Genomic DNA, 132,123 nt, shown 5'->3' with positions numbered 1-132,123 from the left:
CCTTGTCCTCAAAGTCCCGGAGCAGGAGGCGGTTCCCCAGCAGCCCGCAGCGCTGCTTCAGCCTCTGGCCGTGCGCGCGCGCCCTGTCGCGCGCCTGCTTCAGCCGGGTCAGCTCGTCTCGCCGCCTGGACACCAGCGCCTCCAGCTGGCTCAGACGGGCTCGCTTGGCCCGGTTGTCCGTCTGGCTGTAGTGGATCTTCTCCTTCATGTGGGCCAGGACCTGGACCGGGACGGGACGGGACAGGACAGGAATGGAGAAAGCATTTTGATTCAAGTTCTAATTTGTATTGGTCCCAGTGTGCTGATGATGCCAAAATGTCCTTCCACACTCGACGGACGTGTAAATCATTCCTTTGAGAACTGTGTAAATACTGACGCTCTATTTAGATTTAGAGATATTGGAAGCAAATATATATAAATATATTATTTTTGGTTCTGAATATGTTTCGACAGTTTTGACCTGTTTAACTCATCCACTGCCACTGACGTAAAAAACTTATTTTTTTCCAATTACCAAATCTGCCACTGACGTAAAAAACGTAATTTTGCAAAATAATTTTTCAAAACAAGATCTCAAGGTCCTTCATCTCTCGACACCACACATTGTAGCACACCCGGATACGGAAATACTTAATATTAAAGATACTCGCTCCCGCCCACTTCCTGTTTGGGTTCCGCTTTCAAACGCCATTTTCTCGGCTTTGCATTTCTCTGCCATGGAACACTGTTTCGCATCACTGTTTTGAAACTGCTACTGCTGCAAAATGGAATGTCGCCGATTGAAAATTTCTTCTCTGGGCCACTCACACAACTACCCTGTGTGTCTACAAACAGTTGAACACGCGATCATAAGGGATTTAGCGAGGTCTGTGGCGAGGTGGAAAAAGAAAGTGAGTTTTCCGTTCACATGGCCATGGCATGCTGTTTAACGCTGGGCTGGAGGAGAAGGGCTCTGCCCCGACCGGAATGTTTGTTGTCTGAGCGGCGTGCACGACTCGCCTGTGTGTTTAGAAACAACTGGACTTGCGATCATAATGAAAAAAAAAAATTGAGAATTTTTAAACAATTTTATAAAAAACACTAAATCGCTGGCAGTGGGCAAACACAGCCAGAAATAAGTCTGTTAATGAGTTAATATACCTCAGCCTTACAACCACTTGAACCCCAGCATGTTCTGGGGAAAACATAGCAGATCTACAAGCTCGCAACGCGACACGTTGAGAGCTTGTAGATCTGCTTGTAGATCTGGTGTAGACAGGAAAAAGCAGTCCAAGTAGCTATAGTTGCAACTCAGGTCAGTTTTACTAAGAAAAGAGGACTTAAGTGGTGACCTATGTTGTAACTACGATGGTGTCCCTATAGTCCAGAGTTTTCAAAGGGTGGCATGCCCCATTCCCTGTTCCGATTCATTTTCCCATAGCTTCGTTTGATTGATTCCGGTTCAAATCTGCTGCAGCAGAGCCAATCAAACAAAGCCGTATGAAAATGAACCAGAACAGGAAACGGGCCTTCTAGAAACCCAGGGCTATACGGCTACGCACAGCCTTGATGTGGTACTAAATTATTAGCAGTTGCCTTCAATTACCGATTACACGCAGGTGTTATGTTACGTATGCAGGTGTTGTACAGTATATAGCCATGAACCAGTGTTGATTTCGTCGACTAAAACTATGACGAAAAATGTTTGTCAACTACCTTTTTTCACTGACGAAAATTAAATAAAAAACTAAGCTACGATTACTACAACTAAGACAAATATATTGACAATTTCGTCAACAAATAAAAACTAGACTAAAATGTTAGGGAGGGAGTAGTGGAAAAAAGAGATCCAGTAGAACTAAGACAAGTCATTTTATGTTTTTGGGCATCAGTGGTGTAAAGTAACTAATTACATTTACTCAAGTACTGTACTTAAGTACAATGTTGAGGTACTTTTACTTTACTGGAGTATTTCCAATTGTCTATCCTTTTACTTTTACTCCACTACATCTCAGAGGCAAATATTGTACTCCACTACAATAATTTGAAAACTTTAGTTAGGCCTACTCGTTACTTTGCAGTTATAAATTATTACATTATAAAACATACATTAACCAATTTAGCCCTATTTTATACCTAGGCTATTTGAAAATAGCCGATCTACAAGCTTACAACGCGTCGCATCGTGACGCGTTGTGTGCTTGTAGATCTGCTATTTTCAAACATTTTAGTACTTTTACTTTTGGTACTTTAAGTACATTTTGATACTAATACTTTTGTACTTTTTCTCAAGTAAATTTTGAATTCCGAACTTTTAATTGCAGTATTGATACTTTTACTTATCAATCCGCCCATGATGTCACCTCACCCCCACGTAGTTTGCGATCTTCCTCTGCAGCTTCAGCAGCTCCTCGTTGCGCTGCTCGATCTTCTCCAGCAGCTTCTGGTTCTCGAACTTCAGCTGCTGGAAGTAGAGCGGCTCGACGCCGTCCGGCAGCTCGCCCCGGGCGCCGCAGGCCGCCTCTAGGTGGCGCGTCCCGTTCCGCAGCTTGACGTTCCTCAGCCGCGCCCGCGTCAGCTGGGTCTCCCGGTGGCGCTCGGAGGCCAGCATGCGCTCCGCCTCGGCCCGGGCCGCCTGCCTGCCCAGCCGCCGTCTCAGCGCGTCCGCCGCCACGTCTCGCCTCAGCGCCGCCGAGGCCTGCCACTCCGTCTCCACCTGGTGGCAGAATGCGGTGTTGATTTCGTCGACTAAAACTAGGACGAAAATTGGTCGTCGACTACCTTTTTTCACTGATAAAAGATTATAGTCTGGCGAATATATATTGGCGAAAGGGCCTACTCTGTGTGGAGTTTGCATGTTCTCCCCGTGTCTCCTAGGGTAGTTAATACCCTCACAAAAACATGTAGTAATCCTGGTCACTATACTGCCTCCCCCTGGTCAGCCGGGGCGCCTGATGGAGGGGAAGGGAACTGGTTGGAATAACGTATTCCTTCCACGCGCTACATCCAACCAGGGAAACTCCCCCCTGTCAGGTGACAAGAAGGTCAGTTGGCTCTCATGCATTGAAGGAGGCATGAGCTCGGCCCTGGCCTCCCTAGGCTGGTGGGGGGAGTGTAGTGCCCAGGATCACTTAGCAAATTGGCACCGGGTGAAAAAAAGGGTTACAAAATTGAGGGATAAAAATTTAGGAAAAAGAAAAAAAAGTTTAAAAAAAAAAAAGATTATAGTCGACTAAATCTACAGTTGATTTAGTCGACTAAAATGTATTTTGGCGGTGCATTGATGGCGTCGCGATGGCTGATTTTACACTTGGTTGCACGTTGAAAATAGCCGATCTACAAGCTCACAACAAAAAATTGAATTCTGGACTAAAAGTGCAAAAGTATTGGTATCCAAATGTACTTAAAGTACCAAAAGTAAAAGAACTAAAATGTTTGAAAATAGCAGATCTACAAGCTCACAACGCGTCGCGATGCGACGCGTTGTGAGCTTGTAGATCTACTATTTTCAAATAGCCTATTTATAAGATAGGGCTAAAGTGGTTAATGTATGTTTTATAATGTAATAATGAATATCTGCACAGTAACTAGTAACTAAAGTTTTCAAATAATTGTAGTGGAGTAAAAGCACACTATTTGCCTCTGGGATGTAGTGGAGTAGAAGTAAAAGTATAGACAATCGGAAATACTCCAGTAAAGTAAAAGCACCTCAAAACTGTACTTAAAGTAAATGTACTTAGTTACTTTTTACACCACCGGGTAGACCACACCACTGAACGTGACCTACTGTATAACCACACCCACCTTGTCTAACTTCTCTTGGGCCTGTTGCCTCAGTTCCTCTGCCTGTTGGTGAGCCATCTCTGAATCGTGTCCATACTGCCTCTTCAGCTCCTCCAAGACGCCCGTCTCCGCTTGGTAGCGCCACTCCTGGTCTGACGGCGGCCTCTGTTTCTCGGGATGGACACCGACGACGTCTCCCGTCTGCCTGTGGACAGTAGGCCAGGCAGTTGTATTCGTATACAGTGGTGTAAAGTAACTAAGTACAGTACATTCACTCAAGTACTTTTTACTTTAATGGAACATTTCCAGCTTTCGGTACTTTTACTTCTACTCCACTACATCTCAGAGGCAATTATTATACTTTTACTCCGCTACAATTATTTGAAAACTTTAGTGACTAGTTACTTTGTAGATTTTGATTGTTATTACAAAACATACATTAAAGGGATAGTTCACCCATCTATTAGACTATCTATTAGTCACCCCATGGAGACTTGTTTTTGTCGCATTCCTAAGCCAATAATTTGACCGGTCGGCAGCGGTTCCGGTAGGACACACAAAGGAGACTCTTTGAGTCTCCTACCGGAACCGCTGCCTGTCATCAAATTATTGGCTTAGGAATGCAACAAAAACAACAAAATATCCATGAATTCAAGTCTCCATGGGGTGACTAATATATATAGAAAATAAGTAATTTTGGGGGTGAACTATCCCTTTAACCACTTCAGCCCTACAGTATATACATTTCGGCCATTTGAAAATAGCTGATCTACAAGCTCACAATGCAATGGTTCTCAAACCACTGCCGCTGCTGTTTCATGCAAATCACGTGCACATACTGTACTTAAGATTACAGACTGTAGGTCCTGTATGACAAAAATGACTACAAGAAAGCATCTTGACCCAAACAGGCCTTAAAACCCGAGCGCGCTGGCCCTGGTATAGGGGTTAATCTGTCCCTGCGGGTACAGGATACTCAAAATGCCTTTATACAACCCTTTAAGACCGGGAAAGCATCATATGTGTAATTTTAAGATTTCTGTGGCTATAAAAAAAAAAAAAAGCAGATATACAAGCTCATAGCGCGGCATTTGTGCAAATCTCGGAATATGTATTTTTTAAAGCGAACATTTGTAAAATATTTAGTTCCAGGGCCCCCCCCCCAGAAGCAAAGATTTGAGTTACAAATGTCCGATTAATAAAATAAATTTCAAATATTTGCAAAGAAATTCATGATTAAATAAAACAAGCTCATAGCGCTGCACTCGGTGCCGCACGATGAGCTTGTATATCTGCTATTTTTGTATATCTGCACTTTGTCGTTACCGTCCACCAACTGACCTGTGGAAGTACTCCAGCAGCTTGGTCTGCAGCTGGCTGTTGTGCTGCATCAGCGACTCTCTCTCTGCCTGGAGCCGGTGGTAGAGCTCCAGGTAATCCCCGTAGTCCACGTGGTCCACCTCAGCCGGAGTGGTCGCAGTGGCTTTACTCATCTCCTCCGTCTCACCATCCGGATCGGGGCTGCTGCCGTCGCCGGCGGTCTCTCTCTTTGGCGTGTCGAGGTCAAGTTCGGGGCATCCGTCGTCGTCGTCGTCGTCGTCATCGTCGGTGCTGTCTTCAAGTACCAAACTCCCTTCAGGGGACGGTGGCTTTGCAGCAAGATGTGTGAACTGTTGTGAGAAAAGAAGGTTTTAGCCAATGGAACACAACCACCCAACTATTATCATTGTGTTTCCTGCACTATCTGGAGTAGACCTCTGACATAGACCTACTGCACATATAAACACTGTACAGAGTAGACCTCTGACACAGACCTACTGCACATATAAACACTATCTGTACCGAGTTAATCTGAGTTCCCAGAAGTTTTTGCCAGCTCTCGGCGAGGAACTTCTGGGCCAGAGCCCTGGTATGTGTGGGCGGGATGTAACTTACGCTCAGAATCTGAGCGGCTCAGAATCTGAGCGGACACGCCTCTTACCGGTCTGAGAGCTGTGCAACTCGTCTAAAAAGTCCGACGAGAGGCAAACAGTAGTACACAACAATGGCGGCCGCAATTTCTCAAGGGGAAATTGCTTCCCGTCGATCCTATTTAGATGCCGCCCCCTTTTCTTCATTGGCTGTTGATTTGAATCACAACGCAGTGGCCGCGCCCCCGCTGTCCAAGCTCCGACGCAATGCCTCCCAGACTAGTACCGAGTAGACCTCTGACACAGACCTACTGCACATATAAACCTTTTCATGTCAAGGACCCCCAAATTAATATGAATTTGTCCAAGGACCCCCATCTCAAAAAGATGTTGTGCCAGGGACCCCCGTAAAAGATGTGTGTATTTAAAAGTCCCCCCCCCCAAAAAAAAATTGTCTAGATTTTTTTTTTTAAATAGCAGATCTACAAGCTCACAACGCCTCGTGGTGCGACGCGTTGTGAGCTTGTAGATCGGCTATTTTCAAATAGCTGCGTGTGTGTGTGTGTGTGTGCTCATAATGGCCCATAATGGTAGCCTGATTATCAGACTGAAGCTGCGTGGAGCTTCAGTCTGACATTGGCTCCAGTGCGGGCGATTACAAGGGGGAGGGGATTAGAATTTCCCGGGCCTAAACCAATCCTACGGGATCCCCACCCCCACCTCCGACTCTCATTGGACAATACATTTTGTACCGAATAAATCCTATAGGTTCACATTTACAACACCAGCCCAAAGAGGGGCAGTCCACTCGGAGAGTGGGCGGGGTCTATGGTCTGGAACCAGCGGCTACCATAATGGGCTTGTTAATTTCATAGACCTGGTTGCTTGTTTCTCTTGCGAAATCTGGCAGAAGCACTGCTTCTCCCTCGTCGCCGGCGTCCTCCTCGCCAGTGGGGACATCCTCATCTTCGTCGGGGGGGGCCTCGTCCTCTCCTCCACCACACTGGGACGGGGTGAGGGTGGGGGTGGGGTTGGTGGTGGCGTCTCCTCCCGCCGGTGGAGTTTCTTCACTAGATGGTGGACCTTCCGTTTTGTTTGGCTCGTGTTGTGCCAACACCTGTTGAACCAGGACATTGGTGTCTTCTTCCTCATGTCTGTCATCATCATCATCATCTGCAGGGTGGCTGTCTGTGGATGAATCTCCGGCCTGACAGTGGATGACATGAGGAGAGGGCACGTGGTGGAAAAAAGTACTCACATTTCTTACTTAAGTATTCATTGTAGAAATATATTCTGTTACAAGTAAAAGTCCGGAATTAAAAATGTACTAAAATGTTTGAAAATAGCAGCTCTACAAGCATCGCGACGCGTTGTGAGCTTGTAGATCGACTATTTTCAAACAGCCTATGTATAAAATAGTGGTTAATGTATGTTTTAAAATATAATAATTTTTATATCTGCAAAGTAACTAGTAACTTAAGTTTTCAAATAATTGTAGTGGATTAAAAGTACAACATTTGCCTCTGAGATGTAGTGGAGTAGCAGTAAAAGTACTGAAAATTGGAAATACTCCAGTAAAGTAAAAGTACCTCAAAAATTGCACCCCCGACTGCATATTGTATACAATTGTGTTGCATATTAAACTTTCTCATAGATTTCAGAGATAGCTTCATAGACTTGATTGACAGCACTATCATCCTTGTTGTTGAAATGTATGTCTTTTTGGTTTGTTGACTTGGTTTGTTGGATTCATGTTAATGTGTATTTTCAGACCTTTAACCACTTAAACTGTCAATTCTTAGCAAACCTGACCTTTCACTCTGTACTTGGTCTGCTCTTTCTTCTCTCTACACCAGACCTCTTTGCCAAAAATAGACGATCTACAAGCTCTTGTATGTAGATCGGTTATTTTTGGCCAAAGCTCTCCTCAGAATAGGGATGCTAGGTTTCAAGTGGTTCATGTAAAAAAGGAAAAAAAAATCCTATCACACAAAGATTTGGCGGCCCACTGTAGTAACTTTGAGGGGGTCTTTTTTGTCTTATACCACGTGCTGTTTACATTTCTGACTAATAAAGTATTCAATGTTGTTGATGCCATATCAACTAATTTTGCTTGGGAACTCCCTCGCGGACCCCTGGGGGTCCCCGGACTCCCCACTTTGGGAACCTCTGCATTACAACACGCCCACATTATAGATCAGTGGTTCTCAACCTTTTCAGGCCGTGACCCCCCAAAATAATCATATTTGAACCCACCCTGATTCCACAGATACATATTGTGAAAATAAATGATCTACAAGCTCATAACGCCTCACAATGCGAGGCGTTGTCACAATTTTTGCCTCTTTCTTATATTAATTGACTTAATTTGATTTGATTATTTGGCCAATGTTTGACCAGTTTTTATAATCTAGTTTGTTGAATACTTTTGATGCAGTAATGCTATTTATTTTATTTCATTTTATCTTTTTCTTGGGTATTAAAAAGGTCTTAAAAGTCCTTAAATTGTCACTTCACTGTCATCTGGGGACCCCCCCACACAAAAAAATAAATAAATCATGTGGGGACCCAGACCCACAGGTTGAGAACCACTGTTATAGATAGTTACCTGCTGTCGGTTTGTATCGTCATTTCTAGTCAGCTCTACAGTGTCACTGTCGGGGCTGAGGTCTTCTTTCTGGTCAGCCTTTCCATCCATTTGAGATCGTTTCTCCTATTATTTAGGCTATCAAGTCGTTTCTTTTTTGCAAACTGTTAATAAAGTATTCAATCAATCAAAAGTATAGTAGCCTATGTTTGTCAAACATTAAAAAAGTTAAAACAGTTGCTTGTCAAACGTTTTGTTGGCTTCATCCGGCAGCTGTTGTCAGTCAGCAGTGTTTTAAGCTGCTGAAACCGTTGTTGTGTTCCGTTGCCTAGGAGACAGCTTGATGGGCTCCCTGTGTACGGACTCTCTCTTTCCCAGGTGTTTCGCCCAGGTGGGCGTAGTTTTGAGGTTTAGTTTAAGGCAGTGGTTCCCAAACAGTGGGTCGGGACCCGTTTTTATGTAAATATCCCTTTTTTTAACTTCTATTTTTCCCTTTTTTTATGTTTCAAAAGATGTTCAATTTCTTTTTTTTCTCACAATTATTCATGAATAAAAATCTATTAAAAAATCTATTTAAAAAAACTTTAGAAGTAGTAAAATGAGCAGATCTACAAGCTCACAACGGGCCACATCGCGACACGTTGTGAGCTTGTAGATCGGCTATTTTCATTAGTTTGGGTCCCAGCCAGGAAGACAACAAATTTCTCTTTTGGGTCACGACCGCTATCGGTCACCAGTAGCGGCCTTTCCTATGTTTCACCTGTTTCAATTGAAACGGGCCTCGAACCTCACGGGGCCTCCGAGTTGGCTGTGTTTAAAAAAAAAATATATATATATATATATATATATATATATATATATATACATATATATATATATTCTTTTACTCGCATCCCAGTCCGGAGCCCCGCCTCCGGCTGGCTGACGTCCAAGAATTTCATGCAAATTATTCAGCCTCTACAGTAGAGTCTAAACTACTAGTTGGCAATAGGATTGTTAGGTTTGGTCAAGGTAATTAGAAAAGAAGGTAGGGTTAGCCTAGGGGCCGGGCAGACGCCATTGCACGCATGGGAGCCAAAACTGATCCTAAAATATAAAATAAAAAATATATATGAAAAATATTTAAACATTTTAAGATTGTAACATTGTGAAGCAAGCCCAAATAATCAACTACACTTAATAGAAAAAAGCTCAACAAAAACGCATCCCGCAACTACCAATATTTACAAGCAACTTCACAAAAAAATAATACCAAAGTCTCTTATAATAAGTGGACATGGCAACACTGGTTTCTGGCTCTGCAGTATTGCATAAGTTGTGCTCTTTAGATAGCTCAATAAACTTATGCAGTGGACACAATCGAAATAGCCTGGTAAACCCCTCCCTCCGGATATCTCATTTCCATTGAGATTTCCAGAAGGGGGGGGGGGGGGGGGGGGGGGGGGTTTAACAGGCTAAGCCCGGTCCGGACATGGCTACTGTAACTTCACAGCTAAATTTCCATGGTAGCTTAATGTGGCATTGCTTTCATGAAACCGAGTCATGGATAAACATATCCAGGGTTAACTGGCTAAATTAATCTGGCAAGATAATTGAGTTTTCATGAAACCGATTCATGGCTGATCCTGGATAAATGAAGCCAGGATAGCTGTTAAATCCAGGCTTAATCCCCAATCTAGGTTTCGTGAAACACGCCCCTGGCTGTCTTGAGCCATAGATCCAACCTGCCCATATGTGTTCACATGCATACATGGGACTGACCGATTTCAAACTCGGCACACATCAACGAGTTGTATTGTATATAGGATATCGGATCATATGAATATCCAGTTGTCCAGAGCCTCCGATCCAACCAATTGCCAATATGCCCATATATGGGCATGCCAATATACAGGGTATGTCAATAATTATGCTAATGACGTCAGGGATCTATTTTATATGGGCTTAAAAGGGACATGGACTGACAGATCCAGATATCTCCATATATCCTCCTATAATTCTAGTAACCTCACGGTGGTGGCGGCGGTGTCTTGGTTCGTGGTTCGGGGGACTCTTGATCAAACTGCGCATGCGTCGTTGCCAGGTTTCGCGAGAGAAACAAGCAGCAAGGTCTATGAAAACGAGGCCAAACCAAACGAACCCTACAAGCAACGAGGTCTATGAAAAGAAGGCCAAACGAAGCGCCTTGGAAAACAGCCGATCTACAAGCTCACAACGCGTCCCCACACCCACCTGCAATTTCACAACCAACGCCAAAACACAATACCACCAATATTACCACTAAAGCGCTTACAATACGCGGACATGGCAACACCAGGCTGCAGCATAGACCCCGCCCACTCTTTCAGTGCACTCTACGGCCGCTCGGATCTACACAGTACGCACCAGACTTTTCAAAGCGAGCGTATGCGTTGTGCGTACCGTTTGTTTAGATTCAATTGATTATCAATGACACCGGCTACACCAGGCGCGCGGATACGCGCATCCCCCATACGCAGACTTTTAAAATAGGCCTGGATCTAAAAGTGAGCGTGTGTGTGTCAAAAACTCTGCTGTGTTTTGTGTGTGTGTGTGTGTGTGTGTGTGTGTGTGTGTGTGTTTGCGACGACGGGGGGGACGGGGGGGGAGTAGCATCGTGCCTCCGTGGTGTGTGTGTGTGGCTGGGGGGGGAGATGATCGCCAGTGTGTTTCCGCGACGGGCCACGGGCCGCATGGATGTACCGTGGTGTGTGTGTGTGTGTGTGTGTGTGTGTGTGTGTGTGTGTGTGTCTCTGTGTTTGTGCGCGCTCGCGACGGCCGACGGCTCCGCCTGTTATATGCGCGGGTGTGTTCTGTGCCTCCACGACGGGATGTGCACCCGTGTGTGTGTACACACGACTGACTACACCAGTGGTTCTCACACTTTTTCATGTCAAGGACCCCCAAATTGACACTTATTAGCCCGCGGACCCCCATTTGAAAAGATAAGCCAGGGACCCCAATAAGAGAAGGTTTATACGGCTTTCTAGCAGTGATTCTCAACCATTTTAATGTCAAGTACCCCCAGTTTGACATACATGTATTAGGCTATTTGTACACTCTTAAGGTCCTTACACACCGGGCGACACCGGCGAAAATAGCGAATATACGCAAAATTCGTACTCGTTCCGAATAATTAAAAGACGCTTTTTCGCTTCGCTTTTTCGCTTTTTCGCTCCATGTACGGAGCCATTGACTTTATAAGGTTTTTAAAAAAAAACGCATTATTCGCACGAAAAAATCGCCCCGGTGTGTAACAACCTTCAGAGTTACAGAACCATAAGGGTGCATTTGGTTCCTATCCATCATTTAGCTGGGGACCCCCTGGAACTGCCTCAAGTACCCCTGGGGGTCCCCGTACCCCACTTTGAGAACCAATGGACTACACAGTACAAACTCACTTTCGATCCCTGATAAACTCTCTGTTCTCAGCGCATAAGCCAAACTGCACACTTTGGGTGCTCATATTCCCCAACGGGTATGGTCTAGTGGGCATAAAAGGGACACAGTTAGAAAGACAGGTACAGAGGGCAGGTCTGTGGGTGGGCCTGCGGACCACGTCTTCACGATCATGTCAGTATAAGTCAACCATAACCATAATAAGGAGTCCCCAATGCAGCTTCCATGGAAATATGGAGTGTATTGTCCACTGTATTAATATGCCACTCCCCTTCACACTTTCTGTCAGGGTGTTTCCAGTGGTGTAAAGTGACTAAGTATATTTGCTCAAGTACTGTACTTAAGTACAATTTTTAGGTACTTTTTCTTTACTGGAGTATTTCCAATTGTCAATACTTTTACTTCTACTCCACTACATCTCAGAGTCAAAAATGTTACTTTTACTACACTACAATTATTTGAAAAAATGTGTTACTAGTTACTTTGCAGATATAAATGATTACATTATAAAACATACATTAACAACTTAAGCCCTATTTTATACCTTGGCTATTTGAAAATAGCTGATCTACAAGCTCACTCATTGTGAGCTTGTAGATCTGCTATATTCAAACATTTTAGTACTTTTACTTTTGCTACTTTAAGTACATTTTGATACCAATACTTCTGTACTTTTACTCAGGCACATTTTTGAATTCCGGACTTTTACTTGTAACGGAGTAATTCTACATTGCAGTATTGATACTTTTACTTAAATAAAACATTTGAGTACTTCTTCCACCACCACTGGGTGTTTCTACACTTGACACAAATGCAGGAAAACTCAAACGGACTCCAACAGACGGTCTTTAATCTCCAGTCCTATCACAACACAGGCCGGCAAAACTGACAGCAAACACACAGGTGACAGAACTGAGGGTCCAACCCATAGACATATAAAGGTAGACGGCTCTGAGGCAGCTGTATTTCGGGCGCCATTTTAGAGAAGGCAAGCATGTGGGGGCGGATCTTTTCGTAACCCAGCCCTTAACCCGTTAAGAGGCAGCCGCACAGCATCTACAGTAGTCAGTTAGACGCGCTGTGATTGGCCAGTAGTCAACGCACCGTGATTGGCCAGTAGTCACTTTGAGTGGCAGCTTGCCTCCTATGGCGGCCGCCAGAGCCTTGTATTGTGATACACGTCGCTCCAATGAACTGCAGAGGCCAATGAGGTATCTAGGTTTCTATATCTACAGTTTGGTCCAACCAACACTCACTGCATCAAACTGGCATAATATACCCAGGGGACTAACCAGACACAGGTGAAACACAGGTTTGTGTATGATTATGTCCGAGTCATAATGATGGGCCAGTGGCTTGAAACGTATTAACTTTATAAAACGTACTAAGAGCTTGTGACTAAATAATAACTACATTGTATCCACTGGAAAACAGGCTAATTTTTCCATATCCTGAAAAGTTACGGCTTTGGACAAGTTTTCCACCCGACATCAACGACACATCATTTCAACCATGTCTTTTTTAGCCAGACCCAAGGGGTCGGGCTTACATGAGGCTTTGTATCTGTTTTCTCCATACATGGGCATGCATGGTCACTTTGTCCTCCGGCCCCAGCCAAAAAAGTCTGTCCCCCTTTCGTCCATATATGGGCATAGAAGGGACACACGTCATGCGAAGCCGGCCATTCAGATTTCAACCACTAGGGGTCTGGCATTACCAGGTCTCCTGGTTCCCTTGTTTTGTTTTACATGTAATCCAACATTTCTGTCTCCATCTCATTTTCACTTTCTTCTGATGGCTGGAATTCATCATCTTCATCTTCCTCCTCATCAGGCTGCTCGCTGTCAAACTCTCGGTGCGTTAAGCCTCCGCGTCTGCGCCTCAGTGGGACAGCTGACGATGGTCCCTGGGTTCGGACGAGCTTCTCGATCGTGGCTGATATGATATCTCTCAGTTTGTCTGTGGTGTGAGGCAGGCACCAGCCATCTTTCTCATCACAGTCCTTCTCCTTTCCGTCGTTCTGCTTAATAACGTCCCTTATGATTTCCACATCCAGGTCGCAAAGCTGGTAAAACATCTGTCGGTGAGGAGGAAACATACCCTCTCTGAAAATGTAGATGGAATCCTTTTGTTGGTAGCCCGGCACCGGCTGGCGGCTGGTACTGGGACCATCCTGACACGGAATGTCCATCACGCTAGCTGGTTGAGGAAGGGTTTTGTTGAAGGAGTTGGGCGGAGTGTAGACAAGTGTGCTCCTCTTGGTTTTCACTGGTATGTCACTCGAATATCCATGTTTGGGACTGTAGCGGATCCTGAAGTCAAGTAGTTGGTATCTTTTGGATTCAGGGCTCTTTCGGGGGTCATATCCCAGCCTCACCCACAGAGTCCTCCAGGGTCCTGTCACCATATAGTAGGCGCATACGGGCAGAAGCATTTTCATCTTCTCAGGGTGAACGTCTAAGTTGGCCTTGATCGCATTCCTGGACCAGATGGGACGGCTCTCAAACATCTTCTTCAGCCGTTCTTCAGCCTGTTGGTCACTGTCTTTCTGACACAACCTTTCCCAGTTGACCTGTGCGGCCTCCATGCACACGGAGGGCACAGTCTGGTCAGTGAAAGAGACAAAAATGGCATTGTGGGGCCGGCGGGCTCGATTCAAACCGATGAGGTTCTCCCTGGTGACGGGGACTTGGTTGTGGTTGCTGTCAGGACGGTAGAAGTAATCGACGGGGTTGTCCACACGCGAGAAGATGGGCGGGGGAAGGAAGACAGGTGTCGGCTGTTCAAAGAATTCTTGATTCTCTGATTTGCGCAGGACGATTTTGTCATACAGAGATGTGTTCTCTCCATCTTCTGAATGCACAGCAAGGCACTGAAAGTCAGCCATTCCATGGAATTTGTATGTAGTTCCAATGACCCCCAGTATGTCCATCTGGATACGACTGTCCACAGGGTCCTTCTTGCGTGTCCGTCTCCGCACTCTGAGTAACAGGTTACTGGATGGGAAACGGTTTCCACACAGAGAATGACAGAACGGGTCCTGAGGTCGGTAGCGCATTTCAAGTCGTCTGTTGGGGTCAGCATATGTCTTTGACAAGCCTCGTTCCCCTCCAATAGTTTCGAGCATTCTGTCCACATTGGAGACAACAGCTGGATACTGGACACAGACCAGGTTACTGTTCGCAATATTCACAGTGGATGAACTACCGGCTCCACAGATCGGTTTCCTGTCTACAATGTCCACAGTGGATGAACCAGGGACAGGAAAGTGACTGTCTGTCAGTGTCAGTTCTTTCAACGTGAACCTCGACTTGGAATCCCTGCAATGTGCCATTATGATCCTACTCATACAGATGTATTAACACTTTAACGAAACCGCAAATTAATCATGCAGATGAATGGACATTGAAAGCAACAGCATGCCGTTAAGGCCAAAGAGCACATGCAACAAAGACCCAAGTCTACCGCCAAATGTGAGTTCTGACACTTAGTTTTGACATAAATCATCAACTATGTATGTCCTCTGTATGCACGTATATCCCCACCTCCATATTTGGGCAAGAGTGATGACATATTGATGATGCCTTGACGTCATAACAACCTTCACAAACTGCACACCTAGTAACTTGCGATCCATAGCTAAAGATCAGTTGCCCCCTGTGTATGACTATATATAGAGAAAAGACGTACCCATATATAGACAATAGACGTGATTATCTATATAAAATCTACAAATCTCTGAAGAATCATTACACCAACTTAGCTTCAATATTAGCTTTGGTTTAGCAAGTATATGGTCTACCCGATACTATGGAGAGCTCCCAAGACCATACATTAGATTCTTCCTCTAAGGACAGTTTTATTGGGAGTTACTATGACAGGATAACATTGAACCAACAAAGACCCAGTCTACGGCTGTCCCAAGCTTTGTCTGATCCTGACAGCAAAGCCGTCATTGAGGCAGTGATGAAACTTCAGGAGAAGATTACACGGAACCAAGCTCCCCCGTCCATGACGGACAACTCTAACATGAAAGCGCTGGGCTCTCAGCTGCAATCTGCGTTGGAGCGCTGTCAGGTCCTCGAGAAGAAATTGTACTACATGGAGAAGGCTGAGAAAGACAAGAAGACGAACATTGCCACTCTGGAGAAGAAACTTGTGGCATCAGAGCATGAACGTAAGCTCATGCAGGGGAACTTAGAGGATCTCCAGAAAGAGTTGAACCTCAACCTTAACCTAAGACTGTGTCCGCCGGCCGCTCTCATACCCAAGAAGAGGAAACCGGCAACCTCCAGGACATCCAGTATTGCTAGACGTAAAGAACCACAATCATCGCCCGGTTACACCAAGAAGAACCAAGTTCCCTTTGTTATTGGAACGTCAACGGGTCCAAGCCATTCGCTCTATGCTAACGTGCAGAGCGTCCACCATCTGATGAAGCAATACCAGCCCTGCGGGACCAAGAAAAGCCTGCACAGGACCCCGTATGCCTCCCCAGCCACACCTCACAATTCTGCCCCTGAGACCGAACGAGCGGGTCGGTCCCTGGGCTTTCTGTCTGACCTGCTCTTGTTGATTGCCTCCCGAGACACAACTGGCCTCTAAAAAAAACAAAACAAAAACATTTGTTTCCCCCAAGAATATAAATATTTTATCATAAAAATAAAATGGAGAACACACAGAGATGTGTTTTCATCCATCTTCTGAATGCACAGCAAGACACTGAAAGTCAGCCATTCCTTGGAATTAGTATGTAGTTCCAATGACCCCCAGTATGCCCATCTTGATGCGACTGTTCACAGGGTAGGGTACTTCTTGCGTGTCCGTCTCCTTACTCTGAGTAACAGGTTACTGGATGGGAGACGGTTTCCACACAGAGGATGACAGAAAGGGTCCCGAGGTCGCTAGCGCATTTCAAGTTGTCCGTTGGGGTCAGCATTATGTCTTTGACAATTTTGTTTCCTCAATTTTGTTTCCCTCCAATATTTTACAGCATTCTGTCCACATTGGAAACGACAGCTGGATACTGGACACAGACCAGGTTACTGTCCGCAATGTCCACAGTGGATGAACTACCGCCTCCACAGATTGGTTTCCTGTCCACAACATCCACAGTGGATAAACCAGGGACAGACACGTGACTGTCAGTGTCTGTTCTTTCAACGTGAACCTCAACTTGGAATCCCTGCAATGTGCTATTATGATCTTACAAATGTATTAACACTTTAACAAAACCGCAAATCAATCATGCTGATGAATGGACATCTTAATGCAACAATATGCTGTCACGGCCAAACAGCCAAATGCAACAAGGTACCAATAACAACCAATTCTACCGCCAAATGTATTTTGACACTTAGTTTGGACATGACTCATCAAACATGTATTTCCCCTGTATGCACGTATCTCCATTTTTGGGCAAGAGTGATGTCATATTGATGATGCCATGAAGTCATAACAATCTTCTCAAACTGCACACCTAGTAACTTGATATCCATAGTTACAGATTGCACAGGGAAGCCACCCCATTATTCAACATCTCCACAAGGAGGATAAGTTGTGTTGTTGCCCCCTGTGTGTGACTTAACTATATATAGTGAAAATACATACCCATATATAGACATTAGACATGATTATCTATATAAAATCTACAAATCTCTGAAACGTCATTATATCAACGTAGTTTCAATATTAGGTTTGGTTTAGCAGGTGTATGGTCTACCCGATACTATGGAGACCTACCACAACCATATTTTAGATTCTGCCTCTAAGGACAGTTTCATTGGGAGTTACTATGATCTACCCGACAGGATAACATTGAACCAACAAAGACCCAGTCTGCGGCTGTCCCGAGCTTTGTCTGATCTTGACAGCAAAGCCATCATTAAGGCAGTGATGAAACTTCAGGAGAAGATTACACGGAACCAAGCTCCCACGTCCGTGACGGACAACTCTAACATGAAAGCGCTGGGCTCTCAGCTGCAATCTGCGTTGGAGCGCTGTCAGGTCCTCGAGAAGAAATTGTACTACATGGAGAAGGCTGAGAAAGACAAGAAGACGAACATTGCCACTCTGGAGAAGAAACTTGTGGCATCAGAGCATGAGCGTAAGCTCCTGCAGGGGAACGTAGATGAGCTCCAGAAGGAGTTGAACCTCATCCTTAACCTGCGACTGTGTCCGCCGGCCGCTGAGGAGATCATACCCAAGAAGAAGAAACCGACAACCTCCAGGATATCCAGTACTGCTAGACGTAAAGAACCACAATCAACACCAAGTTACGCAAAGGAGAACCAAATTCCCTTTGTTATCGGAACATCAACGGGTCCAAGCCATTCGGTGTACGCCAACGTGCAGAGCATCGGCCATCTGATGAAGCAACACCAGCCCTGCGGGGCCAAGAAAAGCCTGCACAGGACCCCGTATGCATCCACTGCCACACCTCACAAATCAGCCCCCGAGACTGAACGAGCGGGTCGGTCCCTGGGCCTTCTGTCCGATCTGCTCTTGTCCCTGCAAGACGAGCTACAGCAGATGCACTTCAAGCACCAGGGGCTGGTGAGTCAGATAGACATGACCCAAGAATGCAAGCACAGAGAGGACCTGAAGAGAGATCTGGAAGCTCTGGTCCAGAAGATGGAGGTGAAGTCGGGTCAGATTGATAACCTCCGTAAACACCAGGAGGCAGCACAAAATCATCTGACACAAAAGACCCAAAACGGACAGATTGATAACCTACGCAAACACCAGGAGACAGTACAGAAACGGACACAGAAAACCCAAACCGCACAAGCGGAAGTATGCTGTGACTGCAGAGTGTGGGGCACTCCTTCTCAGGGTGCCAAGAAGAGGAGTGCCAGTAGAGCACCTCTCAACACGCAGCTTCTCAGAGACACTCAAAAGGTCCATGGCAGGCTGAAAAAAGATGACCTTTCCTGGGGGTTTTAAGGGCTTTTGAAGGACCCCTATTACATGCAGGCTTTTATCCCAGCACTAGTTGAAGCTCCAATGTCTTCCTACGTTTCCTTTCCTCTCTCAGGAACGACACACAGTGTTGCCAGATTCTGTGAGAGAAACAAGCAACCAGGTCTAGGAAAACCAGCCCAAAAGAAGCGACTATGGGCCACATGAGCACTTTAGCATATACATCAGCTATTTGAAAATAGCAGATCTACAAGCTCACAACGCGTTGAAATGCGACGCGTTGTGAGCTTGTAGATCTGCTATTTTCAAATAAAATCTTGCGGGGAAATTATAATAAGCAGATCTGGCAACCCTGACGACAAAGGGTTTCTTAGAACAGGCACCTCTGTCGTTTATGAATAAGGAACAGGGTTTAGGGGATGCAACCCGGGGTTGCATATTTGCATATAATTACGTTTAGGGATTGCCTGCATGTGCACACATTGGCATCCTTCACTCACTGGTAGGTATGGTGGTCTGAAAAATATGACCTGTCTTGGCTAAACAAATTGAAAATTGTTATACATCTCATAAAGCACATGAGAAGCACCATCTCATCGCACTCATAATAATTAAATATGCTTTAATGCATGTGTTATTCTTTATTTTTTTATGAAAAATAAAATATTTATATTTTGGGGAGAAACAAAAGTTTTTTTGTTTAGTTTTTTTTAGAGGCACCTCAGATGGTGCACTAGGCAACCACATAGGTTGCATACAGTATGCCTAGAAACGCCCGACCCATTCCAAATGTAAACACTGTAGCTGTTTTCCTTGTATTATGGACTCTATTTTATATATATATCCTATAATAAATTTGCCTTATGCAGCTTTCACATTCCAATGTTAATGGGTGCAAATTGCCGTGTACTTGTAGTGACCTGAACATCAAGTTTTCTAGATATACTAATTGGATCTTTAACGCCCTACATGGTTGACCAGAGTCCCTCAGGGCTCTATACTAGTGTATTTGCCGTTTCTTTCCTCCCAATACGGATGCCGGGGTTTAACCCTTTAAATCCGGGAACGCATCTGTCATTTTAGATTTCTTTGGCTATTCAAAAATAGCAGATCTACAAGCTCGTAGCGATGAGCTTGTATATCTGCTATTTTTGAATAGCCCAAAGGAATCTAAAATGACACAGATGCGTCCCCGGATTGAATGGGTTAAGTGGTTAAGGCTCTTGCACACAGTCTGTATTTTTTGTCTGAAATTGTTGCCTCCGACACTTCGGTCCGTCACTCAAGATTTCAAATTAGGTTTGATTTTCTGCGTTTTCCATAGCCATCATCTGTATGTTACATGGCTCAACTTGCCGATGAGAAACATAAATATCTCGGCAAAGCTTTTTTTAAATCTTTTTACTTGATTTACAGTAGGTTTATTCACTATTTTCTACAGTGCTTTATTGCTGTTGTTTCCTTTAACCACACTCCAAAGTCGAAGACTCAGATGTCCAGAGACAACTGATAGCAAATGATAATTATTTCTCTCAGCGTTTCACTTACAGTACACAGTATGACTAATAGTCACATACTGTAAGTAAAATGGCTAAATAAATGGCTAAGCTATATATATTTACCTCGTTGTTTGTTGACTAGAATGTGTTTATTGCAGACTCATGGTCCATAGAAAAACATACAATAAACATAAATAAAAACAGTCCAAATGAACATGTTAGACAGGATATCTGTGAGTTATAAATACAGGCTTTTAAGCCAATGTCTCCTAAACCTAAGGTTAGAGGAGTATCTAGTGCAGCTCTTCTTCCCAGGGTTACTCATACTAACAATGATGCTATTCACAGACTCATCCAAGCGACACATGAATCTATGCATTAAGTTCCGAAAAAAAAACATTTGAAAAGTATTGACTCTTGCAGCCACAAGCATTTCACTCGCACTGCACCATCTAGGCCAGGGGTCTTCAACAGGGGGTCCGGGACCCCTGGGGGGTCCTCAGAGTTACTACAGGGGGTCCGCCAAATCTTTGTGTGATAGGACTTTTTCCTTTTACATTAACCACTTCAACCATAGCATCCCTTTTCTGAGGAGAATTTTAGCCAAAAATAGCAGATCTACAAGCTCACAGGCGTTGTGAGCTTGTAGATCGGCTATTTTTGGCAGAGTTATAGGTGTAAAGGAAAAAAGGGCAGCAAAAGTTTATCTTTAACACAATTTTATACAATATAGAGGGGGTCCCTGCTTCATCTCTCTCTCGGGGTCCTTGGCCTGAAAACGTTGAAGACCCCTGATCTAGGCCTTTTCCCGATGTCACTCTTGCCACTCTGGATAAAAGCATCTCCTAAATGCCCAAATTGTAAATCTCCTTTGATTAGAAATTGATATTCCAAAATAGTCTCTCCATTGTCTTGCATTGCATCAAAGTACATTTTTGCACATAAACGAGCACAAACAAAGGGGATTCTGACAATGTAAAAAACAAAAGACGACATATCACACATCGTTTTCTGCTCTGTTGCTTTTCGATGTGTACACTGCATAATCTTACATGTCTTCTTTCATATTCCTGGACCGATTATATGACAACGGTCGCAATCGTTCAGAAATAGTGTTGCTGGTCCAGCTGGCTCTCATCCACTGCACTGTATTTCCTCGAACTTCCGGTGCGAGTTGGCGTTTGCCACCCATGAGCGTCATGGCGCATGCCCGGCCTCCAGCGCTTCCCTTCCTTCTTATCTAAGTTCCTTGCCCTTGACAAATCAGCAAGAGCAATTAAGCAACCAGGTCTATGAAAACAAGCGCAAAAAAGCAACTACATGCTGCATGAGCACTTCAAACCTAAAGCAATCTAAAACAAATCTAAAAGATTTTAACGACACAAATCTTGCATGGGGGTCCCTGGCACAACGTATTTTCAGACGTTGGGCTTGTTTCTAACACCTTAGAAACAAGCCCAAAAAAACGCAACCACCAATATTTACAAGCGACTTTACAGGAAAACAAGCACAAAGTCGCTTATAATAAGATCCGTATAAGGGTTATCAGTTATAGATTACGGCGCAAGTATCGCGGGGCGGGCGAAGCGGGTCAACCCACGGAAGAAAAAAACACACCTTCTCCCTCCCTCTGTCCCCCCCACTCTCTCTCTCTCTATCTGGCTTTGACAGCTTGTAGATCTGGTTTATTTGGCAAGCGAGTGAGTCTCTCGCGTGCTGGATCAGCTGGAGCTGAAGAACGTCTCCTCGGAAACCCATCGGTCTCCCTATCCACAAGTTTCCTAGGGAGCTTACTACTCATGCAATTAATTTGAGGGATCAAATCAGTCAACGCTAATAAAAAGAGTCCTATTGGTCTGCCTACTTACCCTACAAGATCTCCCTCAACACAGCGGATTCAAATGAATGATCAATGCTTACTATCAAGCGCTGAAAGTTGCTGAACACGCAGCATTTATTCTCCATGCAGAGATCCAGGTATCACAGCAGCAACAGCAGCCAGTCAGAATGAAACACAGGACAGGGGTTAGGCTACTGCTAAGAGCAAGTGTCGAGAGCCATTGATCATTCATTTGAACAAGTGGTGGAAAAAGTACTCAGATATTTTACTGAAGTAAAAGTACCAATACTGCAATGTAGAAGTAATAGTCCGGAATTCAAAATTTACTTGAGTGAAAGTAAAAAATCACACCCAGTGTGAAGTGGGCGGTGTGTGGTCATCACAACATGACTCACTTAAAAAAACATAAAAATGTTTTTTAAGTCCATACTGATATTCATAGGGCTGCACATGTGTCATGTGTTTCGCTAGCCAATCACAGTCCTGAATTTGCAAAGTCAGCCAATCACATTACAGCTAGTGGTGATGACAGCTGTAATGTGATTGGCTGACTTTGCAAAAGTATAGATTTGCATTGACTGTGGAAGGGTTAGCATTGTAGACTGCGTTGTAGACTATTGGCCAATCACGGTGCAGGATTGGTCAGTGTCCAAACCTCACTTATAGGGGGCGGTTACACCGCCCCAAAAAGTATTGGTATCAAACTGTACTTAAAGTACCAAAAGTAAAACTACTCATTATGCAGAAGGTCTCAATTCCCAAGTTTTCAAATGTATAAAAATCCTTTGAAAATAGCAGATCTAAAAGCTCACAACGTGTCGCTTTGCGACGCGTTGTGAGCTTGTAGATCGGCTATTTTCAAATGGCCGAAGTATGTAGGTCTGAAGTGCTTTTGTAATAATAATCAAAATCTACAAAGTAACTAGTAACTAAAGTTTTCAAATAATTGTAGTGGAGTAAAAGTACAATATTTGCCTCTGGGATGTAGTGGAGTGAAAGTACAGAAAATTGGAAATACTCTAGTAAAGTAAAAGATACCTCAAAAGTGTACTTAAGTACAGTACTTGAGTAAATGTACTTAGTTACTTTACACCACTGAATTTGAATCATTGCTCTGTAGCATTGATTACTATCAGAATATAGTACTTTAACCTTTTTAACAAAAACAAGGAAATTACCAAAAAATATCACTTACCCTACCTTTAAATTGATTTAATGAATGATTGTCAACAGGAAGAGATGTCCATAATTCACGCAAGGCCTCATTGGACACTGGAAACTCGTGGTATAGATGCTATGACGTCGGTATATGATTTGCGCTCGTTGCACGCCAGTGTGTAGACGTTGCGTTGCGGCACAAAACCATTCTCTGCAAAGCAGTGGTTCTCAACCAGTGGTCCGGGGACCACCAGTGGTCCTTGGGGGGTACCAGGTGGGTCCCCAGCGAAATGAGTTAACGTAGCGTCACAATCGCTTAGCTTTGGCTATTCAAAAATAGCAGATATACTGTACAAGCTCATAGCGCGGCACCGAGTGCCGCGCTATGAGCTTGTAGATCTGCTATTTCTGAAAAATCTTGAAAATGTGTGCAAAGCTTTGAATATATATATATATATATATATATTTAAAGCGAACATTTTTAACTCAAATCTTTGCTTCTGGGGGTCCTTGGCACAAAACATTTTCAGATGGGGATCCGCGGTGTATGTATATCAATTTAGGGGTCCAATTGGCATGAAAAGGTTTGAAAACCACTGCTGTAAAGGAAGAAAAAAAATCATTGGCGTTAGTTCTAACTTTACCTAACTTTGGGAATGTTTTTTTTTCTATTTTTCCCCTGATTATCCGCTTTGAAATAACTGACAAACGTATTTCTTCAACAAGAAAGCAAAACGCAAGCAAACAAAATACAAAACAACACACTACTCAAGGAATGGGGCGGGGATCAGACACGACTATTCAAAAGTACAAATGAGCAAGTATATTTTCTTTTTAATATCACTTGAAATTGAAAAATTGAAATATAGAACATCACCCCCCTTCCCCCCCAAAAAAAATAAATAATAATAATAGTAAAAAATAGCTGATCTACAAGCTCATGTGTCGTGATGCGTTGTGAGCTTGTAGATCAGCTAGGTTCACTATTATTTGAAAGTAGGGTAGTAATAAGTTAATTCATAATATATGTTTTCTATGTGTCCCTTCCTAGAAATGTAGTGGAGTCAAAAATGCAATATGTCTATTTGAAAGAGTGAAAGTCATGTCAAAGGCAAGTAAAAAAATGTACTTAAGTACAATACTCAAGTAAATGTACTTAGTTACTGTCCACTTAGTTACTGTAAACCAGCTATGTAACTTTCCTCTTCTACCCTGGATTTGAACCCTTTTTTCTGCGCACGTCCTGCCATGTTTACCATTGAGCTAATAGAGCACAGCTCTGCTTGCTCAGGGGATAAATTGAATCTTGACCATCAGGTCAATATTCGTGTCTAGGTGAGACATGACCTTTGACACAATCTAAATGTCTCAATAGATTGAATAGAACAGGGAGACAAAATACAACCACCCCAATTGTATAAGTTATGTTGTTTTAACATACACATACTCATAGTCGTCTGTCTCCACAAATGGCCCTGTTGGTTTCAAATGTCCGAATTGGTCCATTGCTTTCTTTCTCATTAACTTTAGCTGGTCACGCTGCAGTGACGCAGCAGACCTGCCTAGATCTTGCACGCTGGGAGGTTCCTCTGTTCTGTAGTATTTGGCCAGTTTGATGGACAATACGATGCTGGGGATGAAGAAGATCAGACACATGCCCAGACTAAACCAGAAAGTGTTCAGAGACGTCACCATGTTATCACAGATGAAGCTCTTTGCATTGTCGACCTCCCTAGCCAACGTCATACATTTCACTGTCTTTATATGGCTGGTAAACTTAGCAGTCAACTCACCAGGGAAGTCGGCCAAATAAACGTCAAAAATGTCCCCGATTGGGCTCGCACTGTTGTTGAGGAAGGATTCCGCGCTGACCGCTTTATTCAACAAACCTACGACTGCGTCATTGAATGTTACCACTTGGGATTTAAGTCGGTGGGCGGAATGGTTGAGCGCCTCCAGAATAAGATTTATGGCCGGTGTGCTGCCTGACACGCCCTTGAGGTCATTCTCAAATCTAGCGAAGTCGATCTCTTTGATATTGTTAATGAAGATGCTAATATTGTCTTTATCGCTATCGCTCAGGAAAGTGATATCGTTCAGATCTGTCAAGGCACCCATGAACATGGGCCGCTCGAGCACCTGGGGCACTTTGAACATCTCCGTCAGGTTCAAGAGCTTCTCCAGGTGCAGTGTGTCCCATAGAGACTTTCCATTGGCGCAGTCATTGTACACATCGGCGAGTTTAAGGTTACTGCTGCTGCTGCTGTCGCTGCTGATCAGTCCCAGCATCTTACCTAAATCCTTGTGGTTGTCGAAAGACCTGAACAGCTGTCCATTTCCCCAGGGCTTACACAGCAGTGTGTAGCTGTGCCCTCCCAGCAGGAACAGCGGCATCACCACCGCCATGAGCATCGAGCACAACAGGAAGCTGACAACTGGGCCCACTCCCACGGAGCCCACGAGCAGACCCAGGATGTTACGCACAAGCACTAGGACAAGCACGCAGCACAGGGCCACGCCTACTGCCCATGTGATATACCCGACTTTCTCAACCACCGGAGTGATACAGATGGTATCGTTCTTCATAATACCGAAGGTTACATTGACTGTTTTAGAGACATGGTATAGGGGATCTTTGGTTACGTTGAGGATCTGGGCTTTTATATCCGTCGGATCTACACCATCGGTGACAATCTTGATATTGCCTGAAATTTTGTCCAAATATTCCACCCTAATATTCACCAGGTTAGCTGTCAGGCTAGGCCCAATACCTTTACCATACACACTAATATTGAAGTGGGAAAGGTTTGTGTGCAGTTCATTTGAAACTGCAATTAGAGATGTTAAGTCGGTCAGACTTTCGAGCATGATCACATTTGAATTGAAATTGTTCAGTGCAATGATCATGTTGAGATTGCTCATATCTTCAGCATGACCGCAAATTTCTTCCAAACGCAGTCCGGCTACCAATAATTTCTTGATATTTTCGCCCAGCTCTGGGCCGGTATCGTTAAGCTTTTCTTCTAACATGCCGATACTAGCGGACACCCCTTGTTCAATACTGCCCAGCAGTCCGTCAGCGTAATTGTGAAGGTTGTATAAAGTCCCGTTGATTACTTTGGTACTGTCGTCCACGTACCTTTTGATGGCCGCGTTGCTTATATACAAGTAGACGTTCCCCACCAGTATTACGGCCATGACGGTGATGTAGGCACCCCAGTAGAGAGGTGCCGCGTAACCGGGCCGGGAGGTATTCTGTCGTGCCAGGCAGATGCCGATCAATGGCATCAGCACGATGTACAAGAGCCCTATGGCTAAACACACCAAGAAGCCAAGCTCATACTTAAGGGCGTCATTAATAAGGTCCGCTCTGGTGGAAGCTTCATTTGGCAGCCCCTCTCTAACGCTTTTCTCAAGCTTTACAATCAGATTTGACGGAAAATCGTTTGGCTGGATTATGTCGAGGAAGGTCTGCACCAAGACATCCATTCCAGCAACCATCTCTGTTGTTGTCCCTGTAGACAATGTGGCTCCGAGAAGTAGGAGTGTAGACTGGACAGGACTGAGTAGCAAAGCAATTCCCTGTTACTCAAATAACTGTGAAGGAGGGGAAGTTATTTACGAGTGGAAGTTTAGCTTAATTACATTCTTGTACATGTGACAGTTCACTTTAAAGGATACTGACATGATTGTGATGACACCATTGATGACGTAAGTCAAAGATACTCAAATAGATTAAAGGAGTAGTTCACATCAAATTGATCAATTATACGCCTCATGAAGCCTTGAGTCCATGGAGATTTTTTTTGTTTTTGTCGCATTCCTGTGCCAATAATTGTCAAGTCAATTGGAGACTATGGGAGACTCAATAGGTGATTCTTTTGAGTCTCCTAAGGTTATTGGCTTAGGACAAAAAATCTGAATATCTCCATCAATTCAAGGCTTCATGGGGTGTGTAATTGTGGTGTGTAACTAAATCATCTGTCCATTTGGGGTTAAAGTGACATTTTTGTTTTTGGCATCAACCAAAAGTACAAGTACTGTACTTAAAGGGATAGTTCACCCCCAAAATTACTTTTTTTCTATCGATTAGTTACCCCATGGAGACTTGATTTCATGGATATTTTTTTGTTTTTGTCAAATTGCTAGCCAATAATTTGATGACCGGCAGCGGTTCCGGTAGGAGACACAAAGAGTTTCCTATGTGTCTCCTACCGTAATCGCTGCCTACCGGTCCGCCTTCATCAAATTATTGGCTTAGGAATGCGATAAAAACAAAAGAATATCCATGAATTCAAGTCACATGGGTTGAATAATCGATAGGATTTTGAGGTATTTTTTTAACTTCTTTCCAATGCTTTTACTTCTTATCCAATACACCTCAGAGGGAAATGTTGTACTTTTACTCCACTACAAGTATATACAAACTTTAGTTACTACCATAGTTATTTTGTAGGTTTTGATTATTAGGTTTGATTATTACAAAACATGCATTAACCACTTCAGCCCTGTATATATATTTTGGCCATTTGACAATAGCCGATCTACAAGCTCACAATGTGTCGCGATGCGACGCATTGTGAGCTTATAGATCTGCTATTTTCAAAAGGTCCCCAGCAAAAGTAGTTAACATAGAATCACAATCATTTTAACCACTTTATCCATTTATACGTTGGCTATCAAAAATAGCCAACGTATAAATACAAGCGTGTACATCCGCTATTTGCTATTTCTGGCAAACAGATTCGGTGCATGAGGAAGCAACAGTGGACCGAGTACAGTTGCACCTCAGGTCCGTTTCCTATAGCAAGGGTTCACAAACTTTTCAGGTCGCAACCCCCCAAAATAATCAGATTTGAACTGGGGACCCCCTTGACAAGCACTTGGAATTGGCATTACAAGTGCTTACAGGCATTACATTTAGTTTGACTTCATTCAGATACATATTGGGAAAATAGCTGAACTACAAGCTCACAACTGAGCTTGTAGCTGTAGTAGATTTGGTGTTAACAAGATCTTAAAAGTCATTAAAGGTAGGGTAAGTGATATTTTTTGGTTAAAACAAAAAGTATTTTGTTAAAAGGTTAAAGCACTATATTGTGATAGTAATCATTGCTATAGAGTGTTTGTTCAGTAACAGGAGTCTCCCCGTCTCTCCAGCTCTTTCATAAACAGAAAATACATTTTCCGGTAGGTGTCAAAATCTCAGCCAATCAGGAGAAAGTATTTTAAGCTTCATTTTTATAGTGTTCCAGTTCCAATTGTGCCTGCTCATTTCTTGGTGTCATCACTTCCAATTTCACTTGTTTAATCTATATCCTGATTGAGTTCTCTATCCCGATTGGATAAAATTGGAAATGAAACTGAAACGAAAATGCATTTTCTGTTTTATAAAGAGCTGGAGAGACAAGGAGACTCCTTTTACTGAACAAACACTCTATACTATAGAGTGTCAATTCCGGCCCGCGACGTCGTCAAATCTGGCCCGCGAGGTGATTTGAAAAAACGGCATTTAATACTACCTCTAATGGGAAAAAAAAGGCAGAAAAAAACGCCCAGCGCCTGCCTGGGGATTGAATACTGGACAAACTTGTTATGTCAGAACAATGACCAAGCCGTGAAGCCACAGCCATAGTTAGTAGCAGTGTCTGAGTGCGTGTGAGCATGCATGTACGCCCGCAACTGGTTCCGGCCCCCATCAAGTCACCATTTGACCAATCCGGCCCTCATCCCAAAATGAGTTTGCCACCCCTGCTCTATAGCAATGAGTACTATCAGAATATAGAGCTATTTAACCCTTATTTTAACCAAAGAAAATCACTTACCCTACCTTTAAATTGTCACCTTGGAAATGTGTAGTTACCGTTTGTACACATACACTCACTGTATGTCGGTTTGTTTGCTGTTGAGTGAGAAAACAATGTTGTACATTAAGCTAATCATCTGGGGACCCTCCACAATAATTTGGGGACCCCCCTGGGGGTCCCGACCTCCAGTTTGGGAACCACTGTCCAAAAGCAGTGATTCCCAAACTTTTTATCTGGCAGTGAACACTTGTTATAGACAAAAGATCCCACGGCCACAGTACTAAACACATCTCTCTCTAATGTGTGATTTGTGAAAGTGTGAAAGGAGCCCCCCCCCCAGCGCTGTTTCCTAAACCAGTGGTTTTCAACCTTTTTCATGCCAAGGACCTCTAAATTGTTATACATTTGGCCGCGGACCACCACTTGAAAATGTTTTGTGCCAGGGATCACCAGAAGCAAAGATATCAGTTCATTTTTGCTTTAAAAAAATATAAATATTCAAAAATATAGGCACTTTTTCAAGGTTTTTCAAAAATAGCAGATCTACAAGCTCATAGCGCGGCACCGAGTGCCGCGCTATGAGCTTGTATATCTGCTATTTTTGAATAGCCAAAGCTAAGCGGTTAAAATGATTGTGACGCAATGTTAACCAATTTCGCTGGGGACCCCCTGGTACTCCCTCAAGGACCACTGGTGATCCCCGGACCACTGGTTGAAAACCACTGTCCTAAACAATGAAAGGTAATATTGTTTCTGCTGTTCTACATACAGCCAACCAGGTGAAATCACAGATTGAGGCTCTAACATGTTGCTTTTATGAAATATCCCAGACCATTAGGATTCTATGGAAGAGGATTCTGCACATATTGCTAGTTTGACCACTTCAAATGCTCTGATCTTAACACATTGGCTGCCAGAATTATTTATTTATTTTCTACAGTAGACTGCCAGACTTTTTCAATGAAAAAAAAAAGTACTCAGCCGAGATAGAGAATTTTTAAGTTTTAAGTTAACAAGGAAGTGGATGGGAGTCTAAATCTTCGAAAAATCATATCTCCTTGGTCTTTGGGTCAAATTAAAAAGGACTCAATAGAACGCAGATCTGGGGCAGCCAATGTGTTAAAATATGAACCGAAATAGCCTATCTACAACCTCATGCTTCCATTGAAGACATGCTGGCTTCAACGGAATCCAAATGACTGAAATCAGTCGTTGCGACTGATTTCTTTAACTTTAATCCACGCTCTCTATAGCTATCCATCTATCATATATACAGTATATAGCATGTTTTTCTCCACACCATTTCACCCCTCTTGTCTTACTGTTATAATGTTCTACAATATATGAGGACCAGAACAAAACAATGTTATTACTCGTATGCGTTTGAACCTTGTACACGGACAGACACACAGATGCATGAACGCCCCTCAGAAAAGGAATTCTAGGGTTCAAGTGGCTCTGGTTAATGTAAAAAAAACGAAATCCTATCACACAAAGATTTGGCGGACCCCCTATAGTAGCTCTGAGGACCCCCTTTTGAAGACCCCTGGTTTAGGGTGTTAGTCATCTTAACCTCTCAAAAGCTTGTGGATTTATTCGTCGTGTGGCGAAATATATACAGGGTTTAAGTGGGTTGACAACAAATAATTCATAGTAAACCTAAAGCCCAAGTCTTAGAGGAGTCTTCAATGAAGAGCTGATGGAGCGCTGCGTGGGTCTGTGATTATCAGGAACTGAAACAGGTGCTCTTTGGAGAGGGTTCAATTATAGGTCACAAGGTTTTTTTAAGTTCCTTCCTTTAGCGTAGCATCAGAGTGAGAAAGTCCTCCGTTCTGCACAATTGGCCAGTTTGACGGACAATACGATGCTGGGGATGAAGAAGATCAGACACATGCCCAGACTAAACCACAAAGTGTTCAGAGACGTCACCATGTTTTCACAGATGAAGCTCTTTGCATTGTCGACCTCCTTGGCCACCGTCATGCAGTTCACTTGCTTTATCTGGCTGGTAAACCGAGCACTCAACCCCGCAGTTAAGTTTCCCAAATAAGCTCCAACGATCCCTTCGATTGCGGTCTTACTGTCATCTTTGAGGAAGAGTTGCACATTTCCCACTTTGCTCAACAGATCTGCGACTGTGTCATTGAATGTTTCCACTTGGGATCGAAGGTCGTTGGTGATCCCGATGAGCTCTTTTATACATTTATCCACCGTTTTGTATCCCAGGTTGATTTTCTCGAGCTCCTCCGTAATTTCAGTGAAGTTGATCTTTGTGGCAGTGAGGTTGTTAATTTTTTCTTTCTCGTCGTTGCTCAGGAAAGTGATGGACATACTGTCAAAGGCAGCCATGAACTTGGACACGTCGAGCCCCTGGGGCACATTGAGCATCTCCTCCAGGTCCAAGAGCTCCAGCAGGTGCAGCGTGTCCCATACAGACCTTTTATCGTTGCAGTTATTGTACACGTCGGTGAGGTTAAGGCTGCCGTTCAGTCCCAGCATCGCACCAAATTCAATCCGTTTGTCGATAAACCTGAACAGCTCTCCATTTCGCCAGGGCTTACACAGCAGTGTGTAGCTGTGCCCTCCCAGCAGGAACAGCGGCATCAGCATCACCATGAGCATCGAGCACAACAGGAAGCTGACAACTGGGTCCACTCCCACAGAGCCCACGAGCAGACCCAGGATATTATGCACAAGCACCAGCGCTAGCACGCAGCACAGGGCCACGCCTACTGCCCATATGATATACCCGACTTTCTTAACCTTCGTAGTGATCGCGGTGGTTGCGTCCTGCAGCTCACCGAAGGTTCCATCCACTGCTTCCGAGACATGGCCTAAGGACCCTTTGACCCTTTGGATCTGGGTTTCTATATCCGTCTCAATTACATCCCTGGTGACATTGCTGATCTCGTCTGGAATGTCGTTCAAATATTTCTCATTGCCCTGGAGTTTACCTTCCAGAATAGGCCCAAAAGCTTGCACTTTACTCTGTAAGTGGGAGAGGCCGTTGAGCAGATCATCCAAAGCGCGAAATATCTTCTCATAAGGATTAACCTCCGGATTCGGGACAAAGGTTTTGAGCTTGGTCAGAGTTGAACTGAAATTTTTCAGTTGACGACTGATGCTGAAATTGCTCATATTTTTAGCATGACCGCGAATTTCAGTCAAATGCAATCCGGCTACCAATCTATTCTTGATCTGTCCGCCTAGCTCTGGGCCGGTAGCGTTAAGCTTATCTTTTAACAAGTCGACGCTACCGTAAACCTCTTGTTCAATACTGCCCAGCAGGCCGCCAGCGTAATTGTGAAGGTTGTTTAAAGTCCCGTTGATTACTTTGGTACTGTCGTCCACGTACCTTTTGATGGCCGCGTTGCTTATACACAAGTAGACGTTCCCCACCAGTATTACGGCCATGACGATGGTGTAGGCACCCCAGTAGAGAGGTGTCGAGTTACCGGGCCGGGAGGTCTTCTGTCGTGCCAGGCAGACGCCGACCAATGGCATCAGCACGATGTACAAGAGCCCTATGGCTAAACACACCAAGAAGCCAAGCTCATACTTAAGGGCGTTATTAATAAGGGCCGCTCTGATGGCACTTTCATTTGACAGCCCTGGTTGAACGTTACTCGCAAAGTCCCCAATCAGATCTGACGGAAAATCGTTTGGCTGGATTATGTCGAGGAAGGTCCGCACCAGGACATCCATTCCAGCAACCATCTCTGTTGTTGTCCCTGTAGAAAATGGGGCTCCGGGAAGTAGGAGTGTAGACTGGACAGGACTGAGTAGCAAAGCAATGCCGCGTTACTCAAATAACTGTGAAGGAGGGGAAGTTATTTGCGAGTTGATGTTTTGCTAAATGACATTCCTGTACATGTGACAGTTCACTTTAAAAGGACACCAACATGGTTGTGATGACAACATTGATGACGTAAGTCAAGGATCAAAAAATTGCTTTTTTGGTCGCACTCCTGTGCCAATAATTTGATGACTGGGTCACGGTCACTAGGAGACTCAGTAGAGGAGACTCTTTGAGTCTCCTACTGGATGTCCTAAGCCATCAAATGATTGGCTTAGGACAAACAACTAAAATATCTCCATGAATTCAAGGCTTCATGGGGTGTGTAATTGATAGAAAATAAGTAATTGTTTTGGGTGAACTACTCCTTTAACGTGAGGGCCACCCGTAGAACTAGCAGAAGCCCTAGAAACATACCCTGCTTTATTATTCATTTTAAAATGAATGGGATCATAAATTACTCAACGCATATCATGATAATTGCAACAACAAAAAAAGGGAAGGAAAAAAAGAAGGAGACTTTAAACTAGTGATTGAAAACATAAAGTATTAATGAAAATGTTTACTAAGGTAATAAATTAATGTATAAAGTCCGGACAAAACCTCATTCACTTGAATGGACTGCTTCTGCAGCCAGCAGGAAGGGAAATTGTGACATCTGCAGGAAAATGGAAAGGAGCGGGGGGGCCATTTGATAAAATTCTGGTCTGTGTTTTGACAAATCAAACATCGCTAAATGGTTGGCATTGGCAAAAAAAAACAAGAAAACAAGACGCTAAATCATCTGTCCATTTGGGGTTAAAGTGACAGGGTTTTTTTTGGCATCAACCTTTCGGCAGTGTCGGAAAGTAACTAAGTACATGTACTCAAGTACTGTACAATTTTTTGTTATTTTTTACTTTCTTCAGTATTTCGATTTTCAATATTTTTACTTCTACTCCAATACACCTCAGAGGAAAATATTGCACTTTTACTCCACTACTTTAGTTACTACCGTAGTTATTTTGTAGGTTTTGATTATTACAAAACATGCATTAACCACTTCAGCCCCTATATATAGATTTCGGCCATTTGATAATAGCCGATCTATAAGCTCACAATGTGTCGCGATGCGACAGAGATCTGCTATTTTCAAAAGGTCCCCAGCAAAAGTAGTTAACATGGAATCACGATCATTTTAACCACTTTATCCATGTATACGTTGGCCATCAAAAATAGATCTACGAGCTTGTATAACTGCTATTTTAGAAAATATTTGAAACATATCAAAATCATTTAGAATTCCTTTTTAACATAATTCTTCTCTTGTTAATATATATAGAGATTTTTTTCTCTACACCATTTCACCCCTCTTTTCTTACTATTATAACTTTTATAATTTGCTACAATGTATGTAGAACAAAACAATGTTACTCGTTTGAACCTTGTACATGTCTGAAATGAGCTGTACCCGGACAGACACACAGGTGCATGTTAGCATTACATTTTTATTAAAAAAAACAAAATGTTGTCACCGACAATATCAAAAGTCACATGCAACCGGTTTCTGGCTTTGTAGAGGAGAAAAAAAAGAGGAAAAAAACAGCCAAGCCATGTCAGGGGCTGTAATTCTGGCCTGTGACTCAAACTACTAGTAAAAAATAAAATAAAATAAAAAAGACACCTGAACTCAACAACAGCTGTCCCCCTGCATTCTAAATTAAATGACAGGTCAAAGATTTATATATGTATATACACAGTACAAAGAAAAAGAATACGGAAAGACTAAAAAACAAACAAAAAAGGTCGCTTGGTCTCATGAGATGTTCATGAATTCCAAAGATAAGGTAATTTCATACATACTGTATACATACAGGGTGCAGTTTTATGACATTCTAGGAGTACAAGGCCGCTCGCCGCAAAACACTCGCCCGGGTCAAATCCTTGGAATGGGCGCCACCAGGTATTCCTAAACGTAATCTCAATAAAGCTATGCCTGAACCTAACCTTATTAATAACCTTAACCTCAATAAAGCTATGCCTGAACCTAACCTTATTAATAACCTTAACCTCAGTACAACTATGCCTGAACCTAACCTTATTAATAACCTTAACCTCAGTAAAGCTATGCCTGAACCTAACCCTATTAATAACCTTAACCTCAGTAAAGTTATGGCTGAACCTAAACTTAACCTCAGTAAAGCTATGCCTGAACCTAACCCTATTAATAACCTTAACCTCAGTAAAGTTATGGCTGAACCTAACCTTAACCTCAGTAAAGCTATGCCTGAACCTAACCTTATTAATAACCTTAACCTCAGTAAAGCTATGCCTGAACCTAACCTTATTAATAACCTTAACCTCAGTAAAACTATGCCTGAACCTAAACATAACCTCAGTAAAGCTATGCCTGAACCATCAATAACCTTAACCTCAGTACAACTATGCCTGAACCTAACCATATCAATAACCTTAACCTCAGTACAACTATGCCTGAACCTAACCTTATTAATAACCTTAACCTCAGCAAAAACTATTCCAGGAAAACAAGAACGTGTGTTTTGGGGCGAGTGTTCCGGTTACCTATTCTAGTCATTTCTACAAATCAAGTATGCACCATTTAGAAAATTCATGTTAATCCCTTTGAACCCAGCGCCCCCATGTTGGGCATATTATGGCATAGATTTCCATGACTATTCCAAAATATTGGACCCCCCCCCCCCCAAACTACATATTGTATACAATTGTGTTGCAGGTTAAACGTTCATAGATAGCTTCATAGACTTGTTTGACAGCACTGTCATCAGTGTATGACCGATTCATGTTAATGTGTATTTTCAGACATTTATTTAACCACTTAAACCGTCGATACTTAGTAAACTTGACCTTTCACTCGGTACTTACTAGGCTCTTTTTTCTCCTCTCTTTGACGAAAATAGCAGATCTACAAGCTCACAATGCCTCGCGCTTGTAGATCTGCTGTTTTTGGCTAAAGTTCTCCTTAGAATACGGATGCTAGGGTTCAAGTGGGTCATGTAAAATAATTCTCCTATCACACAATGATCTAGCGGCCCCCCTGTAGTTACTCTGAGGACCCCCTAGGGGTCCCGGACCCCCCCTGTTGAAGACCCCTGCTCTAGGCCCTAGGTTAAAATGACGAACACCCTAAACCTTAGGCTAATGTTTAAGGTGTTCGTCATTTTAACATCTCAAAAGCTTGTGGATTTATTCGTCGTGTGACGACATATATACCGGGGACGCGTCTGTGTCATTCTAAGATTTATTTGGCTATTCAAAAATAGCAGATATACAAGCTCATAGCGCGGCACCGAGTGCCGCGCTATGAGCTTGTAGATCTGCTATTTCTTTTTTAAATCGTGAAAAATATATTTTTATATTTTTTTCCGAAAAACTGTTAGGATTTAGATTTTTAGAAGCGGCCTCAGGTCTTAATGGTGTAAGTGTAGCCTGGCTCCAGCCCCTGAATCACTAGCCACGACCATTCAAAAAATATATATGTTCTGGCGATTCAGGGGTGAAACGAAATGAAAATTCAGGCTAAGTGTCAGGCTAGTTTAAGTGGGTTTACAACAAATAATTCATAGTAAACCAAAAGCCCAAGTCTTACGAGTCAATTAAGAGCTGAGGGAGCGCTGGGCAAGACCTGGGATGTTGGTTGTCTAGGAAGTGAAGAACCGGAAACGGTTGAATTTGACGGAAGTACCGCCCAAGGAAATGACCGTGATGCTTTACAAATCTGTTAACATTTTCCGTGAATGAAACGAGTGTTGTGATTGGTCAAAAAAATATCGTTTCCGGGGGAAACGCGTACGACGGAAATCCTACCCCCTCAGGACTTCCTAGACACTCGCTGCTTTAGGTCGTGACCAGACTCTTCTTTTCGCAGATAAGTGAGGCTGGGACCGAGGCTTAGCGCTGCGTGGGTCCGTGATTATCAGGGACTGAAACAGGTGCTCTTTGGAGAGGGTTCAATAACAGGTCACGGTTTCTAAGATCCTTCCGTTACTGTTGCCATCAGAGTGAGAAAGTTAGCGGCCTTCAACGGGGTCCACTGACCCTGTGGACCCTGATAAAAGGCCAGTAGGGCCAAGCCATGAGAAATAAAGGCTTTTTTAACTTAACTGAACGGAGTGCCATGGATTCATGAAGTCCACCGACTGACTTTCTCACTCTGATGCTACACAAAAGGAAGGAACTTACTATCTTAGGGGGAGTCTTTTTTTTGTGGGGGGGGGGTCGTCCTAACCATTCTCTAGCCAGCGTTTTTCCTCGGTTCTGCAGATGATAAAGTATCGTCGGGTAAAACGTTTCGTAAAAAAGGATGGCTTGGCTGTCCTTATGAAGGCATGGATGGATTTATAGATGGAGGATAGGGAGGAGGAGAAAGAGAGAGGAGGAGGAGTCCACTCAGTCCAGTCCATTCTGTCAGATAGATGGGAGGATAGGGAGGAGAAAGAGAGGAGGAGGAGGAGGAGTCCACTCAGTCCAGTCCAGTCTAGTCTGTCAGATCTCCACATCACTCTCCTTGTCATTGTCATGGTCGCCATCGTAGAACTCGTTGGACGCCTCCGGCCTGGGGAAGTGACATCACCACCAGTCAGTCACACGCAGTGGTGTAAAGTAACTAAGTACATTTACTTAAGTACAGTACTTTAGTACAATTTTGAGGTATTTGTACTTTACTTGAGTATTTCCAATTGTCTATACTTTTTACTTCTACTCCACTACATCTCAGAGGCAAATATTGTACTTTTACTCCACTACGTTCATTTGAAAACTTTAGTTTAACCACTTTAGCCCTATTTTATTCCTAGACTATTTGAAAACAGCCGATCTACAAGCTCACAACGCGTCATATCGCGACGCGTTGTGAGCTTGTAGATCTGCCATTTTCAAATATTTAGTACTTTTACTTTTGGTACTTTAAGTACATTTTGATACCAATACTTTTGTAGTTTTAGTCAAGTACATTTTTAATTCTGGACTTCTACTTGTAACAGAGTATTTTTATATCGCAGTATTGGTACTTTTACTTAAGTGAAGAATTTGAGTTTTGAGCTTTAACCTTTGCTTTTATGACATATCCCAGACCATTAGGGTTTTATGGAAGATTGTTCTGAACCTGTATTCTATTCTGCTACTTTGACCGATTCAACCACTCTTTATTCTATGGCTAGTTTGACCACTTCGAACAATAGCCGATCTACAAGCTCTCAACATGTCACAGCGTGACTGCGTGCTCTGGGGCCGGAAGTACAATTTTGACCAGATCAGGTCAAAATAAAACAGAAACAGGATTGTGTCAAAGGTCGTGTCCAACCTAGACACAGGCTGTAAATGCCTCAATAGTGAAACAGTATGAAAGGAGCCCCCCCCCCACACACACTAGCGCCCACTAGACACGAGGTGAAGCGTTTTGAATTTTTTTCTCTCTGGAAGGGGGTTTCACTTAGTTGCGTTTTCAACCCCCCCAGAAAATGCCGTTTAAATGGAAGGCAAATCTGACATTTTATTTTGCCGTTTTTTTCTCTAGAGCCCGTTTCTAAACAGGGAGCCTGGGAGCTTTAAGCCATGTGTCACCTGCTGTAGCTGTCCTCTGCGCCCCTCTCGTCGGGGTCGGGCTCGTCGGTGCGTTCGTAGCTCAGCATGTCGGAGGGCACGTCGTGGATCTGGACGCTGGGGGCGTGGTTCAACATCTTCAGGTTCTCAAACACCGTCTGACGGATCTGCTCCAGGTACTGTGGACACAGCGGCTCAGGGTTTAAACACATACCAGACACGTTTTACCGCTTTAACCCCTTAAGCCCCTATGTATTTTTTAGTTATGTTTTATTTGGAATTTATTGTTCTGTGATTCATAAGTTAAGTTTATTGTTTTAAATGCCTGTAATCTTGGCAATGGAAATTTGTGAAAGCACAACTTGTCTTTTCCAGAAAGAAGTAGAAAAAGTGCTCCTCGGAGCACAGGTCTCCGCCAGGTCAGGTAGAATCGGCCACCTGGTGACGCTATAACAGGCCCATGCGAACTTTGGGGCAGAGGTTCGGAATTGGCATCCAGGGAGTGTGTGTGCAAAGTTACGCTGTGATCAGGCCAACGGTGCCGGAGATTAGCTGTTCACAGACAGAAGGACGGACGGACAGGGTGCAAAACATACTCTCTCGCCATGCTTTCGGCCTGGCGGAGACAATAAAGGTTTGAAATGATATATTGTTGCTGTCGGGCAGAAACCTTACCTCTTATCTCCATATTCTAATTCATGTAAATAAGTTAGACTTGAATATTCATTCACTATTTATGCATGCCACTATTACACAAACCCAGTGGTTAATCAGGCTAGATTAAGTGGATTATTGGTTCTAAAAGTGTGTTTCCATGTATTTTCGGTTAATTACCGTATTGTGTCCAGAGTGTGTGTGTGTGTGTGTGTGTGTGTGTGTGTGTGTGTGTGTGTGTGTGTGTTTTTACCTGTCTTGAGTTCTGGTTCTCTATCCTGGTGCTGACGTCTGGGTGTAGCGTGAAGTCTGGAGCGAAATACTCAAAATACTCTGGCAGAGGGATCAGAGAGATTAGGAGGGGAAAAGGAAACAGAAGAGGGGGGGAGGAGAGAGAGAGAGACATGGAAGGAGAACCGAGGGAGGGAGCAGAGAATAGCGGGGGGAGAAAAAACAAATGTCAATCACCTCAAACACAATCAATATTCGTTCACATGGCACTACGTTGACAAAGTCCTTTGCAACAAAGGTCCGTACAGACTTGGAGCGTGTATTTTGTGTGATTAATTCAAATTTAATTTAAACTTGTGCACCCGCACAGAGCACGAATATAATATAATGGAAACAAGGTAAATTTTCCACCGCAAAAAGAATGAGGCGATGCCAAATTAACAGTTTGACGTGAAATAACCGCATTCTGGGCGTTTTTTTTTTTTTTTTTCGTCGCTCCCCAGTGTGTATGGACCTTTAGAAATCTATGTCATTGGAATTATTCATTAACATGGACTGCGTTAATTATGAATGCACGTTGCATTCCACATCCATGACTGAGCTGAACGTGCTACGTGGTGGCAAAGTTCTCGGACTTGTAAGTGCAGCACCCCAAAGCAGGAGAAGATGTCTCTGATGCCGAGTTCACACTGTCAGCGACAAAATTACAGACTACACGTCAATCTCGACGCCAGCGACATGAAGATACAAAGTGGCGCCAGGCACATGTCGTTGCATGGCGGACACTACAAAACCCAAGTTGAGGGAATGTTTTTGTTTAATCATTTTTACCCCCCTCATCTCTCCCCATAATTTCCTGCACCATTCTTCCATAGAGAAAGAATTATAATAATTACTGCCCTTAGCCAGTTACCTGTGCTATTTACCCGCCTTTTCATTTACGCAGGGTCCGTTTTGTAGCTTTTTGTCGCTGCTAGTGTGAACATAACCGTGTTCATCCAATGGAAAGGTCCCGGTGGCTGAGTCCTGTTGTAAAATACCCTGTAACAGGGGTCTTCAACAGGAGGGTCCTCGGATTTAACAAATCTTTGTGTGATAGGATAATTATTTCACATGAACCACTTGAACCCTAGCATCCCAATTCCAAGGAGAACTTTAGCCAAAATATTGTGGATCTACAAGCTCACAACGCCTTGCGATGCAAGGCGTTGTGAGCTTATAGATCGGCTATTTTCGGCAAAGAGAGGGAAATAAAAGTCCCTTCTTCAGGTAGGGGGTCCTTGGCCTGAAGAACGTTGAAGACCCCTGCTCTATCAACACATACACACACCTGTGACAGCATGCATCAGTGTCACCGTGCCCACCAACATGGTGTTTACAGTATTCATTCACCGTACCGTTCCATGGATGCATGAACGTTCGATGCATTGCTCCACGCTCACTGTACCATGCAGAATCAAAAGCTGTATGGGAAAGGACTCGTTTTTATGCTCAGCAGCAGTCATGTGGAACGGGTCACATTGCAAGCCGTACCCACTTAGACACCTCTATACTGAATAGTGGAAAGGACCTTAGTTGCACCCCCGAAAATAGCCGATTTACAAGCTCAAAACACGTCGCAGCTCGGCACGCTGTGAGCGTGTAGAACTGCAGATCTCCTATTTTTGGCGAATTGTCGCCCCGGAATAGTGATGCTAGTCATTCAATATTTGCCGACACTGCTGTGGTAGGAGACCAATACAAAACTATATGAAAGAATAATATAAACTCCAAAACATCACTGAGAGGCCTACTGATGATCCAGGTTCAAAGATAATGTTTTAAATGTGGTCTTGCACTTGTCAAGATTGGTCTCCGATTAACTACAATTATTCAAATATTGAATTATTGGCTCAGGAATGCGAGAGAAAAAAAGAACGAAAAAAAAGAAGGCTTCATGGCGTGAAAAAATAAGTAATTTTTTGGGGTGACGTATACCTTTAAGTCCTCCAATAAATAGCTGACTAAATAGCAGCAGGTTATTTTAGTTGTCTTTTACATTGGAAATTGTATGAACTAGACCATACCCGGTCGGCGCAGCGCATCCGTGGGGGGATATGCGCACATGATCTGACAGTATTACTATTGGTGGTAGACCCTCCACTCTGCGTCGTGCCTAACAACGCCCGCTAGCGTCATTGTAAAACACAAGCTCTCGGGGCTCATTGCTTTAGTAACTCACCGCTGTAAGGCAGCTCATCACTGATAGATTCATCTACCAAAAGAGACGTCTCATAAGTCCTAGAATTGCAGAAAAACAGAAGAAACATGAAAGGAAATAAAAAAAAACACCATACATACATACTTGCATACATAAGATATTTTGTTGGGCTTTGTTCGGGCTAGGAACAGTAGACTGACAGGAAATGGTGAGAGAGATGGTGACACGCAGCAAAGGTCGTCGGGAATGGGGGTTGATTACCAGCTGGATTACCAGCCTAGGTGCCCAGATGGTTACGCCAACCGGCCGGGCCAGCCCCCATGCATACTTTTAACCAGCTAGCCTCTTGAACCCCAGCATAGCTATTCTGGGGGCAGTGGCGTGTCCAGACTTTTTTTTAACTGGGGTGGCCCTGTCGCGTGCGTACGCGGGCACCCGCATGAGCGCTGTGGCAATTAGCGGCGCATCGCCACTCCCGCCCACCGACTATGCTTTTATCAGTTCATTCACATGCTAAACGCCAATGCGTTTAGATTCGCCCATGTCATTCGTTGCCTGGCCGCACTCCTTGGGCATTCCAAGTTCATGAATGGAATGACGTGGTCACTCACTCTACCCGAGCGTCTGAGCTGAGTGAGGACTGGAGGCGGCTGTCCTTTGTTACGCGGTACGCACGTTTGTTGTATTTATTCTTTTACTTAAATTGTTTTCTATTTGCTAGAGATCCATGTTCTAATTTCAGACAAATCATTCCAAGACAGCCTGTTCAGTCTTAGTAAAACAGAACACATATCCAAGCTTAATGTAAACGATAATACACCACCAGTGACAAAATGAGTGTGTAGCACCACCATACCACAAATCGTCTCCGTCGGGTGGAAACGTCATGTCCAAAACTGTTACTTTTCAGGATTCAAATAAAAAAATAACAAACGTAGCAGATTGACAAGTTCAAAACGTGGCGCAAAGCGACAAGCTCAAAGATCTGCTACTTTTGATGCTTGTGTGTGACGTTGTAGTATGATCACGTAGGTTTGACATTAATTTAACAAAAAAACACAACGTTATTTATAGAGGTGTCTGCCCGACAGCAACGAAATGTAACATTTGGGTGCAATATAAATAGCATGTGTGAATCTTCTGATTCAGAGCGCTCTGGCATCATCATAAATGCCTAGAGCGCATCATTTATTTACAAATGGTATTTTTTCCATATTCGTCTTTTAAAATGCATTCAAATGAACGTTGATGCCATATAGATAGGCTAACTATAAACATGATTATAACCTGTTTTGTTACACGTAGATTGGCAAAGAAGTCAACCGACTGTCATTGTAATGTCTTGTCTTGTGTTGTTAATAGGACGCTTAGAAAACTTTTAAGTGGTGCCTGGCAAAACATATATGTTCCGGTGGAGGTCCATGGGCAAATACGTTATTAATTTGGGGGTCCTTGACCTGAAACAGTGCCTTATGACAGTGGTTCTCAACCCAGGGTCCCACAGGGGTCCTTGAGGACTGTAACTGTGATAGGGTACAAATAGATATATTTGTACAAATCCACTTGTACACTCTCAGAGTTAGGATTTTATATAGTAGAGATTGGGGTCCCAGAGATAGAAAATGGTAAACTGAGGGTCCTTGAAATTAAACGGTTTGAGAACCAGTAACTTATGAGACGGACTTACCAGCAGCGGGCCACATTCCTCACTGTGTAGCCTCCTCCTCCCAGCACCAACAGAGGAATCTTAAAGCTCTTCACAAACTCCACACACTCACTGTAGGACACACACACACACACACACACAAATAAATAAATAAAAATCAATAATGCAAAAACAATAGAGGACGGAGACCACTGCATAATGCACAAAAAGCTAACAGCTATTTTACAACTTTTTGTTCAGGCAAATGGCTTCAAATCTTACAGACTGCTGTAGTACTCAGCATGAGCAAGTGGGTGGGAGAGGCATATATATTATCGGTATCGGCCGAGAACGTGGGAGTCTATAACCGTTACAATGCACTAAACTAGACCAGTAGTTCTCAACCAGTGGTCCGGGGACCACCAGTGGTCCTTGAGGGTGTTTCCAGGCGGTCCCCAGCTAAATGATGGAAAGTTGGTAACCAAGAATAGAATAGAATAGAACTTTATTGTCACATCACATGAATTACAAGTAAAACAGTGGGTGAAAAACATTGTAGTGCAGCTTAAAACAACAACAGCAGTTGAGAGTGCAAAAAGTGCAAAAAACTTTAAGATCGTTTAACTTAAAAACATACCGATACACTCATATTAATAAATAGATCAGAAAAACAATAATTAAGTCCAGTGTGTCCAGAGTGTACAGCCAGTCCTACACTACTGCTTATTTAGCAGTCTCACTACCGTGGGGAAAAAGCAAAAACCAAATGGACCCTTATAGGTCTTTAACTCTTTCTTGAGAGTTAAGGTCGCATTTTTTCAAAATTGTAAAAAATGCCTAAAAAGTTTTAGGCATAAGGGTTAAGGCGGCACGCAAGATAGCACCCCTAGGCTCTAATGCAGCCTGGCAGCGAGTCGCAGGTTCGAGTCGCGAGCCTGGCAGACTTTGCCGTGTGTCACTCCCTGTCTCTCTCTCTACTGTGTATATAGGTCAGAAACAGCGCCCCCCCCGCCCCAAAAGAAAGTTGATTCTGATTGATGTCATATCTGCGCGGCTGAAGCTATGCAAGCATATTGCTTATTCTGTATATTTAAGTATTATATTTGAACAAATGCGTCTTATATCGTATACCACAGTACAAATGAAGAGAACTAGTCGTACCCGTGTCCTCGTATACTGAGGTTGAAGCAGCCCAGTCTGTCACAGCCTAGAGAATCCGCTCCACACTGGAGAGACAGGTTACAAAAAGAATAAACACATCACAGCATGTTCAGTACATTTAATATGTTATAATCACACATAACTATCAAAACTCCTCCTGAAACAGTACAATACTTGTTTTATAAGGTCAGGTATCATAATACTTCATAATTGCTGGACACACACACTATGACCCTTTCGAAAACAAAATGTCTGTATTATAATTGCCAGTTGTAAATACATAGTAATAATCTATAATGCATTAATAAATACTGTTATGATGCATTATAGTGTGATAAGCCAGGTGAGCTTGTAGATTGGCTATTTTCAAAATGCTGATGTACGCCCACATTTTCAGACTCGCATTCCCTACCTAATCATAATCCCCTTTCTCTAACCTTTTTTTGTCTAGTTTTTTTTTACTTTTTAGCACATTTACTGCCATTGTCAGTAGATCTACGCCAATTAAAAAAATATATCATTTTTTAAGAGAAGTTACGCTAGAGGGCGCTCTTCCGCAACCTATGAATGATCCCTTGACTGCGAGAGAAGGAATGGACGGATGTGACGTCATCCCAAAAAGATTCACTTCCGTCCTCTCCTATGTTATGAGATGTTATGAGACATCTAGCTCAGATTTCTTCCTTTTCTTTGGGTGAAAACGAGCCATATTCAACTGCCGATTACAGCGGATGAATGAATGAATTAATACCTGGCAGTGATTGTGTTAAGTTGTTTTTTTGCCCAATAAAATAAAGTTGATTTTATTTTGTTTCTGTAAAGTAACGTTGAGTGCTTATAAAAGAGTTCTATAACTTGTATGTATTATTATTACTTTGAGAACCACTGGCGTAGAGACTCACCTGTAGAACAATGCAGGTTGGCTGGTAGAAATCTACCACCTGTTTAATGACTGGCTGGAACAACTGCCTGTAACCTGGAATCACACACACACACACACACACACACACACACACACACACACACACACACACACACACACACACACACACACGTTAGTAAAGTATGTACACGCATTGAAACCATAGACTGTATAAAAGAGATGGACAAAGCCACACCTCTGCTTTCTACAGACCGAAAATGAAGCCTATTGTTTGGCTGTGTGCAATCCGCCATCTTTAATATATACAGTCGAGCACGTCGGAACTCAAAACGCTATTGCTTGAGACCAGACATGTGACCAGGGAACCGGAAAACAATGCTATTGGTTGGGTAGCTTGTCAATCAAGAGCGGGGGCGGGGAATGAATGCTATTGGTTGTGCTGGTTGTCAATCAAATCATCCCGCCCCTCCTGGAGCATAGCCTACTTTATCGTCAATTTTAGAATAAATGGGACCATAATTTAGCAAAACGCATATCATGATGATTGAAAGGAGACTTTAAACTAGCGACTGGAAGCATATATAAATTTATGACAATTTTTATTAAGGTAAGAAAATCTAGTCTAAAGTTTGTTTAGACTACCCATCCGCTTACAATGAGAGAGAATATTCTTTCTGACACCTGCAGCCACCTACTGGCCATTTATATGAACTGTCTCTCTTCCATATCGGCCTCATTGTGAATATGTCAGGCTGGCCCCTTGATTGAAACAAATGATTGACAAAGACCTTTACATTTATGAATACTTCACTCCAGAAATTCAGAGGTTGTCAGTCAATGACATTCTGGCACAATGTCATAATAATGTGTAATATATATAATAATGTGTGATAAAATAAACCAAAACAAGTATTTACACAACACAGTTTTGTCAATCAAGTCTATAAAGCTGCCTATGAAATCTATGAAAACCTTAATCTGCAACATCATTTTATACAATATCTAGTGGGGGGGGGGGGGGGTCCCTGCTTCATCTCTCTCTCAGTTAAGGGGTCCTTGGGCTGAAAAACCTTGAAGACCCTGGTCTAGAGCAGTGGTTCACAAAACTTTTCAGCTCGACACCCGAAAGAGAAATTAGATGTTTGCCCTGGACCCAAACTAGTGAAAATAGCAGATCTACAAGCTCACAAACAAAACAAAAAAAGGGCATATTATGGAAGAATGTTGGAATGAAAAATTGTGATTTTTTTTTTTGTATATTTTGAAAAAAATAAAATAAATTAATGTAGGAAACAAAAAATAGATTATATTTACTTTAGACCCATAAAATTTGGTCCACGACCTGAACATGGGTCCCGCGACCCACTGTTTGGGAAACAGTGGGTCTGGAGGGTTTAAGTGGTTAAGAAACAGCCGACAGGACTCACTTTGGTCATCGATGCCGTCTCGGAGTGGAACGTTGAGGCAGTAGTACCGACCGCTCTCTGCCCCCACCTCATACATGTCACCTACAGGATACACACATCACACACACACAGTATTACATGTAGAACATTGAGGCAGTAGTACTGACCGCCCTCTGCCCCCACCTCATACAATACAGGTCACCTAACAAGATGCACACATCATCACAAACAAACACACTTTTGTAACTGCCATGTTTACCTTTTTTTGTGTGCCTTCTTTCTTTTTACCGTCAAGCCTGAACCGTACTTAGTTGCGCGCTAAACTGCGTGGCAGCACCGTGGCAGACAGTGCGGCGCTTTGTGAGCTTGTAGATCGGATATCCCCTAACCCCAACTCCTAAATATCTAATCCTACAGGATCCATAACTCCATCCCTAACTCCTAAATATCTAATCCTAACCTGAATCTTTTTGCAAGTGTAAGCCTTTATAACCATTCATCTTGTAAGGACCAGGAAAACTGTCCTCACAATGGCTATTCACCCTGGATGGATCCTTGGGCTGGGGTTGTTACATACGCATGTATATCAGGGCTGCAGAATACTGACATGGAAAACAAGCCATTACATGAATACTGCACTTTTGATATGAATTACTAAACACAGCCCACCACCACGGAGGTCGTGGGTTTGAATCCACCGTGGTGCATCCGGCTTTGCCGAGCGTCTACGCGAACACAGTTGGCCCCGTGTTCGGGAGAGGGAAGCCGGGCGGGGGAGGGTGATGTTTGTCGCTGCATGTACTCCTACGGGCTGGGGACGGCACCTGTCAGCGGGGAGTGTTGGGCGGGAGGAGTAGGACGAAGGCTCTACGTCAGGGGTGATGCAACTTTGATGATGGAGAGGACCACTATATTTCCACACTCACTCCAGGGGGCCACATTGCATCTATACTGTCGGACAGACACCTCTTATCTCCATATTTTAACTTTTTTCGTAAATTAATGCCGTACTTTACCATTCTATGTCACACAAAAGTAGCAAAACTAGCAGATCTACAAGCTCAAAACGCGTCGCGCTGCGACACGTTTTGAGCTTGTAGATCTGCTAGTTTTGCTATTTTTGAATTGGAATCCTGAATTAATTTTTGCTATTTTTGAATTAGAATCCTGAAAAGTAACATTTTTGTTTAATTTCAAATGCATGCATACTAAGTCATTAAGCTACTAATATAGACTGAAGCAATTAAAGCCGGTCATGTTTGCATGTTTGGAATTGTAACAGCTGAAATCAATAATATGTCAGTATTCCGATATCAACCTGTGTGCCGCATTAAGTGCAGTTGGGGGCCGCATGTGGCCCCCCGGGCCGCCAGTTGCCCATGTATGCTCTGCGTCCTCCCGGTGGGGGCTCCTCACTGGCAGGTTAGTCAGTAGGCTACGACAGCAGTGACAACACAGAAATGTGTGTGGGGAGGAATCAAATTGGCATAACGACTACATTGGTGAGAAAAGGGGGTAAAAAGCACACCAAAAAAAAGAGAAAGAAACTTCTAAACATTGGTGCGTTGGCTTTGCTTCACAATTGTATTTTCAGCATTACCTGTGCCTGGGAAGAAGTAGTTTCCATATTTGTGAAAGGACACAGTCATGACGCGGTCAGTCAGGTAAAAAGCTTCTTGTACACCGTCACCATGGTGAATGTCTATGTCAATGTATAGCACCCTGGGGTGGTATCTGGAACACAATACAAAAGGATGTGTCACCAATCACAACTTTTTTTCTTTTTACTCGTTTCATTTTTCCTGCCAATCGTCGCTGTCGGACAGGAACCTCTCATCTCTATTTTGTTTTAAACACGAAGCGACACGTCTTGAGCTTGTAGATCTGCTACTTTTGCTATTCTTTTCATTTGAATGCTGGTGTCAAAGATGGTGCAGTTGCAACTGAATCCATACTTAATTCACTGGTATGCTTCCTTCCTTACTAACAGAGTACAGAGGGTGAAAGTGAACAAAACCCTCTCCGCAGCATTAACTACTAATGTTGGTGCTCCCCAGGGTTGCGTAAGCTCAGCTGTACTTTTCACCCTTTATACTGACAGCTGTCGTACTGAGGAATGTCTGTCTGAATGTCGCACTGACAAAACAGACCAATACATTCTAAAGTACTCTGACGATACAGTTTTGATTTCCCTTTTGGATAGTTCCAGTGATCCTGGACTGCACCAACACAGAGTAAATAAGGTGGTGGAGTGGAGCGATAACAACGCTCTTATCATTAACACAAAAAAGACAGAGGAGATTGTTTTTGGTGCCCCACTAGAGATACACAGATCCCCCATAACTATTCATAGTGAACAGATCAACCAGGTATGTTCGTATATATACCTAGGAGTAGTAATTGACCACCTTCTGTCATGGAAAGAACAGATTGAATCAGTGGGTAAGAAGACAAAGCAAAGAGTCTATTTCCTTCGCCGTTTGAGATCTTTTGGTGCTAGTAGACAGATTCTTCTTTTGTTTTTCACTTCTGTTATAATGAGTGTTCTTCAGTACTGTAGTACCACCTGGTATGGATGTCTGTCTGTAGCCTTAAAGTCACAACTGCTGCAGCAACTGAACATTTGTTCAAAGATTGTTGGACAGCCACTTCAGAGGCTCTATACAACTACGTATAATGATAGTATGATAAGGTTGGCAAGGAATATCACTTCAAACACTAGCCATGCTTTGTATGGAGAATATAGGTTGCTGCCTTCAGGAAGGAGATACGGTGTTCCTACATACAATAAGGTCAAACTGAAGAGGTCCTTTGTCCATCAGACGACACTGAGGCTCAATCAGGATTTATAGGCCAAGGGTAGGCTGAGAGGTGGACATTGCTCTTGTCTTTGTATGTATTATGTATTTTGTATTGTGTTTTGTTTTTCTTGTGTCATGTCAAATGTGTGAACTGTTTATTGTTGCATACATGGCTGCTGGGTCGCAAGACAAATTTCAGTGTGAACTGACAATAAAGTATTATCGTATCGTATCGTATCGTAATGCTGAAAAGTAACAGTTTTGGACATATGAGGTTTCCACCCGACCAGAGACGATACAATTTGATTTAATAGTGTTTTTTGGCATTGAACAGGGCATACAAATACAATTGCCTTTGTTTGGCTTTTAGGCCTTGTAAACAAAAATTGCACATAACTTAAATATGCAAATGAAATGGCTGACAATGACCAGTACCAATTATCAAAATAAATAATCTACAATGGCCAAAATATGCCATATTTAAAAAGGTGTATAACCTTTTCCAAAATATATATTTTTTTAAAACAAGCTCAGTGCGTCATGATGCCACGCGTTGTGAGCTTATGTACCTGCTATTTCTACAATTTTTTGAAGATGCCTGAAATGAATGAAAATGTTTCAATAGAATCTATACAGATGGAATGAGACGATTCTGACGACTACGCAAAACAAACTGTGAATATCTCAAATAATTGTGATCAGGCGATTATTATTATTATTGATAACAGGCTTAATGAAAATATACAATTTTGCTTGCATACAATTTGGGGGTCCTTGATATAAACATGTTTGAGAGGAACTGACGTAAAGAACACACTGTGAAATTGTGTTTGTTGCGCTCTTACTTGAGTAGCTCCAGTATGCTGATGACAATGTCGTTGACGTAGCAGAACCCGGATGCCTGGAAACACAGGGGAATAGTTCAGCCATTATATCAACCCTTTAGTCTAGAGCCCGAGCGACCATAACCTGACTCCGCCAGATGGAAGAAGCTTGCGACACACATTTTGTTTCACAGCCTACTTCCATCTGGGACCCCAGTAGCAGAATCGACGCAACACGGCGTTCCATTTTTTCAAGCTACTTGGCAGGTGATTGGATGGGACCGCCTGTCTATCACCGTCTATCAACCAATCATATTGACGTGTCTATGTGACGTATAGTAGCTGCGCCAGCAGTAGTTCTTTTGTATACAATTCAACCGTGATGAATTGTGAAAGAACTACAACGCAATAAGCGCTTCTCGATGGCGTCACATCCGGTCTAGCCAAGATCCCGCCCCTAGCAGCCGCTGATGTTAGAGCGACTAAACAGATAATAGAATTTTTTTTTTTTGCTAGGTTATTTAGCGCTGCAGCATTCTGACAAACGGGCGCGTTTCGGCCGAAGCGCGTTCCCTTTGTCAAGAAAGCTGCAGTGCTAAATATAAATAAAAGAATGCACAAAATGATTGTGTGTGTATTGTAAAATACTGCCATGGTTTTTACCTCAAATTTCTTGGCGTGATGGAGACCCCCAGCCCAATTGATGGCGATGTCACAGATCTGGAACAAAATGCTGCATTAATAAATTTACTAATATGGTTTAGACACCAATAGGAAGAGGAACAGGTTGGTTAAATACAATTAAAAGGCTTATCAACGTACTGCTCAATTCTGCATAATAAATACATGTTCTGCATGAGATGCATTTCCGTGAGAGTGAGAGAGAACTGAATGAAAATGAGACGCACAAAGCACGGCTTGGGCTAAATCTTGTGTAGTCATGCAGACTTGGAGGCGCCCTCGGGGGTCGGTCTGACTGGAACTACAGGACACATGGACTGTAGTTCACTGTTGTCCAGGAAGAACTTACATTTAAGTCTGTTACATAGTAAAACAATATGGATGAAGGAAGCGCAGCGTCCCCCATTGGTTTCCACAGAGCCGTTTTGAAGCCTCTAGTTCAGCGGACGATGGCTGCGAGTGCAACCGCAACCAGTATGCTATCGGTGTGAAGGGGAGCGAGGGGTCGGTCTTCACCCAGTAGAACCCAATCACAAGCACCGAAATCATACCCAGCTCAATCATCAATTTTACAATTAATGGGACATGATTTACAAAAACGCATTTCATGGCGTGTGAAAGAACAGGGGTTCTCAAAGTTGGGGTTGGGTTGAGAACTGCATTGCTTTCATTACTTCCGCATTGGTTTCATTTTCGAGGCCGAATCGAATTGCCGCCTGGTCTGTAGTGTCAGAGATTTGTAAATCATGTTGCGTGTGTGTGCGTTACCTTATGGTTGAGCTGCGTAGCTCCTTGTAACGACGCTCCTGTGTACCTAGAACAGAACTCAAACAGGCCTGGAAAGACAGGACTACACACACACACACACACACACACACACACACACACGTTAGTCTTTAATTTAAATGAGGGTGGGACAGAAATTAACCCTTTAACACTACCACCGCCAGGCCCGTAGCCTACGGGCCGATAAATCCAACCATAAAGGGCCGATAAATCCAACCGTAAAGCGCAGATCCCGGGCTGTGGTGCTTTTTCCTTTTTTTCGAAAAAAAAAAAAAAAAATTCAATTTTCGATACGGCACATTTCATTGTAACACCACCGGAAACAGAATTATTCGGGATCCGGTTTTGCCGATCCCGACGGCCCCCGTTCTAATGACGAAACTGAAACCCCATTTTCTCCTTGTAGTTTTTTCTCCTCGGTGATCACTGTTTAACATAAACCGTTCTAACTACAACATGGCGGCTCCGTTTGACACGTGGTCTTCACTGCTCGAACCAGGCAGATCTCCGCGATGTTTACAAACAGTGCACAGCTCAATTTTAAGGATTTTAACAAGGTCTATGGCGACGTGAAAAAAAACAAAAAACAACAATAAAACGTTGGCACTGGTGAGTACATTATGAGATTAACCTCTGGCGGTCAATGTGTTAAGACCTGTGGCCGATTCTACAAATGTCTTCTAAATCCCACCAGTATTCTGAAAAACATGTTTCTATATCAGTGGTGCTCAAACTTTTTCATGTCAAAGACCCCCAAAATGATATGTATTTGGCCGCGGACCCCCCATCTCAAAACATTTTGTTCCAGGGACCCCTAGGAGCAAAGATTTGAGTTAAAAATGTTCGCTTTAAAAATACATATATTCAAAGATTTGCACACATTTTCACGATTTCTCAAAAATAGCAGATCTACAAGCTCGTAGCGCGGCACTCGGTGCCGCGCTACGAGCTTGTATATCTGCTATTTTTGAATAGCCAAAGGGTAAAACAATGCTTTTTTTTTAGCTCAAATCAAAAAATGACACAGATGCTTCTCCAGGTCTTAATGGGTTGAGCATGCAAAACTCCACACAGAAAAGGCCTCCAGTCCACCTCCAGGCGGATTCAAACCCAGGACCAACTCCTTGCTGTAAAGAAGAAGGGTCCCGCTAACCAGCCCTAGTATAGCCACAAACATGGAGAAATGTTCACTGACCAGTCGTCCCCCACGTTGAACGTGTTGAGGCTCTTGGTGAAGCCCTGCATGTTGTTGGGGCTGACCTTCTGCAGGAAGTCTATGTAGTCCTCTGAATGGAACCGACACATGTCGTGTTGAGACGCCTTGTATGGCTTAAAAACCTACGGGAAATCCATCGATCAATCAATAGGCTTGTAACAATTATTGCATAGTCACAATTATTTGACATAGTCGCAATTATTTTGCATAATCGAAATAATACTTTCCATGTTGAGAAAGGTTCATACATTTTGAAAACATTTCGAAAATAGTGGAAATAGCAGATCTGTGAGCTTGTAGATCGACTATTTTGCAACACATTTTGAGTATAAAATATTCGATATGGCGTATATTCAGGCCATAATTAATCTCTCAAGAACAGATTCTGACCTGCGGTGGAATCTGTCGGAGCGGTTCGTCATAACGTGTGCGCATTGTCTACAAGTGGGCGTGCCTTCAGATCAGGAAGCGGGCCGCGCTTTACCCAATCAAATGTAGTGGGCGGGATTCACGTGTTCATCCACCCTCCCCCCTCGAAACTAGCCGAAACTAATTTAACAATAGCGTCCTCGGAGCGGACAAAACCACGGAAAGATATTCACATTTTAAATTACTCTTTCATCATAGAAACAAGTGGGCTTATAACAAAAACCATCCATGTTCTCTGGGAGAAGTAGTGTTCCGTGTAGAAATATTGTTAGTGGGAATGAAAATGTAGTCGCACCAACCGGAAGTGATGCGCTGAAGGCAGACATGAAACCGGTGTTTCCCTGCGCACTAGTCTTCCATTATACTCCGGCCAGACCCCACAGACAATATCAGAAACAGAGGTCGCTGTTTTTCATTTTCTGTGGGGTCTGGCTACGCGAGACTAGGCCATAATAAAGAAAGATATTTTGGTTATTGGCGTCATTGTCATTTCTTTGACGATTTCAGTTTGTCATTTCTGCTATGCGAAACTTTTGTTTACAAGGCCTAAAAGCCACACAATAAAAATCGTTGATCCCAATTATTTGTATGGCAATCAAACGTCGAGTAAAATGTCATACTAGTGACAGCCCTATCGATCGACGGATCAGTGTTAATTTTGTCGACTGAAACTGTGACGAAAACGTTCAGTACAAGTCTCATTGGTGGGTGGAGACAGAGTGAGTAGACATAAATTGTGCCATCTCGTAATAAGCATTAGTTAGGACCGGTTATATGAAGATATTATTGGTTCGAAAATTGCCCAAGTGCTCCTTTAAAATCACTGTCAGTTTCATGCTCACCATCATCTTCTTGTAGAGTCCATAGTGTAACACCAGACTGTGGGTCAGAGACAGTCGATGAGGCTTCATAGGATGACCGGTACCTGGAAGAGAGGACGCATTTATTAATGCTGTGTCATTTTCGATTGCTATTAAAAAATAGCAGATGAACAAGCTCATAGCACGGCACCAAGCTGCTATTTTTGAAACATCTTGAAGGTTTGTGCAAATCTTTGAAGAAAAAAAAAGAAAGCACATTTTTTAAACTCCTATCTGTGCTTCTGGGGGTCACATTTTGAGATGGGATCCACGGCCAAATATATATCATTTTGGGGGTCCTTGACATGGAAAAGTTGGAGCACCACTGATATAGCAACATAAGTTTTTTTTTTAAACTGTTTGTAGAATATATATTCAAAGATTTGCACACATTTTCACGACTTTAAAAAAATAGCAGATCTACAAGCTCATGAGCTGCTGATACTGCCTAAAATGCTGATATCGGTAACGACGAGTATGCCAGTCTATGTCAATCCGATAACACGTAATGTATCTACATGATATTGTAATAATTTGAATGTTTCAGTTGATGTTGCACTACTGTTTTGTACTCTTACTGTACTATTATTATTTTACTAACCTGTAGCTGCACTTTAACAATTATTAATGGGATTTGTATGCATTCCTAGATCAGTGGTTCTCAAACTATTTAATTTCAAGGACCATCATAACTGAGAGTTACATAGAACCGTAAGGGTCCATTTGGAACCCTGAGAGTCCCTGGACCCCACTTTGAGAACCCCTGTCTATTGTTTTTGGTTTGTATTACACACTGATAGGTACTCTGTATTGACCGATACGCAAGTTATGGGTAGTGGTGGAAAAAGTACTCAAATGTTTTACTTAAAAAAGGTAGGGTAAGTTATTTACTTTGGTTACAATAAGTGTTAAATAGCTCTATATTCTGATAGTACTCATTACTATAGAGTGTTTGTTCAGTAAAAGGAGTCTCCCAAAAGGAGTCTCCCATGTCTCTCCAGCTCTTTATTAAACAGAGAATGCATTTTCAGTGCTCTCTCCTGCCCTGATTGGCTTAAATGTTGTCTCCCACCTGAAAATGTTCTATATTCTGTTTACTAAAGAGCTGGAGAGACCCCTGGGGGGGGGGGGTACGAGGGGGTCCCCAGTGAAATTAGTTAAAATAGCGTCACAATCATTTTAACCACTTAGCTTTGGCTATTCAAAAATAGCAGATATATCTGCTTTTTTTTCTTCTTTTTTTTTTAGAAATCTTGAATCAAACTCTTTGCTTCTTGGGGTCCCTGGCACAAGTTGCGAGGAGTGTTGCGAGGCGTTGTGAGCTTGTAGATCAGCTATTTTAAAATAGCTTGTAGATCAGCTATTCTAAAAAAAAAAATCAAAAAATCTTGAAGAAATCTTTGGGCTAAGCTAGCTAGCTAGCTCAAATGAAAACACAACAGAACAGAACAACAGTGACTCAGAGACTCACCATAGTGGAAGTTGCCCACGTCCGGGTCGTAGAAATACGCGGTTCTGTTGCTGTTGGACATGGCTGTACAGTAACAGGATGTATGGGAGAGTTATTATTCTGTTACACTAAAACAAACTAACCGCATTTGTTCCATTTAGCATTTAGCCGCCATTGTAAACACAGCACACACACAGAGAGAGAGAGGAGGTCTGGTGGGTGGAGTCCAGCGTTGCCAGATGTTGTGAGAGAAACAAGCAACCTGAGAAAACAAAGCCAAAAGAAGCGAGCCCTTCGCCCTTATGTGACGCGTTGTGAGTTTTGAAGATCTGCTATTTCATTATTTTTCTTTTTTGAATATTATTTAACAACACAAATCTTGTATGAGACAAATTAATTTGGTAGTCCTTGATGTTTGAGAACTACCATGGGGCAACCCCTTGAGCCAAATCTGGATTGAACGTGATTCGAATTTGAATACATTTTGAATATTTGTGTAGACTTCATCCTACTCCGTTTTGGACATTGTTGTTGTTGTTGTTGTTGTTGTTGTTGTTGTTGTTGTTGTTGTTGTTGTTGTTTTTCTTCTGTTTTGTATTCTATTTGTCTTTTATGAAATAATGTTCGAAATAAAACTCATTCATTCATTTATTATTCGTGGAGCTCCCTCTAGAGTCTAGTGTTTGTTTGTGGACCCTTTAGTACCCTGACCGGGACGTCTTTTTTAAGTAGTTTGACACAGGTAGGCCTACATGGGTGTCTTTATGTGGTGTAGTGTATCTAGATTCTACATTAGGAAACAACACCTTTAGATATTACCCCCCAAAAACCACCAGTATTTAAGCGACTTCACAGGAAAACAAGTTTAACGTCGCTTATAATAAGCGGACATGGCAACGCTGGTCACGTGAGACTACACTTGCACCACGCGAAATGTAGGCGGGGCCCCCCGATCCGTAGACTTCGTCGCATGATGGTGTCGCGCACGTAGAAAATAGCAGACCTACAAGACCACACGGTGGTGGCACCTTGTGGGCTTGTAGGTCTGCCATTTTCGTAGCATAAATTATTATGGCTCAATGAGTTAAAACATTACCATCTGCTGGACAACTGAGAACATTGCAAATACAAATCTTCTGTACTCAGCTAATAAATAATGGAACGGTAACACACACACACATTATATATATATTATATATATATATATATATATATATATATATATATATATATATATATATATATATATATATATATATATATATATATAGGTAGGATTCACCATTTCAAGTGCACTACGTTTTGAGAAGAGGAAAATGTCTGTCTGTCTGTCTGTCTGTCTGCCTGCCTGCCTGCCTGCCTGCCTGCCTGCCTGCCTGCCTGATTTGAAACCTAACCAATAGTAGGCCTAGTATTAGTGCTGCATGGTGCAGCCATAGCTGGGTGGTTAGTGAGCCCACCTGGGGAGCCAGACCCCCAGGTTGTCCTAGGTTCCAGGGCCAGGCTAGCATTGTGTCGATGTGTGTCCCTGAGCAAGACTCTTAACCCCTAAATTGCTCCCCGAGCGAATGGCTGCTCACTGCTCCTAGCTGTTATCCACGAGTTTCCTAGGGCTTTGAGGGCATCACTTCCTGTGGATTTGATCCCTGATACCTGATCAAATCGACAGGAAGTGATGCCCACCACCCCCTAGGAAACTTGTGGATAGGATGGGTAAATACAGAGGACCAATTTCACGTATGTGCAAATATACATACGGTGACAAAAAACATCCCAAGGAGTGGGGACTATTCTATTCCATGATGATAAATGATAAAGGTATTAACTCAGAGAACCTTATTCAACATCTTTATTCAAAGCCCCTTCGAAATATTGTGTCAACGACCATGTTACACATAAAAACATACAATAGAAGACAATCCAATAAAAAAAAGAGCCTAGATAGAAAATAAATCAACACAATAATAGCTGATTTATATTTCATCGCACGCCGTGTCACGTGCCAAAAAAAGAGGCGATATACAAGCTCACAACGCGTTGCGGATGTGACACGTTGTGAGCTTGTTTATCTCCTATTTTCAGTGTGCGATACCGTTGTATGACAGAGCGTAAATCAGGCAAGATGCTAACAGCATCACATCGCGGGGCACAACAAGTAATAATTCCATTAAGGCTTTCTTAAGGGATAACCAGTGATTTTTAATTTTAAGTTATTTCTTTCCCTGATGAAACAGCCAATGGAAACTTTGCCTCTGTCATTGTGACTAATTAAGAAAATAACAGACCAATTTGCAAAATATCAAAGGCTTCCCTTTAAGAGTAAATATGGGTTATTCAAAAGATGCCGGCAAATGAACTGTAAAAGGCGAAAGCCCAAAACAGAAATACAAAATGTATGCATAGGGATAGACTATAGACATATTAGTCATATTCTCAACTTCCAGAGCTGGGTAAAATATACATCATCAGGTTATTTCAAATAGCAGGAAAACATCCAGGCAGTAACCTAATTCTTGCATCATAATAATAATAATAATAACAACTACTGTATGTGAGAAATGCTCTTTTTTTATGTATTCATCTTTGCCGCTACGTGAATTTATGATTTAATGTATACGTTTATAGTGTCAGTGGTGATAATTGAAAGCAAGGTTAACACAAACAACCAGCACATCTTAATTCTGTTTTGGTGCGTTTAAATAAATACATAAATATGCTAAGAAATGATACAATTATACATACATTATTAGAAACTATGTCAAATGTTATTTCATTCAGGGTTGGTAAGTTAATGAAGGAAAATGCAGGCACATTCTATTCCAATATGAGACTAATACAATGTCTTTTGACTTGGAGTGCATCAGATCTACAGTATATACGGTATATATACTATCTATAGATGTTTTACATAATACATAGTTCTTGTAGTTTCTTGACAAATCAGTCACCATGTCCTTCATTGTTTGCCCAACTCTTGGCTTTTCCTTAAAGTCACAGGTTAGCGCATAGAAAGACAGTGAATAGAGAACGCTCAAATCTAACGGTTGCTGCCTGGAATAAAGCTTTATTTATTGCTTGCCAAAAAGAACAGATCTACTCTTCTCTTTGTAGCTCGAAGATGTGTCCTTTTTGGCAAGCGATACCGTTGTACGACAGAGAATATGTAATATGGTTGGTCATACTCTGGCCATCACTTTCATTAATAATTGATAAAACACCCTTGCAACCATCTTAAGTGCACCAACCAAATAAGCATAAATGAGTGGTGATTTGCATGGTCACGTCTGTTATTTCAGAGTAACATGTTTCCGCGACAGAACTACAGAATGTTGGGTGTTGTGGTGGATATACACACACACACACACAGGACCGTTAATAGGTACAGCTATAATTCACGCCGATCTCGCCAATGTTTACAATACAGTTTGTTCTACTTACTTACCGTAGGCAGTATTTACTTGAATGCATAGGTATTGTATTGTTACCTTTAAGAGTTAATACACATTACACACCTCCCAAGGTGTTTGACGTAATTACCTCTGCGACAGGACCTTTTGCCACTGTTTTTTTCTGTCTGAAATAAACATAGTGCTACCCTGGCTCTTCAAAGACGAATACATGTCCGTCGTTTCTCTTCCCGCGCTTGCACTCCTACAGTGTCATAAATAAACAAATGTAGAAGAAAGGACAGGGCAGTAGTTTGGAAGAAAGACTTGGAATTTCCAGAAAAAGCGGAAAATGTCTTAATATACTGTATGCACGACCCAGTGACATTTCATTGCGTTCGTGTTTTGCCGTTGAAGCTCAGCTGTAGTACATGCCAGGTTGAATTAAAAAGTAAGTAAATGATGCTTAAACAGTGGTGAACATGGAATCTGAGCCTCACAGTCAGTCATACTGTAAGTAATTGATGCATCTTGTATACAGACTGTCAGAGAAGAATCTGAAGAACTGCAAAAATCCCTTCACACATAAGACAGCGTATGAGTAGAAGTCGGTGTGAAGACGTCTCCATTCTTTTCACAGGGGTCACAGTTTCTCCTGGCCTATCTGAGGCAGCATAGAGCGCAGGATGAAAAGCTACAGTATACTGAGTGGCCACAAGCCTTTAACGTGGCTGTGTCACCATTCATTCTCATCGCCACTTCCGGTGGCATAGCATAACAAGGAATGCGTTCATTACATATTATATTACATATTACAATTAACGCATTGTCACTCTCAAGCCATCAAATGGGTGACAGCATGAGAACGGATGTGACTAGGGGTGTGCCGATATATCGTCCCGCGATATATCGCGATACGTTGTCGTGACGATATGTATCGTTTTGACGTTTTTGACTTGAGTGCCATATATCGTATCGATATATTTATATCGTGTATCGTGGAATCGGCACACCCCTAGATGTGACCTTACGCCACTTTTGTTTGACGTTTCGGAGGTACCCGTGACATTGCATGCTGACGGGGGGGGGTGATGATTTTTACGCTTCTGTCCCTACCGCTGAAGCAGACTTTGAAACGTTCGTCACGGCGACTCGCTCGCCTAGCAGCTCACTCGCCTAGCAGGTGCCTCTCGTGGCACAAGTCCGTCGTTTTAACAGGTTTTTTAGCAGAGCTGTCACGCTTTGCGTCTTGGGTTTGAGAACGGTACTTAGTTATCATGAGTGGGACGTTGTAAAATGAGGCGAAGGGTTCCCCCGATGTTTGACGTTTAATCACATCCGGTCCCATGCTGTCAATATAGGACGGCTTGAGAGAGAGCATAATGTTGCATATTATCTCTATGTACACAGTTACTGGGAGAGAACGGACGTTCTACATTCAATTCCTATGGAAGGTAAGATATACTATTCCCATGTGCAGCAGTCTTTCTCCACTACACAACTATGTGATGTCAGGTGATCTACTCCAGTGGTTCTCAGCGTGGGGATCTGGGGACCCCCCCGGGGTTCCTGACGGGGCGTTCCACCTAACCAGTGGTGGATAGTAACTAAAGTACTAAGTATTTACTTAAGTACAATTTTGAGTTATTTGTACTTTACTTGAGTATTTCCAATTTCCAATACTTTTACTTCTACTCCACTACACCTCAGAGACAAATATTGTACTTTTACTCAACTACAAGTATTTGAAAACTTTAGTGACTAGTTACTTTTCAGCTATAAATGATTATATTATAAAACATACATTAACCACTTTAGCTCTATTTTTTACCCCGGCTATTTGAAAATAGCCGATCTACAAGCTCACAACGCGTCGTATCGCGACGCGTTGTGAGCTTCTAGATCTGCTATTTTCAAACATTTTAGTACTTTTACTTTTGGTACTTTAAGTACATTTTGATGCAAATGCTTTTGTTCTTTTACTCAAGTAAATTTTCAATTCTGGACTTTTACTTGTAACAGAGTATTTCTATATTGCATTATTGGTACTTTCGCTTAAGTAAAGAATTTGAGTACTTTTTCCACCACTGCACTGCATTCCAAACTAGGGGGGTCCTTGAATTTAAATCATTGGAGAATCACTGACCAACACCACCGGTGTACTGAGGTCATACTCAGACTAGATGAGAAAAAGGAGGCCTTGGCCTGCAGCAGAGAGTAGCTTTCCCCCATAAGGGTAAGACTGTACTACTGTTCCAAAAATCAATATCTGAAATGCTGTCTGATAAACTATAGATGTTGTGTTGTCAGGAAGCCTAGCCCTCATGGTCTTCCACTGCAACCTCTTGTTCTTAAGCTGTATGTCTGTGTGTTGTTAGGTGCCGCACATTAAAGGGATAATGACAATGATAGTTCTATCGTTCTATCGATTAGTCACCCCATGGAGACTTGAATTCATGGATATATTTTTTGGGGGGGGGTTTGTTCCGGTAGGAGACACAAAGGAGACTCTTTGTGTCTCCTACCGGAACCACTGCCGCTCATCAAATTATTGGCTTCGGAATGCGACAAAAAAACTGAAGATATCCATGAATTCAAGTCTCCATGGGGTGACTAATCGATATAAAAAAAAAAGTCATTTTGGGTTTGAACTATCCCTTTAAGGCCATACTGTAAATACGTAGAACGTTTACAATAATGCGCAGATCATCATTATTTCATGACACTTGTTGTCCTGTGGCTCACATTGATTTACTGTAATCTCTCCCTGTCCGTCTCACAACCATTTTCTTTGCGTCTACTTTGCCACAGAAAGCGGCCCAGGTTTTCAACTACTTCTTAACCACATGAACCCTAGCGTCCCTGTTCTGGGCCATGTCACAAACGCGGCGCTTTGTGTGTTTGTAGATCTGAAGATATCTGGTGTAGAGGGAGAAAAGGAGCGGACCAAGTAAGGGCGAGGGGACTCCGGTCAAGTATATATGGTTTAAGTACAGCAAAAAGAGTAGCGATTGATTTTAAACTAGCCCTTCTCTGACCTTGTGGTGAATACTATATGGTCAACTGACCACAACGTGGATCTCAAACCAGTTATTATAAGACATCCACATGGATCAAAAAAAAAAGTTTGCTTGTAAAAATAAGCAGCAGTGAGCTATATTGACTGCAGATTGGGATTGGCTAGCTGGGACACATATGTGGATGTCAGGAATTTAGGAATAGACGTGTGATCATAAAATATAGTTGGTCCGCATCGTGAGGGCAAAATGATGTGACATTGAACGTGGCGTCGTGGACTAATCACCTGGACCTCTGTATAACAGGTTCGTAAGGATATACCCACCAATTCTAATGTATTTGAATGTGCCTTGGTCCCAACAAGATAACTGCTAAAGCTGGAGACTCCCTGTACCTCCGTGTTCCAGACGATATATATATATATATACAAGGACATGGATAACAGGTGTCCATCCTCACACGAGCTTCATCATTTTACTATGTTCACAAAGCAGTCATTTTTCTCTTAACGTCACGCCAAAGGGTCGGAAATCCCACCATTGGCTATGATGACCGCCCTGTGAAAGCTGCCTCTATTTCCTCCCCACTCCTCCGCGTCCTAAACAGAGATTTGTCAAATTACTCCAGGTGTTACATTTGACCTATGTTGATTCTACCATTCTCTCTTTCTTCATCTCCCTCTTCCTCATCCTCCACAACAGCCATTGGCTCGTGGTCTCTTGTGTCAGTCCCCTCCCCCCTCTCCCTCTCTCCCATCAGGGATATTAGCTCTTAAAGGAGTAGTTCACCCAAAAAAATGACTTTTTTTCTAACAATTGCACATCCCATGAAGCCTTGAATTCATGGATTTCTTTTGTTTTTGCCGCATCCTTGAGCCAATAATTTGATGACCCGGTGTATTTCCGGTAGGAGACACAAATAATCTACTTTGTATCTCCTATCGGATACATTAGCCGGTAGGAGACGGGAATCAAATAATTGGCTTAGGAACACGACAAAAAACGAAATAATATCCATGAATTCAAGGCTTCATGGAAGTGTGCAATTGATAGAAATTGCGATTTTTGGGGGGGTGAACTACTCCTTTAAGTCTCTTGCGTTAGCAACACTTTCCCTATCCCCTCTCCCTCTCCTCTATCACTTCTAGGCATGGATGGCTACTCCTCTCTTCTCCTCCTCGACCCCTGCCTCCTTTTCCTCAACAGGGGCAGCCGCTCTTTGTCTCAGTCTGTTGCGTGAGTCTCACTCGGCCGTCCTCTCTCTCCACGTCCCTGTAGAGGAGGGACTTCTGGGCCTTGAGGCGGCAGGCGAGCGACATAAAGATGGAGTCGACGTTCTGCATCTCCCTCGGGTCCTTCGCCGACGTCTCGAACAGCAACATGTTATGGGCGTCGGCGAACTTGAGCGCCATGTTGGAGGGCACCTTGAGAATCAAGCAAAAAAGGATTGAACTCATTAACAACCCATTAAGATCTACAAACTCATAGCGCGGCACCGAGTGCCGCGCTATGAGCTTGTAGATCTGCTATTTTTGAAAAATCGAGAAAATGTGTGCAAATCTTTGAATATATATATTTTTAAAGCGAACATTTGTAACTCAAATCTTTGCTTCTGGGGGTCCCTGGAACAAAATATTTTGAGATGGGGGCCGCGGCCAAATACATATACTACATTGTGCGTTCATTCCAAATAAATTCCACAAGAGGGCGCTCTAACACAACTTAGGAATGATTCCTCTACACTCAGGAATAGAGGGATGTGACTAGCCTGGTAAACCCTCCCTCCAGAAATCTCATTTCCATTTGATTTCAGGAGTGAGTCTGGCCTGATCGCCCATTCTGCAATATTGGATGTGGGCTGGAGTTGGGCGGGAGTAATACCGTTGACTGACAACCCCTTCAGCCAATGATCGTTTTTCCCCTTCAGCCAATCAGCAGTTCATTTTTACCACCTCCAGACTATGTGACGCAACAGGACTTTTGAGACGGCCATGCCCAAAATAGGTTGCCTTATTGGGATACATGCGTGTCACTCCCCGCCCCTGCCGGTTCTCTAAATTTATATTTTTAAATAGGCTCTGTCATGATTAATTGACCACATATATGAAGTTAAACAACTAAATTCTATCCAAACGATATCTTAATAGTAAATTCCGTGCCTCAAAAAAAAAGTTTGAGACCGTTTTAAAAACGAAAGTAAGAAGTGAAGGCACTCGGACAACAACAATGGCTGCCGTTCGTCTTTTGTCGGCGGCACTCAGGCTGCACTCGGCTTCATTCGGGCCCACTCGAACTCGCCACCTGATTGGCCAACTGTCGCTGTCAATCACAGAACGATGAGCGACGACGCTGATAGGCTCGTCCGTTTGGCGCACACAGCCAATATTGCAGAATGGGCGATCAGGCCAGACTCAGAAATAAAATGGAAATGAGATTTCTGGAGGGAGGGTTTACCAGGCTAGGATGTGACGCCATCCCAAAAAAACCAACAGAGGAACAGGAACTACAGCTGGCGACGGCTGTTGCTATGGGTTACAGGTAAACAAGGTTGGATGCGCTCAGACGGAGTGCTGTTATCGGTTTCTGACCTGTATCTGGTCGACGAGGTCACATTTGTTTCCCACCAACACACGAGGTACCGATGCCGAAACTCGATGTCCATTACACTCCTGCAGCCCAACGGAACACAGAAAACAGTCACGTTACACATGATGATAATGATGAAATTATATACTTTTTTTTACCTTTTTTTAATTCCCTTTTTTATGCAATATGCTTAAATATAGGGTAAGTGGTATTCTTTGGTTAACCCATTCAAACCGGGAACGCATCTGTGTAACCACTTTATCGATATTTTATACTTTGGCTATTCAAAAATAGCAGATATACAAGCTCAGCTATAAGCTTGTAGATTTGCAATTTTCTTTAAAAAAACATGAAAATTAGTGCAAATCTTTGAGTGCATATTTTTTAAAGTGAACATTTTTAACTCAAATCTTTGCTTCTGGCGGATTCTGCAAATGTCTTCAAAATCCTAACAGCCTAATGATTTTCTTTCATGTCAAGGACCCCCAAAAAGATATGTATTTGGCAATGGACCCCATCTCAAAATATGTTGTTCCAGGGACCCCACAGAAGCAAAGATTTGAGTAAAAAAATCGTTTTAAAAATATATATATATTCAAAGATTTGCTAAAAATGTCATGATTTTTTGAAAATGGCAGATCTACAAGCTTGTATATCTGCTATTTTTGAATAGCCAAAGAAATCTTAAATTGACACAGATACTTTCCCGGTCTTAATAGGTTAAGACAAACAATGTTTTTTGTTAAAAAATCTCTATATTGTTGTGATAGTAATAATTGCTGTAGAGTGTTTGTTCACTAACAGGAGTCTCCCCATCTCTCCAGCTCATTAATAAACAGAAAATACATTTTCAGCTGGGCTGCCAATTCCAGCTAATCAGTTAGAGAGTACCTACTGTATTTATCAGCTTTCAACAATTTTATTGTGTGCCGGTTCCAATTGTGTCTGTTCATTTCTTTGTGTCATCACACTTTCAATTGTGCTTGTTAATCACTTACATCAGAGGTCTTCAACAGGGGGTCCGTTTTTTCAGAAAAACTTAAAAAGCTTTTGAGATTTTTCAACTGGGCCCTGATCCAGAAAAGGTTGGGAACCACTGGGTTAAAACAAAAAACAAACTATAAACAAAAAAAAGTTTAGCACACTAGCCAATGTATAATAACCTGTATCCATGTCTGTAGGTTGCGGAAGGAGGCCATTTTGGTGACGTCATAGACGAAGACCACGGCGTGGACGTTGCGGTAGTAGTGCTCCACCATGGACTTCCGGAAGCGCTCCTGGCCAGCCGTGTCCCATACCTGCACCTGGAGGTAGAGACCACAGTAGAGAAGATAATCCCTCTTTTTTTTATCTCTTTGCCCTGTAATGCCTTCTTCCAGTTCAACAGTGATGTGCACCATTTCAACACAAGACAGGCAAATCATTTACATCTCCCAAGGTTCTGTACTGGTCTGTGTCAATATTCCATCAGGTATGGAACAGCTATATTAATATCTCATTGAAGGCAGCTTTAAATCATTTTAAATATAAGCTAAAAACCCATTTGATTAATCCATTTTCTACTAATTTATTTTTTCTCTATTATTCATACTGTGTATCTATTGTTGTATTTGTATTTTTGTATATTTGTATTTACGTTGCCAAATAATTTATTTTTGTTTTGTATTAGGCTACTTTGTATTTCTTGTTGTTAAGTGAGGTGAGATTAATTTGATAAACCGACAGGGTTTTCTAAATCTCACCTGCACTTCCCAACCCAATATTATGCTGTTGTTACAAATTTGTTGTTTTTAAATGTGCTTTTTTTTCTTTTATAAATGTAACACATTTTTCAAAAAGGTTGCAGAAATGTCCCCCCCCAAAATCCCAGTAATTTACAAAACAATACAAAAATAGTGAAAAGCTCATAATATATACCTAATATTACAGTTCTACTGTATGAGGGCAATGCTTACATTGACGGGCCTATGGTGTTGCATCTGATGGCATCTTCAAAAATAAATAAACGTTGTTTGATCACTTTGCATGGACAACAGGCTATCCCATCACATTATTGTTAGCAAATAGTATGTATTACGTTGTTATACAACAGTGTCACACAAAAGTAGCAAAAATAGCCGATCTACAGGTACAGTATGAGCTAAAAAACGTGGTTTGAGCTTGTAGAGCGGCTATTTTTGCTATTTATTTTACATGAATCCTGAAAAGTAACAGTTTTGGACACAGCAACTGGTGGTGGTGAGCTGACTGCTGTGCTGTAGGCCAGGCTATATCAAGCAGAGGTCTATTTAAAGAGTAATCATGTCCCTGTTAGTGTTAGGTTAGTCGTGTGAGAATCCACATTCACACCGAGGACTCCTCAACCTTGCATGTGTCCCTATTTTGGACTAGCCATTATAGGGATTGTATATGTTTTAGGGATGCACCAAACGGGAAATTCTTGGCCGAAACTGAATACCGAATATAGGAAACAGCTGGCCGAATAACCGAATACCGAATGGCCGAATATGATTATTTTAAATATATATATTTATTTATTTTATAACATGTTTGTACCATTGTTGTCATGGCTGTGCCTCTGTTGTAGAACTACATGATTATGGCAAAACTTATAATCACTATGGGTCCATATTGAGATCAGTCATAAAAATATATATACATTCGGTATTCGGTATTCTGCGTTAAAATCTAATTCGCCCGAATAACGAATATGCTTTTTTTGGCCATATGCGGCCGAATATATTCGGTGGCCGAATATATTCGGTGCATCCCTAATATTTTGTCCGCTTAGATTTTGTCATTAATTGTCATTCATGAACCAACTTACAGTATTTCTTTGTTGTTACACAAAATGAAATTGCACACAAGCTTTGTGTCTAATTGCCTTATTGTGTGCGTGCGTGCGTGCGTGCGTGCGTGCGTGCGTGCGTGCGTGCGTGCGTGCGTGCGTGTGTAGACTTGCCACGCGCAGGCGCACTCCTTGTTTTCCTTTTTCTTTTGATTTCATTTCCTGATAGTGACAGCTCCTATAGTCGACATTGACAAATGTCACCTTCCATCTCATGACCCTCAAATCCTCGTCTGTCTGACGGTCGACTCAGTCGGCCCGTGTTACCACCATTTGAAAAGGATGAAGCGAGCTTATTATTAGCATCGGAGTTTGAATGTTGCATTGATGGGACTCGCAGTGGATCAAAGATATCTCTGTAGTCACTAGTCAGCTTTGGTTTAGCACAGAATGGCTTGACATGGCAGTCCACTCACCAGTGGTGTAAAGCAGTGGTTCTCAACCTTTTCGGGCCGCGACCCCCAAAAATAATCATATTTGAACTGGGGACCCCCAAAAATAATCATATTTGAACTGGGGACCCCCAAAAATAATCATATTTAAACTGGGGACCCCCAAAAATAAACATATTTGAACTGGGGACCCCCAAACATTATCATATTTGAACTGGGGACACCCCCACCATGACAAACACTTGGAATTGTAGGAGTTGAGGCATGCTGACATGGTTCCACAGATACATATTGTGAAAATAGTCGATCTACAATGTTTGCCTTTGGTAAACCTGGTATTTTTTTCATTTATTTTCTTTAATTTTTTTCCCGACTTTTTTTTGGATTAAAAATGTCACTGTCATCTGGGGACCCCCCCAAAAAATCGTGTGGCGACCCCCCTGGGGGTCCCGAACCACAGCTTGAGAACCACTGGTGTAAAGTAACTAAGTATATTTACTTAAGTACTGTGCTTATACATTAAAAACATTGTCTGTTTGTAACGTATCACATAAATAAAACTGATTTTAGGCAGCTACTGTGACCTAGAGTTGTGGCTCTGTCTTCAGTGTCCTCTTATTACTGTACATACAGTACAGTACTGTACAGGGAGCTGGGCAAAGAGTCAGATACTGTACAAATCATCATTACACAACCACATAGGCAGTAAATATACATATAGGCCTATATACTTCTATCTTATTACACACAGTGAAGCTGCACGCAAGGACAGGACATCAGCATCTTGCCTCGTGGTGTGTGTGTGTGTGTGTGTGTGTGTGTGTGTGTGTGTGTGCGTGTGCGTGCGTGCGTGTGCGTGTGCGTGTGTGTGTGCATTTTCAGAGCATGTTCATTTTAATGATCAATCAATCGAATGCGTTCCGGTTTTAATTTTGTCAACTAAAACTAAGACGAAAAATGTTCGTCGCCCACCTTTTTTCACTGACGAAAACTATTTTAAAAACGAAGCTAAATAACTATGACTAAATATATTGACAATTTCGTCAACAAAGACGAAAATGTATAGGGAGGGACTACTGGACTATACTAGTAGTAGAAGTAGGCCTACTACAAGCTCACAACACGTGTTGTGAGCTTGTAGAGCTGCTATTTTCGGCAGGCAGCTATGTATGTAAATTAGGCATTACTACGCCAAAGATTAATTGGCCCACCAAGAATACATTTTAGTCGACTAAATCAACTGTAGATGTAGTTGACTAATATCTTAGATATTTAGTCAACTAAAAGCTAGTATAAAACTAAAACAGTTCAGATGACCAAAATGTAACAGAATGTTAATCATGAGACTATGACTAAAACTATAATAATGAAAACTCACTTATTTTTTGTTTTTACAAAAAACAATCTATATTTATGTTATATTAAAATATGTATGTTTTGCCAATTATTTGGGGGCCCACTTGCAATATCCTCACGGCCCACAAGTGGGTCTCGGCCCATAGGTTGAGAACCACTGGCCTATACCTCATAAAGGATTGGATTTATTTTTCAATAACGAAAACAACAATGCTCATTCACTTTACAACCATGAAATCACCACCATGGGCAGGCAAATAGAAAAGTAGCCTAAATCCAAAGGCTATTTGCATCATAATGTTATTATCATTGTGAGAGAGAGGTTGAATTAATTGGTTGACAGCAGCATCAATGACTTCATACCGAAACGTAGCCCTGGTCCAGAGCGTTAGCGACTTCTCTCTAACGCTTTGCCAGACACTATGCTATTCTCATCGACCGAAAATTCTACCGTGCGAGGTCTCCAACTTTAGTAAAAAATAATAACAACTGTTTTACTACTTGAAAAACAAAGGCAGTTTTGTGTTGCTAAAAGTCTATTCTCCAGGGTGGGAAACGTCTCAGGACCCCACCTTCTCTGTATAATACACTTTTTTGTTTTTGGGCGGAAAGTAAAAAATATGTCCGACAGACGGAAATTATTTTTGATTTACTCACCTGCGCCCTCTACAGATCTGGTCAATATAAATCACCGTTGACCAGATCTGTAGAGGGCGCAGGTGAGTAAATAAAATAATTTCCGTCTGGTGGACATATTTTATTTTCTGCCCAAAAAGTGTATTATACAGAGAAGGTGGGGTCCTGAGACGTTTTCCACCGTGGAGAATAGACTTTAAACAAAACAAAAAAGGCATTATTTGTATGAGTACCGACATTGTTACCTTTATTTTGACTAAAGTTGGAGACCTCGCGCAGTAGTGGAATGTTCAGTCCATGGGAATAGCAGCGCTGCTAACAGAGCGTTAGGCTCTGGACCAGGGCTAACATCATCATCAGCATCAATGACTTCATACCGAAACGAAAACAAAGAGACTAAACGAAAGACAGCTCTAAAAAAAAGAAAATGTGTCCCGATTATTTTTTCTTTCTTTCTCTCGCTTTTACCTTGATCGTCTCCCCCTCGATCTCCACCGCCTTCTCCCTGAAGTCCACGCCGATCGTGGCCTCGGTCTTGTCGGGGAAGCTGCCGCCGGTGAAGCGGAACGTCAGGCAGGTCTTCCCCACGTTGGAGTCGCCGATCACGATGATCTTGAAGATGCGCGTCTGGATGCTGGTGTCCAGCGACGCGCTCAGGTCCATGGAGGAGGTCAGGCTGCCGGCGGCGGAGCACACAGCAGCCTGATTGTTGTTATTGCTGCTGCTCGGCCGGGTATTACTAGTGCTGCTGCTATGGATCCTCGTCAGATCCATGGAGGACGTGAGGATGGTGACATTGTCATTGGGTCGGTGTCTTTCCAAGCCTCCTCCTCCTCCTCCTCCTCCTCCTCCTGCCTCGGTGGTACTGGTGATGATGATGTCCTCCTCCGGGGAATCGTTGGTCATGATGCCGGGCAGGAGTGATGCTGCGCCGGGCAGAGTGTGGGTTGTGTGTACAACACCGGGGTGGTGGTGGTGGAGGTGGAGGAGGGAGGTGGGAGGAGATCAGATGAATGGATGGATGAACTGGAGGAGGAAACCCGACATCAGTGGTGGAAGAAGTACTCTTTTTTTTTTTTTTTACTTGAGTAAAAAGATCAATAATAATTGTAGTGGAGCAAAAGTACAATATTTGCCTCTGATGTAGTGGAGAAGTGAAAGTACTGAAAACTGGAAATACTCCAGTAAAGTAAAAAATACCTCAAAATTGTACTTAAGTACAGTACTTGAGTAAATGTACTTAGTTACTTTACACCACTGGATGAGATGGATGGATGGACTGGAGGAGGAAACCCGAGATGCAACCGTAACGGCTATGCAATGCTTTCAGGGTGAAGCAGCGTTAAACAGAGAAAAGGGAGGACAATGCATTAAGAACATAGCCTAATTTGGCATTTCACAGACACTCCATTAGCCTAATGAATAATTTGGGTGACCTAAAGCCCCAGGACACAGGGAAGGACCAGGACATGTATATGATGACATGATATGTGCACATCACATAATTTTTTGGGCCTCTCATATAGCGCACGCACACACTCTCTCACACACACACACACACACACACACACACACACACACACACACACACACACACACACACACACACACACACACACACACACACACACACACACACAGAGAGAGACACACACACACACACACACACACACACACACACACACACACACACACACACACACACACACAGAGAGAGAGAGAGAGAGAGAGAGCAGGCTATGTTGCAGTCAAACGCCTGTCTGCATGGCTACTAAAACTAAAACTTACACAGCAGCAGCCATTAGCAATGATTTTTTTCCTTTTGCCTGAGACAGAGCCTGATTGATTGAAACAGAAGAGAAGAGGTGACATTGAGTGGTATTTACTGACAGTGATAGGTGGAGAGAGAGAGAGAGAGAGAGAGAGAGAGAGAGAGAGAGAGAGAGAGAGAGAGAGAGAGAGAGAGAGAGAGAGACAGAGAGACACAGAGAGAGAGAGAGAGACTTGACCATCCCTCGCTATACTGGGGTAGAATTTGGTTGTCACTCTGTCATGTGACTTCATCAGCTGATCACATTCCATAGTAGACCAACATGGCCATTTAACTCATAGGATCAGACCTAACCAACCACATGATTGTGCTATAGCTCCCATAAGGTGGTCGGCATCATCATCCATATGAAAGCAGAGCAGTACACACAATACCAGTGTATTTTAACCAGTGTTTCTCAAACATTTTCATGTCAAGGACCCCCAAATTAATACGTAGGCTATTTGGCCGCGAACCCCCATCTGGAAATATTTTGTGCCAGGGACCCCCATACAAATTTGGAGTTGTTAAAATGTTTCAAAAAGTTCTAAATTTGCCACATAAAGATTTTTTGAAAACAGCCGATCTACAAGTCAGCTATTTTATATCGATGTATAGGGTTAAAGTGGTTAAACTGATTTTGATGCTGTATTATTAACTAATTTTGCTGGGGACCCCCTGTACCCCATCAAGGACCCCTGGGGGTCCCTGTACCCCACTTTGAGAACCACTGCATTTAACCACTGAAAACTATAGTAGGCTACTTTGTTGACTGGAGTCCCCCATTGGGGGCCCATCTACAAGCTCACAACGGCTCGTGTTGTGACACGTTGCAAGCTTGTATACATTGTCTCTATTTCTGCCAAATGTTTGCCACTGAATAGGGTTGCCATATAGGGTTCAAGTGATTAAATGTAGAGAACTTGCTTCTTGCTTTCGTGTGGGTGGGCGTGATTCCTTGCCAAAAATGGACAGTGGCCTTGTCTGACATTCGTGCCACTTGAAATGCAACGGAGGAGGGCTGCTTGTCACAGTGAGGGTGCCGGTCAGAAAGGGTCATTGGTCAGTCCTTGTCGTTGTCATCCATCCCTGACTGATGGGGAGCCGTTAAGTAAGGCCTAATCAATACCTATCTGCACTGGAAATGTAGACATGCAGAGAGATCTCATGCACGCATGCATGGACGCACGCACACACACGCACGTAAGTAGGCTACACTACAGTAGATCAGTGGAACTAACTAACATTAAAGGGATGTTTCACTTTCAAACATTTGAACTTCTACTCTGGCTTTTGTGAGCAACCCGGACAGTTTTTATGTCGCTTGATTCAGAATTCAGACATATGATATTCATTTTATCAGACACACCCCCTTCCTATATAAACCCATTGTCCAACTTCAAACTCCATTTTAACCATATTAGATTAAATGAAAGCACCTGTTCTTGGTTCTGGTGACTGCTATTGGCCTTCTAATGCGTGAGGGGGTTGTGTTTTTTAATTTCCTTTTTTCATTTAATTTGTTTTTTAAATTTTCAGCCCCTCACGTAGGCTTTTAGAGGGACAATATCAATCACCAGAACCAAGGACGTGTGTTTTCAATGAATCTAACTTGGTTAAAATGGAGTTCGAAGTTACAAAGGGTTTATATAGGAACTTAGGAAGGAGGCATGGTTGATGAAAATAATATCAACCATCTATCTAAATACTGAAACAAGCAACTTGAAACACAGGATGAAACACAAAAGCCAGAGTAGACATTAAAATGACCCCAAACATGTTTTTAAGTGAAATATGCCTTGAAGTTCCTAGTTATTGACCACAATGAAAACAATTTTTTCTCAAGTTGTGAAGAAAAAAATACCTGCAACATTTATTTTACATTATTCTTATATTAATACATTCATGTCATTAAAATCTTAGTGTTTTGCCAATTCTTTGGGTGCCACTTGCACATATTTGAGAACCACTGCTCTAAAGAACACACAGACAGACACACATTATCTTTTCTATAAGGTCTTTTTATCTGTAGCCCATATTTGCTGACTCACAAACATTTCAACTTCTACTCTCATTAGGCCAGTGTGTCTGTAGCTTCAACATCACACACAGTCTCTCTCTCACATACAATTATGCTATCTTTCTCAGGCTCTCTCTCTCTGTTCCTCAAACAAGCAGTCTGTGCCACACGCACACACACACACGCACGCACGCACGCACACACGCACGCACGCACACAAAAGCAAAAGCAGTAAATGAAAAGCAGTAGACTCTGGTCAAAAGACTTCATTTACATTCTGGGCCAACTAAATAGACTTTGTTGTCCTCTGATAAAAGGACTGACAGTAATGAAACACTTGCACCCTATATCATTCAGGTAAGTTCAGGCAAGAACGTTTGGAATGTTTTCTATGCCACTAGATGGCTGTCCAGATCATAACCCAAGTGCCTATGATTCACTTTCAACATGAATAAAGATATAATAAGAATTCTCCAAGTGGAGTTAAGATTCGGACTACTTGGACATTACAACATGCATGTGGGACTGTCAGTACCATATGTAAATTATTTACAAAATTTGCCATGCCAGATCCTATTGCTGGCAGGCCATTTCTGTCCCTATGTTGGGCACATTATTGTATTTTATACTTCTTCTTTCAAAAGTAGCAAAATGTGTCATTACAAGCTCATAAGGCATCACATTGCGACACATTGTGAGCTTGTAGGTTGGCTATTTTCACTACTCATGGTGCGATGGGTAGTGCCACCCCCATTTTAAAGTAAGTGCAGGCCAGGCCACCCGCCCTTCCTAATTTGTGAATGACTCTGAGAAGTGTTTAACGATAGGCCAACATCAGTGGTGTAAAGTAACTAAGTACATTTACTCAAGTACTGTACTTAAGTACAATTTTGAGGTACCTTTACTTTACTGGAGTATTTCCAATTATCTATACTTTTACTTCTACTCCACTACATCTCAGAGGCAAATATTGTACTTTTACTCCACTACAATTATTTGAAAACTTTAGATACTAGCCCTATTTTGTACCTAGGCTATTTGAAAATAGCCGATCTACAAGCTCACATCGCGACCCGTTGTGAGCTTGTAGATCTGCTATTTTCAAACATTTTAACATTTTTTTCAACCAAATAATAGACAAGTATAGTGATATCAATAAGGACCCAGATTGATAAGCGGTACAGATAAGGATATCGATAATCAACATTTCCCAATCCTTAGCTGTAGTATAGTTTGTCGATTTAGTTTTCCGCATTAATGGTAGTCTTTTTTTCCTTTTAAAGGCATTAAAAAAGGTCTTAAAAATCCTTCAATTTGTACTTAGGTTTTCATTTTACAAAAGATTTTTTATGTTGGCTACACTAGGCATAAATATAAAAACAAATGTGAAATCACTCACCCTGTGGTTATGTTGTTTTTGTGAGAAGAGATGCTGGGGGAATGTGTGTGTGGCTGGCCTTCCACTCTGATTAGCTCTCTGTGGAACAATCCTAACACACACACACACACACACACACACACACACACACACACACACACACACACACACACACACACACACACACACACACACACACACACACACACACACACACACACACACACACACACACACACACACAACAGTCTCCCTCTCAGACACATACACTTGCTTCCTCTATAGCTCCACCGTACGATGGTGTCACGCGTCGAAAATGGCCGATCTACAAGATCACACCTCGTCGCGCTGTGACACGTCGTGACCTCGTAGATCAGGCATTTCCGACCACGCGGCACCGTTGTCCGCCAAAGTATTAATCTGGCTCCAGTCTCACACCCACAGACTCTCTCGCTCGCTCACAACAATCCACGCGCTCTTCGACTGCGTGTTGAACAGTCCCAATGTTTGTGTCTGACAAAGCTCCCTTCTTCCTCCCGAGTCAAAAGCCTGCTCTGTCCGAAGGCCAAGGCCTCAGTGGAGCATTCACAACGCGTGTACACACAAACACACACAAAACACGAATGACCACTCAAACATGGCAAACAAATACGTACACGCAGCAAAATCCTCGGTGTTGGTTTAAATCTGAGCGCAAGAACAAACTCTTGCGGGTCCGTTTGGGTCAATCTCTAGGATTTTACAATCACAAACATGCATGCGGCGTACACTCACAAATATTGCAATGCATATAGTGGAGTCCAATGTTCTTGCGGGTGTCATCAGGAAACATATTAAACTTGTGTTTTGATATGTATTTAATAGAAAAATGACATGACAGAAGACAGCATAAATATATTTTTTTCTCAACAGAGCCGCAGCCTGCTCAAGGCCAGCCTCAGGCATATGGGGCATATAGATTTAGCAAATTGTAAGCAACCATACAAGTAATATACCATCCACCCATTATGGAGCCCAACTTGGTCCGAACCTTTTAGCATAGAGTCTGGGAAGGTAGTACTTTACCATAACTCCAGCATACAGTTATTAAACACTATACAGTATATTCCGTTGACCTCTATAATAGTAGGCTACTAGGCTCCCTCCTGTTTTCCCTCTACACCAAATCTTGTCACCAAAAATAGCCAATCTACAAGTTCTGTGAGCTTGCAGTTTTTTTGCTGAATGCTCGCTTATTTTGCCGAATGTTCACCTATGCTGACGTCATAGACGATTCTAGGGTTCATGTGGTCAAGTAGACTATCAGTACAATATTGGGTCCTGTTATTCAGCTCCATCACTCCTGCAACTGCAATAGTTTGATCCAAATTCTTCACCATCCCACAACAACAACACAAAGTTAACACAATCCAAATAGAATTCCTCCTTTTTAGACCTCATGACAAGATAGCTCCACACTAGTATAGGCGTGAGGTTGAAAAAAGTGGTGTTTATATAGCTGGATTATGAATCAAATCCTATTCCAACATTAATTTATAGAACACAATATTTAGGTTCAGTTTCTGACACCATTACTGAAAATGTCTTCTCACCAATAAGAAAGCTTAGACTAGTTGTATAGCATACTGCAGAATATTTTTTAGGGTGTTTTTTTTTTCAATTATGTTGAATTGTAGGCATACTGTATGTGCTGAGTTTCTTTTCCCAACATCGTGAATATAACACACAGTATAACAGAAATTATCGGATTCTTTAAGACACTTTTAAGTTGATTTAAAATGTCTTTGGTCACAATGTTACCGTTTTTACACTGAAAAAGAGAACATACACAAAAATACAATCATTTTAGTTCTTCCATTATTGAGTTGAGAGTTTGAAAGTGCACTGTAATGCTTAAAAAATTGTCGACAGTGTTTACGTATGTGACAAAAAAACAAAAAAAACAAAAAAAGGTTAAAAACTTCACACTGTATGTTTTGAAATCATCACTGTAATTTAATGTGAAGGGTTAGGGTTGCATTGGAAACTCTTCTAGACAGTCTCTCACGGCAACTACTGTAGGTGGCATAAAGCACTGGGGAACCTCTGGGGGACCCCCAGAGGTCCTGGAGGGGGTTCCATGGGTTCCCCCGATTGATGAGGATCGATGAGGATTTTACAGTGTAGATCGGGGTCCCAGAAATAAAGAATTTAAAAAGAAAAAAATAATCATTTCAAATGGGGGTCCGTGGCCTAATGCATATCAAACTGGGGGTCCTTAAAATTAAAAAGGTTGACTATCACCTACACTCTACAAGAGCAGACGCTTCTAAGGGCCTTGTGGCAAATGTATTCACACCCTAATAAAAATACACTGTCATTCATTGTTACAAGACTGTCTGTCTGTTTTCTTGTTTGTCTGTGTAAGTATGACAGTATGAATGTATACACAGGATTATGTCACCCTGTCTGCAAAATGTCTGTCCACCAGATGGTGCTGAATATGCTAAAACAAACGTGGGCTAAAAATGTGGTTCCCAAACATGAGGTCTTTTTTTCAAAGTGTCAAACAAAAATAGTGAAGAGCCGATCTACAAGCTCATACATGCTTATAGATCTGTTATTTTCACTATTTTTGAAATAGGACCTCAAAGGACCACTTGACTCATTTTCAACCTATCTTCATTTAATTGGTCGTCATTATGATGCTCATTATAATATTGTACCATTTTTGTCTTCTCAGAGTGTCTGAGAACCCGAGAACCCACTTACCAGGGACATTATTGATTGGGAATCGAAGCTAATAGAAACGGCATAGGCTTTCTATTCCTGGAAAGTTAGCATGCTATAATAGAAGCCATTGTTCTCGCATTTATAACATAATAAAACACAATATTTGAAATCTTGTGTGAAATGACCAAACCTGCCTACCGATGATTCACCGTTTTAATTCACAACGTATTTTGTTTGAAGTTTGGGTCCCGGGGAGACACCAGATGTCTCTTTTGGGTGTCGAGCTGAGAATATTTGAGTAACCCGTGGGCTAAAACATTGTTTCTCAAAGTGGGGTCCGGGGACCCCCAGGGGTACTTGAGGGGGTTCCAGGGGGTCCCCAGCAAAATGTGTTAATTTAGCGTCACAATAATTTCAACCTTTTATACTTCGGCTATTCAAAAATAGCAGATATACAAGCTCATAGCGCGGCACCGAGTGCCGCGCTATGAGATGGTAGATCTGCTATTTTTGAAAAATCTTGAACATTTGTGCAAACTTTTGAATATATATATTTTTTAAGCGAACATTTTTTACCCAAATATTTGCTTCTGGGGGGTCCCTGAAACAAGATATGTGAGATGGGGGTCCGCGGCCAAATACATATCATTTAGGGGGTCCTTGACATGAAAAAGTTTAAGAACCACTGGGCTAAAACACACACCGCCACACAGTCCGCATGAAAGGCCATCAGCCATGCAACTCAGCCGTGCACACCTCTTTGTTTCCTTTGTTTGACCGATAGCACCGCTCTCTAGTCAATATCAGTTCACCTGCAGGTACGTGGCTTTGAAGTCCGTTCCGAGCGCGTTCCTGGCGTTACACTTGTAAATCCCAGAGTGTGTGAGCACAGGGTTCTGTATAACCAGACTGCCTTCCTCCGTCATGTGGATGCCGCCCTGCGCCGAGAAGCGGTTGTGGGGCACCAGAGTGGTGCGTCCGGGCAGAGTCCACGAGATGTCCGGCTTGGGCATGCCGCTGGCGACGCACCGGATCCTCACCGGCGACCCTCGGCTCACTTTGGTGATGGAGGTCAGCGCGCCGGTGATGCGCGGCGGGAAAACCATGACCACGACCGGGTAGGCCAGGGTGGACGAGCCCAGCGCGTTGGAGGCTTTGCACGTGTACGTTCCCCGGTCGAACGTGGCCACCTCTCTGAGCTGGAGCGTCCCGTTGGCGAGGAAGGAGACCCGACCGACGGTCTGGGTTTTGTCCACGACGAGGCCGTTGGGCAGGGTCCAGGTGACGGTGGCCTGCGGCCAGCCGTCCACGGAGCAGGGCAAGTTCAGGCTCTGGCCGTACGCGATCCTAATGCCACCTGGACAATGGATGTGAAATGAGAACGACAATAACAATTGTGTTATAATAATCCATCATCCTTTATCCACACAGCTAATTGTATGAAAAAAGCTAAACAAACTAACAAACAAAAAACGATAAAACTGCAATCTGGAACTTATTTTGTAATGATAAAACTATACTAATATTATTTTAACCAATCTGTGTTGTAGAGTACAGGGTTGGATTTAGTTGCCTGTCGGGCAGAAACCTCACATCTCCATATTTAAATTACGTTATTTTCTCTTTTTTTTGGGTAAATGCGGGTAATGCGGCCCACAGGTTAATATCGTAATACTGATATGTTATTGATTTCAGCTGTTACAATTGCAAACATGACCCGCTTTAATTACTTCAGTCTATATTAGTAGCTTAATGACTAGTATTAAAATTCTATTGACTTTTTTATATCCAATGTATTTGTATTTAAGTTCATACAGTTAACATAAGTATAACTAAATGCATTTGAAATAAAATAAAAATGTTACTTTTCAGGATTCCTCACAACGTGTCACGATGTTGACGCATTGATGAGACACTATCAATGGGGCGGCTTTTAGTCTGGATTGTCAGATAAACTGTTGGACTTACAAGATTTCTTGGCAGGATGTGAGTTGAACAAATACTTTACCTGGAGTTCCTCTGATCAACGGCTTCCTTCCTGCTTCAAGGGCATACTGTTTCTCTGCTTGTCCCGCGACATTTTTTGCCACGCACCTGTACACCCCCTTGTCACTCGCAACCGGCTGAGAAATCCGCAGAGTTCCGTTTCCTGGGTGGTGGGTGAAACGTTGGAGCCTGGTGCCAGGGGTCAAGGCTTTCCCGTTGGGCAGGATCCACAGAAAGTCTGGGCGTGGCTTGCCGCGGGCGGGGCACTCTAGCGTCAGCTCCCCGCCGTCTTGCTTGATTGGTAGGATTTCAATGTTGGGCGTGGCGAAGCTCGGTTTCTCTGCCAGCGATGCTACCTCTAGGTCGACCAACAGAGACGCTTCGCCCAGACGGTTCTTGGCAAGACACACGTACCTTCCGGCATCTGTTTTCCTCACTCCTCTCAGCTCCATGCTCCCGTTCCGGTGGACTTGGAAGCGACCGCCTAGGTAGGGGGTCGGGAGTGAGAGACCATAAGGTGTGGCCCACGAGACCCTTGGCTCCGGCTTCCCTTCCGCCCTGCAGTCCAGCATCGTCGTTTGGTAGGAGACAGCCAGAACCTTCGTGGCGCGATCCCCTCGAACTCCGTCGATGTGCGGCTCCTGGGACTCGACCTCCAGATGCATATGTTTCACGTCATCACCGGCGGGATTTCGTGCCACGCATGCATACTTCCCTTGATCGGCGAGCGTCACCCTCTTGACCACCAACATGCCGTCGTGCAAAACCTGATATCGATCCGACGAGGCTGATATGACTTCATTTCCCGGGGAGATCCACATGATGCGAGGTCTGGGATCTCCCGATGCCTGGCAACTCAACTTAGCAGCTTCTCCCAACCTCGCGGTCACCAGCGACTGTGATTTTAAACTGATCTGCGGGACGTCCGGTGCCACTTTGACGCTAACTTTTCTCTCGTCCTTGCCTAGTTTGTTCTTAGCATAGCAGGTGTAGTCGCCCTCGTCTTTTTTACCCATCTGCTGGAGGAGCAACGTTCCATTGCCGAAGATGACATAGCGGCGGTTCCGAAGGCCACTGTCGTCCGATTGGAGTGCGTTGTTGATAAAGGTTCCATCCGGGAGGCTCCAGGAAACCTCTGGGTCAGGGAGTCCTGTCGCCACACAGTCCACCTACACCGGGAAAGTAAAGATATAAAAGTGTATGAATTCACCTGAACTTTGTCATTATCACAGGACAGGTAGCTTGAAGCACAGATGTAGTATATATATATATATATAGTGTGTGTGTGTGTGTGTGTGTGTGTGTGTGTGTGTGTGTGTGTGTGTGTGTGTGTGTGTGTGTGTGCGTACGTGCGTGCGTGCGTGCGTGCGTGCGTGCGTGCGTGCGTGCGTGCGTGCGTGCGTGCGTGCGTGCGTGCACGTTATAGGCAGAAACTTTCAGAACAATTCAAAAAGTTTCAAAGCGTTCAAAATCTGCACAAAATGCCAGCTCTATACAAGCTTACAATGCATTATGATCGTGTAGATCAGCTATCAACTATAGGGCTGATATCTAGAGTACCTGGAAGTTTTGTCCGTAGGTGACTGTGGCCTGAGGGGTCCTCAGGTGTTCGATCCTCGGAGGGGTCATCAGAACCGCCACCTCACATCAGAACAAACGTTGGAGGTCAATGAATGAGCAAATAAATCACTTTAGTTAAACTAATTCACACTCTATGTGAGAGGGTTTTTTACATGTTTTGTGCCCAAGGCAACAATGGGCAAGTCAAAATCTCAATATGTATTCATAGCGAAAACAGGCAATCTATTGCACAGTGAAACAAATCTCAAAGTATTATTATTATTTTTGAGCGGTGTAGCCGCTCCTATAAGTGGGGTTGGGACCCATGACCCATCCGTCGTGAAAATGTGTCTTTCGCTGTACTGTGATTGGCTGATAAGTATTCAGACCACTTTGTGATTGGCTAGCGAGACGCATGATGAAATTCCTATAATTCCTATAAATATCACCACGCTTAAATAACACCGCTCACTTCACACTGGGTGTGATCTTTTTAATAATAGAAATGTCAACTTCTTATTGACTGAATCAGTTTCTTTGTATTAGTTTATTCATGTGATAAAAGAGTAACTTTGACACACTTGAGAATTTTGGAATATCAATTTCCAATCAACAACACACCAGCTATGGAATATGTCTCACCGATATTTGGAGGTAAAGCATTGCAGGGTAACTACACAACCCGAACCTCTTCCAAAGTGTAATTACGCTTTAAGTGGGTAAGATGCTCAATAAAGGCAGAAGTGAATGACCTCTTCATAACATGGACATCAATATGGTGTAATAGCATTGGGATTTGAATACCGGCGAAATGAAAAAAATAAACCTGTGCCCCGAAAAAAATCCATTCCATTCAATTCCCGATCTATTCCTTCCTCCAGTACCTGGAAGAGCTCCATGTCCTCTCCGTTGGGTCTTTGGAAGACACAGAGGTAGTTTCCACCGTCCAACTCTGTTAGCTGTGAGATCCTCAGAGTGCCATTAGGAAACACTGTAACTGGTCTCTGTGGGCTAGAGAGAGACCAGAGGAAGGAGAGGTGGAAACACTATCATTACGTGTAATGATATCTGACATGCAGTGGTGTAAAGTAAAGTACAAAAGTAGCAGATCTACAGTACATGCTCAAAACGTGACGGGAACGCGTATACCATATCCTGGTAGAATGTCTATGGAGCATGGACGTTTTCACAATATGAAATAAAGTGTCCAGAACATTAGCTATGTCTAGTTTGTCAACCTGTGGATATTTAGAACAAAAATAATATAGTTCTAATAGTCAAAACAATATCATAAGTGTCCTGTTCTTCCAGAAACTAAAGTGTACATGCCGCCTGCCTGCTCACCAGAACTCGATCCAGGGACCACATCTCACACCAGTCCTCTGCATGTGACCTTCACTGGCTCCCAGTCAAACACTGAATAGATTTCAAGATACTGATCACTACCTACCTACTACTGATCACTAGGCCCTCAACAACCAGGCTCCCCACTACCTTTCTGAACTCCTCCAATGCCACGTCCCCTCCCGCTCCCTCAGGTGGTGAAATGCCAATCTCCTGGACATCCCCAAGACAAAGAAACAAATCTGGGGTGACAGGGCCTTCTCGGTGGCCGCCCCCCCTCACTGTGGAACCCACTCCCAGCTCACATCAAAGCTGCCCCCACCCTCGCCACGTTTAAAACCACACTCAAAACCCATTCCCTAACACATCCTCTCCTCCCTCGGTGCCACGTGATAAAATGAATTTTGCAATTAACCTGTATCGATGCTCCATGATGATCTTGGAGGGAAGCTGCCAGACGGTTCCTCTTGTGGAGCCAGTGGACTCAGGACAGTGCAGGTAGACAGTAGAACCATACATAGCGGAGACTGAGTGGTGCTGGGAGGGCTGTGGCATGGTGCCGTAGCGGCTGGAAGGAGGGATGGCGGGGAGCGCTGGGGGGGACAGATCCGCTCGCACTTCCAGCTGGAGAGTTCTCTTGGCAACACCCACTGGATTGGTGGCTGAACACTCGTATCTACGGCAAGGTAGATAGAGAGGGATATGAAAGGTTATTCCAGTCGTGGAAGAATACCACAATTTTTTTTTTCTTATAATTTTTATCCCACGATTTTTGTAACCCTTTTTACACCCGGTGCCAATTTGCTAAGTGATCCTGGGCACTACACCCCCCCCCACCAGCCTAGGGAGGCCAGGGCCGAGCTCATGCCTCCTTCAATGCATGAGAGCCAACTGACCTTCTTGTCACCTGACAGGGGGGAGTTTCCCTGGTTGGATGTAGCGCGTGGAAGGAATACGTTATTCCAACCAGTTCCCTTCCCCTCCTCCATCAGGCGCCCCGGCTGACCTGGAGGAGGCAGTATAGTGACCAGGATTACTACATGTTTTTGTGAGGGTATTAACTACCCTAGGAGACACGGGGAGAACATGCAAACTCCACACAGTGGAGTAGGCCCTTTCGCCAACCCCACCAAGGGTATGGGCGCTGATGACGTGGAGGAGAAGACCACAAATTTTACTTAGAGTACAATATAATGCCAGATCATAATGAAGACGCCAGATCCAAAGTGTGGTCAACAACCCAATATTAGAAAATGAAATCCTATATATTATTAAAATTGGCCAATGGGAGGGAAGGTGTGAGGGCCGTGTAGCGGCCTGAACTCTAGATGTGATGGCCACATAGTGGCCCGAACCTCCAGTAATGAAAAAGAAAGTGACTCCTGTACCTCCCAGCATCGGCCGGTGAAACGCTCTTGACGTACAGCGTCCCGTTGGGGAAGACAAAGAGCCTGCGTCCCAGGAACTGGGATGGCTTCACGGCGACCCCTGCTGGTAGCATCCATTTCAGCACAGGCTCCGGTTGGCCTTTGGCAGAGCAATGGACATACACACTCCTCCCTGGTTAGAGAAGAGGTTAGGGTTAGGTCAGTGATTCTCAACGTTTTGAATTTCAAGGAGCCGCGGTTTGATACTTGTATGCATTAATCCACGGACCCCCATTTGTTAATTTAACTCAGAGTGTACGAATGGAACCACCAATTTGGTTCTATTTCCAGAGTTACAGACCCGTAAGGGTCCATTTGGACCCCTGGTGGACTATGTGTACGGTATGGATACCATATATACTACACTGTGGATCGACTGTTCATATGTACCCACAATACTGGGGATGCAAATCCCAAGTAAAAGAAAGGACTCTGAATCTCTTTTGGTCTTGGGTATTTTATTCGTGATCCCTGTATGTTACTACCTGTTAACACCAGAGCATGTGAGCGGAGCGGAGCGACGCGATTTTGACGTGAGCGCGGAGCTGGTTTATAAAAAGGTTGGAGCGCTACTCAGAGCGAGGACCGCCTCCCGCTCCAAGCCGCACTCGCGGGGGCCGCGCACCGAATGTTTGAGCATGCCCGGTCGCACGGACTCAGAGACACACAGACATCCAGCAGTGCACAGCGCACCGAGATTTCATTAGAATTTCTACTTTCTTTTTATTTTATTTTTTTTACTGTTGAGCGACCCGGTTTGAGCGGAGCATGGAGCGAGAGGTGCGCAAATCAACGTGAGCGAGGAGCGACGGGGAGCGGAGCGCGGGGGGAGTCGACGTGAGCGAATAGCGAGCGTGAAACCAGCCCCCTGGAGCGTCGAGCGGCATTTCCACCCGCTCCGCTCACGTGCTCTGGTTAACGCCTATTATTATTATATATTATTATATATTTTGTATTATCAGTTGTATATTTTTCCTGCATCTGTCCTGTGTTTCATACAGGACTGATTCATTCGTACAGAATTGCGAATTTCCCTCTTGGGATCAAAAAAGGTCTGTCTGTCTGCCTGCCTGCCTGCCCGCCCGCCCGCCTGTAAATGTTTTAACCACACCTCTTGACTTTAAAGTTGCATTGTCATCCTCATTTTCAATCTCCATACCGTACCTGGCTGAATGATCACCGTGTCCGTCACGCCCTCGCTGATGCTCGGAGGCAGAGCTGCCACATGCAGATGATAGGTTATCGTGTCGGCACCTGCAGCGTTGCTCGCGATACATTTATAGTCCCCCTTGCTGGAGAAGTTAGCCGACTGGATTCGGAGGGTCCCGTTGTGGAGCAGAGACAGCACAGAGAGGTGCGCCTGAACGGCACCGACGTCACGCACATACGTCCTGTCGGGAAGAATCCAGGAGATGTGCGCCGGCGGCTTTCCTGAAGCAAGGCAGTCGAGGCTGACACTCTTCCCCAAGTACACCGCTATTTCCGTGGACTTGGGAGGTATGATCTTGGGGGCCTGTGTCTGGACAGCCAGCGTGATCACCATGCGGTCCGATCCCAACCTGTTTTGGGCCGTGCAGAGGTACTGACCACGATCCTGGAGCTGCACATTTTTGATGACGAAGGTCCCATTCTTGAAGACTTCAAAGCGGAGACCATGCTTGGTATTGGCAGGAATGGTGGCGGCTGCAAAAGGAATAGAGGGGACAGATATGAGAGTAGTCTCTGGAGACAGACATGTTGGCTCCCACAGTTTTCAAATGCATTCACCCAACAGTCAAGGTACGTATTGAAGAAGGAAGGGAAGCATTCCACGCCCATTGATATAGAGTATAGGCCATACCTGGGAGGCAAACTGGAACCGGAAGTTCGAGGGAAGTCAGTGAGAGCCAGCTGGACCAGCTTATGAACAAACAATATTTTTTGAATGATTGCGACCTGGGTCAGATAATCTGTTCAGGAAAATAAAAGAAGATATATCACACATTGTTTTCTGATCACTTGTTTTTCAATGTGCACGGTATTGAGGTATCTAAAGAGCGCCAAAATATAGTTTCTGGCTTGGCAGTATCGCGAGAATTGGTTGACAGGCTGTCAATGATTGACAAGTCTCACGATAACAGCCCATACTGCACTGTCAGAAATGTACTCTGTGCTCTTTAGATGCCTCAATAAAATTATATAGTGTGCACATGCAAATCCAAAAACAAGACAGCAGAAAATATGATATGTTTTATTTTATTTTCCTGAACGATTATTTTACAAAGGTCACAGTCATTCAGAAATAGTTTTTCTTTTCCTAAGCTGGTCCACCTGGCTCTCATTGACTTCCATCGAACTGTCGGCTCAAGCTTGCCTCCCAGTGTGACGAATCTGCCAGCTGGAATTGCTGGACAGAAGTGACGTAGATTTCCATTTCCTTCTTAAATAAGTTCCTTGCTAACAGTCTCTGAAAACTAGTAATTTCCCCTCTTCCGTTTCGCTGTTGCTGCAGTCATGTACATAACTCCTACTGGAAACCAAATGAGTCTAAGCCTGCATGTAGCTATAGCTGCTTAGCAGAAATGCAAATCCAAAAAGACATTGTAAAGATATTTTTCAAAACATTTTTATGAACCCTGCCTTGCACACCCGTCATGGCTGCTTCCCGTTCTCAACTTTTAAAGGGCAGAAATACAGACTCTGTTGCATTCGAAGACTGTGGAAGAGATAGTCTGGCTTGAGAAACTAATGATAGCGGGGAGCAGCGGAAGATAGTACTGTACATAGTCATAATAAATCATCATAATCAGAGTATCTCTTTCAGCCACACACACACAGAAACCAAACACATTTACCACCGACATGTGAAAGAACACTCAGAAGGAGGGAACAAAGAGGAGGTGTGATTAGTCTCATGTTGTAAAGGTTTATGTGTGGAATCCTCTGGCAGGGCTTGTCTAATGTTTCCCTGTCTAGCATGAAACAACAGCCACATGCAGGATAGCACACATGCATGAGCACATGCACATGCATGCATTTCTCCAAAGGTGCATTCTGTCTCCCTTACACACACATTTACATAGGCACACACCCACATTCCTAAAATTCTTTATTTTCTTAAATGTTTTCAGCAAAAAGTTAGATTTTTCCCCTAAAAATGGGTCACAATCCATTATTTGGGAAATCTCATCTCTCACCTTAGAGACTTTGGTTCATGCCAGGGTGGGGGAGGTGGTTAGTTACCTGTGGAGACTTTGGTCCATGCCAGGTTTGGGGAGGGGTTTCCTGAAGCTTCGCAGGACATGAACACATCGCTTTCTGCCAGCACTGACACGCTAGCCCTGGTTACCGTGGTGATACGAGGCTTGACCCCGCCTCCTGTTCCCATAAGCCCTGGGAACGCCGGCACAGCTGTTGGTCGCCAGGAGCCGGAACGTCCTGCAGGAACGTTAGGTACACAGAGAAAGTAAAAAAAACGAATGAGTTATGTCGTTAATATCTAATTCATAACAATGAATTCTAAAACGATTAATTCAGTAACTTGTCAATTTAAAAATATCAGATGGCATAATTTATGTTTTAGCATGGTACTAACCTCCATTGGACCATCGACCTCCTTGCACCACCACAACAGGTGTGGTGTAGGGGCGGGGAAAATAAGTTGGTAAAAGACCGAAGGATGATGATGATGGTGATGATGCCGTGGGTAAAACAGGTCCTGGAGGTTTCAGGGTGAAGGTATATGACACAGTGGGTACTGGTGGTTTGGGTGATGGTGGAAGGTGGGGTTTGGAAGATGGTGAGTGGTTGTAGCTTGTCTTAGGTTTGGGAGTCAGTGGGAATGTCACCCTCCTTCCTAGCTGAGCGATGCGTTCAAGCTGCGCCTGAAAAAAAACAAATCTGAAATTATAATTCCCATTTCCCAACGTCAATTCAAATCAGGATTTGAATTGACGCATTTCCCCCTACCATTAAATCCAAGTGAGGACAGGGGGTGTACTTGGATTGCGTGTAGATAGCCATAGGACTCCAAAGATGCATTAACACACATAAGTGAATGGCTTGCGCTGCTATTTTAATACAGTTCAGCACAAGCATTTGAGCGTAATCATATTCTATGCACACACAATAATTGGACTGCATGGACGCGCGCGCGCACACACACACACACACACACACACACACACACACACACACACACACACACACACACACACACACACACACACACACACACACACACACACACACACACACACACACACACACACACACACACACACACACACACGCGCGCGCACGCGGGCGTACAGTAACGCATACCTGTCTATATCTGTTCCGCAGCTTGGTTAGAAGCAGGTGGTCCCTGGTTGAGGTCTTGCTGCCTGGGATCACATGTGTCCCTCCACCAACATTGTGATAGTTATGGTGTGACGGGTACGGAGTCGTGGGTTCAAATCCGGAGCGCCTGGGACCACCAGCTGTGGGCCTCACTGTCTCCGCTGTGATCTCTGGTCTATTAGTGGCTCTTGACCCTTGACCCCAGAGGTGTGGTTGGAGCCAAGGTTGGTGGGTGGGAACAGGCACCCATCCAGGTTCTATAGGTGCAGAGTGCAAAGAAGTCTTGTACATAAAACATATTTTGAAGTACTTGAAACCCCATATTAATGTGTTATTTTGAGTGGATTTTGATATTGACTTTACAGTAAGTGTTACATTCTACAGCCCCTCACGGCTGCTTCCTTTTAGAACATTTCATTTTTCGTTTGCGTAAAATCTTGCCCATGGGCGTTTCGATTACCTTGGTCAGGACGAGAAAATGACCTTTGACCTGGCCAGAAGGGGTAATGGTGGTGGTGTCGGTGATGAGTGGAAGGCCTGTGGGGCGTTGGGGCGATGTCGGGAAGCTGAGGAAGCCTTCCGTCCCTCTCCTCTCCCTTCTTTTTCTTGTTCTTTCCATCTCTGTCTAGGGTTGGGTGCACTGGCCTGGATGAGGGGATATGCCCTCCTCTCTGGTTGTCTTGGTGGAGCCAGGGGTGAATTGGATCCCTCCCGGGGAAAGCGGGAATCTCAGCTCTTACTTTAGACTTTCCATCCTCTCTCTCCTCCTCCTCCTCCTCTTTCCGCCCACCCTCTTGTCTCGTTTTGTCTCCGTCTGTGTGTGATGGCCTCAGGACGTTCTCTTGTGAAGGAACAGCGTTGGAAATGGATGTTACGGCATGTGTTAGGGTTTTGTCCACTTGTGGAGGTCTTGGAAAAGGCAGCGGCCTGTTTTGGGTTGTCTGCCGGATGATGTAGCTTTCTGTTACCTGTTCCTTAGTAGCTTTCCCCGCCTCCCTCTCTCTCTCTTCTTTGTCTGTTCTAGATTGTTGTTCTCTCTCATGCGTGGCTTTTAGAAACACCTGGCCGCCGTCAGGTTTTTCGTCAACTCCGTCCCTTTCTTTGTTGGATTTGTCAGTCTCTCCTTTGTCTTCTTGACGTGGGTTTCCAACCTCTTCTATTTGTTTTCTACCGCTGCCACTCCCCTTATTAGGTTCTTCAGACTCTTCCTCCTCTTCTTCAACAGTCATTTCAGTGTCATGTGGCACGCCGCCTGCCTCTGGTCTTGGATTATTTTTGGTATGAATACTGCCGGAATCATCCGTGGCATGGAGGGGGTCACTCTTCAAATCAGTGATTTCCTTTTCTTCAGAGCTGTCCTCGACATCCTCATCGTACTCCTCGCCATCATATTCAATCTCCTCCTGCGTTTGGTCGTATTCGTTTGAGACTTCCTCTTGCTCCGTTGTGGTTGGAGCAGCTGTAGTTGTAGTGGTGGTAGTAGTAGTAGTAGTAGTGGTAGTAGTAGTGGTTGTTGTTGTAGTAGGGGTTGTTCTCATTGTGGTGGGCTGAGGGAGAGTCGTTTGGGAATTGTTTGATGACGGGTGGGAGAGTTTTAAGCGCGGAAGGACGCCTCTCATTGGTGGCCTCCTGCGCCTATAAGGTGGCCTTCTCCGGTTTGGCAAACCAGAAGAAGGCTTGGAGCTCACTCTTCCTTCTCCTGAGTGCCTGTTTACTTCATCCGTATCCTTCTCTTTTTCTCTTGAGTGCTCCTCAGATTGACCTCTTACTCTTAGTGGTTTGGTGGTCATATCAAGACTGGTAGTAGGTGATGAATTTGTGGTAACAGCGTTGGTCGTAGTGGTAGGTTTGGGAGTTGTGGTTTTTGCCATCACAGTAGTCATTAAACTGCTAGGCTCAGTTAGCAATTGCACTGTGGGCAGAGCAGTGGTCACTCTAGCATTGGCTTTAGCCAATATCTCTGCCCAGCGATGTGGGTCTAACTCTTTAACAGACATATTAGGCTTTCTCTTTGAATCTTTCATTCGTCTCCCTTTCACAAACCCCCCAGGGGTCCTCTGATGTGTCCCTGCCGTCTTAGGAGCGTGGGTAGTAAAAAGTTGTTTGATTTCCTGATAATCTGCCCCTGATCCCTCACCTTCTTCCACACCGACCAACAAGACTGTCCGCCCGCTCTCCGTCTGGCCCTCAGCTTCTTTCTCTCCAGTGACTTCTATCATGTGTGACAACATGTCCACGCCATACAGGTTGGAGGCCATGCAGCTATACTCCCCAGCATCATCTTGGGTCAGCTTCTTTACCACCAAAGTCCCATTTTCCAACACTTCTGCCCACCTTGTCTGTTGCGTAGGGAGAAGGATCTGATTTCGGGGCAGGTACCAGATAGTTTTACTCGGCTGTGCTGAGGTGACTTCACAAGGGAGACTGATTGAGTGTCCTTTCTCGACTATCATTTTTTGCCCATTTAAAGCTGTAGGGATGAGTAAGTGTTCTTTGACAGTGAGTCGAACAGGAACCAAGTCCACTCCAGCTTTGGTTCTGACAAGACAGTGGTACAGGCCAGAGTCAGACGCAGTGGCATTCAGAATTATGAGTTCTCCTCGTTCAGAAATTTCCATCTTATCATTGGCATCTTCAAAGACGGACAGATCTGGCAGCATCCACTCCACTTTCACCTCCAACCCCGCAGTGATGACTTCGCATTCCAAATTGACCTTTGAGCCCTCAAGGGTTGCCTTTACCCGCCCTGCCGTACCTCTGCGAATCAGAGCCCAGGACGAGGCAGTGTCATCACTATCAGCCTCCAGTCCTCCGCGGCCGCTGGTCTGCTTGGAGATTAGTGTGGTAAAATCCATGACAAGTTTCTTGGTTGTGGTCTGACGTCTGTTGAGCTGCAAGGTGACTTTGGGTTGGAGCAGCCACGAGGGTTCGGCCATCAGGTAACCCTTTAAATCGGTGAAATAAGGAGAATTCTCGTTGACGGCTTGGGAGTACTGATAAGTGGCTCCGGTGTCATTTCCCTTTTGCAAGCCCCTCTCTAAGATCGCAGGGCTTTCATAGTAGTACGCCACCAGCCGCCACAGGTTCTGCAACGTCTCCCGGTCAATCTCGCACTCAAGGACTGTCACAAGTGACGCGTTGACAGTCACCTCCCCGGGTGTGCGCGGACTCTCTGACCAGGTTATCGGCGAGCTCTCGCTGGGCCGGCGCACGTCACACGCCACGTGGGCGCTGTTCCCATGGCTGTCGGAGAGAACAAAAGTCAGGTGGCCTAGCGGCCTTTCGAGATCACGGGTGTACGGGAGATCAGGCTCCACTTCAGATTCGGCCCAAACGGGGCTGTCCCATTGCTTGAGAGGGGACCGGAGCACCGGACGCTCACACGGCAGCTTATCAGGAGTCAGGTCCAGAAAGGTGCTGCCGTTCAGGGCTCGAGGAGAGGTGCACTGAGGGCACGTCTCACTGGAACCACCTGGGCCACGCTCCTTCTTACATTTGATCACCCCTGAGAGGGAGAGAGAGGAGGAGAGGTGGAGACAAACGGTGAGGGAATGGTCAGAAGTGGTGAAAGCCAGGGGAGGGTAGAGAGAGAGAGAAAGAGTGGTGGGGGAAGGAATAATAAAAACAGATGGAGAGTGAGTAAGGGAAAGATGGGTGGAAAGGAAAGAGAGACAGAGGAAGGATAGAGGTTAGAGGGAGAAGTTTAGAGCAGTGGTTTTCAAACTTTTTGTGCCCATGCTCATGTTGCATCGCATACATATTTTTTTATTTTAGCCTACAATGACATGCCCAAAATGAGAATGCCAGATAGAAAGTAATTAAAATAAACAATTGAGTATATAATTTGCTGTTGTATCAGAAAGTGAGTTCACACAAAGTACTGACATAATAAACCAAACAAATAATTCATAACATTTTGTATAGTTGTATCTCAATAATAATGTGTGCTTGTCACAAAATCCCAAAGCAGGCAGGCAGGCAGGCAGGCAGGCAGGCAGGCAGACAGACAGACAGACAGACAGACAGACAGACAGACAGACAGACAGACAGGCAGGCAGGCAGGCAGGCAGGCAGGCAGGCAGGCAGGCAGGCAGACAGACAGACAGACAGACAGACAGACAGACAGACAGACAGACAGACAGACAGACAAATGAGGGAGAGAGGGAAGTGAGCGCTTTAATGAGTGATGAGTGAATATCAATGAATACTGAGAATTATAAAAGTCCACACTTTAACACAGAACCCTTTGGTAAGATGGGGACCTCTTCCTAAATCTGAGTTCAGAGGTAGTTCACATGATCGATAATACATGTTTTGTCTTTCAAATCTTCAGCGGAAATAGGTCATAAACATGATGATGTATTATCAACTGTTCTGCTGGTACAAACATCTAACATGTGGTAGTGATTATGGCTGATATGTTAAAACATAACAAACCACTATGCAGACAAATGGTGTCACTTTGAGTGCATGCATACACAGTATATGACCATTGCAGACTCAGCAAAAAAAAGGGCACGGGAAAACAAAAGACAGAGGCGCTCATTAAAAGAGAGCTGTGCCATATATAAGAGACATAAACATAACATAAGAGAATTAGAATGACAGAGTAATGCCGTGTAGAGAATTAGAGTGCAACGTTGAAATTTAAGTGCCTCGTAACTCAAATAGACGTTGGAAACACTACACTGAAGTAACATTGTTGCATGTGCAATATACACACATGTAAGATCCCAGTTTTTACAACCCTTTTAAGAGTTTGTTGAAATCTGGTTCCTATTGTCTATATTTTTGCCTGCACAGGAGATAGCAAATCTCACCTAAACCTAGTTATCCATTACTGAGATATATGGTCATCGTTTGGTGCTGCTGCTTCACCACAGCCAGACATCAGATGAATCAGAGGTTGTTTCTTAAACATCTCCCTCCCGGCCACAAATTATTCATGCATGATGAAAACACCAATTATGGCACAAAAGAACATTTTAGACTAAATGTTCCATGACATTTTAGAACGTGAATGTGGGATTTATACCATAAATGTTGATCTTTGAGAAGGTTTAATGTACAGTGAACTAATGAACCCCTCTAGATTGACTAGAGCAGTGCTTCTCAAAGCTGGGTCCAGGGACACCTCCAGGGATGAGGAACAGTGTAATTTGACTATTATTTCACCAGCTAGAAGTTAGCTCAATGAGAGAATGTATAAGAATGACTATTCTCTTATCTCCCCACCTACAATACAGACTCCTGAAATAAATCAATCTAATCGAACATAAAAATAAACTTCTCTAATTGGGGTTCCTGGAACAAACCCGTTTTCAAACGGGGGTCCACACGGCCTAATACGTATCAAACAACTGGGCTAGACGGCCCTCTGTCCTCACTGGTTCTCAACGTGGGGTCTGGGGGACCCACAGGGCTCCAGGGGGTCCCCAGCTAAATGATTGATAGTTATAAGGAACCAACTGGAACTTTACGGCTGCATCATGAGTTATTTTGCAGTGTAGTTATTGGGGTCCCAGAGGTTTAAAAGGATCCCTAGCCAGGGATCCTTATTAGCTCATTAGCCAGCGGCTAATAAGCCTTATATGCCTTAATACATTACAATCCATAACTTTTTTTTTTTAATGTATTTTAGAAATAGTTCCTCTTTCACTCAATAGGGACAACTCCCGTCACAAGTTGATGATGTCATTTGTCCATGTGTCGGCATGTGCTAATAAAAAGTATTTAAAATATTGCTTTGATGTTCAAATTAACCATAGGAATTATTACGTTGTTTTTTTTTTTGCACATGCACTCCATATGACATCATCAACTTGCGACGGAAGGGGTCCCTATTGAGTGAAACTATTTCTAAAATAAATAAGATTTAAGTTTTTAATAAAAAAAAATGTTATAGAGGGCAATTATAATGTATTAAGGCACATAAGGCTTATTAGTCAGGGATCCTTTTAACAAAAGTGACCGTGACCAATTAAAAAAGGTTGAGAATCACTGCCGTATTTAGCCTAATTCATGCTCCGTCGCAAGACGGCGTTGTGTGCCAAAAATAGCAGACCTGCAACATCCGCGACGCGTCGTGAGCTTGCAGGTCCCGACCCACTGTTTGGGAAACAGTGCTGTAACAAATACCGTCGTGCCTGGAGTTCCACTCCAGCAGCCAGTGGAGTTGACAGTCGCACGTCCAGGGGTTGCCGTGCAGGTAGATGAGCTCCAGTCTGGGCGCCGTCTGCAGCACGGTGTCAGGGAACCGCTCTAGCAGGTTGTCTGATAGATGGAGGTGCCTGTGTAGAAAATATACAAGAGTAACCATAACGGAAGGTGATAGTATAAGATCATGTCATAGTAATATAATACGTAACATAACCAAAGATCTGTCTTGGAACACTGCAGTCAGTAACGGACGAAAGAAAATGTGAGCGTGAGATAACAGGCACTTTCAACAAGATGAGATCTTCAAAGTAATGTTCTTGGCTGCCCACAACTGTGGTGGCCTTTGTGCTCATGCAAACGTGAATGCATTTCAGACATTTTTAGAAGTTTATTTTTGCATTAATTGTTAAAACGTGTTTTTCATGAGAAATTAAAAATGACTAGTGACTAATGTAATGACTCATAACTTAGTTGTGGTTAGCTGCCATTGCTTGCAACCGTCACAGAATGTTAAAAGACGATAGAGGACAATAAACACAATAAAGTCATCATAGACTTATTTCCACTGATCCCCATTACTCCCCCCACCCTGTGTCTCTTTCCCTCTCCCATCTCTCTACTACCCTAAACCCCCCCCCTCTTTCTCTTTCCCACCTCCACCCCACCACTAGCGCCACATGGCTGTTGCCGGGCTGCTGCGGTGTGTGTGCAGGGTTGCCTTATCCCACCCCCCCCCCCCCCCCCCCTCTTAACGGGCGCTGTGCACGCAGCGACCAGCAGTGAGAGATATGTTTAACGTATGAAATATGTTGTTTAATGTACGAAATATGTTTTGCTGACTCTTGCTGTAAACTAATTTGCCCTTTTTGGGACACAATAAATTAACCTTTGACCTTTGACCATTACACAGAATCAAAAAACATAGACACATATACTGTAGTCTTAGGTTGGGTCTGCCACCCGACTAAATCAATTTATTATACGTAGGAACCGGTTACAACATCCAGATTCAAGCTACTAAACTTAAACAACATTCTTCAGACTTCAGGCCCAAAGATAGCGTTTCTACCAGAGATGTGATTTAGAAAAAAGAAAAAAAAGAGATGTGATTTCTTATTAGTGGTGTCCGGGGCGGGGACCACAGGGGTTTACGATCGCACTATGGTGTCAGGAAGGGAAAACACACATGACATTTGCACGGGGGGTGGGGGGGGGGGCATTTCCATAGCAACGCGAGCTCCACCAATCGTGGACGTCGACGTCACGGGATGTTACACTCACAGCATTGTGGGTAATGGTGCATTTCTCAGTGAGATCGCTAGTTAAACATGTTTTTCTTAAAACAGAGTTTTGTGAGTTTGTAGATCGGCTATTTTCGCAGACTGTGGCCCCCTGAAGTAACTCTGAGGACCCCCTAGGGGTCCCGGACCCCCTGTTGAAGACCCCTGATCTAAACACATCGACGGCGTCACAGGGGAGAGGGTCAGTGACTTCAAATTCCTCTGTGCATATACACCTCGGAGCTCACATGGGCCGCACGCACACACGCACGCACACACATGATGAAACGTGATGAAAAACGCTAAACAACGTCTGCACTGCCTCACGCGGCTGAAGGACTTCAGCATGGGCCCCCCACATAGAGTGATTGCATGCAGACGTGCGGCTTCTACAGGAGCATACAGCATAATTTCACAACCAGAAGCCTAGTGTACGTATGGCTGATAATGAAATTCCCTACAGTGGGCTAATATTGTGACGTCTACTTTTGGTATCTGACCATTATGCTCTATAGAGAAAACACGTCCATGTCCCGTACAGCGCCCTCACCTCAGTCCAGATGTCCAGAAGGCTCCCAGCAGCGACAGCGTTATGAAGGTGTGGGGGTGGACCTCCTTCAGGAGGTTCCCCTCCAGCTGCAGCAGCTTGAGGGAGGCCAGGCCGGAGAAGCTGTAGGGTTCTATGAAGTGGATGAGGTTGTGGTCCAAGTGGAGGCGGACCAGACCCACCAGACCCTCTAACAGACCCGGGTTCACCGTCGTTAACTTGTTGTAGCTGAGCTTCAAGATCTGGGTATAGAAAAAAAGGTAATCAATCAATCAATCAATCAATCAATCAATCAATCAATCGGCCAGTCAATCAGTCAGTCACTGCATACTGCCATACTTAAAGGACCACTGCACTAATTTTTAACCTATGTCCATATAATTGATCCTCACTAATGCTCATTATAAGGTGGCACTATTTCCTTCTACTCACTCTGTGTGTCAGAGCAGGGCTGTGGACAGTTCAGTCCAGTGACATCATCAGTAGGCAGGTTTGGTACTTTCCAACAAGATTTCAAACTTCAATTATTCTTTTGAACAGTGGCTTCTATATCAGCATGCTAACTCTCCAGGAAGAGAAAGGCTGCAGTTTCTATTAGGTTGGAATGCCGATCGACGATGTCATTGGTAGGCAGATTTCTGAACTGTCCACAACTCACCAATGTCTCAACAGTGTTTAATGTCACTGTATCTTCTCCCAGACTCTCAAAGACAGACTGATAAGGTGACAAATGGTCAGGGTTTTTATCAGGCAATGTTTTATGATTCCAACAATATCTACTTATTAACTGAAGGTGTCAAATTATGTAACTTGCTTCAGGGAAGCTTGTTGCAACTCAACATCAGTCTTTTACAGTCAAGTACAATGGAGTCACCCCTCAGGCTTTGGCAGGTAGTTGAGAAAGCACAGGTGTGTCAACAGAGCGAGTAGGTACAGTATAAACCATGAGCAATCATGGAGGTACAGGAGCGATGATGCAGGAGGTGCTACTACAGCGCTCTCAATCACGATTAAAGCTGTGGTTCCCAAAGTGGGACCCCAAAGGGGTCCTTGAGGGGGTTCCAGGGGGTCCCCAGCTAAAATCAGCTGTTTGAAAATAGCCGATCAATGTATCTGTGCGAAGTTTTTGGACCGCACACTGAAACAGGTTTTCATTTATTTTTCAAGAGATTTTACCACGTGTTCACCCATAAACACATGGACAGACAATTAAACCCATTCTGCAGTACCTGCATGCAGTACCTGCAGTGACCTCAAGGAGTAGGAGGCCCCTGGGCGTGCTGTGCTGATGTCATTCCACAGCCCTGTTTCTCAACGTCGGGTCCAGGGACCACCAGGGTCACCAGTCCAAATGGACCCTTGTGGGTCTGCAACTCTGAGGGTGTCCATTTAGATAAACACTGAGGATTTTACAGTGTACATTGGGGTCCCACTGCCTGGGTCCCAGAGATTTAAAACAAAATTGTATCAAATGTGGGTCCGTGGCCTAGCAAACTGGGACCTACCGGAGTGCTACCACCTTTGTACCAAACCTCATGCACCTTATGTCTAAACTCATGTACATACTGTACCAGCTGGATTAAGCTATGTAGCTATGTGCATATATGTAGATATCTCAGATTTTTGCCTCTCCTTGCCCCCCCCCCTCTTTTATTGTTCTCTTCTTGAAAACAAAATTCGACTGAGCTTGCACAAAAACAAATGTCACCCTCTTTGTCTTAACACCTGTAAACCTGTGATGTGGCAACAAAGTTGATTCTGATTGTGAACTATGGGGGAGACATTTTCCTGCAGTACCTGCAGTGACCTCAGGGAGTAGAAGGGTGAACACTAGAATAGATAGTTAGATAATAGTCCCCCACTCCTTGGGGTGTTTTTTTGTCACTGTATATTTGCACATACTGTAATGTTGTGAAATGTGTCCTCTGCATTTTACCCATCCTATAACTACTAGGAGCAGTGAGCAGCCATTCTACGGCGCTCAGGGAGCAATTAAGGGTTAAGAGTCTTGCTCAGGGACACACATCGACACATTGCTGGCCTGGCCTGGAATCAAACCTGGGACAACCAGGGCCTCTGGGGCAGCCGCTATGGCCGCCCGCTCCCCTGTGCCGATGTCATTCTACTGTACAGTACCTGCAGTGACCTCAGGGGGTAGAAGGCCCCTGGGTGAACTGTGCTGATGTCATTCCCGTGCAACATGAGCATCTCCAGTTGTCGCAGTGACCTGAATTCGGAGCCCTCCACTGCCGTCAGGCTGTTATACCTGAAGAAGAGAGAGAGAGAGAGAGAGAGAGATCTAAGCCAGGGAAGATCTTCAACGTTACGTTTTTCAGGCCAAGGACCCCTTAACTGAGAGAGAGATGAAGCAGATAGCTTCATATTTGATGCTTGTCAGCACTATCATCAGTGTTGGGTAGATTAACGTTTCAATTAATATGTTGGATTCATGTTAATGTGTTGTCATTTAATCACTTAAACCCTCGATTGTAAATTTGACCGCTGCCTCTGGTCTGCTCCTTTTTCCTTCACACCAAACCTCTCGGTCGAAAATAGGAGATCTACAAGCTCAAAATGCGTCGCAGCGCGACGTGTTGTGAGTTTGTAGATCGGCTATTTTTGTGCCCTCCCTGAAGTAACTCTGAGGACCCCCTAGGGGTCCCGGACCCCCTGTTGAAGACCCCTGATCTAAACACATCGGCGGCGTCACAGGGGAGAGGGTCAGTGACTTCAAATTCCTCTGTGTGTATACACCTCGGAGCTCACATGGGCCACACACACACGCGCACACGCACACACACACACACACGCGCGCACACGCACACACACGTGATGAAAAACACTAAACAACGTGGGCCCCCCACATCCTCAGGACATCTGCATAATATGCAAGCAACTGCACAGCAAAACATCAGAGTTGAGCTTCTCTCCCTCCAGGACCAGGACTCATATGATAAAACCTCAGACCGTCATCTTAAACTTCTTCCATTTTCAAATAATTGCGCCAGCAGTTGTTGCCTTCTCACCAAGCTGCTTACCTATTGTCACTTTATGCAAATATACTCCGTTCCTACACTTTTCTGCATTTTTTATATCCGCTGCTACGTGAGGTCTGAGGTTCTCTGGTATTTATTTATACAAATTAATTGATACTGTTATGTTAAATATGTTTCCTTCTCTATTCTTATTATTATTATTCATGTAACTGCAATTTGTGGGTAACGTGTACAAAACATAATTTCACCCACTATTTTACACCTGTAAATCTGTGATGACATGTACTGGTGTTATGCTAAACACATTTAATGTTTGATATAGAGCCAGACCGATATATTGGTTTGGTCGATGTATTGGTCATTATAAAAACCAACAGAGGGGGTTAGCAGTGACAAGGCCCACAGTAAACAGGGGGGAATTGGTTCGACTAAATTGGAAAATTACAAAACAAAACATAATAAAATTGTACAGTTACTGTAGTACAGTGCATATAGTACAGTACATCCCCAGGCCAAATACATTACCTCACAACGGAGACACAATGGAAAATAGTTGACGATGTAAAACTATCAGCAGAGGCTGCACTGACATGATGAATTGCTCCAGTACAGGGAGCCAAGCCTTCTAACAAAGGAAATCAGAATAGCACAGAGCAACACGGATTCCTCAAACCTAACTGGTAAAACACATAGCCTTCCCAGGATGTGGATATTATCCCTAGCCAATTGAACACATGTGGGAGATTTTGGATTGCCGCCTGACACGGTGTATTCCACCACCAGCCATAAATCAGTAATCTCTCGATTACACCGTAGTGGTAGAACAAAAGGGCAAGCACTTGGCCAATGGTATTCTAATGTTTTTAAGGGCACAAAGGCCAAATGCCAGGGTAGGAAGGCCATCAAAATAAACAATGATTTTGTGTTCATTGAAATAATGTTTTTTTTTTAAATACACAGTATAAAAACCAGTGAAATAAATGAGCTGTTTTATTACACAGACATATTATATTGGTAGTTACAAATTACCAATATTTGTATGAACTCCTGGGGAGGTGTGGACAGGGGGGCATCAAGGCCACTGTGGCCTCAGGGCATGTTTTGTTTTTTAAGGGGCAAAAAGGCCAAACTGAGGGCCCAGAGCTGCCATGATGGCCTTCAAATTCCTGCCCTACTTGGACTGCCTTTTTTCCCCCCGTCATCACCAAATGCCTTCACCAAAAATAGCCGATCTACAAGCTCATACCGCGCCCCCCCCCCCCCCCCCCCCCCCCCACAGAAAAGGGATGCTGGTGTTCAAGCGGTTAAAGTTAACGTTTCTGTGCCTGGATTCAATTCCTTGCCATTGTCTCAATATGTGTGCTTTTTTGGCTTGGCTAGAATGCTGTGGAAGCTGTTCCCATACCATATATACGTCGTCCATATGGAGATAGTTTGTGTCCTGTGGAAAATACTGCCCTTTGTCAGCACATAATATCGTTGTTGTCAGGCAGAAAGCTTGTATCTCCATGATTTAAACTTTGTATGTTTCTTTGGGTTGATTGATGCCCTTCTTCGCTGTATGACTGTGTCACACAAAAGCAGTGACAATAGCCGATCTACAAGCCCTAATGCAAAGCCCAACGGCCTTGTAAGTAGCTCACGACGCGCCACATTGCTTGTGAGCTTGTAGATCGGCTATTTTTGCACCTTTTTAAAAGATTTGAAAGTGAAAGTGGTTAAGTGTGTGTGTGGCTTTATTTTTTGTGTTGAAATCCTCATTGGGGAATCTTAGATTGCCTCATATAAGAACTGTGTTCGGTAATTAAACACACCACCCCGGCGATTTTACTCATATGGATATGAAGCATCGACTGAAGGTGGAAATGTACACATTTACCCAAAGAGTAACACAATAAATGCTAGAAACGAGTCAAACGATCCAAAGACTACATTTCCCATCAACGCGGTTGCTGTAGGGACAGTGATTTCAGACCCGGAAGTAGTAGCTCTTAAGACTTTTAAGGCAGAAATAATTCCATTTTTCGTCTGAGAAGTCAGACTTCGGTGCTCTATTGGATCCACTGGAACACAAGGTTATTTTTTTCCATTTCCGGAAAAGTAACGGGTTTTGGACACATGACAGCAACAATATAGCTTTTGTGGCCATTTGCTCAGTGTAATACTTTATCACTTGACATCATAATGCATAGTCATACAAGTAGTTTTAACAACTTAAGCCCATGCTATATAGAGTACTTCATTGTATGACACTCAACTAAAATGAAATAACCAATATACAGTGTCACAACGCATGCATCACAATGTGTTATGAGCTTGTAGATCTAATATCCCTATTTTTTAAATGTTTTGACAATCTTCATCTATTCTACAGTACAATGATAAGGCCAAAACAGGGACACCAGGTTGAAAGTGGTTAAGAAACTAAATGATCATTTTAAACACACAGATTGAACCAAGAGCATTTTCCCACAATTGAGACCCCACATGCAAATAGTTAGCCTGATGTGAACACTTATCAAGCACTGAATGCTTCTTGGCAGGTATAGTTGGTTCGGCAGTTACTGTTTGTAGACAATTACTCGCTGAAATCTGCATTCTACAGCAATTAATTATAATACAGTAGTTGAAACCGCAGCTGTGGCTTTGTTCCTGAACAACTGTAATGCTCCTGCAGTGAAAGCTTCCGTTCCAAGATGGCAAGATCCATGTGGAAATGATTTGTCTCTTATTGAGCAACCTGGGCATGGCCTGCATGGTGCGGTGCCCTGGGTTTCTGTTCTACAAAACAGCTTTCTGTTATGCTTGAGGCAGGTTGAACTTGGAAGCAGGAATGGGATTGAAAACAAAACGTGCTGTAGTTCTACTTCTGAATTACAAAAGAACACACACGCGCACACACACACACACACACAGAGACAATTCCAACTTATTTTTTATCATTTCTTACCGGGTGTCATAGATCGGCTTTTTTGGGGTGAGCAACACCATCGTACGACAAAGTAATGATAAATCAGACTCATGTGTGAACTCAACAACAATGACTGGATTTTCATGACACTTTGTTGGAATGCTCTGAAATTAACTTTTGGGTTTGAAAAATTCAAATGTCAAGGTCACAATCAATGATCACACATCAACAGGTTATGATGCGTTACGTTGTGAGTTTGTTTAGCAAGTTTTGAATAATTTTAGAAGTGTCTGTGTGCAGACAATGTTAATGGGACATTTGTATACCGCCTCTTTCCAAAGCTCTTTGCAATGTGCATTACATTCACCCACACATTTACGCACCGGCAGTGAAGGAAACCATGCAAGGCACCAAGCTGCTCATCAGGAGCAGTTAGGGGCCACTCTCCCTCCTGTCACTGCCGCCCCAGTACATTTGATTGTTTCTTACCCCAGGTTGACTCTCTCTGTGTCCTTGGGCAGGGTCTTTGGGATGGCGGTGAGATGTCTGAAGGTACAGTGGACCTCTTTGACCCCCGGACAGGTGCAACTGCGAGGGCAGGGTGGGGCAGCGTGGGCCTGGGGACCCACGGGACACAACTGGAGAAGAACAGAGTGCCAAGGAGGGTGCAACAGATGAGAGCAAGGGAGAGGAAAGAACAGTGTTTAACTGTTTTGGACATTTTCACATAATGTCATACCCAAAACAGGGACACCAGGAACATGAACCCTACAAGATCACAACATGTTGCAACGCTACGTGCTGTGAGCTTGCAGATCGCGTTTTGAGCTTCTAGATCCCGTTTTGAGCTCATAGATCAGATATAGGGTTAAAGTGGTTCAACAGATTTTTTTAATGCTACCGTGTATTAACTAACTTTGCTGGGGGGACCCCCTGGAACCCCCTCAAGGACCCCTGGGCCTAGGGGTCCCCGGACCCCACTTTGAGAAGCGTCGCTAAAGGTAATCCACACGGTATTCGGTAAAAGGAAAGCATATATAGACCTACCATGTGCCAGAGGAGGAGCGAGAGGAGCAGGGGAAGCCACACTGCCCCCAACCTGCTGAGGAGGGCGCCACACCACCACAAAGCCATGACTGGATGGATGGCGGCCTGGACCAACGCTCCCTCACGCCATCATTGCACCTACAGAAAGGGAATAAGGGAAGACGGAAAGCCCGTTCGGGCAGGAGAAATATTACACTTTGAGCTTCATGCGGTACCTCTTGTCAACCAGTAGGTGTCCGACCAGAACACATTGGATCAAAACATTTCAACAAAAGACTCTCAGGGAGCAGTTGGTGTTAGTTATATTGCACTAGACCATACCCGTCGGGGAATATGTGCACCCGCGTGCTTGTCATGGTCCGCTTGTTTCACGGATGTGGCAACACTGGCGCTTGTTGCACGCACATGATTTGGCAACCCGGGAGCCAGCGAACACAAAAACGCTAATAAACAGCTGGCATTTGGGGAAAGCGTGTTCCGTGCACATGGTAATGGTCAATGACTGTGTGCAAAATGCAGATCAATTGCTCCAGCCACTGAGGAGAACCAGGCAGAAGAGATTTTGGGCACACGTCACAGAGCTTTGTAGAATTATAGGAGGATTAGCATACGTTGTTATGGGTCCTGCTCCTCGAACTTTGGACTTTCACCATGTTCGTCAACTTTGACATTTATTTCCCTGTTATTGTAACGGCCGGGATTCGAACCCAGGTCTACCGTGTGAAAAGCCGACATCTTAACCACTAGGAATTCCTCCTTGGCCGCGGTACATTCTAGGGTTTTGGTCATCAGGCAGAATCTCTGAGCCACTACTGCTATATTTGGTTTTAGTGTTTTGTTTAACCTATAGGTTCTGTAGCTCTGTGTTCAGCACGTTCTGTGTCTGGGTCGTAGTCCTGTTAATCTGTTCTTCCCCAGGTGTTTTTTGTATATCTTATTTTGTAGGAGTGTTCTTGTGCTTCCTGTCTACGTACATACTTACTTACGCCTATAAGCCTAACTTTGGGCACAGGCCACGGACAAGTGCTCTCCAGGCATCCAGGTCCTGGGCCAGTTTCTCCAGCTGTGAACATGTATGGCCAGATCTCTTCACATCTTGAGTCCAGGTCACCCCTGTGGGTTCCAGAACAGGGCGTAATATCTTGTGATGCTAGATGCAGGCTTACGAAGAGTGTGGCCAATCCATCCCCAGCGTCTTTGTAGGATTTCCAAATGGCCCCTTACGGGTGTGTAACTCTGAGAGTGTACATGTGGAACCAAATGGACCCAAATGTAAGGGTCCATTTGGTTCCATTTGTACACTCCCAGAGTTATGGGGGTCCTTGAAATTAAAAAGTTTGAGAACCACTGTGCTACACAACATGGTACAGAGCCTTAATTAGTATAATTGGTAAGGCCTGTGAAGGAAGTAAGGAAGAGGCCCAATTTCTTCCCAATATATGGCTGCTGTGCATAGAGCCAAAGATATTCAATTATTAAAGATATGCCATCCCGAAAGGAGCCACAATATTTAGTTCAGTGACCATGGGGATAAAGAAGGTTCAGAAGCTGTGTTCACGTTCACTCTTCCATTGGAAACAATAGACTCCAACCTGCTTCGGTCTCCTAAAAAGGCGGCCACCCTGACCTACTTCACGCAGATACGGTAAATAAACTGGAGATGGCATGTCTTTCTTTTTTTGTCTTGGATAGAGACTATTTGGAGGATATTCTTCGATACTCTTCATGGTGTTAACGGTTGTTCTCCATGGTTTCTGCTCCATACAGCAGGACAGGCATCACCATGGAATCAAAGATCCCGATCTTGGTGTGTGTTTATTATGGGCAGATCTAAGGATCCCCAGACATCTTTCACACTTTTTTCAGCTGATGGAAAGCTGCTCTTGCCTTCCGGTCTACTATTGTTTACTTACTATTAACCTGTCTTTTCTCTCCAGTCTCCAAATAAATCAGGCTTTAGACAAACAGAGAACTTACAGGTGTAGCCTGTGTGCACAGAAAATCATTTGTAAACGGCTTATATCCTTACTGTATTTAATCAAAGTGTCTTTCAGCACTGCGATAGTTCTTGGCACGGGGATGACCCTAATGCAGGTTCCTTCCCTCCAAACACACCAAGCTTCTACTGGATGTGATGAAAGATAACATTAACATAATGTCTTGCAAAATGCAGCACATTAAAAAAGAGAGAGAATGCGGCTTACAGCCGGTACACCTGCACATAATGCATTTAGAAAGTGTGTGTGCGTGTGTGTGTGTGTGTGAGAGAGAGAGAGAGAGAGAGAGAGAGAGAGAGAGAGAGAGAGAGAGAGAGAGAGAGAGAGAGAGAGAGAGAGAGAGAGAGAGAGAGAGAGAGAGAGAGAGAGAGAGAGATGCTAATAGGAAGTTAGTTGACAGCCTTGCATCTCTCCTAATACCAAACTATTCACACCTGCAAGCTCACACCATGACATCAAGAAGGCTACAAGTAGGCATGTCAAAATTACATAATTGCATAATTGTCACAATTGTTTATAGGGCATTAAGTTACGAAAAAAATATAAAAAGTTACAATATGGAAGATAAGAGGTTTCTGTACGGCCGAACGATTATGGAGAAGAGAAGTAAAGAGGGGAGGGGAGGGGAGCGGAGAGGAGACAGGAGGAGAGAAGAGACGAAACGAGACAAGACAAGACGAGACGATTTGAATTATCTGGCACCAAAAAGGCAGATACTTGGAAGTAGTAGGGTCAAATATATACACAACCTCACTAGTTTTGCTACAAGGCCAGGTGGCTTGGCCTGTTGTTTTGAAACGCCTGATATCTCATTCCATTTCCGTCGACATGCAGACAAGGGAAACCACACACACACACACGCATGCTCGCACAGACGCACGCACGCACACACACACACACACACACACACACTCACACACACTTATTAGAAACCATTAGAGGCCAGTTTGAGGGTCTGGTTTCCATGTATGTCTCTGTGTTCCTCAATGAGAAGCTAATTCACCTAGCAGCTGTGTGTGTGTGTGTGTGTGTGTGTGTGTGTGTGTGTGTGTGTGTGTGTGTGTGTGTGTGTGTGTGTGTGTGTGTGTGTGTGTGTGCGTGCATGCATGTGTGCGCTTGTGTATGCTTATGTTCATGTGCGTGCATGCTTGTGTGCGTGTGCATGCGTGCGTGTGTAGAGGAAGGGAAGCTGCCCTAAAATCTGACCTGGGGAATCATGTCATTATCATGCCAATGACAGACAGATGAATCACATATGAGCATGCACGCACACACACACACACACACACACACACACACACACACACACACACACACACACACACACACACACACACACACACACACACACACACACACACACACACACACACACACACACACACACACACACACACACACACACACACAGAGAGAGAGAGATCTGGCTTGCTGGCTGCCGAACTCATTGCTAGCAGTCATTTAGCTAACTGCACATAGCAGCGTCACTATAGAACTTTGTCTTTTTTCCCCACACACTAGTACCAGAGGAGCGCTGCAATGTCCGTGACCAAAACTTTACTCCCTAACAACATTAGCCTCGTGTGGCCAGACAATATCACACGACACACTGCGTGGATATTAGTCTGGTCCCTATCAACGATAGATTTTTTCCCAAGGGGCGGTTACAAAAAGATCCAAACGGACTCTATTGGTTAGACCTAAACCAATCAGAGCAGTGCTTCCTTGTACGAACCAATCAGAGCAGTGCTTCCTTGTAGGTCATTGCTCCAAATAAGGTGATAAGCCCGCCCACATTTGGATACTGGGCCCTGATTGGTCCCTCACGACTTCGGAGGGAGAGAAATGAAATCTCTATGGAGGGGGGCCAGACCTAATCTGCCGAGGGCTAAAGTGCAATGCGATTTTGCAAAGGCAGATTCGTCTGGAACCAGGCTATAACAACATTAGCCTGGGACTAGACGAATCTGCCAGTGCAAAAATAAAATTGCCCTCCGCGATTTGGTTTGATTCCTGGTTCCACCAGCTCAGTAGGCCTTGTGGTTAGAGTGTCCGCCCATGAGACTGGGAGGTCGGCGTTCCACTCCCCGGTCGGGTCATACCAAAGACTATACAAATGAGATGGGACCCAATGCCTCCCTGCTTGGCACCCAGCAGTCCCTGCGACGTGCCTATAGCGTCATGTCACTACAGAATCAGCAGATCAGGCTCCTGCCGCTCTATGGGCCCCATGGCTCGGCAATGCTTACTTTTCCCCTTGTGGAAGTGTCCTTAAGCAAGACACTAAACCCCTCACTCCTCCCGATGAGAAGGTCGGTGCCTTGCATGGTTTCCTCTGCTGTCTGTGTGTGTGAATGTAATGCATGTTGTAAAGCGCTTAGAGAAGAGAAGAGAAGAGAAGAGAAGAGAAGAGAAGAGAAGAGAAGAGAAGAGAAGAGAAGAGAAGAGGTAAATCTCCTGAGGTAACAAATCACTTGGTTCCTCTCCCAGTGTGTCAGCTGACTGGTGAATTACAGTGCTGTGGTGTCCAGCCTCTGCCTGGAAAAATCACATTCATGTGTTCACTGACACACTTCTATTCACCCTTTGTTTCAGTGGTGTAGCAGCCGCAACATTAACCCATTACGACCTGAGGCCGATTCTGCAAATGTCTTCCAAATCAGTAGTTCTCAAACTTTGCCATGGACCCCCAAATTGATTTGAATTTGGCCGCGGACCCCCATCTGAAAATCTTTTGTGCCGGGGACACCAACCCAGAAGAGAAGATTTGTGTTAAAAAAAAAATCAACATCATTCAAACCTTTTCAAACACTTTCAAGATTTTCCAAAATGTTCAAAAATAGCTGATGTACAAGCTCGCAGCGTGGCACTGAGCGCTACTCGGATTTACTTACTTTACAATACCACAATGCTGTTACGAGTAAAAGTACTACATACAAAATGTGGCTTGAATATATTTTCAAAAGTTTTGTATCAATAAAAGCTTAACCAGTGTTGGAAAAAAGTACTCAAATGTTTTACTTAAGTAAAAGTAGCATTACTGCGATGTAGAAGTACTCTGTTACAAGTAAAAGTCAGGAATTCTAAATTTACTTGAGTAAAAGTACAAAAGTATTGGTATCAAAATGTACTTAAAGTACCAAAAGTAAAAGCACTAAAATGTTTGAAAATAGCAGATCTACAAGCTTGTAGATCTGCTATTTTCAAAGAGCCTCGGTATAAAATAGGGCTAAAGTGGTTAATGTATGTTTTATAATGTAATAATTTATATCTGCAAAGTAACTAAAGTTTTTAAATAATTGTAGTGTAGTAAAAGTATGTTACTTTACACCACTGTGCTTAACAGTGTCCAAAAGTGCTCATCATTATGCAGATTATTGGTAATGCATTCTTGTGTTCAGACTTTAATCATTAAACTTTAAATTTTACATTTTAGCAAGCCTATATATAGCAAGTTTTTCAGAAACCTCTTAGGATTTAGAACAGTGGTTTAGAACAGAAGCTCTCAAAAATAGCAGATCTACAAGCTCACAACGTGTCGCAATGTGACACGTTGCGAGCTCGTAGATCTGTTATTTTCAAATAGCTGATGTAAAGTGGTAAAACTTAGCCTATAGTTGCTTCTTGTGTGCTTGTTGTTGCCGCTTGTTTCTCTTGCAAAATCTGGCAACACACTGATTACCTGCGTTACACCTGCAGCCTATTAGGGAGGAAGTGTCCAGATATTGAAGCAGCAGAAAATGGCAATGGCGCAGCACTGGAGAAGGGCTAAGAATGAGGTGAATAGAGTAAAGCAAGAAAGATGAAAAAGGAGGAGGGCAGGGGAGGAAGGCTGTGTCTTAAAGGGCAAGACCACTTTGGTAGAGGTTTGGGTTGTGTGGTTACCTTGCCATGATGTAACTCCAAAGGTGGACAAGAAATAAAAAATAATTGCTCCATTGATTAGAAATTGATCATTCAAAATATGCTCCTCATTGACTTATGTTGATACAGCTCTCAAAGTCACTCTTTTACCACGCAAAAGAACGCAAACAAAGTTGATTCAGACAATATAGAACATCACAAAACCTAGTACTGTTTGTTTTTTAAATACAAATGTTAACTTCCTATTGATTTTGCTATTTTTATTAGAAGAAAAAACGGACTGGATCCACGGATCCGGATCTTCAAATAGTAAAATCACCTGAGGAAGTTGACATTTTTATTAAAAAAATAAACAGTACTGGGTTTGGTGATGTTCTATATTGTCTGAATCAGATTTGTTTGTGTTCGTTTACGTGCTAAAAGAGTGACTTGAGAGCTGTTTCATCATAAAATGTAAGTCAATGAGGAGCATATTTTGAATGATCAAGTTCTAATCAATGGAGCAATTATTTTGTATTTCTTGTCCACCTTTGGAGTTACATCATGGCAAGGTAACTACACAACCCAAACCTCTACCAAAGTGGTCTTGCCCTTTAAGTGCATCAGCGTTAGAGCCAATACATCTTCTTTGTTTCAGAAAGATGAAGCTCACTGGCAGCCAAGACCACAGCTGCCCGATTCAAGATAACACATGTCCAGAAAGCACTGCAGCCTACAATATGATCGTAGGTTGCATTGCTTTCTGGACATGTGTTATCTTGAATCGGGCAGCTGTGGTCTTGGCTGCCAGTGAGCTTCATCTTTCTGACAAAGAATCATATTATGATTCACTCACACATGGCTCCCATGCTGCTGTCCACGATATAGCATGTGGTGTGTGTGTGTGTGTGTGTGTGTGTGTGTGTGTGTGTGTGTGTGTGTGTGTGTGTGTGTGTGTGTGTGTGTGTGGACCCTAGTCTAGACTTAATAAAACAGACCTACAGTGTAAGTAAGTTGGCTTTGTACTTGGACATTTTTTTCCCCCATCTACACCAAATACAGTATCTTTACCAAAAAGTAGCCAATTTACAAGCTCACAACAATGTGGTGTGTAGCGACGTGTTGTGAGCTTGTAGAACTGCTAGTTTTGGCTAATAAAAGGTTGAATACAATATTTTGAAAATATTTGTTGGGCCATGCCACGATTAATGTGGTTCACATATTTTTTGTATTAAAAGGTGTGTAAGTGAAGTAAAAAAAAAAGGGGGGGGAAGACAGTGTTCCAGTTTGAATGATGTCTGCTCATGTTGTTTGTTTCATTATTTCCATTGTTCTGCTTACTAAAGAGCAGGAGAGATGAGCAGACACCTGTTACAAATTGGAATATAGAGCTATGTAACAACGCCTTTAAATTGTTTTCTCACCAGAAAAACTAATGACCAGAGGGGGGATATTATATCAAATGCAGAGGCATGGATACCCATACAAGCTCATACCGCGTCACAATGTGACACGTGGGCTTGTAGATCGGTTATTTTCAAATAGCCGATGTAATATAGGGTTAGAGTGGTTCAAACAGATCTCAATCTATATTAAGTAACTTTTTCTGGGGACCCCCTGGAACACCTCAAGGACCCCTGAGAACCACTTTGAGAACCACTGATAATACAGTATGTGTGCTATTGTCCTAGCAAGATTCAAACCTCATGTATTCATCACATTGGATTAGCAAGCATTTCAACACAGATCAGATTATCAGATTGACGAACACATGGGCTACTGTAGTTACATTGGAAATTATAGAATGGAGTTAGTGCTCCCTTGTGTCACAACCTGTCAGCATATATGCCATAAGTGGAAAATCAGTTACTTAAAAGAAAATATATATAGATATAATTTTCTCGCATGAAATTGGCTAAATGTAATAGCTCTCCAATTGCCTGGGTTGGGGTACCAACAACAACATCAGAAAGATCCAATATTTCCGTTGTCCTTACTTCAGATTAAAATCAATCCAGTGTGCCTTTTGAACATTCAAATCTAGAAATCCTAAAATAAAAATGTTTTGATATTCTATAAAACATGTGTCACTTTCATAATGAAACAATTTTGGAGTGTAGGCTACTGTCTGTATTTTTGCTTTATGTTCCTTGAAGCCAGCTATGATTTTTTTGTTCTTCTTTTTTTTTTTTACCAGATAAATTGATTTCAACTGTCTCCAAATGTCCACTGTAGGACCTCCCAGTCCCTGCCAGTGTGGCATGGTAGATTACCATGCTATGAAGCGAGTTCAGGTGTCCCTTGAGAGTTCGCTCAAAAGTGCAGAAAATAAAAAATGACTACTTCTCATTCCAAAATCTACTTGTAGAGTGGAAATGTGTTTTTATCTGCAGAGCTGTATCCACATTGTTGGAAAGGGGTAATGCATGCAGTGCCAAAAGCTCTAAATCTATCTGAGAAGAAAAGGATCTGCACTAAACCATGAACAAAAACCAAAGAACCACTAAAGCAGACCTTTCGTTGTTAGAGGGCGTTTGCTGCCAAAATAACCATCACCTGACTTGTGGCTGGCTCTTATTTTCCGCTCAGCAAAAATCAATCAATAACGTGGACACAAACCACATTCTTCACTACATGACAGAGAGTGTGAAATTAGCTTTTAAGTGAGACAGGACTTCTTTCTTTCAATGTGACAGCAAATTGTCACTTTGACAGCAGTTTATCAGCATAAAGACGACAACTGTAAGCTGATGATTTCTTTAGATTCCACAGAAGATGACTCAACAGGTGGTTCGATCATTCATCTTCCAATTAAGCACCTATAGCCAGGAAATACCAATTAATTGACCTTCAATATACGGACAAATACTAATCTATTTCTCTCAACTTGTGGAATCCTGTAATAGCAATTTTCTCAAGCTTTTAGAAGAACTGGCCAACAGTGTGGTCAATAAAACTTTGACCTCAAATGCACTGTGAACAGCCATTCAACATCTGGTAGCATTTAAAAACCTAGTGAGAGACTCACCTGAAAATGTCTGCAGAAAGGAAAACAATATATATATAAAAGAATGAAAATTAAAAAAATGTATAGAGCTACAAAAATTAGGTCCAATGACAAGTCCTGCACTGGGAGATGGAAAGTAAACGTTTTACAAGAAACAGATAAAAAAGTAACAAGTAACAGATAAAAAGTATCCCAGTTGATGTTTCAGTCCTGTGAGTGTTTTGCTGACTTGTGCAGCCACCAGTGTGCTCTGGTCTGTGTGAGAGAGAGTGGAGATGGAGAGCGCTGTTTGTGTGTGTGTGTGTGCGTGCGTGCGTGCGTGCGTGCGTGCGTGCGTGCGTGCGTGCGTGCGTGCGTGCGTACGTGTGTGTGCGTGAGACGAGTGTGTGTGCGTTAGTTTGACCCACTGTTGGTGCTCAAGGCATCTGGATTTCAGATCAACCTCTCTCTCTCTTTCTCTCTATCCCCTCTACTCATTTACTCTCTCTTTTCTCCCCACCTCTACCGCTCTCTTCCTGTGCGTGCGTGTGTGCATGCACATGTGCGTTTGTTTGTTTGTGTGTGTGTGTGTGTGTGTGTGTGTGTGTGTGTGTGTGTGTGTGTGTGTGTGTGTGTGTGTGTGTGTGTGTGTGTGTGTGTGTGTGTGTGTGTGTGTGTGTGTGTGTGTGAGTGTGAGTGTGAGTGAGAGAGAGGGAGGGGGGACCGGGGCAGGGAGGAATGCTGCTTACTGCTCTTCATCTCTCCTACACCTACGCTCCCTCATTCACCCCCTCCATTCCATCCCCCCCCCCCCCCGTCTCTCTCTCTCTCTCTCTCCCCCCCCCTCTCCCTCTCCCTCTCTCTCCCTCTCTCGCTCTCTTTCTCTCTCTCTCACACTCACTCTCTCTGGTTCACATGACTTTCCCCCTCTCTCCCCCTTTTTCCTCAATTTACTCAAGAGTTTCATTTTAAAAACCTTCACTTACAGTACATGGGTATCCCTATTTATCTCTCTCTGCTATTCTCTTCCTCTCAACTCGACACGCTGTGAGCTTGTAGATCCGTTGCTGTTTCCGGCACGCGACACCTTTGTACGACAGAGTATGACACACATTACATAAAGCTTGTGAATACAGAACAGTCCATTATAATACAGTCTCCATTATGTTGAGCCTGAGCCAGCGGCTTGTATGCACTCATACTACACTTACTGTGCATGTCAGCTCATGTTCAATATTATTCACACGAAGTGAATGACATCAACTTTATTATGAATGAAAGCTTGTGGAAAAGGTACTAAAATGTTTTACTTAAGTAAAAGTATAAATAGTGCAATATAGAAATACTCTGTTATAAGTAAAAGTCTGGAATTCAAAATGTACTTGAGTAAAAGTACATAAGTATTGGCATCAAAATGTACTTAAAGTACCAAAAGTAAAGGTAATCATTATGCAGAACGTCCCATTTTAAGTTTTCAAATGTGTACTTAAAAAAAAAAATTGCCGATCTACAAGCTCTCATAACATATTTTCAGTATTGCCGTCCTAGATTTACACAGATCCCATTCATTCTTTTGTACTACTGTCAGATTGACCTCATTCGGCACTTTATCATCTTTCTCCTCTCTCCTTCGTTCTCAGCTCTTGCTCCTCTCTACCTTCCTCTGTCAACAGCTCATCTCAGATGATGATGATGACAATGATGACTGGTGCCACTGCATGGGCCAAAAATCACTGGCATGCAGTATATATCTCTGACATTCCTGCAGTGGTGGAAAAAAAAAGTACTTGTTCTACTTAAAGGACTTATTTTCTATCAATTGCACACCCTATGAAGCCTTGAATCCATGGATTCTTTTTTGTTTTTGTTGCATTCCTAAGCTAATAATTTGATTCCCATCTCCTACCGGCTAATGTATCTGGTAGGAGACACAAAGTAGATTATTTGTGTCTCCTACCGGAAATACACACAGTCATCAAATTATTGTCTTAGGAATGCCACGAAAACAAAAATAAATCCATGAAATCAAGGCTTCATGGGGTGTGTAATTGATAGAGAATAAGTCATTATTTCGGTGAACTCCTCCTTTAAGTAAAAGTATCAATACCCTATTGTAGAAATACTCTGTTACGAGTGCAAGTCCGGTATTCTTTTGTAAAAGTACAAAAGTATTGGCATCAAAATATACTTAAAGTGCCAAAAGTAAAAGTACTCGTTATGCAGAATGTGTCCTATTTCACAAGTTTTCAAATGTATAAAATGTATAGAAGTCCTTGGAAAATGGCAGATCTACGAGCTCACAACGCGTCGCTTTGCAGGCGCGTTGTGAGCTTGTAGATCGGCTATTTTCAAATTGCTAAAGTTTTTTTGAAGTGGTTTTGCAATAATAATCAAAATCTACAAAGTAACTAGAAACTAAACTTTTAAAATAATTGTAGTGGAATAAAAGTACAACATTTGCCTCTGAGATGTAGTGGAGTATAAAGTAAAAATACTGAAAAATACTCCAGTAAAGTAAAAACACCTCAAAAAGTACAGAACTCTCTGATGGTTGGAGGAAATTGGTGTCCCACCTGAACATTTATTTTCTGTTTACTAAAGAGCTGGAGAGATGGGGAGATCGACCCCTCTTACCAAATACACCCTCTAATAGGGTTTAGGTGGTCCAGACCACCTAAAGCGAGTCCAAGTCAAGACCAAGTCCGAGGGGGGGCGAGTCCGAGTCAAGACCGAGTCCGGTAGGCCAGGGAGGGGGTTGAGTCCGAGTCGAGACCGAGACCAAATTTTTAAAAAAATAAAAAATTTGATAGCTGTCCATAAGCACCACACAGCTCTCTTATAATGTTAATGTGAATGGGCTCCTCATAATATGGGTTTAATAAAATGATTTCATTGCATTGTAGTGACTTGGACTCGAGTGGACTCGGTGGGGGTAGAGTCCCGAGTCCCTTAGTCCGAGACCGAGTCAAGACCGAGTAAAATCATGGGCGAGACTGAGACGAGACCGAGTAAATCAAAATGCGGACTCGAGACCGGTCTCGAGACCGAGACCGCTCTCGAGTACTACAACCCTACGCTCTAGCGATGATTAATCTCTGAATATAGACTATAGAGCGTTAACTTTTTAACCAAAGCAATTATCAGTTTGGAAAACTGTCCGAGAACAAGGGTGTCTAGGCCCTTTTCAATGCACTAGACGACTGGGATATAAATTGCTACGGTGGCACCAGTAGCTATCACACAATTTGCTGCAACCAAGCCATGCAACTCATACGCTTTCTAATGCCTCGGACCAAGCCTAAAGGCGAGTGCTACTGACTGAGCTACCCAGACTGTGGTCTATTCTCCCTCACACTGGATTACCAGCGCAGCACAGAGAGTGCACAGCTGTGATGAGTTGACTGTTCTAAGTGATACGAGCACAGACCAAGTGGGAGGAAAGCTCCGGTTTCTCTCGGTATCTCCACTCAGCTCTTGTCACGCACTCTTCTCTTCTTCAGTTGGTCGCTGGAACACAAAGCCAAGTTTCCATTAACGGACAGACCATGAAACGTCCCGCACTCCATTTGTCTTGCCTTTGTCATATTTCATGTGTATTGTCCACTACCTCAACCCAGTCGTATCTCATGTGTATTAGTCCACTATACCTCAACCCACTGAACCCAGGCAGTTTGCAACCTTTTCTGGATCAGGGCCCATTGAAAACCCACCCATCTGACCACTTAACACGCAATTTGTGGCTATAATGTTCCCCCAAAATATGGATGCTGGGATTCAAGTGGTAGCCTGGTATCCAGCCTGCTTCGCTACGTTCGGCAGACTTTTTTTTCTCTCTTCGCTTCTCAGTCTGGAATGCCTCCTATCTCCAAGGGAGGCGGGACATGACAAACGTTTCGAATCGTGCCGTGGCTTCTGATTGGTCTGTGGTGCGGGGCGGGACAAAAAAAACAGTGTGATCGTTGTGATTCGTCATTCGTTTGAACAACATCCAATCAGCAACGACGTTGCCTAACGTAACATATGTAGTTCCAGTGTAGTTCTGCAAAACGAGTCAATGGGGTGCATTCCAGACTGATAAGCGGAGAGAGAGAAAAAAGTCCGCGAATCAGGCTGGATCCCAGGCTATTCAAGTGGTACACTAACAAAATGTTTGTCGGACAATTGGGATGTCTCGGAATAACGGGAGGTCGGAATTATGAGTGGACCCCCAAGTGCTGACTGTCCACCTACAGTATAGCGTCCCATGAGTGAGTGAATGTGACGGCCCCCTGGGGCTTTTGCCAAGATTCTGCTGTGTGAACTGTTCCCTGTTGCAGTGCTGGTTGGAGGGTGGATTCAAAGGTAATCAGGGGGAGGGGAGACATCTGGGGACTGCCCATAAGTCCGACATTCCATTACTCCGACTACGTGGCTTCCGCGTGCGGTTAAGGTTAGGGTTAGGGTTAGGTATAGGGTTCGTATACGTCGGAACAATGAGCCGTCGGAACAATGACATGGCACCAGACATCTGGCCACTGTCTCCCCACAGATTAGAAAAGACCTGCCCTGTATGTATATAATTGTGTACCTTCAGTCTTCCCCCGGGCCAGAGAAGTAGCCACAGAAGAACACTTTTGTTTAGCTTATTTTCTGTATTCATTAGTTCTGTCGGTAGCTTGTTTCCCTGCCAAAGTATGTTGGAAACTGCATTTTTTGTTTGTTTGTTCAATTCTTTCATTCTTAATTAATAACATCACAATTCATTTCAGCTTTAACATCTTTCCCCCGTTATTTGTTGTGGCCTAGAGCCGAGCCATAACAGCGCATGATTACAATCAGCTATAATCCATGCATATAGACTCTCTTATCAAAAGGTAAAGGTTCCCTGACAGTTAGAGGTCTGGAAGCTTTCTGCCATTCTAATCTACCATCTGCGTTATAAATTTACTCCAGTTCACTAAAAACCCATCTGTCCACATCACAGACCATGCCAGGTTACTTCATACACAGCCAAGAGACTGTAAAATGCACATGCACGTTGTTTCGGCATTTTGCTTTAGCAGTAACTTGTTTTTGATTCCACATTTTCTTCCAGTGGCTAAACTGACTTTCACTTTATTTTTTTTAGTGATAACATGTTTTTATGAACTGTATTACCAACAGTATATGAAGTCAGCATTTGATAATGGATCATGGCTTGGTTTTACTTGCTTCATTGTGTGATGATACCAAATCGAACACCATACTTGTTGGTTGTGCAATGTTCATCTTCCATCACATACACAATGAAGCATAGCCTTTACAATTTAAAATGTAATGGATGTAAGGCTTTTGGTCTTCAGACAGAGGCTCTGAGCGATTACCAACAGAAGCATATTGGGGGATTTTGGCAAATCTTTGGGGGCCGCCACCCACTGTCACGGTGCGTCAGGTGAGGGCCCAGAAGCAGAACAGGGCAAGCAGGCAGATCAAGTCCAGTATTTATTAAAGGAGTAGTTCACCCAAACAACGACTTATTTTCTATCAATTACACACCCCATGAAGCCTTGAATTCATGGAGACTTTTTTGTTTTTGTCGCCCCAAAACCAATTATTTTGATGACCAGCGGTCTCTCCGGTAGGAGACTCAAATAGTCAAGGAGTCTCTTTGAGTCTCCTACCAGATACATTAGCATCTTTCCGCCGGTAATCAAATTATTGGCTTAGGAATTTGACAAAAACTAAAATATCATTCTCAATGAATTCAATGCTTCATGAGGTGTGTAATTGATAGAAAACAGTCATTTTTGGGTGATCAAACTCAGGCAGAAACACGCAGTAACAATGGTTATAAACGGGCTAAAAAACAATGAACACAGGGAGGTTTAAATAGACAGACTAAGTAGACACAGGTGAAACATAGCTACAATCAACACATGATTGGCTGGAACTGAACAAGACACAGGTGAACTGCAATTGCAATTACAGACTGGTGAGACAAGACAGGAAGCGGCAACCAGACGAAACATGAAACACTAGGACATCATTACATAATAAAGGTACGCAACTGAACAGACAGTTCATGACACCCACACGTTTAGCTGTGTTGCTCATTCCACGTTTGCACGATCCTTACAAGGTATACCTTGTTGTAAAGGTGTCTAATCAACGATAAAAATTATACAAATTTGTATTATTGAAGGGGAGAAATAATCGACCTGAGTTGAGTTTCCGAACTTTTTGTGAGGAGTTTATAGCCTGCATTGTTTCAGTAAATAAAAACTAAATATAATCTAAGCTATGATGACTAAAACTATGACCAAATATATTGATAGTTTTGTCAACAAATAAAAACTAGACAAAAAAGGGAGTCACTAGTGGATACGAGATCCAGTAGAACAAGTCATTTTAGGCTTGGCTGCGCATGGGTGTCATGCTCCATAGGTCGATCTCGGCACACATATAAGTATAAATCAGGCAGGCATTGAATCAGGCTTGCCAAAATATTTTTTTGTTGACTAAATCAGCTGTAGCTGTTATAATATTTAGTTAAGATAAGATAAGAGCTTTATTGTCATTGCATACACAACGAAACATAGTTTGGTACCTCTGCAGACAACAACAGTATTAAAAGAAGATCACTGAACATTGAAGGAACAATAAAAAGCCGTGGTCAAAGTCAGGTCAGTCAGTCCCACAGTCATTTTAAGATAAATAAATAAAAACAAGGATAAAATAATATAGCTTAAGCAACATTATTGGCATTAACATATCGCACATATACATTATTGCACTTGCTCAGTAGTCTACACCAACGCACTGTCATCATCATCATGATCGGGGAAACAAAATCCATGGTGTGTTCATATTTAGTTCATATTTGGCGAGTACGCGTGCGTGATTGAGAGTCAGAATCCAGCAGACTTTTTACAGCCCTTGGAAAAAAGCTGTTGGACAGCCTGTTTGTTCTGGTTCTAACTACCTTCAGTCTGCCCGAGGGCACATCGGGTGCCGATCACGGTCTGGACCGTGTTTTCACATAGTAGCGCTCTGGTGCCGATCACGGTCCGAACCGTGTTTTTGGTCTTTTTCTTTTTTTCTTTTTTTCCCATACGGGAGGGGCTGGAGCAGCTTTGGGATCACCCACGGTGAATCTGACAAGGATGGGCCAGATGCATCATCGTGTCAAGAAACATGCCGCACATCCGCTTCCGCTCTATTTCCTTCTCTAAAACCCCTATAACTCCGAAACTTTTTACGCTGGGGAAAACGACTCATTTTGTGTGCACGATCGTCGATCGCTCCGCCGTTGTTACTCGCGTGCGCAATGTTATCGTTCCAGGCGTTAGTCAGGACCATCGGCTAAAATGGAGACATGCTTTTTTTTCTCATGGAATGCATGTCGTGGGGTCTACAGTGTAAACAGCGCTGCGCAGCTCAACGGTGAGATTTCGGCACCGAACGTAATCTGTTATTATAAAATGCTGGCACCCGATGTGTTAACTACAACTAGACTAAAACAAACATTTCAGATGACTAAAATATGGACTAAATGGAATTTTATTCAAAAGCCTACAACTAAAACTAGATAAAAATGTGCTGTGAAAATTAACACCGACATGATGCAAGTGACAAAATACAAGACGTTGTAAAACCTTCAAGCATCCTACAAATAAAATAAATACATTTCAATCTTACACTGTGTGGAACTTACAGCCCCTCCCAAATGGATGGAAAAAGAAAACATGGTGTGCACATGTTTTCATGTTAGGTTTGAACACAACAGCTGAGCGTGTAATGGAGCATGCATGTAATGGCGTGGGAATATAACCGTGATACAGGGCAGGGAGATCAGATCCTGGCTTATGGACAAGATCCACTTCTGGAGCGAGTTATGTAGTCTTTTAGACAGGGCCCTTTGAGAATACGAGAATCAGACAAGAAAAGGAGATCCGCAGCTAAATCGATCCTCATGAATCCTTATCCTCGTTGTATGTTGCGTTGATTTTGTTTTGTTTTGTTTTTGTTTTTGGGTTATCAACAGTATGGCCTTGGTACAGTACAGTGTTCTATACCATATCATTGCTGTCGGGTAGAAACTTCTAAATGTCCATAAAACGTTTCTTTTTTATTATAAAAAAAAACTACACATTGGGTGCCAAAACCGTATATATACGTTTTTTGCATTACAACCACGGAGTGCCAAAACCGTTTTTTTGTTTCTTTTTTTTACCTTCTAAGCACCAGGAGATATCATTTTCCGAAGATTTTGACTCCAATCCACTTTCTGGTTAACTTATGACTTCAAAAGCCTGTATCTCGGCTCCTAAAAAATGGTTAAAAATCCTGGCACTCAGTGTACTCTGTTTTTAAAAAAACCTGGCACCCAATGTTAAAATAGCCGATCTAAAAGCTCGCAACATTTTTCAATACTTTTGTGTGACACTCTTGTATGATGAAGTAGTGCATTAATATACGGAAAATACATAAAAAGTTGAAATATGTAGATAAGAGGATTCTACCCGACGGCAAATTATTACACAGCTCACAGTGTTGCTAAGTCTGCTTATTATAAGTGACTTTGTGCTTGTTTTCCTCTGAATAGTCGCTTGTAACCACCGGTAGTTGCGGGTTGCAGGTTTTTTTGGGCTTGTTTCTCAGGTGTAGTTACTTATTTGGGCTCGCTCCCCATATGTTGTTTAAACCAGTGATTCTCAAACATTATTTTATAATCTACGTTGTGAGCCCCCTCCCCCATCTGAAAAAAAGTTTGTGGAATGGCATTTGTGTTGTTAAAATGTTTCAAAAATGTTTCAAGATTTCCTTTTTGAAAATAGCAGATCTACAAGCTCACTAACTTGTAGATCGGCTATTTTCAAATAAGTTTAAGTTATAAGTATATAAGTTTAAACTAAGTGCTCATGTGGTCCTAATCGCTTCTTTTGGGCTTGTTTTCGTAGACCCGGTTGCTTGTTTCTCTCGCGAAAACTGTCAACAGTGACAGCTCAGGTTGCAGAGCTCTGCAGGCCTGTGGTGGGAATGAGGCAGTATCAGGTGTACCGGTACGTTACGCCCTCCTCCTGGACAGGGCCCAGTTGGTCACAGGGATTTAACTTGAATCCTTCTTGGGTTTGGTTTTGTTATGACTCCACCGGTGGTGGTGGTGGTGGTGGTGGTGTGGTGGCATGATCATGGGCCTATAGTGCAACAAGCAGTGGCAGATCTACAAGCGTCGCTATGAGACGCGTTGTGAGCTTGTAGATCGGCTATTTTCAAATAGCCTGTGTATAAAATAGGGCTAAAGTGGTTCATGTAGGCTATGTTTCATAATATCATAATTTATATCTGAAAAGTAACTAGTAACTATAGTTTTCAAATAATTGTAGTGGAGTAAAAGTACAATATTTGCCTCTGAGATGTAGTGGAGTAGAAGTAAAAGTATTGGAAATTGGAAACACTCAAGTACAAATACCCCAAAATTGTACTTACGTACAGTACTTAAGTAAATGTACTTAGTTACTTTCCACCACTGGTTTCAACAAAAAATCAAGTACAGACAGATGCTTGACAGAATAGATTTGGCCCTCAGGGCCAAAACATACTGGCTGGCTCTGGATGAAATACAACCACACACACCCATGCATGCTTATTTCATAACTATGGAAATGTACAACTCTTCAGGCCACAAACTTCAAATTATCATAAAACTTTTAAGGAGCACAGTCTCCAACATCAACATGTCACATGTTTCTGAGCATAAAAAAAGCAACTTTGGCAATGTTCATGGTGTTAGAATGTTGCTATTTCTGTAGAACCCTGTGGACAGATTCAAATATCTCTGCTGTCGGGCGCCAAGACCAGCTACTATAACTCCAAAATGTTAAATTTTCAGAAAAAAAAAGGGGAGTTAGGAGGTTTTGTTCATCATTGATAAGAACAGCTGAATGGACCTCCAAGCTCACAATGAGGTTGGAGGTCAAAAGGATGTGGAGCCTGGAGTCAGCAAAACCAGCTAACTCCACCCCCCTTTGGTGGAGTTAGCTGGTTTAGCACAAAGTTTTTGTCAGAAGCGCCTTTTAATACTTTTCATTGGTTAAATTTTTTTTTAACCAACGTACCGACGTAAAGGGTGTTCAATAGCACTGATTTATGAAAACAAATTGAAAAGCTCAAAAATGGACTTAGCTGGTTTCTGCCCCTTGATGACCCCTTGACCAGTGGTTCTCAAATATGTTCATGTCATGGACTCCCACATTGACCCCTAAGTATTTGGCCAAAAAAACCCATCTGAAAAGATGTGAGTAAAACTTTCTTTCAAAATTTCTCACTTTATAGATATTTTGAAGAATTGCCAAAGTATACAATAGGGTTAAAAAGCTGTTCCTTATTTTTAGCCTGACATGCCCTGCAGGGACGCCAGGGTTCGAGTGATTAAGATTTTGTTCAGCAAGTTGAAATCGTGACATCGTTCTCTCTGAAGGTGCTTAGGTGAACTAGTTGTCGTTGGAATTCACCTGTGTCGAAGACTTTGTATGATCTATCAATCATACAAATGAGCTGGATTCAACACACATGCGCACGCACGCATACGCACACACACACACACACACACACACACACACACACACACACACACACACACACACACACACACACACACACACACACACACACACACACACACACACACACACACACACACACACACACACGTGAAGGTTACATTGCCCATAGTGCTCACCTGTGTTGAACTCTACTGTAACAGCAGGAATACATAATTAAATGCTTGAACTATATTACAACCCAGTGAACCCCTGGTGGTTGAGGGGGGTAAAGAGATGGAGATGGATAGGAGAGAGAGTGACAGAGTAAGAGTAAAAAAAGAGAGAGAGAGAGACAGAGAGAGGAAGCAGGTGATTCAGAGGGACGGTGAAGTGTGTTCACACTGTAAACACATTCCAATGCAGAACAGCCGACAAGCTGACACAAATACTGGGGAGGCGGTGAAATCCCGGGTGAATCCTCAGTGCTAATTCAACCACTAATAAGGTTTCAAAAACAAACGTTCTACAAGCTCACTGTGAGCTTGTTTGATTGGCTATTTTCATTTTTTGATCGATTGATTGACTGACTGAATACAGCAGGGGTCTTCAACAGGGGGTCCGGGACCCCAAGGGGGCCCTCAGAGCTACTACAGTGGGTCCGCCAAATCTTTGTGTGATATATATATATTTTTTACCTTAACCACTTGAACCCTAGCATCCCCTTTTTCTGAGGAGAACATTAGCCAAAAATAGGCGATCTACAAGCTCTCAACGCCTCGCGCTTATAGATCGGCTATTTTTGGCAAAGAGGCTATAGGTGTAGAGGGAAAAAAGAGCAGACTAAGAAAATAATTTCTAAAAAAATATCTCTATTAAAATTATCTCATCTGAAACTCAATTTTATACAATATAGAGGGGGTCCCTGCTTTATCTCTCTCTCAGCTAGGGGGTCCTTGGCCTGAAAAGGTTGAAGACCCCTGGAATACCTCATTACTCAAAGATGTAAACAGCACAGAGGTAAAATAATACACTTGGGCTAAAAGGATGTCATCAACAAATACAAATTGCTATATATTCGGAGGAGAAAAAAAACATCTGCGGCATGGCAGTGTAACACCTCTTATTACAAGGGGATTTATCTCCACTTGTAGTTTTCTGACCGATGCTTTTTCAGGAAAGTTTTGAAAGAAGCCGGAGCTAAATTAGCTAAGTTTTAGCTATTCATCATACTGTATGATGATGACATGTACATATAGGACTTAAAGGAGAATTTTGGACTAAGTTTTTCTTACCTTTTCTATGATGTTATGATATCTTAGGATGAATGGTACAGTAGAAAATTTTCATAACTCCATCCTGCGTCCGCCACAGCTTAAAACGTACGCGGATAGGCCTTGCGTTAGATCACATATTTTAATACCTTTTTTTTTAGATCTGACGTTCATATAAAAAACATAAGTCTCGCTAGACGAGATTGAAATCTCGAGATTTCAATCTCGTCTAGCGAGACTTAGATTATTATTATTATTATTTTTTTGGTTGCATAGTGTTCTGTCACTATATATATGAACGTCAGATCTCACAAAAAAAAAGCTATAAAAATATGCGATGTAGCGCAAGGCCTATCCGCGCACATTTATGAAAATTATGAAAATGTTCTACTGTACCATTCATCCTAAGATATCATAACATCATAGAAAAGGTAAGAAAAACTTTGTCCAAAATTCTCCTTTAAGAGGTTGACTCCGGGGGTATAAAAATGAACCCGAAGCGGTCCGTTCCATCTTACCGCCAGTGATTATTGAAGTGTGACACTTAATTCTCACACACATGCATGCACGCACGCACGCACGCACGCACGCACGCACGCACGCACGCACGCACACACACACACACACACACACACACACACACACACACACACACACACACACACACACACACACACACACACACACACACACACACACACACACACACACACACACACACACACACACCCTAAAAACAAGGTCTCATGTGTACAGTGATTTCAGAAGGATTGTTTTTTTTTTTCATTTGACTCCTCTTTCACCATCACATTGGAGCACTGATGTTTACAGGTTTTCTCAGGCAATTCACAATTTTACAAGTATTTTAACGAGCCATATATTCTCTGTGTGTTGGGCAGCAGACGTGATGAAGATGCTGGCCCTACTCCCAGTGTCCCACACTGACCATAAATACTCTTTCAGGTCATATGAGTACTTGCAGCCAAAACATATAGAATTTAAATGTATAGGTCCAGTGCTGCTGATGATAATAAGCTCTTTTCACAGCAGCCATTTTGACCACTAAACGCAGCTGAATGTGCAACGCATGCTCACTCAGTATTAACTACCCTAGGAGACACGGGGAGAACATGCAAACTCCACACAGAGTAGGCCCTTTTGCCAACCCCACCCTGGGTATGGGCGCTGATGACGCGGAGGAGAAGACACACCCCCAGCACCCACAGCGTCCCTGGCGGGAATCGAACCCAGGACCTTCTAGCTGTGAGGCGACAGCGCTACCGACTGCGCCCTGGAGATTTCTTTTTATCATTTACATAGTACCTGAGATAAGATTAAAGGTGCGTGAGCATAGCAGTAGATGTATACTGTGCATGATTTACTTACGGAAACAGGAAATCCAGTGAGAAGAGATAAGAGGGGATTAATCATCCCGGAATGCATTGCACACTGTAACATCACTGCAGGAAACAAGTGCATGACCCTTCCACTGGCAGCTGTGTGCGCGCATGTGGAGTATGGCATTGGTTCTCAAAGTGGGGTCCGGGGACCCCCAGGGGTCCTTGAGGGAGTTCCAGGGGGTCCCCAGCTAAATTATAGATTAGGCTCCAAATGGACCCTTGTGGGTCTGTAACTCTGAGAGTGTACAAATCCATTTGGTTCCATTTGTACACTCTCAGAGTTAAATTGACATAGATTTTACAATATGAATTGTGGTCCAAGTGATAGAAATGCCATGAAATGGGGGTCCGTAGCCCTAATGCATGTCAAACTGGTGGTCCTTGAAATGAAAATGGTTGATAATCACTGCTAGAGCCGTAAAAAATCGTCTCTTATGGGGGGTCCCTGGCATATCTTTTGAAATGGGGGTCCGTGGGCTAATATAAGTGTCAATTTGGGGGTCCTTGACATGAAAAAGTTTGAGAACCACTGAAGTATGTGTAACACTGGCAGTGGTGGAAAAAAGTACTCACATTCTTTACTTAAGTAAACGTATCAATACTGCAATATAGACATACCCTGTTACAAGTAAAAGTCCAGAATAAAACATTGGCTTGAGTAAAAGTGCAAAAGTATTGGCATCTAAATGTACTTAAAGTACCAAAAGTGAAAGTACTAAAACGTTTGAAAATAGCAGATCTGACAGAGCTGACGCGTTGTGAGCTTGTAGATCTGCTATTTTCTAATAGCCTATGTATAAAATAGGGCTAAAGTGGTTACTGTATGTTTCATAATGTAATAATTTGAAAAGTAACTAGTAGGCTAACTAAAGTTTTCAAATAAGTGTAGTGGAGTAAAAGTACAATATTTGCCTCTGAGTAGTGGAGTGGAGTAGAAGTATAGTATAGAAAATTGGAAATACTCGAGTAAAGTACAAATAGCTCAACATTGTACTTAAGTAAACATACTTAGTTACTTTCCACCACTGAACACTGGTTTCTTTCAAAACTGTCCTGAAAAAAACATCTATCAGCAGACCAAAAGTGGAGGTAAATGCAATTTCATACATAGTGTTTGTGATTTGTTGATGACATGTATTATTGTGTTAATTTTCCATGCTATTCTGATAAATTGAATACATAGGCCCACAATGGAAACAATTGTCGCGATGCGACACGTTGTGAGAGATGTGGTGTAGATGCAAAAAGGTGGTCCAAGTACTGCAGGTCCAGTTCACTAAGTCTAGTGGGTGGTTAAGATGCAGTAACCAAAGCAGACTCTGAAAGTCAATGGATATACATATTGTGATGTTCCATAGGCCTGCTGTGGTCTTACATGCTAACTATACAGAAATGATGTGATGAGATGACCCACTTAGAGAGAGATAGAGACACACACGGAGACAGAGAGAGAGAGAGAGAGAGAGAGAGAGAGAGAGAGAGAGAGAGAGAGAGAGAGAGAGAGAGAGAGAGAGAGAGAGAGAGAGAGAGAGAGAATTCAGGGGTTGTTGCAGGAGCTGGTGTCTGGAAGAGGATACCTATAAATCAGACGCAATGTCTCTTGGGTGTAGCTGTCACACACACACACACACACACACACACACACACACACACACACAGTGAGTGTGGATCTGACCCCGTCTATGTGGGGTTGTGTACTGGTAGACCTCTGGGGCACATCTGGTCTAGCCATCACTCACTCACTCACACACACACACACACACACACACACACACACACACACACACACACACACACACACACACACACACACACACACACACACACACACACACACACACACACACACACACACACACACACACACACACACACACACACACACACACACTCGCACAGGAGTAAACACATAAAAGATACCTTTATAGAGGACCCATAGCTCAGGACAGAGAGCAAGGGATAGAGTGAGAAACACGCATGGAGAGATAGATGTAGAGAAAGGGAAGCAGAAAGAAAGAGAAGGAGGAGAGATGACAAATACCTGTTGAACCATCTTTTGAATCCATTATCCTGACTATTGTAGGTCTCTCTCTCTCTCTCTCTCTCTCTCTCTCTCTCTCTCTCTCTCTCTCTCTCTCTCTCTCTCTCTCTCTCTCTCTCTCTCTCTCTCTCTCTCTCTCTCTCTCTCTCTCTCTCTCTCTCTCTCTCTCTCTCTCTCTCTCTACAGATACACAACTAGAAAAGGTTTGCTCATTCATCAGAGAACAGGTCTCCGCCTGGCCGGGTTGTCTACCCAGGGCCTGCGAAATGGGTAGGTCCCTGTCTTGAGAGATAAAAACACAAAAAGTTTGCCAGTTTGTGTGCCATGCTATGAGCGCAACTGACCACCAGTTAAGCAGATAACGGGCTGTTTATTTTCCCTCTCATTGCTAAGACTTCCTTACAATTTGCGTAGATTAACACCCTACTCACCCTATTTGATCACTACAGCGTCACACAAAAGCATCAATAGTAGCAGATCTACAAGCTCGAAACGCAGCGTGAAACGACACGTTTTGAGCTTGTAGATCTGCTACTTTTGCTATTTTAGAATTTCAATCCTGAAAAGTAACAGTTTTGGACAGGTTTACACCCGACAGAGACGATATCCGATATCCTTACTGAACGTGTAGGCTATGTTCAACCTACAATGCAACGTATGCTGGTCCCATGTCCTGATTATCAACATCATACAAGCCTGTCTTGGTCGAAACACCTGACCAAGTTTCTATCCGGAACGGTCAGAAACTGGCAGCACTGAGGAGTGACCAGTAAACTGTCTACAAGCTACAGTACAGGTCCACAGTGTCATGGAATACCTACACATTATGATCTTAGTCTACTCAAAGATATACAATTATTAAAGACACGACATCCCAATTGGATGTCGTTAGAGAAAAGATTGTCTCCTAAGTTGGCGCCGTCTGATCTCGCGAACGTCCAATGTTTATTGGTGCTAAATCCCACGAGAGTGTGTTACTGGGACAGAGAAAGGTTGATAACAAAGTAGATTTTCTCCTGATTTGTCTCTCTGAAGAAAGCCTTTTTAGTATGAAAATCTTGGGAAGATTGAGTGGCTTTTGACGTACGGCTCCAATAATTATAATTCATGTCCATGGAGCTAAAGAATGGTTCAGAAGCTGTGTTCACGTTCACTATTCCATTGGAAATAATAAGACTCCAACCTGCTTCCGGTCTCGTAAAAAGGCGGCCACCTACTTCACGCAGATATGGGAAGCAAACCGGAGATGGCATGTCATTCTTTTTTGTGGTATTGGGTCTACTTGACAACATCCAGAAGAAAGCCCTCAAAATAACAGGAGTTGACCAGGAAGCTGCTCATCCCTAGCCTTAGGTTGCAGCCTGAAAAAGGTTGAGAACCACTGCTGTACAAAATGCACACCCACCACTCTCCCATGCACGGACCTCCAGGATATGCTCCCTCCACCATACACCAGACGGCGAACCAACCACCCGCCTATGCACAGCCACACCAGAACATGCTCTGAGCCTCCCAGGCTCCAAAACACCTTGGACACCTTGGACAGAACCTTTCTCCACACTGCTGTCCAGGGTGTGGAACAGCCTACCAGGGACCAAGTGAGGACCCCCTCACTTCTGTCTTGGGTTGCAACAACAAGGCGGAACCAATATGCATTTCTTTTTTCATTTAGTTGTTATAATATTTATTCATTTACAATACATTTTACTTTATTTTTAAAGAAACACAAAGCATATTTTTAATCATCCGTGATAATGATGTGTCCCGTCTATTACAGTGGTTCTCAAAGTGGGGTCCGGGGAACCCCAGGGGTCCTTCTTGAGTGGATTCCAGGGGGTCCCCAGCTAAATGGTTGATAGTAAGGAACCAAAATGGTCTCTTACAGGTCTGTAACTCTGAGAGTGTACATATGGATCCATTATTGTACACTCTCAGAGTTACAGGGGTATGTGGCCTAATTATGCATAACAAACTCAGGTCCTTGAAATTAAAAGGAGAATCACTGGTCTATTATATGGACCTACTGTATATTGGTATGGCTCTGTCTGTCTGTCTGTCTGTCTGTCTATTATATGGACCTACTGTATGTTGGTATGACTGTGGAGGACAGATGCATCGGTTGCCTCTTTTATAGTGTTTAAGCTTGATTGAGTTCACAATTGAAGTTCCACTATGTTTGTCTTTTGTTTGTTGTGAATAACATGTTATGAGTATGTTAATACAATACACCACAACTGTTGGTTAATTGTATTTGGTCTCCCTCAACTCAACTCTCAACTCAAACTTTATAAAGCACATTAACAAACCAAAGTGCTGCACAAGGTCAGAATAAAGAACAAGACTGACAATGGAAAGAAAAACAGAAGACAAAAAGACACATGACAAATAATACATTACAAACAGAAATAAAAAGGTCTAAAAACAGCATTACAAAGTTATAAAATGTACACTATCAAACGGTGTCAAAGGCTGTAGTGAAAAAAAATGAGTCTTCAATAAAGATTGAAGCTGCTCTTCTATTGAGAAATGTCGATCGTGTGGTCTGGTGTGACACCTACTGGTTGACAAGTGGTACTGACTGAAGGTCAAAATAATGATAAGAATGTGTGCTCTGTTAGATCAGTGTTGAGGAAAAAGAAAACACAAGAGCTGAAATCTTTCCCCTGCACAGCACAGGGAACCAGTTTTTGAATCTAGGGTATTAATATTATATCTCTGCTGTCGGGCAGAAAGCAACAATGTCCAAAATATTAACTTTTCAGGTCTCAGGTCTAAATAGGCTAAACCCCACTTTGAGAACGACTGATCTGGGCAGTGGTTCTCAAAGCGGGGTCTGGGGACCCCCACGGGTCTTGAAAGGGTTCCACGGCATAGTCCAACATTCATTTGGGGGTCCTTCACATGAATAGGTTTGAGAACCACTGGCCTATAGGGCACCATACAAGCTGCAAACAAACAGTAGATGCAAAGGTTGTATTTTTTAACAGTTATGCAATCCTGTTTTAGCATGAGTAAAGGACAAAATAAGTCAAAAGTTCAAAGGAAAGAAAAGTCTGCAAAGACTAAAGAAAGAAAGAAAGAAAGAAAGAAAGAAAGAAAGAAAGAAAGAAAGAAAGAAAGAAAGAAATCGTATATAGGTAAGACCTGTGAAGGAAGAGGCCCAAATTGTTTCCAGAATGGCTGACGTGCAAAGAGCCTATTGCAAATGAACATTTTGAAATGATGATATGTCAAAACCTCTAGCTTGAACTTGCAAACTCACTCATAGGATAATTCAAAGTACCAAGAGCCACACACACATATACTGTTTCCTGTTACAACTCACTGCCTTGACGGCAGTCACTGAACATGTTTCATTGCCACCCGATCATTGGGTCCCAAAATGTCTCAAAATTACACCAACAGTGCAACAGCTTGAATCACATTAGTATACAAACAGCATACAACACAAGCAGCAGCAGCAAAGAAAGAAGGAGAAAAAAAGTTCCTACCTTGAGTCGTCTTCTACTTGACTGTTGTGTAAGTGATGGCCAGGGTCAAACTTTGGATAGAGATAGATAGAGCCCCGCAATCTCTAATTCATCCCCAGATGAGCCCTCCAGCTGTGTCTCCAGTCATCTCCGTCCTCCATACACCTGGCTAGCTCTCCAGTGCTTTCCTCCCCTGCTTGGAGCTTCCGGCGTCAAAGGCAGTGACAGACCAGCCTCGTTCTCCCGGTTGCCATCTCACTCAGCCTTGGTCGCCCCCCCTGCCATACTGATGTTTGTTGACAACATCAACATGTTCATCCTGGGTGATGCTAGTGCTACTACACATAGCATTCTGGTGTAGCACAACGACCAGGGACTTCTGTAGAGCTGGCTTCAGGGTCACAAACGTGTCACACGTTGTGAGCTTGTAGATCTGCCAATTCCACAGTTGTTTTTCCTGAAGAAAAAGGTTTTATGATCAAAATTGCAGTACATCAATGCACTGATATTAAAAGGTGTTGTTGAAACAAGCAATTAAAAGCCTCTCTTCTAATACTTTTTTTTTAGAAAAAATATATTTTCTATATATATCATATTTCTATATATACATTTCTATATATATATATATCTATATATATTTCTATATATGATATTTCTATTTGAAAAATAGAAATATAGGCCTCTCTCTTACATGCCTCCTTTCAATAAAAACCTGGTACAGGTTTACAGTTTAAACAAATAAAACAGACTACAATTGAAAACAAATAAAAGCCCGGGTCACTATTAGAGAATTTACGGTAAATCACATCTGCCAATAAATTGTTTTGTTGTTATTTATCTTACATACATTTAGGTTGTTTGCAGTCCAGCAAGAGCAAGTTCCCTGACACTCCAGAGATGATTTTCGAAGTTTAAATGGATTTATTTTTTTAATGATTGGTTATTTTAGGTTCATCAGGGCTCATCATTATTGGACCCTGGATAGTCAGCCTATCTTTACACTGAACAGTGTTGGGAAACGTACAGTCTATCGTTCCTGTCGGGCAGAAACCTCCTTATTCTAACTTTTTGGTGTTTTTTCATGAATTAATTAACACCCACTTGATCGTACAACAGCGTCACACAAAAGCAGCAGATCTACAAGCGTATATATTTATACGTTTTAAAGTAAAAAATAATAACGTTGCTTCCATGTGGATATTCATCTGGCTAGTCTATGACGTCAGTCATCTATGACATATCGTCGCTGTCGGGCAGAAATCTCCAACCAATATGCCCATATATAGGCATATATTTATGACATCAGGGATCTCCAAATATGGGCATAAAATGGACACAGACAGACAGGCGTGTACAACAGATACTCTGACACTGGGTATGGTCTGGGTACTGGGTTCCATGTCAAAATCGTT

The 132,123-nt window shown here is 43.1% G+C and overlaps 6 protein-coding genes and 1 long non-coding RNA gene across 7 annotated transcripts; 1 reads left to right on the top strand and 6 right to left on the bottom strand.

The window, feature by feature from the left end:
- Positions 1-13,420: 13,420 nt before the first annotated feature.
- Positions 13,421-14,803, bottom strand: LOC311033504 (general transcription factor 3C polypeptide 5-like; the record flags this gene model as incomplete). Its single annotated transcript, XM_084041022.1, has 1 exon — positions 13,421-14,803. The coding sequence occupies one exon, from the start codon at positions 14,801-14,803 to the stop codon at positions 13,421-13,423; it is 1,383 nt and encodes a 460-aa protein (XP_083897148.1).
- Positions 14,804-17,406: 2,603 nt separating this feature from the next.
- Positions 17,407-18,621, top strand: LOC311034061 (centrosomal protein cep57l1-like; the record flags this gene model as incomplete). Its single annotated transcript, XM_084041801.1, has 1 exon — positions 17,407-18,621. The coding sequence occupies one exon, from the start codon at positions 17,407-17,409 to the stop codon at positions 18,619-18,621; it is 1,215 nt and encodes a 404-aa protein (XP_083897927.1).
- A 2,578-nt stretch (positions 18,622-21,199) lies between these two features.
- LOC311034060 (prominin-1-A-like) lies at positions 21,200-26,595 on the bottom strand (the record flags this gene model as incomplete). The annotated part of the gene is made up of 2 exons (XM_084041800.1): positions 21,200-21,350; positions 24,653-26,595. The coding sequence occupies 2 exons, from the start codon at positions 26,593-26,595 to the stop codon at positions 21,200-21,202; spliced, it is 2,094 nt and encodes a 697-aa protein (XP_083897926.1).
- A 7,571-nt stretch (positions 26,596-34,166) lies between these two features.
- Positions 34,167-35,992, bottom strand: LOC311034290. The gene is made up of 2 exons (XR_014599588.1): positions 34,948-35,992; positions 34,167-34,914 (listed from the first exon to the last, which is right to left on the bottom strand). It is a non-coding gene; the product is annotated as an uncharacterized lncRNA (long non-coding RNA).
- A 104-nt stretch (positions 35,993-36,096) lies between these two features.
- On the bottom strand, positions 36,097-55,671 carry hdac3 (histone deacetylase 3). The gene is made up of 15 exons (XM_084042147.1): positions 55,505-55,671; positions 54,016-54,098; positions 52,724-52,866; positions 51,511-51,592; positions 50,725-50,781; positions 50,083-50,138; positions 48,037-48,170; positions 46,458-46,538; positions 45,050-45,123; positions 44,148-44,212; positions 43,029-43,118; positions 41,363-41,421; positions 39,164-39,243; positions 38,278-38,435; positions 36,097-37,270 (listed from the first exon to the last, which is right to left on the bottom strand). The coding sequence occupies exons 1-15, from the start codon at positions 55,563-55,565 to the stop codon at positions 37,201-37,203; spliced, it is 1,293 nt and encodes a 430-aa protein (XP_083898273.1). The 5' UTR covers positions 55,566-55,671; the 3' UTR covers positions 36,097-37,200.
- Positions 55,672-63,016: 7,345 nt separating this feature from the next.
- Positions 63,017-70,610, bottom strand: rab33a (RAB33A, member RAS oncogene family; the record flags this gene model as incomplete). The annotated part of the gene is made up of 4 exons (XM_084041122.1): positions 63,017-63,310; positions 64,475-64,555; positions 65,636-65,776; positions 70,173-70,610. The coding sequence occupies 4 exons, from the start codon at positions 70,608-70,610 to the stop codon at positions 63,086-63,088; spliced, it is 885 nt and encodes a 294-aa protein (XP_083897248.1). The 3' UTR covers positions 63,017-63,085.
- A 5,163-nt stretch (positions 70,611-75,773) lies between these two features.
- Positions 75,774-103,341, bottom strand: LOC311034165 (matrix-remodeling-associated protein 5). Its single transcript, XM_084041920.1, has 16 exons — positions 103,202-103,341; positions 102,644-102,792; positions 98,384-98,513; positions 96,251-96,489; positions 94,400-94,551; positions 88,722-91,766; positions 88,244-88,518; positions 87,516-87,804; positions 87,164-87,358; positions 85,106-85,624; positions 83,903-84,074; positions 82,930-83,190; positions 82,055-82,181; positions 81,171-81,251; positions 79,633-80,779; positions 75,774-78,981 (listed from the first exon to the last, which is right to left on the bottom strand). Exons 1-16 carry the CDS (start codon positions 103,286-103,288, stop codon positions 78,428-78,430), a joined length of 7,422 nt encoding a protein of 2,473 aa, XP_083898046.1. The 5' UTR covers positions 103,289-103,341; the 3' UTR covers positions 75,774-78,427.
- Between the last annotated feature and the right edge of the window lie 28,782 nt (positions 103,342-132,123).

Source organism: Gymnoscopelus microlampas (genome assembly GCF_963454915.1).
Source record: "Gymnoscopelus microlampas genome assembly, chromosome: 18".
NCBI lineage: Eukaryota > Metazoa > Chordata > Actinopteri > Myctophiformes > Myctophidae > Gymnoscopelus > Gymnoscopelus microlampas.
This window is presented reverse-complemented; position numbering and strand designations above follow the sequence as displayed.

Excerpts from the sequence above, each read along its gene's own strand:
- LOC311034165 (XM_084041920.1), bottom strand. The coding sequence starts at position 103,288 with ATGGCTTTGTGGTGGTGTGGCGCCCTCCTCAGCAGGTTGGGGGCAGTG. Across the intron at positions 102,793-103,201 it reads CGCTCCTCCTCTGGCACATG|TTGTGTCCCGTGGGTCCCCA; the intron begins GTAGGTCTATAT and ends GTTCTTCTCCAG. Across the intron at positions 85,625-87,163 it reads ATGGACCAAAGTCTCCACAG|CCGCCACCATTCCTGCCAAT; the intron begins GTAACTAACCAC and ends TTCCTTTTGCAG.
- hdac3 (XM_084042147.1), bottom strand. The coding sequence starts at position 55,565 with ATGTCCAACAGCAACAGAACCGCGTATTTCTACGACCCGGACGTGGGC. Across the intron at positions 45,124-46,457 it reads AGACGGCATCGATGACCAAA|GTTACAGGCAGTTGTTCCAG; the intron begins GTGAGTCCTGTC and ends GTGTGATTCCAG. Across the intron at positions 41,422-43,028 it reads AGGAATGTGGCCCGCTGCTG|GACTTATGAGACGTCTCTTT; the intron begins GTAAGTCCGTCT and ends CTGCAATTCTAG.